General features: G+C 40.6%; 2 protein-coding genes across 4 annotated transcripts in view; both read left to right on the top strand.

The window, feature by feature from the left end:
- Positions 1 to 16,166, top strand: part of SENP7 (SUMO specific peptidase 7) — an 88,735-nt gene extending 72,569 nt beyond the window's left edge. For all 3 annotated transcript variants that reach the window (XM_075194881.1, XM_075194882.1, XM_075194880.1), the window contains 8 exons: positions 1 to 11; positions 875 to 967; positions 2,460 to 2,653; positions 4,494 to 4,534; positions 6,195 to 6,232; positions 8,608 to 8,676; positions 11,019 to 11,169; positions 15,803 to 16,166. The exon at positions 1 to 11 is cut by the window's left edge and continues 112 nt beyond it. In XM_075194881.1, coding sequence (XP_075050982.1) covers positions 1 to 11; positions 875 to 967; positions 2,460 to 2,653; positions 4,494 to 4,534; positions 6,195 to 6,232; positions 8,608 to 8,676; positions 11,019 to 11,169; positions 15,803 to 15,934 — 729 coding nt within the window. In that variant the 3' untranslated portion in view covers positions 15,935 to 16,166. The remainder of the gene's footprint in view (positions 12 to 874; positions 968 to 2,459; positions 2,654 to 4,493; positions 4,535 to 6,194; positions 6,233 to 8,607; positions 8,677 to 11,018; positions 11,170 to 15,802) is intronic.
- Positions 16,167 to 42,366: 26,200 nt separating this feature from the next.
- Positions 42,367 to 113,319, top strand: IMPG2 (interphotoreceptor matrix proteoglycan 2). The gene is made up of 21 exons (XM_075194879.1): positions 42,367 to 42,455; positions 42,556 to 42,643; positions 45,178 to 45,426; positions 52,708 to 52,874; positions 64,141 to 64,172; positions 64,638 to 64,661; positions 79,892 to 79,941; positions 81,298 to 81,386; positions 83,236 to 83,394; positions 85,743 to 85,801; positions 85,928 to 85,948; positions 86,466 to 86,719; positions 88,582 to 88,667; positions 90,778 to 92,598; positions 94,697 to 94,916; positions 96,234 to 96,444; positions 96,980 to 97,168; positions 101,270 to 101,471; positions 106,323 to 106,402; positions 108,660 to 108,720; positions 109,981 to 113,319. Exons 2-20 carry the CDS (start codon positions 42,565 to 42,567, stop codon positions 108,697 to 108,699), a joined length of 4,032 nt encoding a protein of 1,343 aa, XP_075050980.1. The 5' UTR covers positions 42,367 to 42,455; positions 42,556 to 42,564; the 3' UTR covers positions 108,700 to 108,720; positions 109,981 to 113,319.
- The last annotated feature ends 30,860 nt before the right edge of the window (positions 113,320 to 144,179 follow it).

Genomic DNA, 144,179 nt, shown 5'->3' with positions numbered 1-144,179 from the left:
TCGGGCATGCCGTAAGTACTGTTACTGTAGTTTTTTGTTTTATTGCTCTTGCTCTTTAACTCTAAGTTAAATAGGTGCATATCCACTTTATTTATGGCTTGATATACTGTAGTAAACTGTACTGGGCACATTGGTTAGCTGGATACTGGTGCTTTCACTTACCTGCTATGTGCAGTCATAAGGAAAGAATAAGGTTTTGTTTCCTGTGACTTATATTGTCTGAGTGCATAAAGCAGCGGTGAAGCAAATACCTGTGGTAAGCTGCTTGAGATCATTTATTATGTGCAATGTTTTATGGTGGCTATATAGCACCGATCAGTACAAATGAAGACATGGGTGCTCCTTAAAGCAGGCCCAGATGTGCAGAGTTAGGTTGGTGCACTGTTGTGTCATGTCCCTGCATCATTCTCCCAATGTAATTAAGTTTAATTTAGTTTAAATTCAGTCCAGGCATGGTAAAACTTTTATTAAAGCAACTGTTAAAAATATTCACCATCATAATAACATTGAGATATTGTGGGCATTTTATTACACGTGTTTAACCTTAACGAATTGTGCCTACATTTGTGCTTCTCCATAGAAGTGAAACTGAAAGGTGCCATTTGTATACCGTTAAAGGTATTATACCAGGAGATTCAATCTCTACCAGTTCCAAGCAGGTGCAACATTCAAGTTTATATGCAGACATTTGTTGGTGAACAATGCAAGGCGACAGGCTTCTAAAATGTTTTAAAGTTGAAAATGTTTAGGCTAAAAAGCCACCAAACTGCATTGTTTTGTTGCCATGAATATAATCTATAAAATTGTAAAGCATAAGGGTATTAGCTTGTGCTGACTGTGACATGATGGTTGTGCACGTTTGTCCCACCTATAGAACAGCGGAGAGAAGACACCATAGAGTAAAGACCTGGACTCGTCATGTTGATATCTTTACAAAGGATTTCATCTTTGTACCAGTTAATGAAAAGTAAGTAATTGACGTTGACTGGAAATATTTTGTAGCTATTTCTTTCCATCAGCAACAATGAATTGACCTGCAAAAATTAGTAAATGAGAAGAATTTATCCTATTGATTTTATGCTTATATTTTCTGTTAAAAGATCTGTTTAATTTGTAGTTGAGTGTTGGTGACAGATCCGCTTTGACTAAATCCGTCTCATCCCGTTAGTGCAAGTTGACATGTTTACTTCTGTGAAGGGGGCTGACCTTCTCTATCATACATCACAGTGGAAGGAAAGACATAGACTTAGGCTTTATATGTCCAAGGCATTTGCCTGCCGTCTTCTAGAGTAAAGAAAAGCTCTGTATAGCTTTTTGAGTTCAAATACTAATGGCCACCAGTGTCTCAACAGGTTATACGGGGGCATCCTGATTTTTGTAATATGAATCTCTTGATCCATTTTAGTTATTTCAAGGCGCATGTTAAAATGTCACTTAGTTGGGTTTAGTTGTTCTTTAGAACTCTAGTATTTGTCCGATGATAAATTCTTTTAACACAGAGGCAACTATTGTAAGTACTATATTTAGTTAACTAGACAAGTTATACTTTCCTTGTGAAAACACTATATTCTACATACAGAATATAGGACTAGCCTTTCATTGGTTTCCTGATATTGGCATCCAGTCACACACTTCTGTTCGTTACTAGTATGGCAGATGACATTAAAGTGGTTTGTGGGGGATATCTATAAAGCCTGAGATACAGATAAAATAGATCTTTAAAACAATGCACGCCAAAAAGCTCCAGGTGAAAAAAATATCTGTAATGAAAACACCTATCCATATTTTTATGTTATGTTTGGCTTATCATGGGAAAAATGTGTTAAAGGTTGCAGCCCTGCTTACTCCTTTGACAACTCCGTTGTCCCTGAACTTTTTCCAGTGAGTTTCACAGAGACAAACCGTGTTATAGCCATTTAGATGAGTTGTAAATACACAGAACCCCCACAATGGCAACTCTGTATTTAAACTGCAGTGATTATGATTAAAATGTCTTTTTACATTTGATTGGGGATGACTGCACAACCGTAAATTCCATTCAACTTCATATACATTGTGCTAATTATATTAAATTTCTTGCTACGAATACAGGTATATTTGTGCAATTACTAGTAGTCTAGCCACACCTCTAGTGCTAAAGTGTAAGCAGCCATCTCATGAATCTTTTCATTCACCAAAAGTTTCATCTTCTTGTCTTTAACCTGTCCTGCGCCCATGCTGCTCCTGTTTAAGTGATAACCCAAGAGCAAAGCTGGTTATGACAGTTGGTCTTCTATATGCTATGTTTATACCCTTGGTCCCACATGTACCAATTCCCTCTAGTTTGTATGCTCCTTGCGGCTTAGGTCCTCCAAACTGTCAATTTTGGTCGGTTTGTGTATCTTACATTTGGCATGTTCCCTTTTTGTATTAGTTGTTTAATATATAGTCTCTATTACTAATATTTTTTTTTCTTGCAGTTCTCACTGGTATCTTGCAGTGATCTGTTTCCCTTGGATGGAAAAAGCTGTGTATGAAGACAGGAAAGGGCAAAATGCTGTTCAGCATACAATGCCAAGAGAGGCTTCTAGTAGTGGTTCTGTTATTGTATTCAGTGATCATTTGTCAAAAAAAGAGGAGACCACTGGAGAAGGAAGCAACAGTGGCTCTGAAGGTAAGTGGTTCTGATATTTTTCCCCCTATCAACATAAAAGTGAAGACAAAACTGTGTTCTTGCTTTTAACAGAACTCTCAAAGCATCTCAGCAGTATTGTGTGCCATCATGTTCCCATAGAGCTCCTTTATATTGTACCGAGCCTTAGCGCTTATGAACTGCAGACATCTTTGAAATTAATGCAAAGTAAAGAAAAGTCAGTGCATATACAGGTCCATTTATTTTATTTTTTGGACTATTAGGAGAAGCTTCAATTAGCACAATGTGCCTCTGCGGCATGTTTTTGTCAAGAATCTTTTCTCATTGTTGCTCACACCTCATGGAGATTGCTCCGCCTATGTAAAAGTAACAATGAAGGAAAAAATATGAAAAACTACATAAAAAGCAAAAATAGAAAACAATTACAAGGGTAAGCAGACAAATTTGATCCCATCTAGGAGCCCAGTTCTATTTTGGCCCTTCACACTGTAATTTACAGCTTAATCTGGCCTTGAGTTACATATTGTACATATTTCATAATCAATGATACGTTTTAAGTCAGTAGTTCCCAAGTTCCTCGGTAATGTTTGTTCAGTAGTATTTGTGTATATGTATGTGTGTGTGTGTATACACTATACGGACAAAAGTATTTCGCCGCATCTGTTAATTATTGAATTGAGGTGTTTCAGTCAGACCCGTTGCCAGAGGTGTATAAAATCCAGCACCTAGCCATGCAGTCTCCATTTGCAGACATTTGTGATGCAAAATGGGTCGTTCTGAAGAGCGTGGTACCGTGATAGGATGCCACTTTTGCAAAAAGACTGTTCGTGTAATTTCATCCCTGCTGGATATTCCACGGTCAACTGAAAGTGATATTATTAGAAAGTGGAAGTGTTTAGGAATAACATCATCATCATCAATATTTATTTATATAGCACCAGCAAATTTTGTAGTGCTTTACAATTGGGAACAAACATTAATAAAACAATACTGGGTAATACATACAGAGAGGTAAGAGAACCCTGCTCGCAAGCTTACAATCTATGGGTGCAACTCAGCCACGAAGCTGAAGACCACATAAAATCACAGAGCAGGGTCAACAACTGCTAAGACACATTGTCACAGATAGCCACTCCCTGATTTAATATCTTACCATATATTCATACAGTGAAACAATATATCACCTCTATTTTGACAGGAAGCCTCTCCTAAGTGCCTTTACCAGTCGCAACCCGCACTCCGCAAACTTGTGATTCGGTAATGTTTACTGTATGAAGTTACACACGATTCCAGCACTCAATCTTCCTCTCGCCTATCGCACAGGTTACAGATTTGCTGATTCTTCCCCAAGCAAAATCAAATGGGACGGCATTCACAGGGGCAGTGTGGAAGCTAATATGGGGGCGGAAATGTCTCCTGGGTGTCACCTATGGCTTGTTCATTGCCTGACCTCATAAATACTCTACAGAATGAATGGGCACAAATTCCCACTGAAACACTCCAACATCTTGTGGAAAGCCTTCCAAGAAGAGTGGAGCTGTTTTTGCTGCAGAAGTATATGTATTTGAATACAATGCCTTTACAGTCCCTGTTGGTGTAATGGTCAAGCGTCTGAATACGTTTGTCCATATAGTGTATATAGTAATTAGATGTGTGTGTGTTTTTATTTATCATGAAATGCCTGTGTTTAAATAGTTTAAATATCTATGGACTCACCAAAAAATAATAATTTCATGTGCACGTTATGCTTCTTTGACATTCTCATTATGACAACTAAATTATTTTGACACTTTCAAGCTGTAATAGGAATACACGAATGTGCTGGGACGCTCTCTTCTAGTGATGATGTTTTTATTTCTAGGATCTAATTGCTCAGGATACAGCTACAGTCAAGAACATCCAGTAAGTTTTGAGGGTTATTTGGGTTTTTCTTAACACACATATATACATAAATATACGCTTGCAGAGTATCCTTGTAAAGCATTAAATGCAGCATATATACCTGGACGTAAATGAACCTCTGATAACATGCTGCCATAAATGTCGATTCAAATTAGAAATGCATCATTTTTTGCATAGTATTGAGACCCAGTAAACCACCCAGATATGGTGATGAGTCATGTAAATAAAAGCATTACCCATGAAGAGCAAGTTACATCTTGGTAGGGGCTATTACGCAGGATGGGAGAACACCATGGTGTTAGCTAGTAAATTGTGCTATGGAGTATCTTGTGTATGATAAACCCTCAATAACACCATAGATTTCTCCTATTTTCTGGTTTATTGTTGGACAGTAATGCCAATATGCTAGTTACTTGCTAGTGTATAGTCAGCAGTCACAACAAACAAAAATATGTTATTGGATGTAATTTAATGATTTTAAATGTCTGAAAAGTAAAGCTACAAGAACTGAAATGTCCTAAACTACGTATTTCAGGACTGGAATTAATGACCTGTTTTCACTATGTCTGCTGATCTGTAGGGATCAGTCCGTCACTCTGCCATGGGGCAGACATCTGAACTTGGCAGTTCTGCTTCAAGCCGTCATCTGTATTTCTTGTATAACATGTGTATAGCAAAACCATAATTTCTCCAAGTTTCCACTGATGTAGAGTAGGGAGCTTTCAAGATCTTGTGTAGGCCTACCCTTACACTTTCAGTAAATTAATAATTATTTGTTACAATGAAAGTTATTTTTACTTCAACACTTATTATTTTTATAATACCCCTAAATATTATTATTGTTATATTATTAGCTTCAAAGCTAGCAGCCTTTGCACAGTGAAAGTGTTTAGGTGCACATAAGGCTGTCCACTCAGACTAAAAGCACCACAGGTAAAATGTACTGAAAACTAAAAACACCTAACAAACTGAAGGTTTATCCCAATATATTCCCTTATGTCTGACACAGTTAGTGTGTGCATGTTTTATTATACATAAGCATGTCTCCAGCTGATATTTACAGCCATAGTTAAAATTCCTAGACCGAAACATCAGTGTCGTCTTTGTCTATAAAATCCAGCAATTTTGTGACTGCGTGTTTGTCACTTATTCAATTTCACTATGTGTTGCTTCTTCACATAGGCTAGGCTACTGTGAAATATAGGGATATATATGTGTGTATGTATACACATATATGTGTGTGTATGTATGTGTGTGTGTATAATAAAAAGAAATATATATATATATATATATATATATATATATGTGTATATGTGTGTGTATATATATATATATATATATATGTGTATATATATAATATATATATATAGTGTGTGTGTATGTGTGCGGAGAGAGAGAGTGCACATTGCAAAGTACAGTGTTAACTCCATGCTGAGTAGGTAATCCATGCAAAGCTCAAAAAAACGTAAATAATTTTAGTTCGTTATATTGTTGAATGTTGAACTTGTACCACTCTGCATTTAGTACCCGCATCTTTACACTGTTGTTAAAATAATAGTGTACTGAAAAATAAACATTTTTTTCAAAAAACACTTGCACTTTCTAGCATGTAATATAGGAAGGGTCACAGCTTTAATATTCTTTATATTTTGTTTAACAGAAACCAAAAGAAAATCGTGATGGAAAGCTTTGTAAAAGGTGACCATTTGCTAGTCATTTGTATGTGTATATTTTCATTTACACTCTTCCTGCTTTATCAACGGAACAATATTTTGTAGAACTCTTTTGGAAAAAGTGTTATGGTTTGTTTTTGTAGTATTTGTTCATGTAATTGTAATTTTTCATTCCATGACCATGTTAAAGACAGCTCTATTTTCCCTAAAATGTGCACAGACATGGATAAACACAGACAAGAAGATTCCTCACCCATCTAATCCTCTTTCACCATATGGCGATCACAATTTTATCTTCTTATGTTCTGAAGTGTATAATAGTCATTTATTAGCATTCTTTATATTCCCAAGTGTACGTTTTTTAATTTATTTTAAGAAAAGGTTTTCAGAAAAGAATGCCACCTTTACAAAATTTGTTCTTAACACTACCTTATAATTTGACTTAAATTACCTTTAACCACATCATTTCTGGGGTTTAATCAAAATGAATAATGTGCATTGCTTTTAAAGCATTTGGATTTATTCAGCTCCTCTTAAAACTTTATATTCAGCTCATGTAATTATTTAAATGTCTTAAGATGGCCACACGTCCTGTTGTTCATCCCAATTGTTAAATGACTGTGACCCATCTGGCTCCATGTGTGGACCAGAACATCAAGGTGTAAAAAGACTTTAAGCATTCAGGTCTGATCAGTCCATATAAGAGGCTATCAGTAGGATCCATTCAGTGTAGTCGGTCTTTGACTGCAAACACATCAACTGAACAGATTTTATTTCCTGCCCAATCATGACACTATGTTGGCCGAATTTCTTTAACTATCACTAATACCACTTTCACATTGCTCCCTCGGCATTATCCCAGGAATATGAACATGTGATATTGCCGGGGGTCAGAATCTCCCACCCCTGCAAATTCCTGGGTCGACCGGGTTCACACTGAACCCAGGTCTCCATGGCAACATCAAAAGAGGAGCTTTGATTGGTCCCACTTGTGATGCAAGTTTTTTTTTTTCATTTTTTTTCTCTCTCTTTTTTCAATAGCCTTCGGTGAGACCCAGTTTGAAAAACCTGGGCCACACGGTTCAGACTGGAGGCTACCCAGGTCTGACCCGGGAATAACCCTCCAAAAGACCTGGGTTAAATTCCCGGGTCATCCGACCAGGAAATTAGCAGGCCACCCGTTTACACTCTGCCTCGATCCCGATCGTTGGGGCTTGCTCCGGCAATAACCTGGGTTTTTGAGGTGTGAACGAGGTATTAGTTGCCAAAAAAAACTCTTGTTGTGTGCCCAGATTTGTAATATATTTCAAAATGTTACTGGATTTTTTGACATCAGCAGCATTGTTTTAACAAAGTGAAAAGCTAACAGTCTACATTGCAAGTTCTATTAGTGAATAGGGAGGGTGGGGGGGTCATGTGAGGATCCAGCCTGATATCTTTTCAAACTTAGTTGATATCTGGCAGCTAAAATATTCAGCATACAAGTAGGTGGTTAGATGAAACTTCCAGTAGAGGGCTTTGAAGAAGTAAATAGCAAAAAATTATTTTGTGGATTTTTGGGGGGTGGGGTAGTTCTTCAGTTGAGCCTAGTACAAGGGAAATTTATATGTTTGGCTTAGCTTTATTTTATCTGTATACAGACTGAACAAGCAAGCTGAGGTGTATGTTGTTTTTTTTAATCTTTGTCTCTTCCCAGCCATGCCCCTAATGACATCATACCACGCCCACACCAAATTCAGACCCAGTCCTTTCCCCTGCTTCACCCCCCAAGTTGTTCTATTTTGAGAGGATTCTTATACTTGATAGGGTAACTTTTGGGTGGATATAAATTTAATTATGGGATGAAGGTCCAAGCAATGACTCTAGTTTATGGTATTGACCTTGAGTCCACAGGATTTTACTTGATCTATGAATTATTGGATCTTTGAACAGTTTGGGATCAATTAAGTGTTGAACCAAATGGGCAGATAACAATGGAAAGCTGACTATATACTTTCTCTTACAACTTCCAGGTCAGCATGTGACATTATAGACACAGATGAAACTGATATACAGAATTTTCTGTCTTGCTAACTCAAATCCCATTTGATTGGATTTTAATTGTTTAGAGCAGGGCCACACAGTGTGCACTGAACGCGCAATTTATGTTTTTATGCTAAAACACCTTGTCTAAGCAAAGCTATATGCATGTAGCCATCATTGGTAACGCATTCATAGAAGCTAGGTGAAATATTGCTATGTGAATATTATTATATGTATCTATTATTTAACTGTGTACTCCATATCCATTCTTTTTTCTCAGAAGACAGAATGTTTAAAATGATTATTATTTGTATGTCATTTTCATAATAAAGTACTGTTATGGTAAGCATTGAATGTTTATTTTCCCCTTACCTACAGACCTTGTCTTCTCATCTTTGATTCTTTGAAAACTGGATCTGTGCAAACTACTGTACAAGTTTTACGGGAGTGAGTGACTTGAGATTTTATTTTTATTTTCTATAGTTTCAGAACAGATATCGGAATGTTTAAGGTCTGATGTTAACAATGTAAAGAATTTTCATAATAATAATGCATTAAACCTAGGTGTTTTGTTTTGTTTTAGTTCAAATGTATGAGTCTGTAATACATCTTTTGTATATGTGACGCCTTTCCCTTCTGCCAAATGCTTCAGTGTCGTGTGGCCATTAACCTCATCTCAGTGTTTGAATTTGTTTCCCCAGGTGGTCAGATAAAACAGCCCACTCTCTGTGTCATACATATGGCATTATACTGATTGACAGCCCTAGCGCTCCTGCAGGTTATAGCTCTGGGGTTGTAGGTAATATAAGCTGGTGGTGTTATAGCTGCTTTGCTTTTAGGGGTTGAATCAATGCAGCACGAGTTCCCTCACACCTCAATTTCAAAATAGTTCTAGTGCTGGAAATTGTTATATTATACATATGTTAAAATTCGTGGCAGTTTATTTATAAAGAGACTATGCACACATCTGACAAAGTACTGAAAAAGGAAGGTCCATTTTTCTTTCTACTGGCAAATCTCATGAAGGAATCCATTTTGATTTGTGCGCTTAACTTTAACACTGCCCTATGAAAATGTATAATATGTTTATAGAGAGCCACATATTTGCATTGGATAAGACTGGTAAGGCTATTTGTTGAACTTTTATGGTACTAAGTTCCCATGCACTGCTGTTTCAGGGAGCGTAAAAAACTTAAAAAATAACCAATGATTTTCTTTTAGAAAAAAACTTAATTCCATATGCAGTGCAATTCACTGGTTGATGGAGAACTACCATAAAAAGTTAAAATTTTATTTTGCATGGAGTTCACAAGTTATGATAAAATAAATTGTTCTTCCTACTTGTAGTCCAGTGTTTACACAATGTCTTTATCCTCCCACACCGATTAAAGATATGACAGTGATGCATTTGTTTGTCTTGCTTGCTTGTTTCATAGTGATCTACCCATTCTTTAGAGATTCTTTTTCAAATATCAGACCATCAAATGCACACATTTTGAGGTTTGATGCATTATAGCACTTATGTGTTGTAGGATTATTTAGCAAACATAATGATAGAAAACCAGGGACTGCACTTGCTGATTAGATAAGTTATCAAATGACATACATAATTATCTTTTTTTTTTATAAGGCACCACAAAATGTTTGCAGTGCTGTGCATAGAGGGATGACCAGTGTTCACATTTAGAAATTAAACAATGAATAGTTATAAAATGAGCAACCGTAACAAATCATGCAAAAAGAAAAGACATAAATGAGAACAGTAAGCATACATGGGTTCAGATAATCAGAATAATAAATATACATATGCAATTGACACACAACAGATTGCATGAAACAATTCACCAAAACAAAAAGAGCACATGTTACAGTAGGTGTAGTGGAGTCCACTATGGTACAGAGGTCTGTAAGATCTTGAGGCCAGGATGGTCCAAAGTTCTGAAAGATCTAGAGGGTATAGAGGTCAAGGGAGATGTCCGATGAAGTGGTGCAGAAGGTTGGATGGCGCACATGCTTAGGGACTTAGACTGTGTAGAGTTCCAAAGTATACGGTGCTTGAACAGTCCGTGTGGATGGTGATTTCATATCTTGTCTGGGTAGAAGGGATAATAATAGTTGGAGTAGAGACCAAAGTGGTGTGGGCCAAGATGGTATACAGGACTAGTTAGAGGAGACTTGGGTTGTGCAGAGGCCTAGTTGGTGGAGGACTGATTGGTGTAGGGGTCCAGAGCGGAACCTTCATGGTGCAGAGAGCTGCAGATCTGAGGAGATAGGGGGCTACAGGTTATAGGACTTATAAACTCGTACTATATATACTCAAATCACCTGGAACCTCTGAGTTCAGTCTTTCCCTGCTGGAACCTTGCAGCTCCGTGGTCAAAAGTTGCTGCAGATTCGAAGCCCAGCTCCTGGATAGAAGCCGTAGATTGGTATGGTGGGCTAATAGGAGCAGGATAGCAGAAGCTGGTGGCTTTACCTTAGGCTGTCTGTAGAGTCCTAAACAAGATCATTTGGTGACTATTCTTTTTATAACATCTGTTGAATTTACCATAATATCTTAAGCTTGCAAGAAGGGCCCTCTTACTTCTTTGTCTGTCTGTTAATACTCAGACTCATTTTATTACTGCGTTTGTTCCCAATTGTAAAGCACTATGAAATATGCTGCCGATATATAAATGTTAATAATGACAAATACGCGTTCTATGCTATTAGAGTAAAGTTTAAACAATTTTTGATTGTATAATTCTCTCTGTTCATTTTTTGCATTTATTTTTAATTGGTCTTGGTAGGTATTTAAAAGTAGAGTGGGATGTGAAACATAAAACTCCACGGAATTTCAGCAGGTCCATGATGAGAGACCTATATCCTAAAGTCCCAAAGCAGAATAACAGCACAGACTGTGGCTTGTACCTCCTGCAGTATGTGGAAAGCTTCTCTCAGGTGTGTGTGTAATTATGTTAGTTGATTTACTTTAACTTTTTTTTACTGATTACAAAAGCCTGGTGGTCCTGAGCAGTTTTTACTAATGTAAGTTGTAAGTCTCTAAAAGTTTAAAAGTTTGTAGTAATAATATTAATGAAACAATATTAAACAGTCTTTGTCATGTGAAAATTTTTCTATATAAGTTTATTGAAACGTATGCCACAAAATTGCAGAGGACACAAATGGAAGCTTTATTTGGCTTCACATTGGCCGCAATGTTTGTTAGAGCATTGCAGCGCCACTTTATTACTGTTACTACTGTAAAAAGTAACTCAGAAATCAGAGTTACTTATATCAGAAAATATCTGCGCAAGGTATCTCGCTGTCGTTCCATTGAGAGCACTCCTCTCCCCTTCTCTATCTCCTCCCCTCCCCTTCTTCTCTCCTCTCCCTTCCCCTTCTCTCTCTCTCCTCCCCTCCCCTGCTCTCTCCTCCCCTTCCCTGCTCTCTCTCTCCCTCCCCTCCCCTTCTTTCTCTCCTCTCCCCTCCCTTCTTTCTCCTCCTCTCCCCTCCCCTTCTTTCTCTCCTCTCCCCTCCCCTTCTTCTCTCCTCTCCCCTCCCCTTCTTTCTCTCCTCTCCCCTCCCCTTCTCTCTCTCTCTCCCCTTCTTCTCTCTCTCCCCCTCCCCTTCTCTCTCCCTTCCCTGCCTCTCTCTCTCCTCCCCTGCTCTCTCTCTCTCTCCTCCCCTGCTCTCTCTCTCTCCCCTCCCCTGCTCGCTCTCTCTCTCCCCTCCCCTGCTCGCTCTCTCTCTCCCCTCCCCTGCTCGCTCTCTCTCTCCCCTCCCCTGCTCGCTCTCTCTCTCTCCCCTCCCTGCTCGCTCTCTCTCTCCCCTCCCCTGCTCTCTCTCTCCCCTCCCCTCCCTGCTCTCTCTCTCTCTCCCCCCTCCCCTGCTCTCTCTCTCCCCCCTCCCCTGCTCTCTCTCTCTCCCCCCTCCCCTGCTCTCTCCTCTCTCTCCCCCCTCCCCTGCTCTCTCTCTCTCTCCCTCCCCTGCTCTCTCTCTCTCTCTCCCCTCCTCTGCTCTCTCTCTCTCTCCCCTCCCCTGCTCTCTCTCTCTCTCTCTCCCCTCCCCTGCTCACTCTCTCTCTCTCTCCCCTCCCCTGCTCTCTCTCTCTCTCTCCCCTCCCCTGCTCTCTCTCTCTCTCTTCCCCTCCCCTGCTCTCTCTCTCTCCCTCCCCTGCTCTCTCTCTCTCTCTCCCCTCCCCTGCTCTCTCTCTCTCTCTCCCCTGCTCTCTCTCTCTCTCTCTCCCCTCCCCTGCTCTCTCTCTCTCTCTCCCCTCCCCTGCTCTCTCTCTCTCTCTCTCTCCCCTCCCCTGCTCTCTCTCTCCCCTCCCCTGCTCTCTCTCTCTCTCTCTCTCCCCTCCCCTGCTCTCTCTCTCTCTCCCTCCCTGGCTCTCTCTCTCTCTCTCTCCCCCTCCCCTGCTCTCTCTCTCTCTCTCCTCCCCTGCTCTCTCTCTCTCTCTCCTCCCCTGCTCTCTCTCTCTCTCTCCCCTCCCCTGCTCTCTCTCTCTCTCTCTCCCCTCCCCTGCTCTCTCTCTCTCTCTCTCTCCCTCCCCTGCGCTCTCTCTCTCTCTCTCTCTCCCCTCCCCTGCTCTCTCTCTCTCTCCCCTCCCCTGCTCTCTCTCTCTCTCCCCTCCCCTGCTTTCTCTCTCTCTCTCTCTCTCTCTCTCTCTCTCTCTCTCTCTCTCTCTCTCCCCTCCCCTGCTCTCTCTCTCCTCTCCCCTGCTCTCTCTCTCCCCTCCCCTGCTCTCTCTCTCTCTCCCCTCCCCTGCTCTCTCTCTCTCTCTCCCCTCCCCTCCCCTGCTCTCTCTCTCTCTCTCCCCTCCCCTGCTCTCTCTCTCTCTCTCTCTCCCCTCCCCTGCTCTCTCTCTCTCTCTCTCCCCTCCCTGCTCTCTCTCTCTCTCCCCTCCCCTGCTCTCTCTCTCTCTCCCCTCCCCTGCTCTCTCTCCCTCTCCCCTCCCCTGCTCTCTCTCCCCTGCTCTCTCTCCCTCTCCCCTCCCCTTCTCTCTCTCTCTCTCTCTCTCTCTCTCTCTCTCTCCCTCTCTCTCTCTCTCTCTCTCCCCTCCCCTGCTCTCTCTCTCCTCTCCCCTGCTCTCTCTCTCCCCTCCCCTGCTCTCTCTCTCTCTCCCCTCCCCTGCTCTCTCTCTCCCCTCCCCTCCCCTGCTCTCTCTCTCTCCCCTCCCCTGCTCTCTCTCTCTCCCCTCCCCTGCTCTCTCTCTCGTTCCCCTCCCCTGCTCTCTCTCTCGTTCCCCTCCCCTCCCCTGCTCTCTCTCTCCCCTCCCCTGCTCTCTCTCTCCCTCCCCTGCTCTCTCTCTCTCCCCTCCCCTCCCCTGCTCTCTCTCTCTCCCCTCCCCTCCCCTGCTCTCTCTCTCTCTCCTCCCCTCCCCTGCTCTCTCTCTCTCCCCTCCCCTGCCTCTCTCTCTCTCCCCTCCCCTGCTCTCTCTCTCTCCCTCCCCTGCTCTCTCTCCCCTCCCCTCCCCTGCTCTCTCTCTCTCTCCCCTCCCCTCCCTGCTCTCTCTCTCTCTCCCCCTCCCCTGCTCTCTCTCTCTCTCCCCTCCCCTCCCCCTGCTCTCTCTCTCTCTCCCTCCCCTCCCCTGCTCTCTCTCTCTCTCCCCTCCCCTCCCCTGCTCTCTCTCTCTCTCCCCTCTCGTTCTTTGTTCTCTCTCTCTCGTTCGCTCTCTCTCGTTCTTTGTTCTCTCTCGCCTCGCTCGCTCTCTCGTTCTTTGTTCTCTCTCTCGCTCGCTCGCTCTCTCGTTCTTTGTTCTCTCTCTCGCTCGCTCGCTCTCTCGTTCTTTGTTCTCTCTCTCGCTCGCTCGCTCTCATCGTTCTTTGTTCTCTCTCTCGCTCGCTCGCTCTCTCGTTCTTTGTTCTCTCTCTCGCTCGCTCTCTCGTTCTTTGTTCTCTCTCTCGCTCGCTCTCTCGTTCTTTGTTCTCTCTCTCGCTCGCTCTCTCGTTCTTTGTTCTCTCTCTCGCTCGCTCTCTCGTTCTTTGTTCTCTCTCTCTCTCTCGTTCTTTGTTCTCTCTCTCTCTCGCTCGCTCTCTCTCGTTCTTTGTTCCTCTCTCTCGCTCGCTCTCTCGTTCTTTGTTCTCTCTCTCTCTCGCTCGCTCTCTCGTTCTTTGTTCTCTCTCTCTCTCTCGTTCTTTGTTCTCTCTCTCTCTCGCTCGCTCTCTCGTTCTTTGTTCTCTCTCTCTCTCGCTCGCTCTCTCGTTCTTTGTTCTCTCTCAATCTCTCGTTCTTTGTTCTCTCTCTCTCTCTCTCGTTCTTTGTGCGCTCCGCTTGCTCTCTCTCTCTCTCGTTCTTTGTTCTCTCTCTCTCTCTCTCTCGTTCTTTGTGCGCTCGCTCGCCCTCTCTCTTCGTTCTTTGTGCGCTCGCTCGCCCTCTCTCTCGTTCTTTGTTCTCTCTCGCTCTTTGTCTCTCGCTCTCTCTCTCGTTCTTTGTTCTCTCTCGCTCTTTGTTCTCTCGCTCTCTCTCTCGTTCTTCTCTCGCTCTCGTTCTTTGTTCTCTCGCTCTCTCGCTCTCTCGTTCTTTGTTCTCTCACTCTCATGCTCTCTCGTTCTTTGTTCTCTCACTCGCTCTATCTCTCGTTCTTTGTTCTCTCGCTCTCTCGCTCTCTCTCTCGTTCTTTGTTCTCTCGCTCTCTCTCTCTCGTTCTTTGTTCTCTCGCTCTCTCTCTCGCTCTCTCTCTCGTTCTTTGTTCTCTCGCTCTCTCTCTCTCTCGTCCCGCTCTCTCTCGTCCCGCTCTCTCTCGTCCCGCTCTCTCTCGTCCCGCTCTCTCTCGTCCCGCTCTCTCTCGTCCCCTCGTCCCGCTCTCTCTCGTCCCGCCTCTCTCTGTCCCGCTCTCTCTCGTCCCGCTCTCTCTCGTCCCGCTCTCTCTCGTCCCGCTCTCTCTCGTCCCGCTCTCTCTCGTCCCGCTCTCTCTCGTCCCCTCGTCCCGCTCTCTCTCGTCCTCTCGTCCCCCTCGTCCCGCTCTCTCTCGTCCCCTCGTCCCGCTCTCTCTCGTCCCCTCGTCCCGCTCTCTCTCGTCCCCTCGTCCCGCTCTCTCTCGTCCCCTCGTCCCGCTCTCTCTCGTCCCCTCGTCCCGCTCTCTCTCGTCCCCTCGTCCCGCTCTCTCTCGTCCCGCTCTCTCTCGTCCCGCTCTCTCTCGTCCCGCTCTCTCTCGTCCCGCTCTCTCTCGTCCCGCTCTCTCTCGTCCCGCTCTCTCTCGCGCCCCGCTCTCTCTCGCCCCGCTCTCTCTCGCCCCGCTCTCTCTCGTCCCGCTCTCTCTCGCCCGCTCTCATTCTCCTTTTTATATTTTCTTTTTTCCTTAATTGGGGAATAAGATGATTGAGACAGATTCAGCAGGCATTCTAGTTTTTAACTAAACATGGTAAGGAAAGCGGTGGGAATGTAATTTCAGTTGTCTTGGGTTCAACTCAGTCAGTCCAATTTATACTTGATATTTTAAACACCAATGTTGTTTTATGTGAGGAATACATGTTGGTTATCATGGATATTTATTTTATTATCGTGTAGCAGCATTGTTTACAAAAATGTTTGGCCTTCTTAATTATCTGCTTTTCTGAAAATATTTTCACTCCTCATGCTTGTTCTTTAGAAACCTATTGAAAACTTTGACCCTCCGATGCATTTGGAGAACTGGTTTCCTGCTTGTGTAGTAAAGAACAAGAGAGAAGAAATTAGAGACTTGATACTACAGCTGCATGTACAACAGACTAAGAAAAGCTAATGAACCGTCCACAGATTTCTTTCCACACCTTATTTCATATCAATAGGATTGTGTTTTCTGTAAATGGATGTATGTAAAGACAGTACAAAAGGATACAAAATGCCTTTGTAATTATTTATATTCTAAATTAGATGTTTATTTAAATAAAATGCACATTGTAAATATTGGCATTTAGTAAACATTTATTAATACACTTTGTATATTCTGCTGATGAAGTGTGTGTTCTAAACTCAGGTTCAATAGTTTTTTTTTTTTTTATATATATAAAAAAAATGTTTTTTCAATGTCTGTTTCGAGTCACATTATTTATTGTTTTATTTCTGCAGCTCATTTGTATGTGGGATGTCCTTGTCTTAATTGACATGTAATCAGTGTCGGATCCAGGGGCTTGCTGCTGGCGGCTGCACAATATATGCAGAGACAGGCAGGGGAGAGTGTGCTGCCCTGCTGCTCTGATTGTGTTTTAAACACAATCAGAGCAGTACACTCTCCCTGCATGTCTCTGCAGAACGCACCTGCACATATTGTGCAGCCGCCGACAGCCTTAACAATCAAAAAGGGGGGCGGGACTAAATCACTCCCGGTACGATACAATTCTAGATCCGCCCATGCATGTAATACTGACCATCAGAACCTTTTTGTGCTTCTATATCTAGTATCTGATTGGAAAGCGTATATTACTCTTTCCTACCACTGGGGGACACTGAAAGACATTGAGGTATAGTAGTGGGTGTGGGAGTTCAGGCACTAAAAAAACTAATATGATTTTCACTCCCCTCCTCTACTATGCCCCTCCTTTCCTGTGGATACCTCAGGTTTTTTTTAGTGCCTTAGGAGTAAGGTCACTATGGGTATAGGCTCCTGCCTATACTTAGTTTAGTTAAAGTATTTCATGTTTTTATTTTATTTTTGATAGGGGGCCTCGCGGGGATCAATCCAAGGACCCATAGGGGTGAAGAGTCCGGCGGCTTCCTTCACTCTGGCCCCAGCGAAAGGTAACATGCGGCTGTGCCCTGCTACCTTGCACCCTCTTGCCAGCAGTCCATATAGTGACATTAGGGCTTAAAAAACTGGTGGCCACGGAGTTTAACACTTAGTGGGCCACAGTAAGTCGCGCGGATGAGTTGTAGGATCCATCTCATCCTGCGGACGGACATGTCGGCAAGCTCCCTCCTCTACCCCCCTCCCCCCCCCCCCCCCGTTCCGCTATATATATATATATATATATATATATATATATGAGAGAGAGCGAGGCGCTGCCAGGAGGAGGGGAGAAATGCACACGCTGCCTGGGCACATTAAAATCACTGGGTGTGCAGTAGGATCCGACAGCCATACATAGTATGCGCTGATCGGTCTGAGAGGGAGAAGCGGACATTTTTTTAAGAGGGCGGATCTGGAGGAGGAACTTCCTTCCCCCATACTCTGAAGTTCCTGCAGCGCGGATCGCCATTTTGAGCATACATTGTGTAGCTGCATGCTGATTCTCTCCTCTCTCTGCCTCTCCACTGTTTGGTATCGTTATTATATGTGAAAAATACATTGTTTTTTGGCACTGAAAGCCTAGAGCATTCACTAGCAGATTGTTAACATTGTAGACAGGTGAAAAACTGTACTTTTACAAGTTTGTAACCTGGTATATAGATCTGATATTCAAATCTTGCTGTACTGTTTGGAGACGTGCTGTTTAGACACATTATATTAGTGAATTGTGTTATCAGTTGATACTGTAATACTGTTCAAATATGTCTAACAAAGGGACCTCTGACATGGGATCCTCTGGGATGTCTGTGATGTATTTTGCTTGTGCCAAATGTAGAATAAAGCTTCCGGCTGGACAGCATGACAAGAATGCCCTTTGCGCTGCATGTGAGGCCGGAGCTCAGGATCATCCCGCCCCAACACAGACACCGGCAGCCATGGAAGAGCTGCTCTGGGTCAAATCCTTTGCCTCAGCCATGGAGAGGTTTACCGAGGTGATGTTACGAGCCGCAGAGGTACGCGATCACACTGCCGCAAATACACTGGTAGCCAGCGTAGCTCACTCAGCAGAGCAGGGGGCCGCATATACAAGGGCCTTGGAATGCAACCCTATAGAAAGAGCAGGCACATCATCCCGGGGTTCTGCAGCTCAGAGTGAAGAGTGCCTGCTTTGGGTCTCCCATAGGGCCAAGCGAGTCCTACGCGATGTGAACCGAGCGTGCTCTCCAGACTCAGATCATTCCTCAGATGAGGAAAGGGGTATAGAGCTGGATACGCAGGAGGAAGACTAGCTCAGCATAGCGTCTGCCTCCGCCAATAATGTAGACAGTCTTATCCTAGGTATTAGACATACCTTAGAATTTCCAGACTCTGATCCTGCGTCTCCCTCAGGTTTTTCAGTTTTTAAAAGGGTTAAATCGCAACTGGCAACTTTTCCACCATCCCCGGAGATGGTGGAGATGGTGACAGATGCCTGGATAAGACCAGGTAAGTAGTTTGTGATGCCAGGCAGATTTAAAAGCCTTTATCCTCTTCCAGTGTAAGACTATTAAGTGGGAGGTCGCCTGTTTGTCGTCTTCCGCAGCCATCCCTACACAAGAGCGGGTGTTTCAGAGATCCTACGGACAAAAAGTGTGATCATGCTCTCCGTTCAGCATACATAGCTTCTGGTAGCATGTTCAGACCCACAATGGCTATTGCTTGGGCAAATAAGGTGGTCCAAATGTGGGCGGAGCAGTTGGTCTCGGCCATCCAAAACAACACCCCGCGTGCAGATCTCCTCTCCCTGGCTCAACATATTCAGGAGAATTCTGATTATGTGGGGCAGGCAACCATGGATGCAGTGGCAGTAAATGCTAGAATTGGCAGCCTGATTATTGCATCTCAGCGTTCCTTATGGTTACGTTCATGTACCACGGATGCTGACTCAAAAAGGTCTCTGGAGGTTTTACCTTTTGATGGAATCACTCTTTTTGGAGCAGACCTTGAAAAGGTAATTGAAGTAGCCACAGGGGGAAAAAGTAATGTTCTCCCCATGGGGTCCCGCATGCCTCGTCAGGCTCAGTTTCGCTCCTTCTCCCGAGCCTGGAGTGGTACACCCAGGGGCCAGTCGGCTGCCCCTAGAAGAGGGGGTAGCAGGGGCGTTTCCAGGAAGGGAGCTTTGCGCCCTGGCGATAAACCCGCTGCATAACTTTCCTGCCCCCACTCAGGTATCAGGGGAGGGGGCACGTCTGCTTCGCTTCAAGCGCCAGTGGTGGACAGCCACGGCAGACTCTTGGATGCCGGGAGTCGTGTCAGGATACATCATAGACCTACACCAACCTCCCCCACCGAGGTTCTTGTCGCCTGTACCCGCTTGCCCCCTCAGACGTCAAGCGATTCTGAAGGCAGTAATAAAGCTTCAGGGGTCGGGCGTCATTGTTCCAGTTCCATCGCAAGAAAGAGGTCAGAGGTTTCACTCCACCCTCTTCCTGGTGCCAAAACCGGACGGATCTTTTCGTCCTATATTGAACCTCAAGTCTTTAAACAAACAAGTAATTGCCCAGCGATTCATGATAGAATCCCTTGGGACGGTCATTGCAGGCATGAAACAGGGAGAGTTCCTGGCTTCCATCGTCATAAAGGATGCGTATCTCCATGTCCCCATATGGAGTTGTCATTATCGCCTGCTTCGATTTGCTTTGGGACCGTGCCATTTTCGGTTCAGGGCCCTCCCCTTTGGTCTTGCATCAGCTCCTTGAGTGTTCACCGAGATCATGGCCACTATGGCGAGTATTCTAAGACAGAGGGGAATCACTATAGTCCCTTATCTAGACGATCTTCTGTTGAAGGCTCCGTCAGCAGAAATCTTAGCTCGTCATGCGCAGACCACAATGGAGCTTTTGGAAGACCATTGGTGGATTCTCGTCTCGGGTCATTAACACCATGATTAAGGCTAGGAAGTCATCTTCCTCGGCTATCTATCACAGAGTATGGAAAACCTACATTCTCTGCTGTGAGTCTCAGGATGTCCATACTTCCAGGTTTAGCCTGTCTAGGCTGTTGGCCTTCTTGCAGGAGGGCCTGGATAAAGGACTCCGTCTAGGATTGCTTAAGGTTCAGGTGTCGGCGCTCTCTATTTATTTTCAGAGAAAACTGGTGTCTCTCAGCGAGGTACAGACATTTTTGCAGGGGGTTCTTCATATTCAGCCCCCATTCTCTCACCCGGTGGAGCCCTGGGACCTTAATTTGGTGCTCAGGGCACTTTGTCCTCCGCCATTCGAACCTCTTCCAACGGCAGATTTGCACCATCTGACTCGGAAGACGTTTTTACTTTTAGCCATTTCATCAGCTAGGAGTGTCTGAGTTGACAGCTCTCTGCTGCAGCTCTCCTTTTCTTGTGTTTCATGAGGATAGGGTTGGTACCCTCTTTTGTCCCTAAAGTTGTATCCAGGTTCCATTTGAATCAGGAGATCGTAGTTCCGGCCCGGTTCACCTTCCCACTCCACGTCATCTGATTCCTTGGATTACGACTTTCAGTTGCTGAATGTAGTCCGGGCTCTCCGGTGCTATGTAGACCGTACAGCCACAGTTTGCAAGACTAAGGATCTCCTTGTCTTGTACAATGCATAAAAGCGCGGCTGGCCGGCGTCAAAACAGGTTTTGTCATCTATAAATCAAAATGTCACTTAGAAAAAGTTAGATAGAAGTTTGAAATTTCCAAATCTCAAAACCATAGCAGATATATTGTCTTTCATATTGTGCACATAAAGCTTACAGTAAACCATCAGCAGCCTACTAATAGGTGTAATGAGATTCGTTTTTAAACATTTTTTTTCATTTACTTTACCGTAGTTATTATTGACAGTTCACAAAGCGAGAAATAGTTTAGACTTCCCAGAATGTTTGAGTATAATGTCCAGAGTGTGTTACTGATAGCTGGGAGGGACAAGCTCTTATTAATACTTGGTGTGTGGTGCTGTGTAATATGTCGCTATATAAAGTGCTCCTGCTACTCTATGTAACAACATAAATATATGGTTTTGTAACAACTCCTAACAGTATAATTTGTATGTATATTATATGGTATATACTTTTCACAAGGACCCAGTTGTACACATGTGAGGATATTCTCAATACATATACACATGCTACATGATTAGCTTAGAGTAAAGGAATGATTTGGGGCCTCTAGTAGCAAATGTGATTATGGAAGTGTGACATGCTCCAATTCTAATACTTATAAGCAGGAAAAATTTGAAATATGTTGATAACTCACCTATATATAACCTATTATTTCAAACCAAAAGCTTATTGTAATAAGCAACAACTTAAGAGAAACCAACAACTGATTTGGGTATTTTATCTTCTTGTAATCTTGCTCTTCCAGGCTTGGTTTCCGTTCAATGGAATTAGATATATTTGTATTCCACCATTACGCAGATCAATACACTCACATAAGTGCCACAGTTTGATGCTAAATAAATATATCCCAAATTGTTCATCACCCAAATAATTATGGAGCAAAGCATGTGTAGCAAACATTAAACAACAGGCTGCTGGACATGTCCTCTTTAAACAAAACACCTTATTTAAAATACATTTAACAATTTTCAGTGCATTGCAACTCTCCTGATAAACTGCATGGTTATTAAGAATAAACATCCCATGAATGTATGTTTCCTTTTTGATATATATTTATTTACCACATATGGTTGGTAAACTTTCATTTGGTTACAAAAGTTTCTATTTTGGGGATTTTATAGCCAGATTTTCCAAATAACTTTATAACAGCAATGTTTCACTTGGTCTATCTACCAATTATTGGTGCCATTATTGGTGACAATTACCGTTTTTGCCAAATTAACCTTACTCTCGCTCCTTGGTCTCACATTGTTGTGTGTATGTTACAAGTAACTGTCCATGTTTCTGTCCAGTTATCTATATATGGAAAACAGGGCCAGAACAAGGTGGGGGCAGGTGAGATGGCCTAGTGCACAAATTAGAGGCAGATCACAATACACTGCACAGCACAGGAACATAACAGTTTTCCCCACTTTTATTCCTCCCCACCTTCAAGTTTCAGAGCTTTGGCTTGTTTAGTCCTTCTCCTCTTTCTATTCTACACTGCCACTATCTGTCATTTCACTGTTGTTTATGTTGTGCTTTCTCTGTTGGTATAGCTTCGCTAGTGGACTATGTCAATGAGAAGTTAGCAATATACTCTTAGTGGCACTTTGATAGGTACACCTGCTTCTTACTGCAATTATCTAATCAGCTAATCATTTGACAGCAACTCCCTGAATGAAGGGCAGACATGGTTAAGAGGGCCAGTTGTTAAGGCCAACACCAGAATGAGGGAGGGGGGTGAACTAAGTGACTTTGACTGTGGCATTTATGTTAGTGCCAGACTGGGTAGTTTGAGTGTTTCAGAAACTGCTGATCTCCTGGGATTTTCACGCTCAGCCATATTTAGAGTCTAGAGAGAATGGTGTGCAAAACAAAAAATATCCAGTGAGCAGCGGTTCTGGATGGAAGTGCCTTTTTAATAAGTGGAGTCTGAAGAGAATGGCCAGATTAGATCAAGCTCACAGGAGCGCAACAGTAACTAAAAAAAAAAAAACATATAGTACAAACGTTGTATTCAGAAGAGCACAGCACATTGAATTGGATAGGCTACAACATCAGAAGACTAAACCGGTTTATACTCCTGTCAGCTAAGAACAGGAATCTGAAGCTACACTGGGCACAAGCTCCCCAAAACTGGACAGTTGATTGGAAAACGTGGCCTGGTTGCTGACTCTCTGTGTCCCTTTATAGTCACCGTCTACCAATCTCCTAATGGCTACTTTAACAGGGTAATTTACCATTTCACAAAGTACATGTCATCTCAAGCTGGTTCCATAAACACCAGTACCTGTATTAGAATGGTGTACCTAATATATTGACCATAACGTGTATATTGACAATGCTGAATGAGGGACAACAACATATGTGCAGACTGCCATTTGAAGCAGGTAGTCAATTAACAATTTCAAATGAGAATTGGCCATAGAGTTTAGTAACTCCAGTTTGCAGTGCTCACATTACTCTTGGCATGGCTGTCATCGGGAACTGCTAAGTGTTTGCACATTATTATTATTTTTTTATATTTATAAAGCGCAACAGATTCCGTGGCAAGTCCAAATAGATGAGGTAATGCACATAAGTAGCACAGATGAGTGTGAGTAATGCTATGGGGACTCTCACAGAGTAGCATAAGTCGTGACAGGACGTACAAGAAAGTCAGCCAGTAGACAGATATTAGACAATAGGTAGAGAGAACCCTGCCCGTGAGAGCTTACGTTCTAGAGGGTGGGGTGGTGAGAGACCGTAGGATGATTCCTAGAGTTGCAATGCATTATGCAAAAAGCTTGGAGCTCATTTGTAATTTTATTTTATTTTATTTTTTTAGAGTTAGTATTGCAAGTTTACGCCTTAGTAACACTGATTTTAAATTCCAGGGTCCTCCCTCACGCCACTGGTGGATGATGTAACTGTCCATAAACTGAGACCTGTGTCCAGTGTAAAATACAATAAAAAAAAATTAAGAAACACCTTAACCCTTAGCAATTAGTAACTTTTATATGAATTAAATCAAAGATGGAGAGCTCGCCAAAAGCACATCTGCTCTCCTTTATAGCTAGATTGTTTCTGTACATTTTAATGTTCAATCACTATTTGCTTAATATTGACAAGCTGAAAAAAATTAAGTGTATCCCTAGCACCACTGGTTATCTCAGCATGAATGAAGGGGAAAATAGTGGCAAATCTCAGGTTAATCTCGCCTTAGTGCCTCCATCAGAGTTGGATGGCGATCCTCTCAATGACACAATTTAGTGATAACAGTATAATGATTTCAGCTCTCCACAATGATGCTGGTATGAGTACAATGTTAACATCATACGCTTGTTACGCTGACGGTCTGTTCACGAACTCACAGAACCAGTAGGCGGAGGTCTTCACTTTTAGCAGCCGCCTTTCCCATAGAGCTTTATACGCTCACCGGTACTCAGATGCCCCCAGGACGTAGCTCCAGATCTAGTGCAAGTTTGTAATACAAAACCGTAGCGGCAGGCCAGGAGGCAGCGTAGATGGCAGCGGATTGTCAGACGAAAGCTGAGGTCAGAGGTCACTAGCAAGCAGAATAATCATATAACGCGCCAAAGGTCAGGGTCACAGGCAATACAACGTGGTCCAAGGTACAGGCAAGAGGGTCAGGGTCACAGGCAAGGGTCATACACAGAAGTTCAATCCAGAAGGTATACACCAAACACAACACAGGTGCAGGTTAGCTGACAGAGAAACTGGACGCTATAACCGGCAGGGAGGCTAAGCCTTATATACTGAAACTAGCCAATCATGGCTTTGCCCTGTAATAACCATCAGGCACAGGGTAATTAATTAATAAGGGTAAATCAGCCCGTAGGCTGTACAAAGCTAGCGCATGTGCCCGGCTCTTTAGAATTGCCGGGGCGCGCTAATGATGCGCTCAGCATCCGGCTGCTGCCCTGGCAACGGTCGGGACGGATACAGGAAGTGATGTCCCGGTCATCCTGGAGATCGACTGGGACGCTCGCAAAGGACAGAAGAGAGTCCCGACGGTGCCCGCGGCCGCTGCGGCTCCTGACTATGCTTAAATCACCTGGCGAGGGCTTAGAGTGGGCAGCACTCACATTTAAACCTACAGGCCAATGTGCCGTCTGCAATCTTCCCTTGTTTTTGCTTGCATCTCATTGAGGAGCGATCCTAAATAAGAAAAAGATTTCAGTACCATATTAATCGGAACTGCTCACAGCCGGATATCTTTGTGATGTCTAACAGCACATCATGCAGAATTGAATCAGCCCCTAAGTCAGTAAAATATGCGGTAGCAGCATATAAGATGATAAGTATAATAATGAAAAATAATACTTTATAATGAAGACTATAACTCTTACTGGAAAGAAAAAGATAATAAAATTTGTGGTTGTAGTCCCAGTAATAGTAATTATAAGGATGAAGAATATGACGTGGGTAGTAGTCCCAGCAACTATGATATATGATAAGAAGGCAATAATGTGGGTAGTAACACCCAGAACAAGACTAGGCCACAGATTTGAGTACAAAATGAAAGGAGGAGTGTAAGGCAGTTCAAGGCCAGACCAAGTGGGCCTCAGTATTGGTGAATAGCCCTGTGTATGATAAGGCACCAGTTCAGCTATTTGGAGCACGTGTGGGGGTCGGCACATGTGCAATTGAGCCTTGTTGGGGCTTGCAGGTCTGAAATGGAAAGCCCCAATGAGCCTTAATTGTACATGCACAGAGTTGGAGTCTCTGTTTGAGGATGGACCAGCTTCTTCTGCCTCCTGACTTCATAATAGCCGCATGGGCTGTAATAGTGTTAGTTCCACTACTGGGAACAGCTAACATCTATACACAGAACCACTCTGAATATAGGTATGTAGTTTAAATCATACAATTTGGACACGCTTATAGGTAATGTGAACCCTATATATTTTAAATATGTAGTCACATATGATATTTCTGGATAGAATTAAATAATACGATGGGATGGAAATGTTAATAAGTATCGTTTTCTTAAAATTAATTGGGTCTTTCAATAAAAAGGTAAATCTGTGGGAGCTCAGAACTTTTTTTTATATTTTTCACAAAAATGCCTTCTACTCACATAGGTTCATGCATACACCCTGGAAATTCAATCTGTGCCTACTCTTGTGATACTGTTGTCACGAGTCTCGGCGGTACTCACAGCCGCCACGGCTCGCTTCCTATGCCTCCCGGCGTCCCGGCCGTCACCATGACGACCGGGACGTCGTCAAGGCAACGGTCGGACCCCTCTGCAGAGCGGCGCCCCGGCAGCCTGGCGCGCACGCGCATGGGGGGCAAATAATCGGATTCAGCCTGTGGCTGAATTAGCAGGCATTAGCCTGCAAATGTGGATGCCAGGGCTCAGCCCTGATTGGTGGATAGTGTAGCAGGCAATTAGCCTGCAAATGTGCTCTATCTGGGGGCAAGCTCTGATTGGTCCATCTGGGTATTTAAGGCAATGAGGTCTGCTGCCTCATTGCCGGTTAAAGCTTCTGTTTGCCAGTCTGCTGACCTGCTCTGTGCCTTGTTCCTGTCTGTTGGAAATTCTACTGATTACCTGTGTATGACCCCTTGCCTGGATTTGGACCCTGCCTGTGTTTCTCGTGACCCCTGACCTCGGCTTGTTTATCGGATCTGCTATCTGCTGCCGTCCCTTGACCTCTGCTTGGACTCCACTCCGCTTGCCTGGGTTCTCCCCAGCCGGTACACACTTCACGACCCTCTGTCAGTCTGCAGCCCAGCCTGTCCCCACCATCAGGGGCTCCAGTGAACACCTGACTGGCAGAGTAGACCCCTGGTTGCCTTCTGGAGGGGTTCCTAACAACTGTGGGATTGTACATCCGATTTTACGTAGTAGAGTGAACTGCAACATGTTCATTGATGCATAGTGCTATGTAAATGAATAACATTTGTATTTATATCTTGGTATCGGAACATTAAATATTTACAGGAAGCATTAATGTGTAGAAATAAATAGAACTGAACTGGGAATCTGTTTCACAGACCTGAAAGCATGCACATGGAGAAATGTGTCCAGGTAAAAGTAGTAAAATCATACATTGTTTGCACACTATCTGTCTGTTATTGGATTATAACTTCATTACTTAAGTACAGTGGAATCTTTCATTACTCTGTATAATCACAAAGTGTTAGAAAATGAGTGAACCGCTCAGCGAAAGTTTCTGAATCTGTATTGATGTGATAAAAAGCCAATCAACACTGTTGGGGTATCCAGACAAATAGCAACACACAAAAAATGTGAAGGATAATTTGGAATATATCTGACAACACTTGCACGTCCAAGTGTCAGACTATTCTATAACTAGAGTGTTGGGCTAGTAATTAAATGTTTACCTTTTTTTCTACAATTGATGACTTGTGATATTGAAAATATTGTGATATAAGTCAGCCTGCACAAATAACCATATTTATTTGCATATTTGCATTTATTAATATGAATAGGAGCCTACATAGCCTTACATGTCAATAGAAGAGCACCTTTTTGGCTAAATGTGGATGGAAAATGATAGAAGAGTTTTTAGTTTAATTCTTCTAGAAAAATACCTCTCAAATATGGGACTACTCTTATTTTGTAAAATAAGTAGTAGTCGATCATCATCACCATTTATTTATATAGCGCCACTAATTCCGCAGCGTTGTACAGAGAACTTACTCACATCGGTCCCTGCCCCATTGGGGCTTACAGTCTAAATTCCGTAACATATGAACCATACACTGACTTCCCACCTATCTTGTTACCAGTACTTAGCCTTTATAAATCTGGGACTGTATGCAATATCCATTGCTGGCACTTATCCCACTGGAGGGTTTGTGGCTATTGTCAAAGGGGCTGTGGCTAGACTCACAGAAGGGCATGTCTAGCTCAGCCAACACTCCATCCCCATCTTCTTTAAAATGTCACATACATCACTGATTAGGTAAGAAAGGGCAGCACACCATGGTGCATGGTAAAAGGGAGCAGAGCTCTGATGTTCAATATAAGAGGGCACAGTGCTTAGTTGTGCAAAGTAAGAGGGTGCAGCATTCTGTGTGTTACAGTGTTTGCAGATTGCAATGTAGGGATATTGGAAGAAATGTTATACTATATTGATTGGCGAGGTGCAGTGCTGGTGCAATGCTCTGCAGGATTACTACGGTACATTGTTTGACAAAGTACAGTACTAGGTTGTCTACCCTCTGCCCATCAATCTCCAGATTGGTGTACAGGTTGTCTCTCAGGATACGCTCATTGACTAACACAGTACCAGACATGGAACCCGCTTTTGATGTTAGTTTTTCATTTTCATGTACATGTTTGCACCTCCGAGTCAAGTAAAATGGAGCCGTTTCCAATTACTAGGGGTAAACCTGAGCCAAGATGGCAGGTAGGATTTGAGATCCCCTTCTGGAAACCACAGCAGGTTGACATCCCTCTGTAAGCTACATATCCCAGGATACCATGCCATATTAACATGGCCAAACATAAACATGTCCACATCATAGAGTTCCTAAAGCTATAAGGCCAGTGTCAGACTGGGGTGTGAAGGGCCCACCCGGAGGAATGCAGTGGTAGGGCACCATGAAATTGTTATGAGCCACGGCGGTGCCTCAAGCCGCCGCGACTCATTGTGCCGCAGACGCGGCTCAGCCGTCTCCTTGACGACCAGAATGTCCCTTCCTGTTTTCGCCCCGGCTGTTGCTAAGGCAACGGTTGGGACGCTGGCTTGTCTAAACTCCGCTTCCCGGAATTAGGAGCAGCCGGGCACGTGCGCAAGCACTCAGAGATAATTAAAAAGCCCCTGAGGCTGATTATTATCTCCTGGGTTCCCCTGCTTCCATTGGCCAGTCTGTGTATTTAAGGCAGGGAGGGCTTAGCCTCCCTGCTGGTTACAGCATTCAGATTCTGGATTGATTCTCGTGTATGACTGTTTCTTGGACTTTGATATTGTGCTTATTGCCCTGTCCTCTGCTTGATTATTTGGACTCCCTTTGCTGCCAGCAGGGCCGCCGAGAGGGGGGGGGAGCGGGTACTAATTACCCGGGCCCGGCATGTCAGGGGGCCCGGCCCGGGCCCTTGCGCTGCTGATTTTTTTTAATTTTTTAATTTTTTTTTTGAAAACGTTTTTTTTCCTTTCCTTTTTTTTTTTTTTTTTTTGGCGGGGGGGGGGGGGGGCTCGGTCGTTGGTGGGGGGAGCAGGCTAGTTTAAAAAAAAAAAAAAAACATACTCACCTGATCGCGGAGCCGGCATCCCTCCTCTCTGCTGCTCTGTGCTCTATTCAGACTGTCTGAATGCTGGGTGTGATGTCATCATGTCATGCCCAGCATTCAGTCAGTCTGGAGCAATGGAGCACAGAGCAGCAGAGAAGACCAAGAGAGGAGAAAAGGTAAGTGAAGGGAGGAAAACGAGGGGGGCACAGAGGGGTTAAAAAACGGGGGGGCAGCATGACAGAGGGGTTAAAAAATGAGGGGGAGCACAAAGGGGTTAAAAAACGGGGGGGCAGCATGACAGAGGGGTTAAAAAATGAGGGGGCACAAAGGGGTTAAAAAATGGGGGGGCAGCATGACAGAGGGGTTAAAAAATAAGGGGGGGGCACAGAGGGGTTAAAAAACGGGGAAGCAGCATGTCAGAGGAGTTAAAAACGGGGAAGCAGCATGTCAGAGGGGTTAAAAAATTAGGGGGAGCACAGAGGGGTTAAAAAACGGGAAAGCAGCATGTCAAAGGGGTTAAAAACGGGGAAGCAGCATGTCAGAGGGGTTAAAAAATGAGGGGGAGCACAGAGGGGTTAAAAAATGGGAAAGCAGCATGTCAGAGGGGTTAAAAACGGGGAAGCAGCATGTCAGAGGGGTTAAAAAATGAGTGGGGGCACAGAGGGGTTAAAAAATGGGAAAGCAGCATGTCAGAGGGGTTAAAAATTGAGGGGGGAGCACAGAGGGGTTAAAAAACGGGAAAGCAGCATGTCAGAGGGGTTAAAAAATGAGAGGGGCACAGATGGGTTAAAAAATGGGAAAGCAGCATGTCAGAGGGGTTAAAAATTGAGGGGGGAGCACAGAGGGGTTAAAAAATGGGAAAGCAGCATGACAGAGGGGGTGAAAAAATGAGAGGGGCACAGATGGGTTAAAAAACGGGGCAGTATGGCACAGTGGGGTTAATAAACAGGGGTCAGCATGGCACAGTGGGGTTAAAAAATGGTGGGCAGCATGACACAGTGGGGTTACAAAGGGGGGGGGGGAGGCATGGCACAGTGGGATTGAAAAAGGGGGGGAGCAGCATAGTATAGTCTGATGAAGGGGAGCCAGATGAAGGGGGCAAAAACAGCATGGAGGGCACAGTGTGATCATAAGGCATGGCGATGATGAAGGGGCACATTATTGTAATATTGGAGCTGGAGGAAGGCCTAATTATTAATCGTGGGTGCTATTGATTTAACGCTGGGGCTGGCTGTAATTTTCTAAATGTAGCCATTTTTTTTTCAAAATAGGTCCTTCAACATTTCTGGATCCGGACAAGCCACAACTAAAGAAAGCAGCAGCCACAGGTGGAGAAAGTGAGAAGAACAGGTAGGAGAGAGCAGCACAGTGTGTGAAATGTTGTGATTCTAGTAGGGACAATACCAATTTTTGGTGAATGTTGTGTCCAATGTAAGGTGTAGGCCAAGACTGAACTGTTTGTGTACACACTGCATTGTTTGTATACTACCCTGTGGTGGTAGATGTCCTGAAAGTCAGGAGTGCTTAAACATATGTGACGCTCCGGCGAATTGAGAGCCTAGTGGTTTTTATGTTAGCCACGCCCCAATGGCACGTTTGCCACGCCCCCAAATGCATGACCGCCCCTCCCAAAATTTTTGCACTGCCGTTTGGCTAGCCACGCCCCTGAATATATGACCATATACTTAATCTTTTTTGCGCCGCCGTAAGGCGGCGCAAAAAAATTTTGGGGCTTACTTCACTATGAGGGGGGCCCCATGAATTTGTTGTACCCGGGCCCTGAATTCTTCTTGGCAGCCCTGGCTGCCAGCCCCGACCACTTGCCTGTACCTTGACACGCTACCTGCCTCGGACCATAGACCACGGCCTGCCTCTGACCAAACTTTGCCTACCATCTTCTGCAACTCTGTGCTGCGGTATAATCATAAGCTGGTACTACGTTGAGTATAAGACCTGGGAACATCTGAGTACCTGTGAGCATTACCAGCTCTACGGGAAAGGTGACTGCTATAGGTGAACACCTCTTCTATCCTGTTCTACAAGATGATGATAGTAACCATAGCCGTAACAGAAATATCATGTGTGTGCCACTGCTAAATAGGGACGCAAAGCTGAATGTGCATGGCCAGCCACCAGAGTGGGGTGTCCAGCCCGCAAAATAAATCTTTTTTTATTGGTATTTGTTAATTATACAGACACCACTGTGGCTCCTCAGTTCTGCACAGCTTTTCAACTTGAAATGCTTTTTTCACATTCCCTTATGTCAGCTAAGTAAGTAAAGTCATCACATCAGCCAAGCAGAAAAAGTTCAAGTGTAAGTAACAGCACAACATTTGAGAGCTACACTGACATCCATATAATTAACAAGAACCAACATAAAAATAAATAAACTTTATTAAATTAAATAAGTAAAAAAAACTTTTTTATAAATTATATATTATTTATATTTAAAATGTATCCACCTAACAGGCTATTTTTAATTCTAAAACATAAAACATTAAAATTCTTTTAATACTAGTAATGTATAAAAATACTGTACATGCACTTGCCTACAGGGCTGCCATCAGGGGGGTACAGGGGGTACTCTTGTACTGGGCCCGGGCTCACCAGGGGGCCGGCTGTCCTCCGGTCCCTGCGTCTCCGCTGCTGTCTTCAGTCTGGCTGTCACAGTGACAGAAGACAGCAGCGTAGCCGCCGAGACTGGAGGACAGCGAGCCCCCTGGTAATGAAGAATGCAGAATGTGATCGCAGGGGCAGAGCAATCATTCCCCTGCGATCATATGATCTTCCTGTGACAGCCAGGCAGCTGTCAATCGTGATCGCAGGGGAATCATTGCTCTGTCCCTGCGATCATGTGATCTTCCCTTCTTCCTGACGGCGAGTGATGGTGTGACCTGACGTCACACTGATGTTCCCGCCGCCGCTGAAGAAGGAGCAGCAGCTGCAACATCTCGGTAAGTACATAAAGAAACGTTATTATCACCTTTTTTTTTCTTATTCTCCTTTCTTTTCAACTACTTATTAAAAAAACATTTTGAATGCTACTGGAGTCATGAGGGGGAAGGGTTCATCGCAGGGCCATCTTAACAGCATTATATATATATATATATATATATATATATATATATATATATATATATATATATATATTAGGGGCCCCCTTATCTTACCTTTCAATCGCCTAAGTCCGACCCCCAGAAGAGGGGACCAGGGAGGGAGCTGGATCATGACCATCAAAGGTAAGTTTTGTTTTTGTTTTTTTTGTCGTTTTTTTTTTTTACAGGATTTTTTTCTCATTGCCTTGGGTCCCCTTTCACCCTGGGCCCCCGGGCACCTGCCAATCGTGCCCAGTCGGAAAGAAGGCCCTGGTTCATTGGGAGGGGGGGGGGGTTCATCTGGGGGGCCCTGCCTTCTTCATTTGTACTGGGCCCCACGATTTCTCATGGTGGCCCTGCTTGCCTATCACAAAGCTACAGTGATCTCTTCCCTTTTTCTCTCTCTCTTCTGTCTTCTCTCTTCTGATGTCTTCAGTTCAGCTATGACAGCAGTGGAGGGAGAATAGAAAGATTGTTGCATATTTGGTACAGCAGCAGGGAATGTCTTGCGTAAGAGAGGAACAATGTGTTGGTCGGGTCAGTGTAAGCAAGCGGGACTGGCAGTGAACAGGGAGGAGGATTGTGGCATATGGGGTGTCTGGCAGCAGAAAGGGGAGCTACTATGCACCTTGAAAAAGACCAATTCAGGTCGAAACATGTTGGAGCTTGTTCACTGTTGATTTTATTATATCTCTTACACTGAATGGATGCTTATTTTTGGCGTGCTCTGCATGGGAACCAGTTTGGAAACTCTGTGGAATCTTACCAACTGCCTGAATATTTCATCTATCTGGTATGAGTAGATATACTTTTGTTTTTATATTGTATATCTCTGTGATTGTATTAATAAATTTTTATTGAAGCAATATCACACTAGAGATATTTTATTAAATTGTTTTATGTTGGTGAAACATCTATAATCCATGTCAATGGAAATATCCCATGGATAAAGACTTTATGAAAAGTAAAGACAAGTTACTATTTTGATGAGCCTACATTCCATCTGATTCTTGTGAGTACCCCACCAAAGGGGGTGTCTACATATAAGAGAAGATCTTCTGTATTAATTTAACAACATAGTTTTGTTGTTTTGATGCATTATTCTGATTGTATTACATAGAAATGAGCGCACTCGGATTTCCTGAATCCGAGCCCACCCGAACGTTGCCGATCCGAGACAGATCCGGGTATTGGCGCCAAATGAAAACTTTAAACCGAGGCTCGGAGTCATAATCTCGCTGTCGGATCTCGCGATACTCGGAACCTATAAATTCCCCGCTAGTCGCCGCCATCTTCACTCGGGCATTGATCAGGGTAGAGGGAGGGTGTGTTAGGTGGTCCTCTGTCCTGGTAGATCTCGTTCTGTGCTGTTTAGTTCTGTGCTGTGCTGTTTAGTTCTGTGCTGTGCTGTGCTGTGCTGTGCTGTGCTGTGCTGTGCTGTGCTGTGTTCTGCAGTATCAGTCCAGTGGTGCTGTATGCTGTGCTCTGTCAATTTTGAGTTCAGTGGTGCAGCTGGGTCCTGTGCTGTGTCCTGTTCAGTCCAGTGGTCCTGTGTCCTGTGCTCTGTGCTTCTAAGTGCATAGTTTTATATTCCCCCAATATTCCCAAGTGTTTAAAAAATTAAATAAAAGTTATAAAAAAAAATACAAAAAAATAATTTAAAAAAAAAAATAATTACAACAAAATTTGCAAAACCAATCCTGCAGTATAAGCCCATTGGTACTGCAATATTACCAAGTTCACTGATTCAGCAGTATAAGTCCAGTGGTACTGATATATTACAAAGTTCACTGATTCAGCAGTATAAGTCCAGTGGTACTGATATATTACAAAGTTCACTGATTCAGCAGTATAAGTCCAGTGGTACTGCTATTACAAAGTTCACTGATTCAGCAGTATAAGTCCAGTGGTACTGCTATTACAAAGTTCACTGATTCAGCAGTATAAGTCCAGTGGTACTGATATATTACAAAGTTCACTGATTCAGCAGTATAAGTCCAGTGGTACTGATATATTACAAAGTTCACTGATTCAGCAGTATAAGTCCAGTGGTACTGATATATTACAAAGTTCATTGATTCAGCAGTATAAGTCCAGTGGTACTGATATATTACAAAGTTCACTGATTCAGCAGTATAAGTCCAGTGGTACTGCTATTACAAAGTTCACTGATTCAGCAGTATAAGTCCAGTGGTACTGATATATTACAAAGTTCACTGATTCAGCAGTATAAGTCCAGTGGTACTGATATATTACAAAGTTCACTGATTCAGCAGTATAAGTCCAGTGGTACTGCTATTACAAAGTTCACTGATTCAGCAGTGTATAAGTCCAGTGGTACTGCTATTACAAAGTTCACTGATTCAGCAGTATATGTCCAGTGGTACTCTCCTGTGCCGCATATAATTTTTAAAGGCTTTGCCGAGTGTGTGTGGCTTAGGGGTACGCTCTCTTGTGCTGCATATAATGGAAAATTTGGAGTATAAAGTAGGGAAAGATCAAGACCCACTTCCTAATGCTGAAGCTGCTGCCACTAGTCATGACATAGACGATGAAATGCCAACAACGTCGTCTGGCAAGCCCGATGCCCAATCTCCTAGTACAGGGCATGTAAAATCCAAAAAGCCCAAGTTCTCAAAAAATAGCAAAAAGAGAAACTTAAAATCAACTGAGGAGAAACGTAAAGTTGGCAATATGCCATTTACGACACGTAGTGGCAAGGAACGGCTTAGGCCCTGGCCCGTGTTCATGACTAGTGGTCCAGCTTCACCCAAGGATCTAAGCCCTCCTCCTCCCCCCCCTCAAAAAATTTAAGAGAGTTATGCTGTCAGCAACAACAACAAAACAGCAAAGAACTCTGCCTTCTAAACAGATGACATCACAAATCCCCAAGGCGAGTCCAAGGGTGTTGTTGGTTGTGAACCCTGACCTTCCCATCACTGTACGGGAAGAGGTGACGCCATCCAGCATTTGCAGCACGCCCTCTGCATATGCTGGAGGGATCACCCACAGTCCAGTTACAGATTTGGCTAATGAAGGTGTAAATGTTGTACACCGGGAGGAGGATATTGATGTAGCTGGCGCTGAGGAGGATGTTGATGATTATGATGCAGACAGATACCAAATTGCCTTTCTCAATTTCTATTTATATTCTAGATTATATAACGGCTGAATAGTTTTCTATTTTACTCCTAGTGGAGTGGGGATCTGATGCAGACAGATACCAAACTGCCTTTGTCCATTTCTTTGTATATTTGAATTTCTAGTTCTACAGTCTATGCAGGCTGCTTTTTTTTATATTCAACTACAAGTGTAGGGCGGGGGGAGGGGGTAGCCACCAAAGTAATGTGGTCCATTTAATTTCACTTTCTAGCTCCACAGTCTGTGCAGCCTGCTTTTTTTTATCTTCTTTACAAGCCTTGCAATCTAAATTAACTAGAGGTAGTGACATGGTAGAACTCCAAAAGGCAGTTTGGTGGCCCCTGTACAAACTGGCTCTATTTTACCTGAGTTGTCCCCCCTCCAGTGTGTACTCGGAAAGAGTTTTTAGTGCAGCGGGGAACCTGGTCAGTGAGCGGCGAAGGAGGTTGCTTCCTTACAACGTTGAAAAAATGATGTTTATAAAAATGAATAATCAATTCCTCAATGAAGTACAGCACTGCCCTCCAGATAGTACAGAGGGACCTGTGGTTGTGGAGTCCAGCGGGGACGAATTGATAATGTGTGAGGAGGAGGAAGTACACACTGTAGGGGGAGAGGAATCAGAGGTTGAGGATGAGGACGACATCTTTCCTCAGTAGAACCTGTTTAGTTTGTACAGGGAGAGATGAATTGTTATTTTGGTGTGGGGGCCCAAACAAACCAATCATTTCAGCCACAGTTGTTTGGTAGGCCCTGTCGCTGAAATGATTGGTTTGTTAAAGTGTGCATGTCCTATTTCAACAACATAAGGGTGGGTGGGAGGGCCCAAGGACAATTCCATAACTATTTATTATATTGTGGCCCCTGTATCAAATTTAGTACCGGGGCCACCCCACTACACAGTCCAGATACTTGTTTGGTGGAATTCTGACCAGTTGAGGGTGTAACTATTTATTATATTGTGGCCCCGGTATCAAATTTAGTACCGGGGCCACCCCACTACACAGTCCAGATTTTGTTTTTTGGAAATTCAGAGCTGTGGAGGGTTTTTTATTAATTATATTGTGGTGACCACTCCTCTACGCAGTCCAGGTACATTTTTTGGTGCGATTCATACCAGTTGATGGTTTTATTATATATATTGTGGTGACCCACTCCTCTACGCAGTCCAGGTACTTTTTTTGGTGCGATTAAGAACAGTTGATGGTTTTCTTATTATATTGTGGTGACCCACTCCTCTAAGCAGTCCAGATACATTTATTGGTGCGATTCATACAAGTTCAGGGTTTTTAATTTATATTGTGGTGACCACTCCTCTACGCAGTCCAGGTACATTTATTGGTGCGATTCAGACCAGTTGATGGTTTTCTTATTATATTGTGGTGACCCACTCCTCTACGCAGTCCAGATACATTTATTGGTGCGATTCATACAAGTTCAGGGTTTTTAATTTATATTGTGGTGACCACTCCTCTACGCAGTCCAGGTACATTTTTTTGTGCGATTCATACCAGTTGATGGTTTTCTTATTATATATATTGTGGTGACCACTCCTCTACGCAGTCCAGGTACATTATTCGGTGCGATTCAGACCAGTTGATGGTTTTCTTATTATATTGTGGTGACCCACTCCTCTACGCAGTCCAGATACTTTTTTTGGTGCGATTAAGAACAGTTGATGGTTTTCTTATTATATTGTGGTGACCCACTCCTCTACACAGTCGAGATACATTTATTGGTGCGATTCATACAAGTTCAGGGTTTTTAATTTATATTGTGGTGACCACTCCTCTACGCAGTCCAGGTACATTTATTGGTGCGATTCAGACCAGTTGATGGTTTTCTTATTATATTGTGGTGACCCACTCCTCTACGCAGTCCAGGTACATTTATTGGTGCGATTCATACAAGTTCAGGGTTTTTAATTTATATTGTGGTGACCACTCCTCTACGCAGTCCAGGTACATTTTTTGGTGCGATTCATACCAGTTGATGGTTTTCTTATTATATATATTGTGGTGACCACTCCTCTACGCAGTCCAGATACATTTATTGGTGCGAATCATACAAGTTCAGGGTTTTTAAATTATATTGTGGTGACCACTCCTCTACGCAGTCCAGATACATTTATTGGTGCGATTCATAAAAGTTCAGGGTTTTTAATTTATATTGTGGTGACCCACTCCTCTACGCAGTCCAGGTACATTTATTGGTGCGATTCATACAAGTTCAGGGTTTTTAATTTATATTGTGGTGACCACTCCTCTACGCACATTTAATACTTAGGACTTCCTCCAACCCCAACATAAAAGTAATAGTATTCCCATTTAATAAACCTATTTCCCTCCCAACAGACAGCCCCTGCAATAAATTAATCACATTTACATATAATAAATATACTTATTTCCTGCAACCGTCACTGCCATTAAATAATTCATATTCACATTTAATAAATATACCTCATGCTCCTCAAACTCAGCCCCACATTCAATTATTAGAGCCCAAACCACCCCATCTTAAATTAATAGTCCCCACTATAAAATTAAATTGCCCCATCTTCACCCTACAAAGAAAATAGCACCCATTATTTAGCCACCACCTACCACACACACATTACATTGCCACAAGCCCGTTGTGCCATCACACACACATTACTGCGCCCCTTCATCACCATGATGTGCCTCCTTATAATCACACTGCACCCTCCATGCTGCTTTTGCTCCCCCCTTCTCCTGGCTCCCCTTCACACACTGCCATACTGTCTGTGCTCCCCCTTCACTCTACCATGCTCCCCCTTCACTCTGCCATGCTCCCCCTTCTCTGTTCCATGCTCCCCCTTCTCTGTTCCATGCTCCTATTTCTGTTTCATGCTCCCCCTTCTCTGTTCTATGCTCCTATTTCTGTTCCATGCTCCCCCTTCTCTGTTCCATGCTCCTATTTCTGTTCCATGCTCCCCCTTCTCTGTTCCATGCTCCCCCTTCTCTGTTCCATGCTCCTATTTCTGTTCCATGCTCCCCCTTCTCTGTTCCATGCTCCTATTTCTGTTCCATGCTCCCCCTTCTCTGTTCCATGCTCCCCCTTCTCTGTTCCATGCTCCCCCTTCTCTGTTCCATGCTCCCCCTTCTCTGTTCCATGCTCCTATTTCTGTTTCATGCTCCCCCTTCTCTGTTCTATGCTCCTATTTCTGTTCCATGCTCCCCCTTCTCTGTTCCATGCTCCTATTTCTGTTCCATGCTCCCCCTTCTCTGTTCCATGCTCCTATTTCTGTTCCATGCTACCTCTTCTCTATTCCATGCTCCCCCTTCTCTGTTCCATGTTCCCCCTTCTCTGTTCCATACTCCTATTTCTGTTCCATGCTCGCCCTTCTCTGTTCCATGCTCCCCCTTCTCTGTTCCATGCTCCTATTTCTGTTCCATGCTCCCCCTTCTCTGTTCCATGCTCCTATTTCTGTTCCATGCTCCCCCTTCTCTGTTCCACGCTCCTATTTCTGTTCCATGCTCCCTCTTCTCTATTCCATGCTCCCCCTTCTCTGTTCCATGTTCCCCCTTCTCTGTTCCATACTCCTATTTCTGTTCCATGCTCCCCCTTCTCTGTTCCATGTTCCCCCTTCTCTGTTCCATGTTCCCCCTTCTCTGTTCCATGCTCCCCCTTCTCTGTTCCATGCTCCCCCTTCTCTGTTCCATGCTCCTATTTCTGTTCCATGCTCCCCCTTCTCTGTTCCATGCTCCTCCTTCTCTGTTCCATGCTCCTCCTTCTCTGTTCCATGCTCCCCCTTCTCTGTTCCATGCTCCCCCTTCTCTGTTCCATGCTTCTATTTCTGTTCCATGCTCCCCCTTCTCTGTTCCATGCTCCTATTTCTGTTCCATGCTCCCCCTTCTCTGTTCCATGCTCCCCCTTCTCTGTTCCATGTTCCCCCTTCTCTGTTCATACTCCTATTTCTGTTCCATGCTCCCCCTTCTCTGTTCCATGTTCCCCCTTCTCTGTTCCATGCTCCCCCTTCTCTGTTCCATGCTCCTCCTTCTCTGTTCCATGCTCCCCTTCTCTGTTCCATGCTCCCCTTCTCTGTTCCATGCTCCCCCTTCTCTGTTCCATGCTCCCCCTTCTCTGTTCCATGCTCCCCCTTCTCTGTTCCATGCTCCTATTTCTGTTCCATGCTCCCCCTTCTCTGTTCCATGCTCCTATTTCTGTTTCATGCTCCTATTTCTGTTCCATGCTCCCCCTTCTCTGTTCCATGCTCCCCCTTCTCTGTTCCATGCTCCCCCTTCTCTATTCCATGCTCCCCCTTCTCTGTTCCATGCTCCCCCTTCTCTGTTCCATGCTCCCCCTTCTCTGTTCCATGCTCCTATTTCTGTTCCATGCTCCCCCTTCTCTGTTCCATGTTCCCCCTTCTCTGTTCCATGCTTCCCCTTCTCTGTTCCATGCTCCCCTTCTCTGTTCCATGCTCCCCCTTCTCTGTTCCATGCTCCCCCTTCTCTATTCCATGCTCCCCCTTCTCTGTTCCATGCTCCTATTTCTGTTCCATGCTCCCCCTTCTCTGTTCCATGCTCCTATTTCTGTTCCATGCTCCTATTTCTGTTCCATGCTCCCCCTTCTCTGTTCCATGCTCCTATTTCTGTTCCATGCTCCTATTTCTGTTCCATGCTCCCCTTCTCTATTCCATGCTCCCCCTTCTCTGTTCCATGCTCCCCCTTCTCTGTTCCATGCTCCCCCTTCTCTGTTCCATGCTCCTATTTCTGTTCCATGCTCCCCCTTCTCTGTTCCATGCTCCCCCTTCTCTGTTCCATACTCCTATTTCTGTTCCATGCTCCCCCTTCTCTGTTCCATGCTCCCCCTTCTCTGTTCCATGCTCCCCCTTCTCTGTTCCATGCTCCCCTTCTCTGTTCCATGCTCCCCCTTCTCTGTTCCATACTCCTATTTCCGTTCCATGCTCCCCCTTCTCTGTTCCATGCTCCTATTTCTGTTCCATGCTCCCCCTTCTCTGTTCCATGCTCCCCCTTCTCTGTTCCATATTCCCCCTTCTCTGTTCCATACTTCTATTTCTGTTCCATACTCCTATTTCTGTTCCATGCTCCCCCTTCTCTGTTCCATGTTCCCCCTTCTCTGTTCCATGTTCCCCCTTCTCTGTTCCATGTTCCCCCTTCTCTGTTCCATGTTCCCCCTTCTCTGTTCCATACTCCTATTTCTGTTCCATGCTCCCCTATCACTTACCTTTTCTATCTGCTTCTTCCTTTTCTTCTCCTCTGTCTTGCCAGCGCTCCTCACTGAACGTCAGGCGTGATGACGTCACGCCCGGCATTCAGTGCGAACGGAGCCGGCGCTGCGGTCACGTAAGTTGTTTTTTTTTACTATTAAAGTTTCTAGCTCCCCCACCAACGAAGAGGGGAGCGATTCAGGGTTGGGGCCTACCGGTGGATAGTCCAGTCCACTGGCGGGCCAGTCTGACCCTGGACACACATATACAGTATTTCTCATAGACACACACATATTTCTCTCACACACACAACTGATATTTCTCATATACACACACATATTTCCTTTACACACACACACACACACACAAATTTCCCATAGACAACACATACTGTATTTCTCATAGACACACACATATTTCACACACACACACACACACACACACACACACACACACACACACACACACACACACACACACATTTCCTTTACATACATACATTTCCCATAGACATACATATATATTTCTCATAGACAAATAAATATTTCTCATAGACACACACATACAGTATTTCTCATAGACACACACATATTTCTTTTACACACATATTACTCTTGCACACACACACACACACACACACACACACATATTTATCTTACACACACACCCACACACATATTTCTTGTAGACACTTACTTACACTCTCTCACAAACAGACACTCACACTCCACCACACTTACCTGTTCATGCTGTGCTGCATTCAGTATCCTGTGTTGCTCGGGTAAGGTGCATGTCTATGCTCTGATTGGCTGAGTGACCCTGTGATGTCACTCGGCCAATTAATGCATAGCAGAGACTGCTGAGGAGTTCCTGCAGGAAACTCTTTCATATCACAGACCAGCACAGGCTGCACCTCCACCTGGGATATGACTGCAGGTATTAGCACTGCCCCTTTTGGGAAAGTTGCATGGTTGTCAGACAGTGGGGCCCACCGGGTATTTCCCTGGGACCCCGGTGAGCCAATCCGTCACTGTATAAGGCCAAAGGTGAAATTAGGGGATGGGAAGCCCAGGTTGAAAATATAACCCCGTATTGCTCAGCTTACACCTTACCAAAAATAAATAAACAAATAGATAATAGCACATTTACTCCTATTTATTTCAAATCATCTGAGTCTTCTATTCTACAGTGAGCCATCGAAATATTTTTTCTTCTGCTAGATTTCTCTTTTCTACTTCAAGCTCTCTCGTTTTTCTACCCTACCCTTTGTGTTCTACTATCTGCTTTTTTCTTCCTAGGTAATATATCTTCTTCCGCAGAGCTCTCTTCCACTCCCCATGAAATTTCACGAACCGTCTAATTGCCAAGGTGCCATCCTATCACAGTACCTTGCTTGAAGTCGCTGAGCTCTTCAGAACGACCCATTTTGTATCACAAATGTTTGCAAATGGAGACTGCATGGCTAGGTGCTGGATTTTATATACCTCTGGCAACGGGTCTGATTGAAACACCTCAATTCAATAATTAACAGGTGTGTCCGAATACTTTTGTCCATATAGTATATTTCTAGCGGTCTCAGGAATATAAATATATTTGTACTTATAATAAAATACTATCGATAATATATATAATCAGTCACTCATCCATTAGATTGTAAGATCTCTCAAGCAGTGTCCGTTCTCCTTCTGACTTCTTGCCAGTTACAACCTCATCTACCTGTATCATTCCTCTTACATGGTGTGTATGGTACTTGTTTTTTATATAGCTTACCTACAATGTCCTATGTACACTTTATGCTTCACTTCTTGTTATTCTTACATTTATACTTTTTTATTGACCTGTATTTTGCCTGCTGGTCTTCTGTGTATTTGTAATATGCTCTACTTCCCTAATGTGAATTTTGTGGGGCCATATAAATAAATGATGATACTAATAATAATAATAATAATAATAATAATAATAATTCTCTATTAGCTATACTGATAAACACATGGTATATTATGTGTATCACTCATTTATGAAATATGGAAAACAATAACAAAAAAATTAAATCTTCTTTTGTTTTCATCTAGGCAGTGAAAATTGACAGAGCTTAGGGCCCAATAAGTGATGTGTTTAGTTAGGTGTGAAATGCTCAGCCTATCAATGGGTTGTCTCTCTCCTCACAACTTGACAAGCTCTGCTAAAGAGCTTAACAGTGCAGATTAAAACAAAAAAAAATTGTTTCCCATCTGTTAAGTGGAGGAACTGTCATTCAGCATTCGGCTGGCTGTCTAAACTAAGTTGGAAGTTTTTGTAAGTAGAAATATTTATTCTGCACATTCTCCAAATGTGTTTACATACCTAGATTCAAGCTCTGTGTGGTTAAAAATGCACATTTGTTTCCTTAGTGCAGCTGAGAAGAATGATTCCTTTATCCTGGATAATTATTTTGGGATTTTTCTCCATGACAGTACTTGATGGACAGCCACAGACTCCTACAGGTAACCCAATCTACTGTGCATTGTTTTAAATCTTAGTATATGTCCATGTTTAATGTACAGTCATTGTCATTATCACACAGTTGTTGTTGTTGCTTATCATGTTCAGATCATTCCTTGTCAAAAATGAACAGTTAAAGTCCAATGTTTTTCTTAATTAATAAATGTTATATTGAATCTGAAGTGTAGTTGAAATATGTTAAACTATTTAATTTTAAAGGAGAGCATTAAACAAAAAATATAATACTTATCCCTGCAACAGCTCACAAAACCACAATACTTATTGCAATGTAATGACTTTTCTATATTATAAAGAGCTGGGTACAGAGATATAATAGTGAATTTATATTTCAACTTAATTGGTACAATGCAACTAAAAGTCGTATTTTGAATTAGCTTACTACTTATGTGAGCTAAGTAACGTTTCAGAACTTTTTAACAATATTGCTTTTCTTGTATATTTGATGACTTGAATTAAATGACCTGGAAACCAGGCTGCTTTCATGAAGTAGCCACAATATAATCAGACATATAATCTTGCTACACAGAGTTTGATTTCAATTTCATTCTTGTGTATTATTTATCTTTCTTCATTTGTTCAAAACAAACTATATATATATATAAAATAAATTAATAAAAATAGATCACAATCTGAATATGAAGTTACCACATTACTGTCATGACAGGCAAGACACTACTAAAGCACAAAATCCATTTTAATCCCTTTATGTTATATAATTGATTTAAATAGTATGTGCTATATTTTACATACAGCTGGTTTTTTAAAGGGTTCAATATCAACTAACACGTACAAAGCTTAATGACAATGGTGCACATGTATAATTAGTAACTGTACAATGTGTTTACTAAAGAAATATTCAATGTAAAAGTGATGTCTGTATTGCAGGACATACCACATCACTGATATATATATATATATATATATATATATATATATATATATATATATATATATATTACACACACAAACATGTATGTTATGTTAAATACGTTCAAGTATTATAGGAGTGATACCTTTATTGGTTAACCAAAAAAAAATATTATATTTGCTAGCTTTCAGAGCACAGAGGCCCCTTCATCAGGCAAGTTTCACAAATGAATGAGAAAAAGGCACAATATTTAAGAGCTGTTACATCAAGAAATTTGTACAGAGGGGGGAGAATACATCATCAAGATAAGCTAAAGTGATAAAAAGGAGGTTTTCGTTATGAATGGAAGAGTAAAAGTTCTACAAGTTTAGAGATCTGCACTCTGCTGTGGGGTGTGAAGTGTGTCCATGTAGTGAGTGGGTCATAAATCCAGGTGTTAGATTGAATCCTTCAGTCAATGAATGGAATGTTCTTATCAGCTTGAATTCCCATAATTTTCTCTCCCTGTCATTTTTAAAAAGAACTTTAAGTGTCCTGGTCCAGAGAAGAAGAAACTGTGTCCTGGTCCAGAGAAGTGTTTACCCACGGGGTGTCCAGAGTCTTTTTTATTGTGTGTCTGTGTAGATTCATTCTAGATTGCAGTTTCTGCTTGGTCTCCACAATGTAATTTCCTTAAGGGCACCTTGTACACTGTATACACTGTAGGACTGGAGGATGATAGATATATATATATATATATATATATATATACATATATATATATATATATATATATATATATATATATATATATATATATATATATTGTAAAAATAGATTGTGTGCTTTAGAAGACACAAAGTCTTTTCTTTCTTAGTTGATACTGAATCTATTAAATAGAATCTCTGTACAAAATAGAGTACATACAATAATTACCCATTTAAATTGGGCATAATATAGGGCACATTGTTCTATTAATTAAAACTTGGCACACTTTATATATAGTTGGAAACACTGAACTTTTGACCCTTTGTCCTACAGACTATAAAGGGCTGGGCAAGGCTTTGAATTCAGAAATTCCTGACTCAGATGCAGCTACTCAAACAATAAACAATTTCCCAGATATTTCTCAGTGATGGAAAGGACTGAAATTAAAGCAGCATAATTTAGAAGTGTTTATTTTAAGTGATTATTCCACTTTGCTTTATGTGTTATAGATAAAGTATGAAATGAGATAATGTTGACTTGGCATTGCTGGATATTAGTAAATTAAATTTACACTGAGCCTATTTTGGGTTATTTTTACCCCCAAAATAATTCTCACTTTCAGTAATTATTATACATGGACTATAGTTTTTTTCCTCAATAAATTCACCATTTCATCTAAAGTTGTCATTATCCATATACTTTACCTCTTCAATGACATATGCACAATATAACACTAATTTGCATACATTTACAACACATTGGATAAATATCATAGACATTGAATGGTTTACCGTGAGCTGAAATCACATCATCCTGCCATTGCTAATCCCATATGACACTGATTCTTTACAATTTCTAACATATTGTATTGTATTCTCTGGCATGAATATTCAACTGAAGTAAATATATTTCTATAATTTTGTTAAGTTTCATAGCATATTGTTTTGTTTTATTTGGCAGAAGACTCCAGAACGCCACTTGACAGCATCATATACATAGGACTTAAAGACGTACAGTATGGGATGGAAGAAGGGAGTGGATCATTGCCAGAATCCAATCCACCTCCAGCCGAATCACATAGCCAACTCTATAGGAGCTTCCTAAGGAGGAAAAAGAGGGCAATTTTATTTCCCAGTGGAGTAAAGGTGTGCCCAGAAGAAACATTTGAACAAACTCTTGCAAATCATTTAAAGTTTTTTAAACTAAGAGGTAAGTCAATTTTTTTAAACTAATGTTCTGTATTAAAACAATATAGACTGCTCATGGTTCAAGATATATTATTCATATTAGCCCTACAGTAGAATAGCTCATTGTAGTTTCCAAAGCCCCAGCGTATTAGTGACAGATAGTATTAATCAGCACAACAGGGATCTTGAGGAAGATTAATGCCAGTGATCTGTTAGGTATTTGGCTTTACCTGTGTAACACACATACATAGCACTACCGTAGTCACCTAGTTACTGCTGACCCTGTTTAAACCATGAAACACCAGAACCTACTTATTTATTTAAAGGTTATCATATAACAAAAAAAATAAACCCGATTTATGTCTTGTTTTATGGTTGTCATAATGTAACAATGATGAAAGGGAAGCATATTATTAATATTAATATTAACATTTATTTGTATGGTGTACAGTATACTCCATTAATTCTGGTTGTTTGAAAAGTGGGTCTAAACTGATAAAAATTAAAGTATATATTTTAAAACTCCATATTCATGCATGGAAATGTTATACATAAGTATTTTATACTGACTTACAATTTCCGATTTTTTCTCATTAGAGGCTGCCATATGTATTTTTTTAAATTAGCTGTACTTGGCTGTGTATATTATATATTCAGTACAGTATACTGCATAACATTGTGTGTTGGCAGAAATGTTTTGCTTTGGTTCCCTTTTTTGTTAATATGATATATAAAGATATGAAGTGATTATCTAAAAGTCTACTGTATGATACTGTGCTACCAAAAGGACAGGTTATTTATTGTTACAGTAGAACTACTTTATAATAACATTAAAAATTAAAATAGAAAATAATACATTTTTGAATGTTTTCATTATTTAAAATCGCAAATGGACATAAGACGCAAATATCAATCTTTGTTACATGTTCAGCACATACATAATAGAATTCTGATGAGGCAACTGCCGGTGTCATATTATTTCAAATCTGACACTAACACCTTTAAAAACAGTTGAAATAAGTGCTGAGTATACAAGGTTAAAGTTTTTAATGTCAGTGGAGGTCATTTGTGAAGCACAAAATGGCAGCTCTGCAGCGCAAAATGCAGTTTTTGACCTTGAACGGGCTTCAATTTGCACAAATACACATAGATTTCCACCAGGTGTGTAGTTTTGTGAAGTAGGAGGGCTGCATTTATTGAGGAACAAAAGTTTGCACAGTACTAGATAACCTGGTCAGGATTTCACTATAACAGGGGGATTGCTCTTATTTAGTAAACACCAGCCGCAGGCTATAAAGGGAAATAATATAGTGCACTGTACATGGAGACTGTTGTAACACAGGTGGCAGTTTTGAGTATGACGTGCATTACTCGGAGTGCACTTATAAACACACTTGTCTGCTGAATGGATCCCATTATAAGTGTAGGCCGAGACCCAATCTCCCCCAGACTTGGGCAGTGAAGCACACTCTAAACAATGTAATAAACATCTTCACACACGCAAAGGTAACACATGTAATGAAGACAGTTCAGAGATCCCTTCATTTAATTGATAAATAAGGCTAAACCAGTTTTAAGAGATAGGCAGAAAAGTTTATTGAAAGGTGTGGTAATGGGCTAGGTTGGACTGCTGTAAAGTTTACACTTTTGAACACAGCACCTCTAAAAGATTTTTCAACTCTCTGAACATTGAGGCCACTTTTACTTTGCTGAGGCTGCTTCTGAGGGCAGAGAGAAGCCATGAACCTTGATGTAAACTATGCAAACCAACAAGGTACACTGTGCAAAACCAAGTTTTTCTGAGGTGCTTCATAAATGACCTCCATTGGCTTGGCATGTGGGATGGACTAGATGTATGGCATGATGATTTTATCAGTAACCTGAGCAGTTGTGTTATTCAGTGGACCCGAAACAGAGTACTTTTACTCTTCTAGAACGTCTTATTTTTGACTTTACTATAATTACAGTAATCAACAATCATTACGTTCAACTGTATTTAGGTCAGAGTATGGAATATGCGTGGCAGGAGATCATCTTCTCATTCTCCAGTCATGGTTGGTTCTAATCAGAGAGGACATGAGATTGGCTTGTTGCCAAAAACTCTTTTCATATAGTATCTATAAGTGGATTGCTTGAGATCCTTCATAATTCCGTTCCAGTGATAAGGTTTCATCAAAGTTCAACCTCCTACTGTTTTAGTACCACCGCTGTCCAGGAAACCACTAAAATGCACCCTCTTTATCATTTTACCTCATTGCATAATCATGCTCTGCAAAATAAAATCTTGGTTCTGCAATATGAGGCGCACCAGTGCGCCTACTCTGTAGTTTAATAGGAACATCTTCATTCGGTCCTACTCAGTTTCAGATTGCGGGGTCTACTGATAGATACCAATCTAGGCCATTCAATTCTCTTGTGTCAAATTCATCTGTGCACAAGGCCAACTAATGGTGATAATGACATATTGGAATACAGTGTACTGTGACTTTCATGGGTATTATTAATTATCAACAGAGGCTTGTTGGGGGACAGGGAGTCTTGAAGCGCATACAACCACCTTTGTGTAGCTGTTAGTTAAAAGTGATGATCTAGCTCAGTAATGGCAGTGTGTCCTCTTCATGTTTTTCCTGGTTACCAACTGAAACCAAAGACCATTTGAATTTGAATTGTGTTTAAGCACTTTAATTGGCGTGATTGGCTGACTGAAAGCTGGGACCATCAATCAGCCAATCACACTATAGAAAGTGACAAACGCAACTCAGTGTTCCCCAGTATCGGTGGTCTAGGCTTGCTCCTAGCAACTAGGAGCAGCATTAATATCATAGCTGACCACTGACCATAAAACGTCTTGGCTAGATATAATACAATAAATAAAAGCAGAGGATTTTCACACTAACTTGTTTTATTATTTCTAAACTTATTCCTTGCCCTCAAATAATCCATTATTTCCTTTCACATGATCATTATCTCAAAGTAGTTCACTAGTTCAGATTTTTATTTTGAACAGGTCTTTTTTATTTCCCACAATTTTTCCCATAGACATTTTTATTCCGTGCCTGCACAAAAAAGTTATTATGGAATAGAGAAGCAAAATATGTGTATTTTACTTAAAGGCTGAACCAGTTATAGAGCGTAGAAGTAAATGTATATTTGTATTAATTTATTTACTTTTATCCAGAGGTACCCAAATAAGTTAATGGAGAATCTAATGAGTCTCCCTTATTGTCAGTGATTAAAGTTTCAATGTAGACTGGATCTGACACGCCAACTACTATTAGAGTAAATGTATTGATAAGGAGGAGTGCTCGGGTTGCCTGAGTGCCTCAGATTCCTGAGTGCTCCTGATGGGACAGATGTACTCTTATACAAGTCACTAAACTACTTCTTTACTTCCTGCTTATGATGCTCTTAATGGAAACTGCAGTGGACCATTCAGAACCTTAGAATCAGTATAGTTAGTTACATAAGACAATGGGCTTTACTTAGCTCACTAACAAGATCATAAACAATATTAAATATCTTCAGCTCTGCCAAGGTGCAGCTATTTTTACACATGTATTTGTTAATGCTAAACATAGCCCATATATTGGACCAATTTATATTTTGGTTTTAATAGCCCTTTATGCTAGATCCAATTAGCAATTTGCTAGGGAGAGCAGCCTTGGACTATTAGGGGTATATTTACTAATCAGCATTTCCAATGAACAGCCGATTCTCGTGCTTTGCCATCATTTTTTTAAAACGCCAATTTTATTAAAGACAAAGCCAGATGTGCTTCGTCTTTAATAAAATTGCCTTTTTAAACAATGCCAGCAAAACGCAGAGAATCGGCTCTTTGTTGCAAACAAATGCTTAGGAAATATACCCCTTAGTTTTCTTGAAGATCAATGAAGACAGGAGGTGTTACCTTGCATATAAAGGAAAAGGACACTACCACATATTATTGTCTTCATGTTTAGAATGAACAGCATAGGTCTGAACTTCAATAAATGTAAAAACATACTGTATGTATTATTGATTCATTATTATTGGTAAAATTAACCCACTATTGAAATTCAGATTACAGCTTGTCTATGGAGTGAGCAAACCTAAGCTCCTGGTATTTTTTAAGACCATAGAATATCCCTAAACTAAGCTGGATAAAGAGCTGACTTGGACATAAATGGAAGAAGCAGGATTTAAAACTGATTATTAGGAGTGTTAAACAGCAGGACATTGGTTATATAACATCTATAACCTTGGTGTTTGGGAATAAACAATGTGATCAGAAGTTTTGTATTTGTATAAATACTGTCCCCTACTTTATTTCTGATACCAAGTGCAATAAATATCACTATATACCTATGCTCACCAATCCAGATACATAGGAAGTCTACATTCTTGGGAAATAAGAGCGAGTTAAAAATATCCCCAAGTGCAGGTAGAAGAAGAGGACGGAAATACATTTAAATGTCATATTTTGATGATGAATGCCTTCAGGAAATAAATATATAATGCAGTGGTTACAACTGTATTAAACATGCTGCAAGCATAGGGTATAAGGAAGGCTTGGGGAATTGCTTTCAAGTTTTCTCATCCATTTGCTGTCAGATAATGAGGCTTAAATTTGTTGAGAGAGAGCACCAACTTTTTTAAGATGATTGTTTAATTCTCCTTCATTAAGCTCTGAAGTACTTGAACGAGAATTAATCAGCGCTATTAACCAATGACAAAGCACATTTCTTGCTGTGACTGAATGGTACACCTGGCAGCCCAATTCCTGGTTATTTGAATAATTCTGGGCATGGTGCCTTTTGATAGGCAGTTGGCTCTTATCAGGATTTTGAGCTGTAGTTTGGACATAGTGATATATGCTGGATATATCTATGTATTTTTGGGCATGTGACTGCATGTTTGATAGTAAGCTGAACATTAAGCTTTAGGCTAGTTCTAGGAATGCATCTCTAGATTTGTTGTATGTTTTATGTGGTACATCCACAGTCCAGTATGTTCTATTATTTGCGATCTGGTGGCTGTGGAGGCCACTGTAATATACAGAACTCTTTGTCATGCTTGTGGAACAGGAGTCAAAAAGGATCCCCATCGATTTTGCTAATTACATAGAGACACTATCTGTAGTATTGCAATAAATTACATCTGACGACCTGGTGACAGATCCTCTTATAGGAGAAACTAATTAGAATCTTCTGTGACATATTTGTGTTTCATCCCGATGCATTTTCTTTACCACGATTTGGCTCAATTCAGAATTTTTAATCGACATTTGTATTTTTCCATATTTACCAGCAAAACAGTGATACTCTCTGGTTACTTCCTGTCAGTCATCCTACAATCTCTGCGGCGCCCGTGCTAGTTGTGCTGTTCAGACAGCTATGTACCAAATGTACTAAACGCACAGAAATATAAAATAGACATAATTCACACCACAAGACACAGAGGGACATTTTTTCCTAATATAGTGCAGGAAAATAATTGTCAAAGTAGAAGTAAGCTCTTTTTATAAGACTTGTTGATTGGCTGCTTTCTCTGAAATATGGCATACGTGATTCTTCCCCCGATCCAGAGGCAGAACTAGTGAGCCCCAATGCAGGGAAGCGGGAGGAGGGAACCGGGGCTCATAGCTTGCTAGTTCCCCATGCAGTGGGCCCCATTATCTCCATGGGCCCCGGTGCACCACACCTGCTGCATCAATGGTAGTTCCGCCACTGGCTCCATCTCTAGTTATGATCTGAAAAGGCAGGAATAATGTGGCATAAAAGTGTTTTGCTTAATGCATTTCTCTGTATATGTTTTTCTCCATTTAGATTAAGGTTTACTGAATAGGCATTTATGAGATTCAAAGATGCACTAGATATGGTCAATAGCAGGATCTTAGGATGGTGATAGTACAAAATCAATGAAAAATGCTTTGTTATTTAAATAAAGCATGCTTTCACATAACAATTTCTTTTGAAAAAATTATTTAGTTTAAAATTTTTCTTCTATATTTAAATTTTTTTTTTTTTTGTTTACCAAATAGTGGGATTCACAGCCCACTGGTATTGACTGAGGTCCATCCATCTAGTTTTATACTGTTTCATGGGTTTTAATTATTTGACTGTGAGCATTCATGTTTGTGTAAGCAGATGAACCAATGACAAGCTGCACTCTGTTGACAGCGGCTTGTGAATGGTCTTCCTGTTCACTACCCCTCCCAGGATTCAGTGCTGTTAGAAGAATTAGGCAAAATATCGGTGACCCGCTAGGGTAAAGAGAAGGTTAATATTATCTACTAGATGATAGTCTTGCTTTAAATACTATTTTTTAAAGCTGGGTTATTTAATTGTGAATGTTTTCAGACCACTTCCAAGTAATCTGCGGTGCTATGCTGATTCAATAAGCAGAGCTTTAGCTGTTAATGTAAGTATTACGGAAGATACATATGTTAAAATAGTAAACTGAAAGCAGACTAGTAGTGTAGAGAATAACAGGAAAACGGATAAAAAGTAGAAAAACTGTGACAAAAGTGTGAAAGTACAGTAAGAAGCACTCTCTAAAGACAATGTAAACATTTGTATAATAAACAACAACAGGTGTCAGAAAACAGCTCCTTCATCAAGCACATAACAGATCAAAGCATACTACTCTGTCCATCTTTTACTATATTTGCATGCCAGTGATCACTCTGCAATAGGGTACAATAATTATTATCCATTAACACTATTTGTGACAAAATTATAAAAAAAAGCGTATTATAATTCTTTGACTTTATCAATCAATTTTCTTTGAACACAGTAACCTCATTTGTAACTAGTTTGGCTGTGCAAAACGCCTTGTTTTTGCACCAGTGTACTTGAGATATGGGTCTCCAGAACTGAACACAGTATTCTAGATGAGGCCGTACCAATGACCTATACAGTGGCATTGAATGTAGACATGTTTTGTATAAGTTTATCCAGTGTTTAAAAATGAATTAACAAAAAGCACTTTAGTAAGTAAAATGGGGAAGATTTTGTATTAATATTTATATGTAAATGATATAGTTTTATTTTTATTGTTGATTTTATTCTAATTGTACATGACAGTGTGAATATATTATGTCTTGTTCCAATGTTATGAGTTGAAAAACAATAACATGTAATACAAGACACAGGCACATGGATGACAAAGAACATTCTGATATGTACTAACCTTTATAATTAACCATAAAATATCAACAAAGACAAAACTAAGATAATTTTATTCTTTGGAGGGCTCCATTTACTAACATTTATTTGGTATTCAATCATGACAAACTTTACTTTGTTATTATCTATTTGTACAGTCTGCCAAGAAACCGTTTGGGAAGTTTTCAAGATATTTTGGGACAGACTTCCAGACCAAGCAGAATATCAGCACTGGATGGATTTGTGTGAAGAGGGCACAATGCCAGTATTTGAAATAGGAGAGAATTTCAGTCGCTCTGAAGACCATCATAAGTTGGTCCTAGAGGTAAATTACTGAAATATTTCTTATATGGGGAACTCATCAATGAATTTAACATTCAGATTCTTAATTAGCTGTATATAATTAAGTTGTCATACTGGAGTACTACAAAAAAGTAATGGAATCCTAACTTAATTTGATAATTTCTTTATTAAAATATTTTTAAAGCTAATTACAGTCAATCTTGCTTTTTCTATGTTTTATGTAACACTGGTACTGTTAAATCTGTGTAGCGATGTTCCTGGACACGGTTCCAGTATATCAAGTGAGGGCAGGTTAGAGAGAAGAGAAAGTCTAGATATTAGAGAGAGTCTAGAGAGTTGGATATAGTGGATCCCTATATATGGCTAGTTTAAGATTACATAAGGTAAAAGTTCTTTTTTTCTTTCAGATACTTTTTTTTTTAGAGGGTGCCAAATGATAATAGTAAGGTATTATTTTCCTTTCAAAGTGAGAACTAAGTGTGTGTGATCACTAGTAGCTTGGATGACCAGCAGGATGGGTAATGTTTTCCTATAACCATTTACAGATTGGTTTAGCTGGAAAATAAATTTTCTTCTCTAGGGACACAGTGTTGAACACTGAGGCCAGAACAAGTGCTCCTCTCTTCCATGTGTCACTGCCTTTAGGAATAGAAGGGAACCTGAGCAATATCAGGCTATAATGGTAGCTGTTATAAAGTTTTCCCACAACATCAAATAATAAATATGCTGTCTAGAACGTCTCATAAGGGTGGGCATTACATCATTATATTCCTGTGTCTATGATTTTATATAGCCATAAGAGACAAAGATCTAACACAGTAATCCTCTGATTTTGTATCATGCTTTTTTTTTTACATGTTTTGTTGCTTGTTGGGGTGCGCAATAGAAATACTTATCCATCCAAATGGATGCACGAGGGGGTATTGGACATTGGAGATTGAAAATATTGGTGATTTATATAGTCTGATACATTCAAAATAGTTAAACAATCTGTAAATATATCACTTTAGAAGTTGGTCATTTACATAGCAAGGTTTGATAGGCAGTTAGTAACAGGACTAGCTATTTTCATAACCAATGGGAATATACCAAATATATCACATCTAGTCCTTTCTCAGTTCTCCACTACCTATATTAAAAAAGCTAAAATGTTTAATTCAATCGTTCATTATTGAAAAGATAAGCGCACGTGTAAGCATTACATCCAAACAGAATGTGTCACGGTGCATTACTCCATATAAAAGTAACATCTGGAGATGATATACATATATACACAGTCATAAGCAGAGCAGGGTTAGTGTCACTCACCGGACCGTGAGTGCCTCTTCCCGGACATTTAGGAACCGTGGCCGTCCACCATCCTGAGGGTCTGCGCATGCGCAGCCCTTTTCTATACTTCAGTGTATACCCCTTTAACTTAATTGGCAGATCAGGCAACCTCCCTATATTAAGCACCTGTGGTCACCACCACGTTGCCTGATCTTGGAGTCTCATTCCTTATGAGTCTCTGAAGGTGTTCCTGTATTACTCGTGTATTCAGCGCTGCTGATTCCTGTGGTTTCCAAACCACTTCTACTACTGTGGTTCCATACCACTTCTACCATCAACTGTATCATCTTGACTGTTTGCTGATTCCTATCCGCTGCCTCCGTGCACTACAGTCTTCTATACCACTTCAACGTTATTTTATATCAATGTGACTGTTTGCTCATCGCTATCCGCTGCCTCCGTGCACTCCAGCTTTTACCTCACTCACCTGCTTCTCATCAAGTCTGTTTGCTGATTCCTATCCGCTGCCTCCGTGCACTACAGTCTCCTCCTTGCAACATCGTGACTGCCAGCTGACTACTATCCGCTGCCTCTGTGCACTACAGTCTCCTGCTTGCAACTCGCCTGTGTTCAACATCGTGACTGCCAGCTGACTACTATCCGCTGCCTCTGTGCACTACAGTCTCCTGCTTGCAACTCGCCTGTGTTCAACATCGTGACTGCCAGCTGACTACTATCCGCTGCCCCTGTGCACTACAGTCTCCTGCTTGCAACTCGCCTGTGTTCAACATCGTGACTGCCAGCTGATTACTATCCGCTGCCTCCGTGCACTATAGTCTCATCTCATCTTTGCTGTGACTTCCTCGAGACTGCCGCTTTCATTACCATCTGCTACACTTCGTGATCAACAGCTCCTGCCCTGCGCTGCACTCCTGTTTCCCATCGCTGTTGGTTCCTGTGGTTGCTACTGGTTACCTCCGTGTGCCGCTGAGTCCTGCTGCGGTGGTCAACGCTATCGTCCATCTCCTGCTGATCCACTCTCCACGCTTCACGTGTTCCACTGGTCTCTACCCTCCTGTCAGCATTGGATTTGTATCTCATCTACTACCCTCTGCTGGATCATCTCCATTCTCCTGGGTCCCCTATGAGTCCAGTTCCACGTGTTGCTGACTCCTGTGGATTCGTGTCCCTGTTGGTCTACTCACCTGTGCGCTGCACCTGCTAGACCGCTGCTTCACCTATCCAGGGACTTCCTATCCAGTCGGCCTCCAGCCGCTCAGGTACCGCTGCAATCCCATCTGACTGCTACTGCTGAACCACGGTATGCATACTTCTCATTGACTGTGCTGTGTATTGCATATCTTGCTGGACTGTGTTTGGTTCGCTCTGGAGTCTGCTATCCGCTGAGTCTATTGCCATCATTGACTGTGTTATCATTGTGCTAGACTACTTCAAGAGACTTTCTAGATTGCAGACCTGATCAGTCATTTATATATATATATATCTATATTGTGCATATTACTGTGGATCGTGTATAAGGTGCCTGTGTATATCCTGTGTTGCAGCCTTCCCCCGTGCACCTCCTCACATATATATTCAGTGGTACAACTTGCTGATGTCAGACCACTGATCCCTGTTTCCGGTATCACCTGTTCCATTATCCTCTCACATAGCAGTGGTACAACTTGCTACCGCAGACCACTGACTACCTGGATACCTCCACTTGGATTCCATTCCTTCACTCAGACAGCGGTACAACTTGCTACCCGCAGACCGCTGACTCTCATCACCTCCTTGTTTCTGTTGGACATTCCTCCTCACTATAGCAGTGGTACAACTTGCTATCGCAGACCACTGACTACCTTCACGTGTCCTTGTCCATACAGTTCCTTGTGTATCATTACCTCATTATCACCAGTGTTGCTAGTCATAGACTTTCCTGAGCATCTCATCGGCCATCATTTCATGTTCCGTGATCACCCAGCTACCAGAGTACCCTATTACCATCTACATTGCTCTGGTAAGCCTACCATCTGGTGATCCCTGGGTAAAGACTCCTAGTGCCCGTGACAGTAAGATCAGGCCATGACAGACCCAGATGTGGAACCTACCGCCAAAGAGATGCTGCAACATCTGGTTAGCCGTGTGGAGCAACAGGATGCCCGCCAACAGCTGTTACTTCAGTGTTATCAGTCATTAACCTCCCAAGGAACATCTGGACAGACTGTGACAGCTACTACTGAAGCTCCTGTGCTTTCCTCCGTTTCCCCATTGCCATCCCAGGTGTCTATAGCTTCCACGCTTCACCTGCCTACTCCGTCAAAGTACGATGGAGACCCCAAAACTTGTAGGGGTTTCCTTAACCAATGTTCAGTCCATTTTGAGCTCCAACCTCAAAATTTTTCTACCCATCGTTCCAGAGTGGCCTATCTTATCTCTTTGTTTTCAGGACAAGCCCTGGCTTGGGCCTCCCCTCTGTGGGAGAGGAACGATCCAATATTACAAGATAGTGCCAAATTCATTTCTACATTCCGAAGTGTGTTCGATGAACCAGGTCGTGTGACCTCCGCTGCTTCTAGCATCCTCCGTCTGCGACAAGGATCTCATACTGTAGGCCAGTACGTCATTCAATTTAGGATCTTAGCCTCTGAACTTCAGTGGAACACTGAAGCCCTAGTTGCCGCCTTCTGGCAGGGGCTTTTCGATAAAATTAAAGATGCACTGACTACCCAAGAGCTTCCTTCGTCACTTGAAGATTTGATCTCTCTATGCCATCGTGTTGATATGAGATTTCGTGAAAGAGAGGCTGAGAAAACGACTTCTGTTAAAGCACCTTTTCGCTCTAACCCTCAATTTCGTCCAGTGTCACCCGCTGTGATTCCCATGGAGATAGGACGTTCCAAGTTATCTTCTGAGGAGAGGAAACGAAGAGTCAAGAATAGACTCTGTATCTATTGTGCTGATTCCACTCATGTCCTCAGCTCCTGCCCTAAGAGATCGGGAAATGCCAGGCCCTAACTAGTTCTGGAGAGGTGAAGTTAGGGTCCCTGGAGTCCTCTCCATCGTCTATGAAATCTAAAGTCTGCGCTTTTGATGTGACTATTTCCTTTGCTACCAAAACCTTTGAGTCACAGGCATTGATTGATTCCGGAGCAGCAGGAAATTTTATTTCCAAATCGTTAGTTAATCAATGGTCTCTACCAATGATTACCTTAAAAACTCCCATTACTGTGACGGCTATCGATGGATCACGTCTCATCAACGGTCTCATCACCCAGAGTACGTCTCCAGTAACCCTTCAGATTGGTGCTCTGCATCATGAAGAGATATCGTTTTTAATTCTTCCTGTTACGACAAGTCCGATTGTCCTAGGCCTTCCATGGCTTCAGTGTCACTCTCCCCAGATTGACTGGCGCACCCCTCAAGTCACGTCTTGGGGGCCTGAATGTCACCATCATTGCCTTTCCCAAGTCATTCCTCTCAAGGTACAGCAAGCTTCCATCTCAGCTATTTCACCGGGACTCCCTCCTCAATATGCTTCATTTACCGATGTTTTTGATAAAGCTCAGTCTGAACGTCTTCCTCCTCATCGTTCTTGGGATTGTCCGATTGATCTTCTTCCTGGCAAGACTCCTCCCAGGGGCCGGGTCTATCCACTCTCGTTACCTGAAACTCAAGCTACATCTGAATATATACGGGAGAACCTCCAGCGTGGGTTCATTCGACCTTCCACCTCGCCCGCTGGAGCTGGGTTCTTCTTTGTCAAAAAGAAGGATGGATCATTACGCCCTTGTATAGATTTTCGTGGACTCAATGCCATTACTATCAAGAATCGGTATCCCATTCCGTTGATCACTGAGCTATTTGACCGCATCAAGGGAGCCCGTATTTTTACTAAGTTGGATCTTCGTGGTGCCTACAATTTAATCAGAATCCGTTCCGGTGACGAATGGAAGACGGCGTTTAACACCAGAGACGGGCATTACGAATATCTGGTAATGCCTTTCGGGCTATGTAATGCCCCCGCTGTTTTTCAGGGCTTCATCAATGAGATTTTTCGGGACTTATTATATGTATGTGTCGTCGTCTACCTGGACGACATATTGATTTTTTCACAGGACCTGCCTTCTCACCACCAACATGTGGCAGAAGTCCTCTCCAGGCTACGGAAAAATTCATTGTTCTGTAAATTAGAAAAATGTTCATTCGAATTACCCCAGATTCCATTCTTGGGGTATATTGTTTCCGGAGTTGGTCTGAAGATGGATCCTGACAAAGTAAATGCTGTCCTACATTGGCCCCAGCCAACTACTCTTCGTGCCATCCAGCGTTTTTTAGGTTTTGCCAATTACTATAGACGCTTCATTCAAGACTTTTCTTCCATTGCATCTCCTATTGTGGCCCTGACTCGAAAAGGGGCTAATCCTAAGCAATGGTCTACTGAGGCTATTCAAGCCTTTCAAACATTAAAAGAGTCCTTCTCTTCGGCTCCAATCCTTCGTCAGCCTGATGTGACACTCCCCTTTTTCCTAGAAGTAGATGCCTCTAATGTGGGCTTAGGAGCTATTCTCTCCCAACGCTCGGAACAGCAAAAATTCCACCCTTGTGCCTTCTATTCTCGGGGTCTCCTACCCGCAGAGAAGAATTATACCATCGGAGACAAGGAATTACTGGCTATCAAAGCCGCATTAGAGGAATGGAGATACTTGTTGGAGGGAGCTCGCCATCCGGTGACGATCTTCACGGATCATAAGAACTTGTCATATCTCCAGTCTGCCCAATGCTTGAACCCTCGTCAAGCAAGATGGTCTCTTTTCTTTTCCCGTTTTGAATTAATAATTACCTTCAAACCAGCTGCCAAGAACAAAAAAGCTGATGCCTTATCTAGAGCCTTTGTTACGTCCTCTGATATAGAAGAGGTTTCCAACCATACCATTCTAGACCCCAAATGTATCTCACTGGCTGCTTCATCCACCAAAACGCTACCATTTGGGAAGACCCTCGTGCCTCCTACTCTAAGGAGGAAAATCCTTTCGTGGTTCCATGCCTCTCGTTTTTCTGGACACGCCGGTGAACACAAGACTTTTGAGATCCTCTCTCGAAGTTACTGGTGGCCTTCAATGAGGAGAGACGTCAAAGAGTTCATTGCTTCCTGTGAATTATGTTCGCAATTCAAATCCTCCCGCAGAACCCCAGCAGGGTTGCTGCGACCACTACCCATTCCGTCCAAACCATGGACCCATATTAGTATGGATTTCGTTACTGACTTACCACCTAGTAAGAACCATAACACTATTTGGGTGGTAGTGGACAGATTTTCGAAGATGGCTCATTTCATCCCCCTGTCTGGTTTGCCTTCCTCGTCTATCCTGGCTGAACATTTCATTAAAGAGATCTTCCGTATCCATGGATGTCCATCTGAGATTGTGTCTGATAGAGGAGTACAATTCGTGTCCAGATTCTGGCGAGCCCTTTGTAAAACCTTGGGCATACGATTAGCACTCTCATCTTCTTACCATCCACAATCCAATGGACAAACCGAACGTGTCAATCAAGATCTTGAGACTTTTATAAGGATATTTTCATCAGCCAATCAAGACAACTGGGTAGAGTTACTCCCTTGGGCTGAGTTCGCCCATAACAACATGTACCATGAGTCATCATCCAAAACTCCATTCTTTGTGGTCTACGGTCACCATCCGTCTTTTCCGGAATTTCCTGCCCTCCCGCCCACCCAAGTCCCTGCGGTGGAAACTGTTTGTCAGACCTTTAAAAATATCTGGTCTCAGGTCAGAACCTGTTTAAAGAAGACATCTGTCAAATACAAATCTTTCGCTGATAAGAAGAGGCGGGCTATTCCACCACTAAAAATTGGAGATCGTGTCTGGTTATCCACAAAAAATATTCGTTTGAAGGTTCCATCCATGAAATTCGCCCCTCGTTTTATTGGTCCATATAGGATCATTCAAGTTATCAATCCAGTATGTGTGAAACTCCTTCTTCCTAAGAGTCTTCGGATTTCTAATGCCTTCCATGTATCTTTGCTCAAACCTCTTATTATCAACCGTTTCTCAACTCCTCCCTCAGCTCCGCAGCCAGTTCAAGTTCATCAGGAGGAGGATTTTGAGATTACCGAGGTACTAGATGCAAAAATTTCGCGAGGAGTCCTCCACTTCCTCGTTCATTGGAAGGGCTTTGGTCCTGAGGAGCGCTCTTGGATCAAAGCTGAAGATCTTAATGCTCCTGCCCTTTTGAAGAAGTTTTACTCCAAAAATCCGGACAAGCCCGGTTCCAGGCGTTCTGTGCCCACCTTTAAAAGGGGGGGTACTGTCACTCACCGGACCGTGAGTGCCTCTTCCCGGACATTTAGGAACCGTGGCCGTCCACCATCCTGAGGGTCTGCGCATGCGCAGCCCTTTTCTATACTTCAGTGTATACCCCTTTAACTTAATTGGCAGATCAGGCAACCTCCCTATATTAAGCACCTGTGGTCACCACCACGTTGCCTGATCTTGGAGTCTCATTCCTTATGAGTCTCTGAAGGTGTTCCTGTATTACTCGTGTATTCAGCGCTGCTGATTCCTGTGGTTTCCAAACCACTTCTACTACTGTGGTTCCATACCACTTCTACCATCAACTGTATCATCTTGACTGTTTGCTGATTCCTATCCGCTGCCTCCGTGCACTACAGTCTTCTATACCACTTCAACGTTATTTTATATCAATGTGACTGTTTGCTCATCGCTATCCGCTGCCTCCGTGCACTCCAGCTTTTACCTCACTCACCTGCTTCTCATCAAGTCTGTTTGCTGATTCCTATCCGCTGCCTCCGTGCACTACAGTCTCCTCCTTGCAACATCGTGACTGCCAGCTGACTACTATCCGCTGCCTCTGTGCACTACAGTCTCCTGCTTGCAACTCGCCTGTGTTCAACATCGTGACTGCCAGCTGACTACTATCCGCTGCCTCTGTGCACTACAGTCTCCTGCTTGCAACTCGCCTGTGTTCAACATCGTGACTGCCAGCTGACTACTATCCGCTGCCCCTGTGCACTACAGTCTCCTGCTTGCAACTCGCCTGTGTTCAACATCGTGACTGCCAGCTGATTACTATCCGCTGCCTCCGTGCACTATAGTCTCATCTCATCTTTGCTGTGACTTCCTCGAGACTGCCGCTTTCATTACCATCTGCTACACTTCGTGATCAACAGCTCCTGCCCTGCGCTGCACTCCTGTTTCCCATCGCTGTTGGTTCCTGTGGTTGCTACTGGTTACCTCCGTGTGCCGCTGAGTCCTGCTGCGGTGGTCAACGCTATCGTCCATCTCCTGCTGATCCACTCTCCACGCTTCACGTGTTCCACTGGTCTCTACCCTCCTGTCAGCATTGGATTTGTATCTCATCTACTACCCTCTGCTGGATCATCTCCATTCTCCTGGGTCCCCTATGAGTCCAGTTCCACGTGTTGCTGACTCCTGTGGATTCGTGTCCCTGTTGGTCTACTCACCTGTGCGCTGCACCTGCTAGACCGCTGCTTCACCTATCCAGGGACTTCCTATCCAGTCGGCCTCCAGCCGCTCAGGTACCGCTGCAATCCCATCTGACTGCTACTGCTGAACCACGGTATGCATACTTCTCATTGACTGTGCTGTGTATTGCATATCTTGCTGGACTGTGTTTGGTTCGCTCTGGAGTCTGCTATCCGCTGAGTCTATTGCCATCATTGACTGTGTTATCATTGTGCTAGACTACTTCAAGAGACTTTCTAGATTGCAGACCTGATCAGTCATTTATATATATATATATCTATATTGTGCATATTACTGTGGATCGTGTATAAGGTGCCTGTGTATATCCTGTGTTGCAGCCTTCCCCCGTGCACCTCCTCACATATATATTCAGTGGTACAACTTGCTGATGTCAGACCACTGATCCCTGTTTCCGGTATCACCTGTTCCATTATCCTCTCACATAGCAGTGGTACAACTTGCTACCGCAGACCACTGACTACCTGGATACCTCCACTTGGATTCCATTCCTTCACTCAGACAGCGGTACAACTTGCTACCCGCAGACCGCTGACTCTCATCACCTCCTTGTTTCTGTTGGACATTCCTCCTCACTATAGCAGTGGTACAACTTGCTATCGCAGACCACTGACTACCTTCACGTGTCCTTGTCCATACAGTTCCTTGTGTATCATTACCTCATTATCACCAGTGTTGCTAGTCATAGACTTTCCTGAGCATCTCATCGGCCATCATTTCATGTTCCGTGATCACCCAGCTACCAGAGTACCCTATTACCATCTACATTGCTCTGGTAAGCCTACCATCTGGTGATCCCTGGGTAAAGACTCCTAGTGCCCGTGACAGTTAGATTGAATATTTGCGGCACTGCACAACAGTCTTGAGTTATACACATCAGAGATTATGGCACCAATTGAGTTAACATTTGTTAATAGAGCAAACCAAACTGAACTAAACTTGGAAGGAGTGGGGAGTGAGCAACCAGGGGTAGGACACAAAGTGAGATATGGGTAAGTGTGAAAAGTAAAGGGTTAGGACTAAGGAATACAAGTATCCAATCCTACCTACAGCTACATTAGGTGGTAGCGCCTCCTGAATAATATACATGGCTGCAGTGCCGGTGCTAGGGTCCTTGGCGCCCTAGGCACACTGGGAAAATCGGCGCCGCCCCGCCTCCTTTAAGAATTGGCGCCCCCCCTTTAAAAATCGGCGCCCCCCGCCGCGGGTACCCTGTTAAAGTTGGCCCTTCCCTCCCCTCCCCACGTCTTTCTTTATCTTACCTGCATTAAGCTGCTCCTCTCTGCTCTGTCTCCTCCCCTCCACTCACAGACACTGTCGGGCGGTGATGATGATGTCATGCCCAACAGTCAGTGAGCGGAGGGGAGGAGACAGAGCAGAGAGGAGCAGCTTAATGCAGGTAAGATTCATAGCCCCTTCCCCCCTCCCCTCCCCTCCCCGTGGATTTCTCGGAAGCTGTGCGGCGGCTGCCGCACAGTTTTAAACGACCATAGTCATTTTTTTTACATTTTGAGGCGCCCTGCAGAGCCCGGCGCCCTAGGCAATTGCCTAACCTTGCCTAATGGGAGCGCCGGGCCTGCATGGCTGTGAGTTCACCTGCTTTTCACAGACTTTTTATTGTTCACCGTGGAGGCCTATTTATCAATACTCAAACCTTGCGTAGAGGGCTATTTTCATATGGCTTAGGCACTTTTAAGTATTTTGCCAATTGAACTAAAACAGGAAAAATCTGAGATATCTCCTACATTAGGCAAATTACCACACAATACCACAGTCCCCATAATCCACAATATTAACTGTGGTTTGGGAAAGCTCCGTGTTACATTCGCATTTCTTTGAATCTTAAAATACCAACCAACGGCAATGAGTGGCACAAAAATCCAAGTATCTGTCTCCTTCTGACATTATACTATCCTCCACGTTCACGTAATATTCAATTCTAGCAAACTAGCATTGTTTAAGTGTTTAAAGAAAGACTCTTTATAGTGTGTGATTGAAGTGTTGGTTGAGAAGCCAAAATCCTGGAATCTCTCAACCCGTAATATTTTTGAGGCTTGTATAACACTCTGCCACACCAGACACCTTTTTGGACACTCCCACCAAATGTGGAGGGAAGACCCTGCAGTGAATTATGTCTGTAACTGGGGTTGGAGACACCTGGATACATTCTACCAAGAAGTTATAGACATCTATACCATCTCCTTAAAATGTTGAACCTATTTTCTTCCATTTTTTTATTTATTAAATATGAATTCACATAAATTATGTAAAACTTTAATTGAAACAAAGTTTTCTACTGTAAAATAGTAACCAAAATAACATTTAATAAGTGTCAGTTGAACTGTTAGTAGAATAATCCGTTAATAGACCATGTTAGTATATCATTACTTTGTTATGTATTGTATCCTGTTAGTGGTTTTATGATACAGCTATTGAATAAATATTAAGTTGATAAATATAATTATTTTCTTACAGAAACTGGCTCTGACTAAACATGCCACAAGCAGGTAGGTCACTGATTGACAAACATTTTTTGCTATACTAGAAATACTGACCCATTTGTTGTACAGGTCTGTGTTGTGTCTTATGCTAATTCATCCAGTGAGACAGACAATCCCTTTAACACCATTATTGAATAAACTTTACCAAGAAACATTATTCACATTAGTTCACTGATAATATATCACATAAATGTGTCTTTGGACAGAACATGTTTATAATACATTTGCTAATACAATAGGTCTAGGCTTGTATTCCTTAGTAGTAATTAATGGTAGTGTCACACATTAATATATTAAATCTTTTACAGTTTCAAAATTAAAATTGTTATACAGAGTGTGATAAATTATCAAATATATATTGTTTTTCAAATTTCTATATAAAATATAGATAGTCATTTTTCATATTCATTAAGACATTTAAGTTTTAAATAGCTAAATACAAACTTATTTGTATCAATTTTCTATTTTAAGTTCTTGCAGAGACTGGACATGTGGGTAAGTAACTCTGCATTTTTTATATCTTAATCAATCTAGTCTTCAACATTCCATGTTGTGTAGAATCTCTATTGGTTCTTAAAGGCTTTCTATTTCCATTTCTTTGTTAAATGCGAGTGCCTTAAATACAGTAACGATATGGGCAGCAGGGAAATATGGCGTATACTGTTGGTAGTCAGCAGACTTCTTGAAATGACGTGTTTTGATAAGTTGACTAGCTTTACCAATTTGTCCAACCACTATGTAGTATAGGCTGCTTCCTCATCAATAAAAATCCAATTGAATTAGTTCCAATTAGGTTTGATCTAAAAGGATGTAAAGCCAGTACATCCGATGACACCCAATAGCTAATGTGTCGTTATCAGCTGACTCCGAAGTGACAAAGGAGCATGTGAGGCAAATTTCCATTATGATCTGAACAAACTTTTTAGTAGTAGCTAAAGCTTCCAGCCTGCCCGCATTAATTTCCCACATATACTACTGTCTGATGCTGTAATTGTATCAATCTGTAGAAAATAGGAGATACCAGTTAGGAGTTTTTCTGACTGGTAGCATGGGACTTACGTAAAGGAGTTATAAAACTGTATTGTGAATGTTCCTTTAATGATTAGTGCTAGTGGAAAACACAAACCAAAATTACATTCACTAAACAATATCGGAACATACAAATATCACACAGAAGTCTCAAGGCAGCGTTGAATTAGACTATCGTGTATGAAACAACACACATTAAAATTTATAAAAAGTTATAAGTATTAACGTTTACACTGGAGCTGTATATATCATATACTTGTATATTAACTGTGACATTACCCACATTAAATCTTAGTGATTAAAAGTTTAAGCTGACCTACCCATTAAGTAAGCAAAAATAAAAATTTATATAGCTGTACTCATTCTGGATCTCAATATTTCATATTTTAATGCATTTTTCCATATTTTAATGTATTTTTTCATATTTTAATGTCTATTTGCTTTCTATGTTATACAGTTATTTCAAATTCCCTGATGTCATAGTTTTATACAGAATTTACACTTTTTCACAGTCCCTAAAGCATTTCAGTCCCTAGTTCTTATTTCCCTGATTTTACTCTACCTTTATTCAAATTGTACACCACAGAAATTACCCAGATACAGAATGTACTGTGATAGTATTGTAATGTGTACATTAGTTGTTTGTTGTGTATTACAGCAAGTGATCAGTACATAGAAATGTAAATGTTAAGCAATACTATACATATTGTATATAGAACCAGTGGCGCACGAAGGGGGGTTTCTGGTTCTCCAATAACCCCTCCCCTTCGCGAACCAACGGTACTGTACAGCAGCCGTGGCGCTGTCAAAGAAGCGTCTGAGGCAGTGCTGTATTGTAGTATAATACAGCACTGCTGCGGATGCTTCTTGACAGCGCCGCAGCTGCTGTTCAATTCAGACTCGCCGAAATGGAGCTGCTCTATTTTTTTTTTTTGGGGGGGGGGGGGGCGGAAACCCCCCCTTCTAAATACTGCGTTCGCCCCTGAGAACTGGACATATTTTCTCAGATAATAAAAAGTTTGATTTTTTTTTCTCAAATTGACATGATAATTTAATGTAGAGATGGGCGGGTCCGGTTCTCCGAGAACCGAACCCACCCGAACTTTGGGTATCCGAGTACCGAGCTGAGCAGCTCGGTACTCTCCCGCCCATTCCGAATCCAAATCGAGGCCGAACGTCATTGTGACGTCGTCGGATCTCGGGACTCGGTTCTCGCGATACTTCAACTTTATAAATACACGCCTCCACAGCAATCCATCGCCATTTGACAGAGGGAGAGAGCAGGGTGTAGTCATAGGCTAATTAGAGCAGGGACAGAGAATACCATATTGTTCTTGCAATTGCTCTAACCAAAATCGCTAGTGCAGAGAGGAGGATAGAGGTTTATTATTTTTTCTTCATATTTGGCACTCCCCAGCGCTTTTGGGGTGTCCCCCATAATTGTGCATTAATATTTCTGGCTGTCAAAAGTCATATCTGTCAGCAGTATCTACTAAATAATTTGTAGCACACCTCAGTGTTTTTGGGGTGTCCTCCCTAATTGTGCATTAATATTTCTGGCTGTCAAAAGTCATATCTGTCAGCAGTATCTACTCAATAATTTTTAGCACTCCTCAGTGTTTTTGGGGTGTCCTCCCTAATTGTGCATTAATATTTCTGGCTGTCAAAAGTCATATCTGTCAGCAGTATCTACTCAATAATTTGTAGCACTCCTCAGTGTTTTTGGGGTGTCCTCCCTAATTGTGCATTAATATTTCTGGCTGTCAAAAGTCATATCTGTCAGCAGTATCTACTCAATAATTTTTAGCACTCCTCAGTGTTTTTGGGGTGTCCTCCCTAATTGTGCATTAATATTTCTGGCTGTCAAAAGTCATATCTGTCAGCAGTATCTACTCAATAATTTGTAGCACTCCTCAGTGTTTTTGGGGTGTCCTCCCTAATTGTGCATTAATATTTCTGGCTGTCAAAAGTCATATCTGTCAGCAGTATCTACTCAATAATTTTTAGCACTCCTCAGTGTTTTTGGGGTGTCCTCCCTAATTGTGCATTAATATTTCTGGCTGTCAAAAGTCATATCTGTCAGCAGTATCTACTCAATAATTTTTAGCACTCCTCAGTGTTTTTGGGGTGTCCTCCCTAATTGTGCATTAATATTTCTGGCTGTCAAAAGTCATATCTGTCAGCAGTATCTACTCAATAATTTGTAGCACTCCTCAGTGTTTTTGGGGTGTCCTCCCTAATTGTGCATTAATATTTCTGGCTGTCAAAAGTCATATCTGTCAGCAGTATCTACTCAATAATTTTTAGCACTCCTCAGTGTTTTTGGGGTGTCCTCCCTAATTGTGCATTAATATTTCTGGCTGTCAAAAGTCATATCTGTCAGCAGTATCTACTCAATAATTTTTAGCACTCCTCAGTGTTTTTGGGGTGTCCTCCCTAATTGTGCATTAATATTTCTGGCTGTCAAAAGTCATATCTGTCAGCAGTATCTACTCAATAATTTTTAGCACTCCTCAGTGTTTTTGGGGTGTCCTCCCTAATTGTGCATTAATATTTCTGGCTGTCAAAAGTCATATCTGTCAGCAGTATCTACTCAATAATTTTTAGCACTCCTCAGTGTTTTTGGGGTGTCCTCCCTAATTGTGCATTAATATTTCTGGCTGTCAAAAGTCATATCTGTCAGCAGTATCTACTCAATAATTTTTAGCACTCCTCAGTGTTTTTGGGGTGTCCTCCCTAATTGTGCATTAATATTTCTGGCTGTCAAAAGTCATATCTGTCAGCAGTATCTACTCAATAATTTGTAGCACTCCTCAGTGTTTTTGGGGTGTCCTCCCTAATTGTGCATTAATATTTCTGGCTGTCAAAAGTCATATCTGTCAGCAGTATCTACTCAATAATTTTTAGCACTCCTCAGTGTTTTTGGGGTGTCCTCCCTAATTGTGCATTAATATTTCTGGCTGTCAAAAGTCATATCTGTCAGCAGTATCTACTCAATAATTTTTAGCACTCCTCAGTGTTTTTGGGGTGCCCTCCCTAATTGTGCATTAATATTTCTGGCTGTCAAAAGTCATATCTGTCAGCAGTATCTACTCAATAATTTTTAGCACTCCTCAGTGTTTTTGGGGTGTCCTCCCTAATTGTGCATTAATATTTCTGGCTGTCAAAAGTCATATCTGTCAGCAGTATCTACTCAATAATTTGTAGCACTCCTCAGTGTTTTTGGGGTGTCCTCCCTAATTGTGCATTAATATTTCTGGCTGTCAAAAGTCATATCTGTCAGCAGTATCTACTCAATAATTTTTAGCACTCCTCAGTGTTTTTGGGGTGTCCTCCCTAATTGTGCATTAATATTTCTGGCTGTCAAAAGTCATATCTGTCAGCAGTATCTACTCAATAATTTGTAGCACTCCTCAGTGTTTTTGGGGTGTCCTCCCTAATTGTGCATTAATATTTCTGGCTGTCAAAAGTCATATCTGTCAGCAGTATCTACTCAATAATTTTTAGCACTCCTCAGTGTTTTTGGGGTGTCCTCCCTAATTGTGCATTAATATTTCTGGCTGTCAAAAGTCATATCTGTCAGCAGTATCTACTCAATAATTTGTAGCACTCCTCAGTGTTTTTGGGGTGTCCTCCCTAATTGTGCATTAATATTTCTGGCTGTCAAAAGTCATATCTGTCAGCAGTATCTACTCAATAATTTTTAGCACTCCTCAGTGGTTTGCGCTCAGAATGGATTCAAAGCAGTCCACATATGATCTAAATGAGCAACCAGGTTCTGTCACCAGTCCTGATGTTAGTGTTCCCAGTACGTCATCTGGCCAAGGCGATGTCAAACAACAGAGTGTTTTCAAATTAGTGCAAAAAACAAAAACCAAAAAAAAATTTACTGTATTGAAGCGAAAAAGAAGTGTAACTGAGCAAAAGTTAAGTGACGATAAAAAAAAAATTGCAAGCATGCCATTCTACACACGCAGTGGCAAAGAGAGAATGAGGCCTTCACCTTTGGCTATTAGTGGCAGATCCCAAAAAGTTACCCAGGCTACAATTGGTGCACAACTACTGTTACGCGTCAAAGCTGAGCTGCAAGATACCAGTGAGGCATTACAGGAGAATATTTGCTCTGATTCACAAATGACAACAATCCCTGTGGAGAGTCCATCCAACAGTGGGATGTCTAATCGTGAGCATTCTGCTGATGTGTGCCTTAATAGCCCGAGTGTAGCCGGTGATACCCAAATTGAGGATGCCACTTTGGAATTAGAAGAGGATGAGGGGGAGATTTGTGTAGGCGACGAGGGCGCTAATGAGGATGTTGATGAGGATGAGGTTGTTTGTGTAAGTCCTGCACCAGTGGCAGCAGTTCTGGCACGTGACAAGAAAAAGGCCATTGTCATGCCTGGGCATAAAACAAAAAAATCCACTTCTTATGTGTGGAATTATTTCTACCCAAATCCAGACAACAATTGTATAGCCATTTGTAGTGTATGTGAAGCCACAGTCAGTCGAGGGAGGGACCTTAACCATCTTGGAACCTCGTCTATGTTACGCCATTTAACGAGAGTTCATGGCAAAGTGTTGGGAAAAGCTGAAAGTTCTTCCCAAAAGAATACAAGCACTCCCTCATCAGCTAAGACCCTCCGCTCACCGACATACCGACGGCTACAAAATACACCCACCACACCATCCTCATCAATATCCTCAGTAGCGCTCGGAGTTAGCCCGGCATCCCACTTAAGGCTGGATGACTCCGGCACTATTATTGATTCCTCTGAAGAAAGCGTTAGTCCTGCTGCTGCTGTTGCTGCTGCTGGGGGTGAATCGTCATCCCAGAGGCAGGTGAATAAAATGAGCAGTCCTACATTTCAGCAATTAACTGTGAAACAATCATTTGCGAGGGGAAGCAAATATGACAGCAGTCACCCAGTCGCCAAGCGAATCACAGACGCCATGGCTGCAATGTTAGTGTTAGATCTGCGTCCAATCTCCACAATAAACGCAGCTGGTTTTTCACAGTTAATTGAGGTTTTGTGTCCGCGTTACAGAATTCCATCGCGACACCATTTCTCCCGTAAAGCTATTCCACAACTATACCAAAAAGTGTGTAAAAATGTAGAGATTGCGCTGAAAAATGCCATTCTGCCCACTGTTCACTTAACCACAGATATGTGGACAAGTGGAAGTGGCCAAACCAAAGACTATATGACTGTGACAGCCCACTGGGTTGGTCATTCACCTTCACCAGCAGGAACAGCAGCAGCATGTACACCACTACGTAACATTTGTCACAGGCAGGCCACTCTTTGTATCACCGGCTTCACTAACAGGCATACGGCTGACAATTTGTTACGCAAACTGAGAGATGTGATTGATGCATGGCTTATACCACTCGGACTCTCCCCAGGGTATGTCATTTCAGATAACGCCAACAATATAGTGCGAGCATTACAGCTGGGTGATTTCCAACATATTCCCTGTTTTGCTCACACCATCAACTTGGTGGTGCAGAGCTTCCTACGAAATAACCGTGAGGTGCAGGAGATGCTTTCGGTGGCCCGTAAAATTTCAGGCCATTTCAGGCATTCAGCCACAGCATGTAGGAGATTACAGCAGCTCCAAGAGCAGTTTAACTTGCCCTGCCACCAACTTAAGCAAGAGGTGGTAACTCGGTGGAATTCCACCCTGTACATGCTTCAGAGGATGGAGGAACAGCGCAAAGCCATCCAAGCATATTGCACAAGTCATGACATTGGGAAAGGAGGGGGGATGTATTTCACTCTTGCACAGTGGGGAATCCTTTCAGTGCTGTGCAAGGTGCTGAAACCATTTGAAGTTGTGACATGTGAGGTCAGTGCAGACTCTGCTAGTTTGAGCCAAGTCATTCCTTTAATTAGACTATTGGAAAAGCAGCTTGAGAAAATGAAGGAGGAGCTGAAAGCAAGCAATTCAGCAAAGTATGTTGGCCTTGTCGATCAAGTACTTAATTCGCTTCACAATGATCCTCGAGTTATTAAGATCTTGAACTCGGATCAGTACGTTTTGGCCACTGTGCTTGATCCAAGGTTTAAAACCTACATTGAGTCTTTACTTGTAAATGAGCGAGATGTGAACTTTTGCAAGGAGCTATTGCTCAGCAAGTTGGCCGCTGAACTGGGCCTCGGCTTGACGACGTGTCCTCCTTCACTTTCTCAAGCTGTTGCTCGTAAAAAATTAAATTTCCAAAAAAGAAGCAGGGAAGACACAGGGGGCAGACGAGAACAATTTAACATCTGGGCTGGTTTGAAGGATTTTTCAAAAAAAAGTGTCACTTTGCCCATAAGTCCATCCAATATGAGTATAAACATGCAAAGGATGGTGGAGGATTACTTTCAAGAGGTAGTTGATATGGAAATGTCAGACAGTCCCTTTCCTTACTGGGAAGAAAAGCAAGCCATTTGGAAACCCATGTACAAACTTGCTTTGCAATACCTAAGCTGCCCACCCTCCAGTGTGTACTCTGAACGAGTGTTCAGCACAGCAGGGAACTTAGTCAGTGATCGCCGTAGAAGGTTACTTCCCAAAAATGTGGAGAAAATGATGTTTATAAAAATGAACTACATCTTCCACGAGGAAGGCCTTCACCATCCAAGACATCCAAGCACTGACTGTTCTCTAATGGCGGATTCAAGCGGCGATGAATTGATAGTCTGTGATGATGACGTACACACTGATGAGGGTGAGGATGAAGCTGAAGATGATGCCGATAACATCTTTTTAAAACTTTCTATGTAAGTGTAGGGTGCAATCTACCCCCAAAGAGGAAAGGGACTTGTGGCATTTCCATATCACATACCATCTTGAAAGGCTGCTGTTAGGGCAATTTATCCTTAAGGGTAGGGTGTCATAGACAGAGTGACCCTAAACTGGCTTTGTCCATTTTTCATAATATTGTACAGTCTATAATGGCTGAATTTTTTAGTATTTTATACAAGTGGAGGGGGGCCTAGAGAGACAGAAACCAAACTGGCTTTCTCCATGTCAATTAATATTGTACAGTCTATAATGGCTGAATTTTTTGGTATTTTATACAAGTGGAGGGGGGCCTAGAGAGACAGAGTGACCCCAAACTGTCTTTCTCCATGTCAATTAATATTGTACAGTCTATAATGGCTGAATTTTTAAGTATTTTATACAAGTGGAGGGGGGCCTAGAGAGACAGAAACCAAACTGGCTTTCTCCATGTCAATTAATATTGTACAGTCTATAATGGCTGAATTTTTTAGTATTTTATACAAGTGGAGGGGGGCCTAGAGAGACAGAAACCAAACTGGCTTTCTCCATGTCAATTAATATTGTACAGTCTATAATGGCTGAATTTTTTGGTATTTTATACAAGTGGAGGGGGGCCTAGAGAGACAGAGTGACCCCAAACTGTCTTTCTCCATGTCAATTAATATTGTACAGTCTATAATGGCTGAATTTTTTAGTATTTTATACAAGTGGAGGGGGGCCTAGAGAGACAGAGTGACCCCAAACTGTCTTTCTCCATGTCAATTAATATTGTACAGTCTATAATGGCTGAATTTTTTAGTATTTTATACAAGTGGAGGGGGGCCTAGAGAGACAGAAACCAAACTGGCTTTCTCCATGTCAATTAATATTGTACAGTCTATAATGGCTGAATTTTTTGGTATTTTATACAAGTGGAGGGGGGCCTAGAGAGACAGAGTGACCCCAAACTGTCTTTCTCCATGTCAATTAATATTGTACAGTCTATAATGGCTGAATTTTTTAGTATTTTATACAAGTGGAGGGGGGGCTAGAGAGACAGAAACCAAACTGGCTTTCTCCATGTCAATTAATATTGTACAGTCTATAATGGCTGAATTTTTTGGTATTTTATACAAGTGGAGGGGGGCCTAGAGAGACAGAGTGACCCCAAACTGTCTTTCTCCATGTCAATTAATATTGTACAGTCTATAATGGCTGAATTTTTTAGTATTTTATACAAGTGGAGGGGGGCCTAGAGAGACAGAAACCAAACTGGCTTTCTCCATGTCAATTAATATTGTACAGTCTATAATGGCTGAATTTTTTGCTATTTTATACAAGTGGAGGGGGGCCTTGAGAGACAGAAAGCAAACTGGCTTTTTCCATTTCTTTACATATTTAACTATAAGTGTAGGGTGTAATATACATTCAAAGACGATGGCTGCATTGCCAATATGCATAGATGGAGAGGAAGACAATCTGTTTTGTGTGTAGAATAGGCCTACCAACGAAGAATTAAACTGTTTTTTTGGATGATTTATTACCTCAACAATTAGATTACTTGTCTCTAAAACAGTTGGAGCACTAAATTGGGTTAATTTAGGCCCAAAAACATGGATTTTCCCAAAAAATAGCAAAACAAAACCAAACAAAACCAAAACCAAAACCAAAACACGCAATGGCGGTTTTGCAAAACCAAAACCAAAACCAAAACACGACGGTAATCCAGATCCAAAACCGAATCCAAAACCAAAACACGGGGGTCAGTGACCATCTCTAATTTAATGTACAGATCTGTTCTTTCATGGAAAGTCCACCATGTGTATACCTTTTACATGCTGTATCCAACATAAATTATAATATCATCAGTTTTACTTGTCTTTTGCAAGTTTTTTTAAGACTTTTTTACTCTCGTTTTACACTTTTTTATGTTATACTTTTCTGGATTTTACGTCAACTTGTTTAATCTCATGAAAAGCATAAAATGAGGGACTGACTGCACTTTACTACATTTGTTTATTGTTAATTTGTTTATTATTAATTCTAAATATACACCACTGATTATTTTCGTTGAAAAAACCTTACACTAACCAATCTTTTTCAAAGGCCCCGAGGTCCGTTTTTGTCACCTTGTTAATCGTTATTATGGAAAACAGATAATTTTGGGTTAGCATTTATACACATAATCATAAGCATGCATTCATTGACCTACATTAATTTAATAGCAGTCTAACTATGGCTATATGTTCACAGGCAATTTAAAATCTGCTTGTGATACAGTTCATTGGTCTTTACTACAATGCAGGGCAATTGATAACTGTGACAAGCATCAGCAATTTTAACAAATGCTGATGGACCGTGAATGCAACAAGCTAATGAGTCCGGCATTAATTATTATTAATTACTATTTTGACATGTGTTCAAGCTGCATTCACCCTCTTGTGGACAATACTATGGTGGTTCTTGGCCTTCATGCCACACACATACAGATAGATAAATAGATAGATAGATAGATAGATAGATAGATAGATAGATAGATAGATAATGTTTGCGTTGACGGGTTCTTTCAGGTTGCAAGGAGCTAAAGAGTCGTGACCACAAAGTTCAAATATCAATCTTTTATTTCAAACAAGTAAAAATATAATAATCATATACTTAGCTTCAATAGTTCCCTTAGAAATATGTTCAATCAGCAATTATCCAGGGCCCCAATGTCATCTCTCTCTCTCGAGCTGAATAGACAAATGACTGGCACCATTATAGATGGTCCAGGACGGGGGAGATGAGAGTGGGGCCCTGGATAATTGCTGATTACCTGAAAGAAACTGTCACTGCAAACATATATATATATACTGTATATATATATATATATATATATATATATATATATATATATATATATATATACTGTATATAATGACCTGCAATGTGGTAGACCAAATTGTACAGGATGGGACATGTGGTCAGCTGGTGATCACATTAGATAGGCAGCTTAGTGGTTAGCACTCCTCCCTCACAGCGTTGGAGTCATGAGTTCAATTCCCATCCATGACCTTATCTGTGTGGAGTTTGTATATTCTCCCCATGTTTGCGTGGGTTTCCTCCGGGTGCTCCTGTTTCCTCCCAGCCTCCAAAATCATACTGGTAGGTTAATTGGCTGTTATCAAAATTGACCCTAGTCTGTCTCTGTCTGTCTGTGTGTGTGTGTGTGTGTGTAAATTAGGGAATTTAGACTGTAAGCTACAATGGGGCTGGGACTGATGTGAATGAGTTCTCTGTACAGCGTTGCGGAATCAGTGGTGCTATATAAATAAATGGTGAAGATGATGGTGTTACTGTAGTTGTCTTCATGGCTCTCCCGCCCATGTTCTAGTTAAAAAGAAAATTGTATTTTTATTTAATGTATATCAATTTGGTTTGGTAATTTTTAATCGATATTTACTTACTTCTAGTTATATAGACATTGCAGTTGATGATGAGTGGGAAGTACATCAATTTGTGTTGCACATCTTGCCTGAAATATAGTAATATTTTCCCATTTTGTGACCAATTCTGCATAAGTCCCATTATGTATTAGTCCAAAAAGATAACTATATAAAAGGAAGAGCATAATTAATTATGTAGTGCTGAGAAGTATTCCTATTTCTGTGAGCACAGATTTTACTACGGACTCATGTTTAATGATGTTGGGTGGAAAACATTAATTTCAGTCATTTGAAAAATAATTTGAAAAATTCACAGCCTTTGATCAATTAGGATTTCCTCCAATTGTTGCATAGCATATGGTGTTGCATTTTTGTCTGGAAATTGCATGAATAACACATTGATGGAAACCCCATATATTATGTACTATATATTTATATATGATAAGTGTGTCAGAACAAACATTGAAATTCTTTGATTAAACTCTAAGATCTAATTCTGATGCTCATTAGCAGAAGAGAAATCAGTTCTTTCTGCACAATGCTCCATATTGTTACTGTGTTGAATAATAGTTACATAACGATTAAGTAATTGGGTTAATAGGGCCATCTGAAAAATGTTTTTGAACCAATTGAAAAGAAATAAGTTTATTTAGAGAACTGTGTCAGGACAGATGCCAAAAATTCCAAGCAAAATGATAAAAGATGGTAAAGGGTTCAGGGCATGTAACGTTGTCACAGAATAAACATTAAAGATATTATGAAAGTCCTGATAGTGTATAATAATAATAATATATTTTAAAAATATAGATGAATGTGATCAGCAAACTTATTGTATAACATAAAATTGGATTGTCCTACCTCAATGTATGGGCACATACCAGCTGCCTTTTAAGAGATAACAGTCTCTGGACATTTTAAAGCCCATTTTTATTTACACCGTTAAACTATTTATGTCATCAGAAAGATAATAATTAATATTATTAGTCGAAGAGGACTCAATTTAATGTAATCAATGGATATATTCTATTTACTTCTTCAATGCTGTTTTATTTTTATTTATTCCATCAGTTCAATACTTTTTTGAAGATCTCCTTTTTCTATATATTCTAAATATGTTCATTATGTTGTGTTCAGATTTTTTCTTGTAACACTATTAGACATTTGACATATGTTTATAGTCTTCCCCCGGTTTGTGAGCTATTTTAGAACATGATCTATACATCTATACTGTCAAGAGTACAGTATGATAATTTTTGTATCCTTGATTTTACTATACAGCACAGATTTGTGAAAAGCAAAAACAAGCATATGGTTTAAGGAACTAACACAATCTACTGTACATATGTTAAACTACCTGTTTATTTTGCCCTGTAAATTCTGCACAATGCTTTGATGAATCTTAAGCTTTGAAAAATACAATTAACATACATCATTTGTTGTCCTTGATTTCTGGCATGGTCAACTCCAGCTTGAGTTGGCTGAGATGAACAAATGAACTATGTACAGTGATATGCATTGTTGCCTCATCGTGCTAGGGTCATAGGTACGATTCCAACCAGGGACCTAACTGTGTAGAGTTTGTTCTCCCCGTGTCTACTTGGGCTTTCACTAGTTTGCTTAATTGGCCTCTGACAAAAATAATCCTCCTGTGTGTCTGTGTAGTAGGGAATATAGATTGTAAGCTCCACTGGAACTAAGACCAAAGTGAATGATTAAACATTCTCTGTAAACTACTGTGTTATATGTAGATAATAAATATTACTAGAAGATCAGAGTTACAATTTATGTTTTCTAATACATGAAACAATATACTATTTTGGTTTAAATAAACTGTTCTTTTTCAAAATTGGTATAACTATAGAGTTATTTGAAGAAACTACTTTCATTTAAAATATATAAATAAAATCTTTTGTATAGGAGCAGTGACTTTTGGGATGATAATTGGCAATAACATAAGAACATATGGATTTAGCTTATGCTTAGACTTGAATCAGGATTTGGATTTTTTGCCACTATAAGTCAAATATTCATCGTATTAATCAAACAGTCAAACAATCAATCAATCAGTTTTATCATACACCAACTACCCAATGGTTTTAACGTGGATTGTGGTCCGTTGTGATTTTTCATTTGCTACATTTAATAACTGGGCTATCAGCATTTTGGTGGATGTTTGCAGGCTTGGGGAGTTCATAAGGACTTGAATATTGATTCCAAACTATTATATTAATAATGAATATCTAGTATATATACACACTGTTGCCTCTACAAGTTTAGTCCTTTCTGTCTTATTTTGAATAACGTGCAGCAAAGATACTGTTTCATGGCTTCACCTGTGCAGGTAAGCAGCACCTATAATCCGCAACAAATATAAAGCTTTTAGGATATATATCTTTTAGCTTGCTGAAACAAAGAACATGCAGAAACAATAGTACTTACAGTCTGTACTTATTAAAATTATAGTATATAATATTATCTGCACCTTGGTATATGTAATATAGTATGATATTTTCATTGATGCATAACATGTGTTAATACTGTATTTCATTACAGTTAAAGATGTATTTTGCACCACATGTCATAACATATAATATCAAACCATTTAATCTATTGACCAATTATTAAGATAGATTACATAATAACTACCCATAGTACCTTACATACTATTAGTATATTTACCCTAGTAGTCTGTTTCCTCCTAGTATTTGCAGCTGCAGTTCAATACCTAGAATGTATAATGGGTACAAACAATACACTTGTAATGGGTATGTAACAATACATTTATATGAATATTACTTATAAATAAGCCAATAAGTCCATAGCAGAAACAATTATTTCTGGGAATACAACTCACATATCAATTCTTTGACTCAATGCTTTATCTACAGCAAGTTCTGGGCCTCACTCATGTATTATACCAGTCAATTGTGAACTATGATCATTTGCATGGAACTACAGATCAAAATCACATGGTTTGTGTTGGACTATCTGTAACCACCACCCCCTATAGAAGTAGCTGCATGTGTCACATGGTGAAGTAACATTCATAAGCAGTCACAGATCATCATGATTAATTGACTATCGCAGTAAAGTGTGAGATATGTAGTTGGTCACAGATTTCCTGAGAGGTGGTATGTGATGTAGACCTGCTGTTTCATGTGAGCGATTTTAGGTAAAAGTTTACTCTGTAGCCCTAGCCTTAGGAATTGACAAACACAAGTAATTCTTGTAGCAGCCATGTTGACAAGAATTTGAGCTAAAGTGAAATGATGCAATGGTAGATGACCTGACCTTAGTCTGGTCTACAGTTTACGCAATGAGAAATGCAGAAAATTAACATGAGAACTGCAACTTTCAGCTGAACAGAATGAACAGGACTTTATAACTCAACATTACGTTTCTTGGTCTACAAATTGTGTTCTACTTTGTGGAGGTCAATTTTGGTCAGGAACTGCTCTGGCAAAGAGGAAGGAAGCTCCAAAAGAGGAACCCTACCATTGAATGCATGGTATGGGAAATATTTGTTTAATGCCAGTTGCAGATAAGTGGAAGGTGGTATGTCAATGCACTGCAAAACATGGTATACTCCAACTAATAAATCTGGAAATATTAATACTTATCCCTTCGTCACAGTGGAGTTCTGTATGGAGTCAGTTGATATCCTGTAGGAGATGTCTGGAATGGTGTTGCACTGGAGCTTGGGGTCCTCAGTGTAGATGTTGAGGATGGGCAGTAGGGTGGTGGAGATATGGGCAGCTAGAGAGCACGAGAACATAGATGGTAAAGGACGTGTACATAAATGTGTTAGTTGAATATATAAGTCAAATAAAATAAAATAGATTGAGAAAATTAGGTAGGTAGGGGAAAGAAGAAAGAGACACGAAGAAAGAAAGAAGTACGGAGGAAAGGAGAAGAAATGAATAGAGTACAAGAAAGGTTACAAATGATAAATAGAAAGAATAAAAAACAGATGAGGCATTGATTGGGGGATAAAGCAGAAGGGATGTGAGAGCAACTGTACCCATTGTAGTTTGTCTCCTCTTCATATATCCCAGAAGCCCACATGGCTAGTATGGGGCCTGGCAGGTTGTGAGGGCTGAAGTCTGATGAAGTTATAATATCTTTTAGTTTATCTGCAAATTAGTTTATTAAAGAGAAACTATCAATAGGATTACCGCTTTTATTATTTATTATATAGAGTCTTGTACAGCATGTCTTTATGCCCCCATTCCCCACAAAAAAACAAGAAAAATCCCAACAACAATGTTCAGTCCTCTAGGAGAGCGTCTGTAATTTAGCTCTGTATCCTAGTTACTTGATTCAGTTTACACATTGAGCTTCAGACTGCACTATATTCTTCAACTTCAGGAAAAACTAATCCCAATGTAATTGTTACTCATATGTAGGGTAGTGATAAATACTTGTAACCCCTTTATACAATATTACACCCTGTGCTAATTAATTTGTATTGTAGCTCTGTGTTTTTTTTTTATCATAATAAGTAGTTTTTATGTTTTTCAGTTCTGATGTAAGATCATCTCCTGCAACACTGGATACTACAGCGTTTCGAGGTATTTTTGTAACTTAAGCTATATACCGTTTGAATTACAGTGTGTCGGTTACTAACACTCAATTACTAACATGGTTCTGTGGAAACGTACTATAACTCTAAACAGTGAATCAAGCATTTTATTTCATTAGTCCAATTTGCACAAGTTGCTTAGAGCTTACTGCAGATTGGTTGCTGTAATAATATATATAATATAATTGACTCCCTTCTCTTTATAAATCTCATGTCTATTATGTAATATTCATTGTTGGTAAATAAAATAGATATTATGAAAATACAACATATAGTTATTTTTTTCCAAAATATTTAAATTAACAATTAATTGTAGTATGAATGATACTGCTATGCTGTGGCTTGCACTGCCAACGTGTCTGAGAAGATCATTTGATACAGGAAATGTGTATGGTGGAAACAGTAAAAACATCACAGGAAAGTACAGACTAGTGCAACTTTAGGACCATTTCTTCATTCATTTTAAAAACATTTGTGTTTTTATCCTAAAATACTGTTTGGTTTAGCCACTTTTATGATGTAAATTAATTATGAGAACAGAGAGACATCAAGGGCTAGATATACTAAATGGCGGGTTTGAAAAAATGGAGATGTTGCCTATAGCAACCAATCAGATTCTAGCTGTCATTTAGCTGTAGAAAGTACTAAATAAACGGAAGCTAGAATCCGATTGGTTGCTATAGGCAACATCCCCACTTTTTCAAACCTGCAGTTTAGTAAATATACCCCCAAGAGTATTTGTTTAGACTTTAAGCTCCAATGAGGCAGGGACCGATGTGAGTTCTCTGTACAGCACTGGCGAATCCATGGCGCAATATAAATAGCTGATAATGATTATGTGTGACTTTTGTGGCACAATTGCAAGTGGAATGTGCAAAATGTATGCCATTACAAATATAAGGAGAAGAACTGATCTCTGGGACATCAGAGGTAGTGAATTCAAACTCATTTGTGCGCTCTTTTGCAAACCATGGAATACACCTCTCCACCTTGATCTTACACCTTGTTTCTCTAGCTACAAAATGAGGCACTCTTATGCGCCTATTGCACACGTAGCAAGGAAACCCTTGATCTTTCCAACTCCTCCAAGCGGTCAAGGCATACAGTGCCACCATGGCCCGCAGATGAATACTCTTCCCTGTTAAACCAGAGAAATTCAAGTTCAAAAATAGGGATATATGAACATTTGCTCCACTACACTTTTGCAGTTTGAAAATGGCCCTTATTATCAGTTTACAGTGTATAGTAACCTTGCCTTAACATAGTCTAAAACTCACAAGTGTCTACAAGAGTAAAATTTAGATACATCTAACTTTGATTTTTTTTTTATCTTGTGCTATGCTAGATGCAGCAGCCAATGTACCACTGTCATATGAAATATCCATTGAAAGTTTCTCACCCACTACCTTTCTGAGGCAGGAGGAGATCGAAGATGTAAGTGATCATTTGTACAATATAGCCATTTTAGTACAATTTATTTTGAGTATTTTGGAATTGTAGGAATTCAAAGTCAGATTTTATGCTGATGAAAGGGCATTTCACATATACATTGTGTTTTTCCTACTCTATTATTTCACATTTTTAAAGACTCGTAGCAAACTTGTATTATACCTATGAAATGATGAAAAGGAGATGTTATGCCTGTATTTAAAATGGGATTTAAGTCACTGTCTGGTACCTTTTGACCAGTAAGAGTAATGTCTACATTTGTAAAGCTATTTGAGAAATTGTGAAAGTCATGAATATGTTCTAGAAAATAATATTATTAGCAACAGCCTTCGTGAATATATGAAAGTCCAATCTTCTCAAGCAAATCTATCTGCATGTTATGAAGAAATGATATGAACAGACAGTTGGCAGTGGATGGGGTATATTTAGATTTAAAAAGCTGGCTAAAATATTGGGTCCAGAGAGTAGTTATATATGGGTAATAGTCTAAATGGACTAAAGTTATATGTGTTGCACATATGCATGTATGTATGCATGTATGTATGTATGTATGTATGTATGTATGTATGTATGTATGTCTGTCTGTCTGTCTTAGGACCAAGGTTATTTAACTTTTTTATAAACTGTATGTAAGTTGAAATTACTAGTATTTTCTTTGGTTTGCAGATGACACAAAATGATATAGTGTAATAAAGTTCATGCATGTTGTCTGCTGATAACATGGGATTTTGGTTACATTAGGATTTGGAACTGCAACATTACATATAAAGTTGATTAGGGGCAAATATAAGGTTTTACATTTGGTAATGTAATATACCTTAGGTGGGACACTGTTTGGGGAATCTATAATAGATAATTGTAGATCATAGATTTGCCAAGAGCAATGGAAATCTGTTACATTCAGAGCAATAGAATATTATCATGTATTATAAGGGGTATATACTCAAGGGAGAAAAGTATCAGATATAAAGCTCTTAATATTCTTAACATTTTTATACCGTTACTTTGCAGGCCTGAACATATTACGTAATTAAGTAATTTAGTGGACCTCATTTAAGAGTATAACTATAGCCATAGCTATCCACGTAACCGCTATGGGGCCATCAGTACACCCTCTTCTCTCTTTTTTTCATTTTTCAATATTCTCACTCTGCAAATTAAAATCCTGTTGTTGTACTGCTCTGTAAATACGCATACTTTTAAATGAATGCCCTCACGCCACCCAGTTCCTCTACTGACTGATGCAAACTTATGCTTTGCCGCAAATACCCCAATGTAGCTCTGTACACATATGCACTGCCAATGATCATGTGACCTGCACCTTTGCTGCTTGGCATTTCATAGATGAAGCCCAATTTATCTTATGGTGATTAAAATAGATATAAACCACTGTTTAATGTTTAATTATTTTTTTTCTCTGTTCTATTCAGCTTATTCAGTTTACCACTATTTTATTGCAAGACTCTTTTGTATATTTAAGCAACATCTAACTGTTGTGCTTAAACTTAAACTCTTTATAGAACCACATATAGCTTTCAAACATCTGATGTTGAGGCCTGAAAATCCGCTATATTAAAAGGTTGTCAGGATCACTCTATTAAAAGGTTGTCAGATTTTTGCCATTATTGTTTTACAACAAGATTTTATAATCTTTAAAATGTGTGTATTGGTGCTAGTAAAATAGGGCAATAGTAATTATAATTATGATAAATATTCTGAATTGGTGAGTACAGCTTATTCTTTATTATCTGGAAATAATTGCATTCAATATATACGTTGACAATTCGATGTACTGTCTCAAATAATCACATTGGAAACATATCATTTTCTTCAGACAGACAATGAAATAGTCAAGGCAACAGAGAAACCAAAGAAACCAGTGGACAAAATGATTGAATTCACAAGCGTTGTTCTAAATGAGCCATATGACAAGGAACTAAGCGACAAATCTAGTGAAGCATATAAAACCTTCACTGAAAAGTTCATTACTGAGGTATGTTTTTGTCTGTCTAAGACAGGTTAGCAAGTACTGAATATCCAGAACTGTTGTATTGCTGTTGATATTCTTCAGTATGGGATTCAACTAGGAGGTGTAAGTCTGGGTACACACTACAGGGTTTTCAGCTGATTATCGGACCAATCACATGATAAACGACTGTTCGGCCCGATATCACATTAGTGTTTACACTGCAACACTGAACCTTTATAGTTCCAAAGCACATTGTATTGTTTCATTTGATTTTTAAAGTGAACTAAAAATCTCGATCAACGATGGAACATTGTCGTTCCAATTCTGCAGTGTGTATGCATTCAGGACCGGCGGTGTCTATAGATCTCTATAAAGTGTGCAGAATCACGATCTTTTCAGCCAATGGTTATGACAGATGAAAGGCACTGATCTGAAGGTAAATTGTGTAAAATGTGTTTAACGTGTACACATGAATCACATGCTGATCGGAACTTTTTTCATTTTTTTTTTAATCGTTGGTGAAAACGGTAAAAATATCGCATCAGGAGAAATTTTGTATTCTTTGTACCCAGCCTTAGTAAAATTGCTTCTCAGATAGTGGGCACACCAGTATATTTTCTCTTCTAGAGAATGTCTAGTACATAGATAGTAAAGTCAAATGTTAACCTTCTGTTTTGTATCAAGCTAGACATATAGCAGTCAGCTCACACATAAAGTCAGTGGGCTAATCACATTTTCAGTCTCATGGCATTCCAACAGTGGTACATCTGCTCAGGTGACCAGCCATATAGTATCGTGTACCATGTATTACTGCCTTTATGACAGGGCTGAGCTACATCATTTCGGAAGGGGGTAATGGCACTACCAACACTGAAACTTTATATTGCCTGTACAAAGACAGTCTAAAAGTAAATAAATTCTGTTCTTGTCTTGTCTTCTATGTCAAGAATTTTACTGGCCACCATCATTAACAATCACTTACAGTTTTTTTCTGAGATGGGGATAAAAGAACAAGTGGTATTTATTATGGCGGTACAAATAGCTCAGGCTTCCCTATTGAGAGGAAGGCATTGGGAAGCAGTTGCCTGCTAGGAGGCAACCATTTTCGGATTGTACTAATATTCATGAGAAAGCTGCCTATTTATTTACTAGAAATCAGTAACATCACTGGGGCCCTTCACAATCAATATTCATGAGGCACTGCTTATATTTATAGTCATATATGCTCATGAAAATTGTTTCAGCCAACAAAATGGTTGTCTCCACTGTATGTATATGACATGTTCTCTTTAAAAGTGCAGCCATCTTGTTTCCAAATTATTATGATAGACTCTGCTGAAGCCATTAATTTATCCAAAATATGACATTTATAATGCAATATTATAAGCTAAGCCCTGACCAGGGCCGACTAGAGTCATTTCAGGCTCCGATACAGCAACTTTTTGGGGCCCCTTCCAAATGGAGAGAAGGAATAGTGACCACACAAGGTTGGTGTCTCCTCCCATTACACAGACAAGTCAGGTCCCCAGTACTTTGTTCCAACTCCCTCCCCACCTCTTGGGCGTCCCTGGCCCTGGCGGCCATAAACTGCTAGGGTATACTGGCACTTGTAGAACTACACTGGTAGTTGTAGTACAGAAGGAATATAATAATGTAAAAAAAAGCACACACTGAAAAAAGGAGACTTGTCCTTCTGCCACGTCTCCTTGTGGAGCAAAATGACTAATAAATTGGTAAAAAAAAGTACTGTGGGGACTGGGCTGGCTGCACTGGGTATGCTGGCACTTGTAGTTTTATAAGCGTAAGTATACCAAAGCAGTATATGACTGCCAGGGCTTGCTGGGGAGTGCCAAAAAAGCTAATTTATCTTATGCAACTATTAATTAGCCACCTGTCAGGGATGTTGGGAGGAGCCGCAGTGCACGGGGCTGCTTTAATCTAGACGAACGCCAACATTTGTTTTTCAGGCCTCATTCCTTAGAGAATTCAGCCCCATGCTGAACAGGCTGGGGCTGTGTGACATTAGGACAGTGGACCTGACATTGTGAGTTTCCCTGTTGAAGTGTCACCAGCTCAGTCTGTCATAATAGTGCAAGTGGATGATGCATCCAAATCTGCATAGGAATGTATGCATGTGTTTTTTGTCAACATATGAAGTATGAAAATGCATATTTTATGTAAAAAAAGAAGAGATTCAGTGATGAACAAGCTTTAAACACTCTGGTTAAGGTTAACATTTTGTCCGTTTGTTTTTTAACAATTATTTGCAGTACATTTTCACAAAAAAAACTCTACAAAAATTGATTTTTCTTTTTTAATTTCAAATTATATTTTGGTAGATAATATAGTGCATTATTTCTTTCATTTTACAGATGAAAAGTGTATTTCAAGCTTTGCCTGGATACAAAAGAATCATAGTGCAAAAAATCAGGTATAACTAATTTAGTGCTATATTCAATTGTATAGTAATACAACTGTTAGTTTATATCTAGCATTGGAAAACTTAAATATATGTAAATTAGCTACATTTCTAATGAGCCATTTCTTTTTATTTCAGTCCTACATTACTGGATGACAGGTATAGTAAACATGCAAAATGAATTTGCTTATTCCTTGTATATATTTGACGTTTTCCACTCTATTCCCTTTGGATTTTTAGAATAAAAAGAAAGGCACCAGATATTTGCTTTAATTTTCTAAGGCATAATAGTAAAGTTACAGAATCTCATTGGCTTCTGTAGTTTACTGCAGCTCTTTGTAACTCATCTGTGCTCTACTCATTCACACAGAACTGAATGCAGCTGAAAATAGGGATTGCATTATTTCCTCCATTAATTCTTCATCCCACATTCTTTTTAGAGTTCATCTTTAGCTTTACATTTATTCTTCGGTGAACACTGTGTAGCATTTAAAAGTCTCCCTTTGAATTGTTGACAAGTAAAGTGGGATGTCCTTATTTACAGGTATACAAATGTTATCTTCACGCTACATTATCACTGTTTAGAAAGTTCTCTGACTGGTGGCCCCTATGTTCTTATCAATCCTTGTCAACATTTGTGTTGTAAAATGTTTGTATGTCTACTTGTTCACTGCAGAGTAGCTCTAGAAGTACAGTATGTGGTCATATTTGATGGGGATGCGGATGCCATTAACAATGCAACCTTGGACCTTATGAATCTTCATTCCAATAAAATTGAAGATACCTCCCTAAATGATATTGAAGATAATCCAACAGCAGTTTATACAGTCAGTAGCTTTAGAAATTATATCGTAGATGCTATACAAAGACAGAAATCAACTGATGAAAAAACATTGGATATCGACGCTGACTCTCTACAGCTTTTTAATGGTAAGTATTTTTAATATATTTGTTAAATAATAGTAAAAAATGGTTTACATGAAATATAAAGCCAAAATCGATTCGTAATAAAAAAGCAGTGTTTATTTTTACTTTCAATGTTAATGTTCGGGCAAACCTATTGACAGCACAGGCAATGTAACGCGAGTGTAGCTATAATTTATGGTATTAAGTGGCAACAAATCAGGCTATTAATTATCATATGTGATATAAGTTTGTAACGTACAGTATATCTTATGAATAAAGCCCCTTGTTCTCTGGCCAACATTGCTATATTGCTTTATTTAAAATCCTCTACCAAGAGGAAAAAAACTGTAATGACTAAAATGAATGAAAAAGGAAGCAGATATGTATACCAAAATATGTAATCAAAGAAACAGAAACACTACATTTATTAGTGGCCAATAAATTCTAAGTGACAACACCCAGAAGTTAGGTTTGGGCAATTCATAAACATAATAAAGGTATTATTCAGATATGTAATGGCAATCTTAGCAAGATTTTATATAAGCATTCACTGTAACAAAGCAAGGAAGCTTTCCTTGTAATGTTTTGTAAGAAAGCTGCATTGGTAGCAAAGTGTGTTTCATACCATTGATAAATGTACTGTTGCTTAATCTAGATTAGACCGTTTGTGCCGTAACTACCACAGCAACCAGGTTTAACTGTAATAACTGTTTCTTTTGATTCACCCTTTTTTCGGTATTACCACGACATATCAGGAGGAGGTGGGGTGCTTTTGTCATTGTTACTATTATTATTATTATTATTATTATCTATTATTTGTAAGGCACCACAAAGGGGCTGTAGCACCATACATAGAGCTTGGCGTAACTGTACAGGGTGACAATACATGGCATACAATACATGGCATACAAGCTAGTACAAAACAAAGTGCAGTAAGCAAAGTGTAATAAATATAGACAAAGAGCAATATGTATAAACAAGTACCAATTTAGCAGAGAGAAGTACATAGGGCAAAAAGGTAAAAGTGAGTTCCAATGTACGTATAGGAAGGGAAGGAGAGAGATGGGGAAGTGAATAAAGGGATGTGCCTGTGCCCAATAGAGTGGGCAACACTTACAGGATCAGGGCAGAAATGGAGAAGAGGAGGCACAGGAGAAGAGGAAAGATGGGGGCAGAAGTCAAGTGGCAAAATGGAGAGAAAGGGCGGAGGGCTAAGGGCAAAAGGAAAACAAGACGAGGAGTACTCAAGGAAAGAGGGCCCTGCTCAAGGGAGCTTACAATCTAAAGGTGAGGGGGAGACTGACAGGAGACACAGAGTGGCAAGAGGAAGTCAAGGACAAGAACACTGAGGGGAGAGGAGCAGGGAGTAAGAAAGAGGTGTGTGGTATAGAAAGGTTAGTTAGAGTGAGAGAGAAGAGGGATGGAGAAGGGCAGGGTTAGGCAGAGGAAGGGTAGGCTAACTTGACTAGGTGGGTTTTAAGGGGACATTTGTGGTCTTACAGGCTAGGTGAAGGCCTGATAGAATGGGGAAGATCATTCCAGAGAAGGGGCCCAGCATGGAAGAAGTCTTGAATGCGGGAAGCTGTTGTGTAAGTGAGTTAGGTTATGTGAAAGGTCAAGGCATTATAAAATGGGTTAGTGCAAAGGAAAAGACTAGACAATCAGGGCTGTTGGGCACAATATGCCTAAATACTAAAGTCAAACTTGCATGGTCGCATAGATTAGAAATAATCCGATCATTTATTTTTCTTCCATACATGTCTGTCAACAGTTATTACAAACCTAGGTTGAACAACTTAAAAATATAAACTATAGAGTACATAGTGATTTTTAGTTACTGTATATTCCTTGAGCTACTGAAATATCTATATTTTTGTGTCATTTAGTAAAAAACGTTCCATCACATCTTTATAATGAATGGACCATAGTAACTGAGAAACCAGCATTTCCTATTCCGTCCACAGCTGATGTTGTAAGTATCCCACAGATTGAAACATTTTAAGATTGCAACATCCAAAAATAAAATGTTTTGATGACAGAAAAGTGTAATAATCTCATTACAATTGCACCTGTCGAGCGGTGGGTATATTAGGCAGCAAATTAACATTCAGTTTTTGAAGTTGATGTTTTGGAGGCAGGAAAAATGGGCAAGCGTAAGAATCTGGGCGACTTTGACAAGGGCCAAATTGTGATGACTAGATGACTGAGTCAGAGCATCTCGGAAATGACAGGTCTTGTGGGTGCTCCTGGAATTAAGTGGTTAGTACCTACCAATAGTCTAAGCAAGGACAGGTGAACCAACAACAGGATCATGGGTGCCCAAGGCTCATTGATGCATGTGGGGAGTGAAGACTAGCCCATCTGGTCCAATCCCACAGAAGAACTACTGTAGCACCAATTGCTGAAAACATTAATGCTGGCTATGATAGAAAGGTATGTGACTATACAGTGCATCACATATTGCTGTGTATGGGGCTGCATAGTCGCAGACTGGTCAGATCCTTGTCCACCGCTGAAAGCACCTAGAATAGAAACGTAACTTCCAGAACTGAACCATGGAGCAATGGAAGAAGGTCTGATGAACCCTGTTTTCTTTAACAGCATGTGGATGGTTGGGTGTGTATGCGTCATTTACCTGGGCAAGAGATGGCACCAGGATGCACTTTGGGAAGAAGCCAAGGCAGTGTAATGCTCTGGACAATTTTCAGCTGGGAAAGCATTGATCCTAGCATTAATGTGGATGTTACTTTGACACATACCACCTACCTAAACATTGCTGCATACCAACACACCCCTTCATGGCAACAATATTCCCCGATAGCAGTGGCCTTTATTCAGGAGGATAATGTGCCCTGCCACACTGCAATAATTGTTCAGGAATGGTTTGAGGAACAGTACAGAGAGATCAAGGTATTGACTTGATGACCAAATTTCCCAGATCTCAATCCGATTGAGTATCTGTGGGATGTGCTGGAAAAACAATTCCGAGTCATGAAGGCCCCACCTTGCAACTGAAATGACTTAAAGGATTTTCTGCTATTGTCTTGGTGCCAGATACCGCTGGCCATCTTCAGAGGCCTTGCGGAGTCACTGTTCTGACTCTACGGGTCAGAGCTGTTTCCGCAGCACGAGGGTGACCTACACAATATTAGGCATGTGGTTTTAATCAGTGTATATATATATATATATATATATATATATATATATATGTGTATGTCTTTGAAATACAAATTTTAGCACAAAACTGTGTGTCAACATATATCAACATAACTATTATGTTAAGTATGGAGTACAGTTTTATTCTATAATTTGCCATTTTTGCATTCTTGCATGATGTATTATTTGTATCAATTTATTTTTCACGTTATTGGGAATTTTTTATTGTGTCCAATTATGTTATTTTTCTGGTGTATTTGAAAAATAGATGTGTCTGGTCAATAAATATTGCATGGAATACAATTCTTAGGGGTGTATTCAATTGTTCCTCCGGCTGCCGGAAAAATGAGCGCTCTAAAACTATTACCGTTAATATGGTAATTACCCGCTGAATTTCATCTCGCAGCTCCCTTCAGCGAGTAAACTACCGTATTAACGGTTTTTACGCGCAATATTACCGTATAAACGGTAATAGTTTTAACGGGCTCGTTTTTCCGGCGGCCGGAGGAACAATTGAATACGCCCCTTAAAGTCAGAGTATATTATTTATCACGAAAAATATATTGTTTAATATTTTCCAGTATTTTAAACCAAACAATTCTAAAACTCAAGGAATCAGCAGAAAGAGGACATGTATGAAATTGGTATATGTTTATGAATTAGTGAATGAAGAAAAAGTTAAGGTGGCTTAGCAGTGTTTTTCATAAAGAAAAGACTGAATAAGCTAGCCAGTAAAATTTGAAAATCAATGTATTTTTTAACATATTCTTTTACCTAAGCATAAACATCTTTTATAATCTTTAAAATATATTGACATGGTCACTCTAGGTCTGGTTAGCCTTTTCATACTCCAGATGCAAATACATTTTCTTTAATATTTTTTTTGTTTTGTTGTTATATCTAATATGCCATTTATGTATTTTCAGAATAATGCACTACAAGCTGAATGGCTTCCAACTGCTTATTCAACTATAAAGAACACTTATCCATATGAAGAAATAAATGATGACCTAACATCAAGAAGTCATCTTGCTCTGGGGTCAGAGAGCCCGGTTGCTACAGAAGATATTGAATTTAAACTTCATGTTACTCCAGTTTCTGAATACAACTTTACTACTCCTGCAGATAACTCAGCCTTCCAGCAAAGTACATTCTTCAGTTCATTGGAATCTAGAACAGTTGCAATTATTGATTCTGCAGCAGACTTAGAAATTCAAGAAGAATCAGGAGATGATATTCCACCTTCTAATCAACCTACTATTAGTACATTATCTCAGTATGTGTCTGACAATATGCTCTCATCTTATGAGAGCCAAATAATTACCACCATTCTGCCACCAACTACAACAATTTCATCAGCTAGATCACCCAATTCAGACATTGTGACATCTGCAATAGCTGCCGAAGAGCCTGCTTTAAGTCAATCTCCGTTTATGAGTTTATTAAATAAGAGTGAAAGCTTTAATGCAGACAGTGATACTTTAATATCAGAAGTCACTTCTGAAAGCAGGTTCGAAACTGCTGAAATACTTGTGGAAGACAGTTTATTGCCAACTCATAAAATCACTGAAAGTATTATTCCTCTGGATGAGGGATCAGGCTCAGGATTTGGTCATATGACTGTAGAATACACAGCTGTTACATGGCCTTGGACAAAAACAACAATGAATCCTATTTCTTCATTTAACAGACAAACAATAGATATAGATTTAATGGAGACAACTAAAAACTATGCAGAATTAATTGAAGGACATTTTACTGATAAAACCATTGACAAGAATATCAGGTTGGCTAGCACTGAAAGAAGTCCCAGTCTAGATCAGGACACAGAAGATGTTGGACTATCCCATAACCGTATTACTACAGTACAACCAATAAATCAACCAATCCTGCATGAGTCCTCAACTGAGCCTCCACATGTGCTGTGGACTTCTGAGTACTCGCATGTTAAGCCGTCTGTGCAAACACCAGAATCATCTGACCAAGATGTGTACTTATTCACTGAGCCAGATAGTTTAGTTTACACGACAGTGGAATATTCACCTTCAAGTGGTGATGATATTACATGGCCTATACAAACACCAGAATCATCATCACAGACAAGCCTAGTTTTGGAATATGATACAGATACAGCAGAGAGTTCTATTTCTAATGAAATAGCACCACCAAAACCGTATGTTCCAGTATATAATCTTTCCACAGGTCCTACAACTAGCACACATGATAATCAACTTATAACTAGCTCTGAAAAAAACATTATTTTACATGAGCAATTGTTAAATACCATCCCAACACTGGATTCTAAGAAGACTCATCCGCTCAGTGACCTTGATTCTGCAGGTGGAAACAACATGTCCAATATTATTCCTATGATACCCAAGGGGGCAGCCATTACAGACTCAGTACAGTATGAGCCACAAACTTCTGTAGGCCCAACAAGTTTATTGACAGAAGGCGAAGTAGAAATTGTTGGCGCTCAAGACACATCTCTGGATCATATGAGCACAGTATATTTTCATCCTGACTTGAGTCCAGAAGAGAGAAGCTTGGTAGCAAAAAATATTGATTCTACAGATTTGTCCGGTGTTATCTTTTCTACCCATGGGAGCAGCATCAATGCATCAGCACAAGCTCGTGCACTTGTGGTATTTTTTAGCCTGCGTGTCACTAATATGATGTTCTCTGAGGACCTCTTTAATAAAAACTCTCCTGAATATAAGTCTTTGGAACAAAGGTTTCTAGAACTGGTAAGTTTTAACTGTGAAATGTTAAATGATCAGTTTGTGGTTACTGGCAGAACAGAAATGATAACATTTCCTATTTTTTAGCAGGTTTAACAAGTATCTAAAGTTTTTCTTAGCAGACAGTAAGGAGCCTTCAAAAACTATTGAGAGATTGTCAACTGAACCCCTCTAACTGATTTCTTAGCGGTAAATGTATTAAGGTCCGATTTCTGCAAGTCAGCGATAGTCGGTGACTTTGCATAAATCAGACCTTAATACATTTACCCGCCAGACTTTTATTACACTATATTGATAACCCCCCTTAAGAGTCAAACTGTAATTTTGTGGGATTCTCCTTCAGCACTGACATGTGCCATTCTCTAAATACATATAAGGTAAAGAATGGGTTTAAAGGTCTACCATGTAATTAACAATATGCAATACAGTTCTCAGAATTATCCTGAATTTTAGTTGCTCATTTTCAACTAGGGTGTAGCTCAAAACTCTCCCTAATCCTTTTCATTGTTTCTGTGAGCCTGACTCAATTGTGGACTAGTATCATTGGGTCCTTTTTTTATTTATTCCAATAATTCAAAGCAACTTTAAACTGCACACAGAAGCAATCACAAACTAAGCTATAAGTAATATAATATATAATATATAACACATGACAAACAAAACTGCAGGTGTTACAAGCCGTCACGCTTCTTGAGGCATTGTGTTATGTTCTTCCGTCCTGGCTGGTTGCTAGGCAGTCAAGACACTTTCTTACTCAATACCGCTCAGTGTATTTACATCCTGGCTAGTTGCCGGGATGTTTCTTCTGACCTCTCTGCCAGTCATGTGATCTTTTTTTCCAGTCTCTGCAGAAATGGTCTTTCTGCAGGAGCCCTATGTTTGGTTACCTGCACTATAAACAGCAGGGAGGGCTTAGCCTCACTACCAGAAGGGAACGTCTATACCCTGCATTCATCAAGCATGCTGTTTTGCTGAAAAACCTTTGTCTGCTAATTACCAGTTGCCTGACTTTTACTTGTTCCTGAATATTCTTTGCTGCCTCCCTTAGACCCTTTGCATGTTTCTATACTTCCTTGCTTGCTGCCCACCCTGACCTTTGGTGTGTCTCCAGCTTGCTGCCTGCCCTCAACCATTTGTGTTCTGTCTGGTTAATCTTTTTTATACCGGTTGGTGTACTACTACACAGTCTGCTAGTTGCTTCCAGTCTCAATACCTCTTTGCTACCTGGTATCTTAGATAAACACTTACTACACTGAGTACAAGTCCTGTGGGCATCCAAGCACCTGTGAGAATAACTTTCTCTATGGGAAAGGCAGCTTGCTATAGGTGAAGACTACTCACATATCTTGTTCTAAGGGGGGGCGTATAATTTTACCGTTTACTACGGTAAGAATATCTGTTCAGTTTTCCGTGCACCTCTATGGGGTGCGAGGAAAAATGAGCGTATATTTCGGTAAAAATACTCTGCAAAGTGTCTCCGGAATGCCCGCAACACACTTTGCACTGAATTGAATTCACCCCTAACAGTTTATCTGGTGGACAGTGGGAGCCGTTACAAGGGCAGGCAGCCTTTCAAGTTTTTGAAAAATCAAGTTACAAAATAAAAAAGGGTGTATGAGATAATGCTGCACCCCCTGCTGTGAAATATAAGAAGATCAGAAATCAATAAGGAGTTCTGAGACTGTATGAATGTACCAGGGCACAGGCTGAGTGTTTTAATTTAGGTGAGGGAAATCTGAGAACTTATATTTCCTTACATTTCTCTTGTCCTGTTATTGAATGACTCTCTGCATTTACTGGACCTCGGGCTCCGGACCTGACACTGTGAGAATAGTGACTACCTGTTCCTTTAATGTAACACTTCACATGGTTGCCATAGGTCCGTAGCTTGAGTTTCGCTAAATGAAATTATGATACTGATACATGATATCCATGAGCTATAAAGAGACAGGCAAGTGTTTATCACTTTTTTCCTTCTTGGCTATAATATTTCTAGGTTTGTTTTAAATCACATATTCCTTGTAGGAGTCCACTTTAAAAATGCTGAACTAAGCTTGAGAAGTTTGTCTTGTACAGATTACTTTTACTTATTTGTTTGTTTCAGCTGGTTCCCTATCTACAATCCAATTTAACTGGATTTCAAAACCTTGAAATATTGAATTTTAGGAATGGCAGCATCATTATAAACAGCAGAATGAAGTTTGCAAAACCTGTTCCACGTAATGTAACAAATGCTGTATATATAATTCTTGAGGACTTCTGCAACACTGCTTACCAAACTATGAACTTGGCAATTGACAAATACTCATTGGATGTTGAATCAGGTAATATAGCAAAGATCTCGACTTTCAAATAACAAATTGACTAGGAAACTGTTAAACTATATTTATTGTATGTTTGTAAACACTGAGTACATATAATTTTTTTAAGGCCCCTATTTCTGCAGTTTTAACAACTATAACAAATATTGCATTGGATGAATGAACTTTGCTTAATCTAGATTTATTTACATGCACGAATAATTTGTTTAAAAATAAAATTAACTGTTCTACAACATAAGCATGAACATGATCATTAATCTTTATATCAAAATACTGCTCGAATTAGAATAATTTATGGTTTAAATTATTCATGAGACTGTTTATTACTTGTGGTACTTTTTTGTGTTTCAAAATGTGTTTTACATCAGGAAAAGATATGTGCTTGATCAAAGTGTAACTGGTAGGCACAAAATGCATCCCAATAAAAGTATAGGACAAAACTCCATCTCTTCCAGCTCAGAGTTTGTGTAGAAATTAAGGGGTCTATTTGCTAAACTGCGGGTTTGAAAGAGTGGAGATGTTGCCTATAGCAACCAATCAGATTTTAGCTGTCATTTTGTAGAATGTACTAAATAAATGATAACCAGAATCTGATTGGTTGCTATAGGCAACATGTCCACTTTTTCAAACCCGCAGTTTAGTAAATATACCCCTAAGTCTTTTTGCATAGTGGAATTGTCGGTGTGCTACTCCACATGGCAAGTAATGCTCCCAAAATGCACCCTCTCCACCTCATTATCTTATTTCAATAATCTCATTCCACAAAATGAAATGTCATCTTTACACTGCTCCGCAAACCTAGACGAACTGATGCTCTTACTCCCTGCTTTGTAAAGGATGCCCTCACACTGCCTAATTCCACTCGTCAGCTGGAGCAATCTTGTGCTCCTCTGCAGACGTTACCATCTTGCTCCGCAAATCCATGTACTTTGGCAGAAATCCAACTGCATTTTCTCAAATCAAAGCACATAACCCCACCAAAGAATTTTTGCACTGTCTTGACCATTTGCTAAAACCCATATATTTCTTGTGACTTTTATCTTTAAGTTTTCTTTCTTCTTTATGGTATCTTACTTCTTTAGCTACCTTCGTTCTTCTGCTCTTTTGCTTATATTTTCTTTCCTATACCTTTCATGTTCCACACCATTTAATGCATTAACCAGCGCCCAGCAAATGACTAAAGACTACTCACATAGAAAAAGACAATTGCTCTATAAATACACTCCATAAAATAGATACAGTTTGTATTTGCAGAAGTTTTGCTTTTAAAATAACACTGAAATCCATTTCTTAGATGTTTTTTTTCCTTTGTGTTATTAGGGGAAGTAGCTGACCCTTGTAAATTCCAAGCTTGCAACGAGTTTTCCGAGTGTCTCATTAACAAGTGGAGTGGTGAAGGAGAATGTGTTTGTAACCCAGGATATGTTAGTGTTGATGGCTTGCCTTGTCAGAGCCTCTGTGATTTGGAAATAGACTTCTGTCAGAATGATGGCAAATGTGATATAATTCCTGGACAAGGAGCCATTTGCAGGTAAAACCTTAATTCTGTTGACTAAAATAACAGCTTCTCTGTATCTTTTGAGTTATGAAGTTGATGGCTGGGTACACACTACAGAATATTTCTGCCGATGTGACATCGTTAACGATTTTACCAACGACTGTAAAATAAAGTCTCGATCAGCATGTCGATTCACATATACACACTAAACATGGTTTACAAGACTTACCATAAGATTTGTGCTCTTCATCTGTCATAACCATCGGCTGAATAGATTGTGACTCTGCACATTCTATAGAGATCTGCCTACACTGCTGGTAGTGAGTGCATACACACTGCAGAATTGGAAAGACATTGTTCCATCATTGAACGAGATTTTTAATTCGGTTTACAAATCAAATGAAACGATACCATATTGGTCCAAACAGTCGTTTATTGTGTGATTGGGCCGATAATCGTCTGAAAACCCTGTAGTGTGTACCCAGCCTATGGGGAATTGATTAGTTTGGCAGAATGAATCCGTGTATCTATTGTTCACAAAGCATACCTATACTTTTAATTCTTCCAGGTGTCGGGTAGGTGAAAACTGGTGGTACCGTGGTGAACACTGTGAAGAATATGTCTCAGAACCCCTGGTTGTTGGTATTGCTATTGCATCTGTAGCTGGTTTTCTTCTTGTGGCTTCGGCTATCATATTCTTCTTAGCAAGGACACTAAGAGTTCAAAGTACAAAGGGAGATTCTGAAGAATCCGGAGGGTAAGTCTATACATGAATTATTATTTTAATTGAAAATCTATATTTCAAAGATTCATACTTTAGATTGGCCATTGGTAAAAATGTTCACGTGGGATTAGGTTAGAAATAGTAAATGGTTAAGAGTATGTTTGCATGGTATCTATCAGAATATGTGGAGTTCAGCATTTGAAAACTGCTATTAGTTAAACTAAACTTAGCCCCACTTGAGAGCCCATATTAACTTTCTTAATATACCAACTTTATATTGGAAAGGTTGGATCGCCTTATTCCACCTGTTTCCAAGGGCACACAATTCTAGTGTAGAATGACATCCTTTCCCAATTCGGTTCTCGATAACTGAGGATGTATGATATACCACTTTAAGGAGGCTCTATGTAGTCTATGTAAATCCCCGGTATCTGTCTATAACATACTCTATATCTTGGTTTATTTGAATCACACTCCCTGGAGGCAGATAGAGCTTTCAACTGAACTCTGCTGGCTAACATATGGCACAGAATCTAATGGGCGGCCCAGTTTACATGAGATATTCCTGCAAAGAAATAAAGTGGTTCACTGCGAGATGCTTACAGATCAAGGCCCCACGACTAGACCCACTATGCACCTGTTGACTAGGATCAGATATTGACAAAAGTATACTCATTTGTAGTCAGGGACAGGCCAAGCTCAGATTAGTTAGCAATTGATCAAAAGGCAATAACAAAAAACTGAGGACGGGGACACTAGCAAGCAAGGCTTGTCAATAATCAATCCTGGTCAGTAAAGAGTGACCAGAGATCAAATAGAATGCTTTATATAGTTCTGACAAATGATCTTTAAGCACCCTTTACCAAAAGAATAATGTAGATTACATTTTTGAGTAAGAAGAGGATCTGTCACATATGAATCCAGGAACTTTCTTCAGGAGTGTACTAGTAGTTCCTAATGCACCAGATGGAATAGATTTCCATGGGTGGTTCGATGGACAAGGATTTGCTTAAGATTATATTCTTGTAGGTTTTTCGGTTAGGAATCAGAAGTCATTTAAGAGGAAAATTAATTGATCCCTACAGGTTTATGGAGAGAGATAGTATCCACAGACAAAGGGACAACTGTCACAGAAAGTTAGCTTGTGTACAACAATAAAGTGTTTATTTTTCATGAATATAGTTATTATAAGTCAATTCTGGCCAGGGAAGTAGTTCTTAGGTCCTCATAGACTGTTGCAGAATTGAATTAATCCACTTGATTTGCCCAATAGACTAGGGATACAGAAGAGAAATCTAGTTTAATAGCCATTTTTTCCATCATGTTTATTTTATTAATGTTATCAATAAATTCACAACAAAATAGAATATTACAGAATACTTACTATACATTGGTCTCTTAAAATACAGAAACAATTTATAAAACATGTATAAGTTTAATAAATTAATCTAACAGACATTTACTACATACAACAATATACAATATATTTATAGACTTAGCAACACAATTAATAGGTCAATACATTTAAAGAACTGGAGTACACCCAGATTCATAATTATCAATATCTAAAGTGTGTGTGTGTGTGTGTGTGTGTGTGTGTGTGTGTGTGTGTGTGTGTGTGTGTGTGTGTGTGTGTGTAAAGTTTAAAACAAATTGAACTTATCAATCACAAATTATGAGTATACCCAGACCCTGGAGTCAAATCGTTTCTATAGCAAATAATTCTGCCTGAAGTATTGCAGAGTATAGACCTTTTCTAAGGATTAAATTACACATTTTGGAAAATGATAGAGCCTTTTTTCTAGGTTGGAAGTGGTGGAGAGGATGGGCAGGAGACTGATGAGTGACTTTTTGTTTTGTGCACAGACAGAGCAAGTGGAGACAACATATAAAATATATATTATTTCTTAATTAGGCCACCAGTAGCTGCTGTTAATAAGTTCTATTTTTTTTTTCCAAAGCATGTCTTGTGAACTTAGAATGATAAGTTATTGTTATCTCTTAGAAAGGGGTAAAAAAAATCCTTTATTAATACATTTTATGTCAAGTCATTTTTTAAACTTTATTTTCCATCTAAAATTACAGTTACCTCTCTCCTATTTATGGTTATTATTAAAATATCTTGCTTGACTTCCAGTTCCTGCTTGCCAGCATGAGAAAGTTATGACTATATAAGCTTTCCTGAGAGCACAGAGTACCACGTCATGCACAGATACCTATGTATGGTACCCACTGTCTATCTAGTGACTCTCAGCTCGCCGGCAGCTGCTAGATTCTTGAAAGCTGTTAATACTAAAGTGTTAATGCTGTCATGACGGTCGGCAATAATGAAGGCACAGATAGCTGGTACTACCCTCTCGGATTGCTAATCTCTACGATGACCTAGCTAGGGTATTACAAACGAAATAATGGAACTGCTGCTGGCAGCCTAGGTCTTCTCCTTCGCATGAGTTGAAATTTCAAATTGTCAATACTGCTAAGCAATGAATATGAGAGTTGATTTTTTTGACATTGAACCTATTAAAAAACACTCTGGTGTACTCCATAAAAATCAATAGAGAAAACTGAAAGTCTGGAAAATAGATCCAGGTGAGACAACTTAATAATGGTTGGTCTGGCTGAAAATGATAGAGCCCCCTTACTTATGGAATTTGCATTGAAAGAACTACCAAAGGTTCTAAATATTATAATATGCCCATTCTGCCTCCAGTACTACTCCTGTGTTGACACCGAAATCTACTTTTCTTAGCTTGACCTCTCCCCTTCTGTACTATTTTGTGTGACCAACTGCTATCTCCACATAGAGGTCTCAATGATACCTAAAGCTCAACATGTTCAAAATAGAGCCTATCATCGTTCCTCCTTCCAGTGTCACAGCCTCCCAGCAAATCTCCCTCACCATGAATAACACCGCAATTTCCTGCTTTATTCCTCACATCCAGTATCTCTCCCAGTCCTGTCACATCCACCTTAGAAATATTGCCAGACAATTTCCTTTTCATACCCAAAATGCTACCAAAACTCTTATCCACTTTCTTATCATGTTCTGTCTTGACTACTGCAAACCTCCACCTATCTGGTATTCCCCTCACCCATCTATCCCCGCTTCAATCAGTCTTAAATGTCTCAACAAGACTGATCTTCCTCTCTCACCTCTCCACTTTGCCAGTCCCTACACTGGCTCCCTGTGTCTTCCAGAATCCAATTTAAATTACTCACCCTTAACTACAATGCCCTCAACAACTCCACCCCTTCATACATCTCAAATCTCATCTCAAAATACTCTCCTTCCCATCCTCTTAGATCTACCTCTGACCTGCGCATCATCTCATCTCTGATAACCACCTCTCATTCCCACCTTCTCACGTGCCACTACCCACTTATGGCATTTTCTATCACGCCCTTGCTATACTTTGTGTTCATGTCTATGTCATGTTTATTTTATCTACCTTGTATACTTTGTGTACTTTTTTATTTACGTATTAATTCAATATATTTATTATATCACGTATTATATTTTATACTACTTTTGATTTTGTTAATATAATGCGATTCTTGTAATTTTATATTGCTGTCATAATTGAACCCTTTCCATAGAAACCACAGAGTGTTTTTACTTGACGTAAAATGTAATTATTGGTTTGAAAGCTGTACATTTTTTATATTGGTTGAAAACTCCAATATGGAGACATTAAAAAAAAATCATGTCTGGATATATCATGTATTCTAAAATGTTAGAGGACTATTGTTCGGTGTAGTGTAAGAGTAAAATAATATAATAGTTCCCCTTTCTAAACAAATAACAGTAATTTTAAAATAAAACAGTATAAAATAAGATGCTTTGTTAGACACTGCTATACTCTCACCAACAAAAGCTTTAAGAAGAGGTCAAAAGTGAGAATGACAGTTAAGTATGCAACAAGCCAGTGCACTTCATCAAAATATCTGTTCACAGGCTGTCATAATTTCTCTGCAAAGCATCACACAACAATTGTTGTACCATTGTTCTGTCTTGCAGGAAACACATTCAGGTTTTCTAAAGTAATACTCTCCCTTTAAACTAAGTCATACCATGTTATTGGCTTTCTTGAGATTTATACTTTATATAATTTAAAACATTTGTCTACCCTGCAGGAGACAAAGTGATAGTCTGTCATCTATTGAGAATGCTGTGAAGTATAATCCAATGTATGAGAGTGATACTACAGGCTACAGTCATTATTATAAGAGATACCCTCAGCTCCCATCAACCAGTTCTACGAGTCCAGAGACTTCTGCAGACTTCAGCAGTGAAGAGATCAGGCACATATATGAAAACAGTGAGCTCACTAAAGAGGTAAATTCAGTATTCAATATTTTCCCTTTATACATGAATGATAAAGGTGTTCTAATTTATAATCTATTGAGTTCATATTCAAATTATGGTAAATGGGTTGTACTAACCTGAAGACAGCTGTTTTCACTTTCATTTGCACAAAAGACAATTACTAAACATAAATGTAAATGTTCAATACACACAATGGACCTCATTTAGAGTCGGACGCAAAGTCCGTTTAAGAAGTGTAGGAGTGAGAATGTACCGCAGCTTGGTAGGGTATTGCGAGTGGCAAGCAACCCCAGTTGCGTCCCACTCTTAATACCCTATCGAGCTGCGAGCAGTTCCTGCAGCTAGCTAACCACTTGTGCCACCTAATTCCTGCCGCACAGCTTTAGCCCTGTTTTGAAGTGTGTTGCGTCTGCGCCTCACTGCGACTAGGATGTATTTACATGGTCACGCTTTCACAAATCCGTGTTCCTCCCATTCTCTCGTAGTGAGTCGCAAGCTGTCGCAAGTGTTAATTGTGTCCAAGATGCAGGCGGATTTGGTGCTTTTTGCACATGCGTGGTAGTGTTTTTTTGTTGGATGCGCCTAAAACGGACTTTGCGTCTGACTCTAAATGAGGTCCAATATATTGAAGGGGTTATACCACCTCTTGTATCAAAAACAGGTCTGTAAAGAATATAATGGTGGCTCCAGAAATGGTGTAAATATGCAAAATGAGAAAATATGATGGGTTATTTTCCTTTTTCTTTATTGTGCTTCTGTGGGTGTTATGTCTCTATTAGTATGTGTTTATGTATGTTCTCTCTATATGCATTCTCTGTGGTCTCTATCTATGCTTCATTTATCACAGTATACCAATTTTCACTATATTGTATTTTTGGTGGCATTGTGATCCTGTTTATATTGTGCCTGTTTATTTTGTGCCAGCTATGTGTTTGCTCTGCCCTGGACTGTGGCGCTGCTGTTGCATGTTATCATTACATCCTCTTTTTGTACACAGTGATCTGGCCCATTTTCGTTTCCCATCTGTTTCACGCTGACCTTGGTAACCAATGGGTTGCCGCATATTTTTTTCTCTGTTTTGGCTGCACAGCTTCTGTGTTTCACTTTGGTGCCTTTAGTACTTTATAAGATGCTTGTTAGCCACGCATGTTGTTACTTGATAAAGATCTTATGAGTGATTAAAACAGCTGCTGTTGGTGCTTTTAGCCATCGGGTATGCATAAATAAAGAACGATACAGTGGAAAGAAAAAGTATGTGATCCCTTTGGAATTATATGGCCACAAAATGTGATCTGATCTTCATCTAAAGTCACAAGAATAGACAAACAGTCTGCTTAAACTAATAACACACACACACACACACACACACACACACACACACACACACACACACACACACACACTACAGTACTTTTCTTCTCTATATTAAATACATCTTTGAACCCCTAAGCTAATGAATTCTAACAAATAAATTGGCGTGAGGAGTTACCTTACTTGGAGTCCAATCAATGAGACAAGATTATAGGTGTTGGTTAGAGCTGCCCTTTGCTATAAAAACCACTGACAAATTGGAGTTTGCTATTCACAGGAATCTTTGCCTGATGTGAATCATGTCTCGAACAAATGAGATCTAAGTTTTAAGATTAAGAATTGTGGACTTGCATAAAGCTGGAAAGAGTTACAGAAGTTTATTAAAAGTCTTCAAGTTCATCAGTCCATAATAAGACAAATTGTCTATAAATGGAGACAGTTCAGCATTGTTGCCACTGTCCCTAGGAGTGCCTATCCTGCAATGAACCCTGCAAGAGTACAACACAGATTGCTCTAAGAGGGTAAGAATAATCCTAGAGTGTCAGCTAAAGATTCACAGAAATCTCTGCAACTTGCAAACATATCTGTTCACAAGTCTACAATGCATAAAACACTGACCACGAATGGTGTTCATGGGAGGACACCATGGAAGAAGCCACTGCTGTCCCCAAAACAATGCTGCACATCTGAAGTTCACTAAAGGCATTTGGATATTCCACATTGCTACTGGCAAAATGTTCTATGATGAAATGAAAAGTTAGTAGGTTTGGAAGGAACATACAACACTATGGAGTATATTTACTAAGATTCTCAACATTTTGACACTTTTTTTTAAAATGACAATTTTGTTAAAGGCAAAACCCATCTGGTTTTGTCCTTAATAAAATGACTGTTTTACAAAAGGACAGCAAAGTACCAAGAATCACCGTTTTGTCTGAACCATCACTTAGTAAATATACCCCTATGAGTGGAGAAAAAAGCATAAGAGCGTCAAAACCTTATCTGAACTGTGCAGTATAATGAAGGGCGCATCATGGTTTGGTGCTGCTTTGCTGACTCAGGGCCTGGACTGTTTGCTCTCATTGACAGAAAAATTATTTCCAAAGTTTATCAAGACATTTTGCAGGAGAATATAAGGCTAGCTGTCCGTCAACTGACGCTCCACAGAAGTTGGGTGATGCAACAGGACAACGATCCAAAAGACAGCAGAAGTCAACAATGGAATGGCTTCAACAGAAGAAAATTAGACATCTGGGGGTAAAATTATCAAGCTGCGGGTTTAAAAAAGTGGAGATGTTGCCTATAGCAACCAATCAGATTCTAGCTTTATTATGTAAAATGTTTTGAAATAAATGATAAGTACAATCTGATTGGTTGCTATAGGCAACATCTCCACTTTTTCAAACCTGCAGCTTGATAAATTTAACCCTGGAGTCAGAATCTTGTCCTCAATCCAATTGAGATGCTATGGCATGACCTGAAGAAAGTGGTTCACACCAGACATATAAAGAATATTGTTGAACTGATTCGTCCAAAATGCCTCCTGACCATTGTGCAGGTGAGATCCATAGCTACAGGAAAGGTTTAGTTCAGGAGATTGCTGCCAAAGGAGGGTCAACCAGTTATTAAATCCAAGAGTTCACATAGTTTTTCCACCTAAAGACATCAAAACGTATAATTGTGTATTCTTAGTTTAAGCAGACTGTGTTTGTCTATTCATGTGACTTAGATGAAGATCAGATCACATTTTATGACCACTTTATACAGAAGTCCAGGTAATTCCAAAGGGTTCACATACTTTTTCTTGCCACTGTATGTTTTGATCTGCTGGCTTGCTGGTCAGTCACCAGAGAGCCCACGCTGACTCCTGTCCACTGCCAAAAGTGCCTACAATGGGCATGTGAGTGCCAGAACTGGGCAATGGAATATGGGTGGAATTGTTTCCAAGAGTTTTTATTGACAACAGCAGTTAATAACTCTTACAAGTATAAAGTAGTACATACTTGCCAACTCTCCCGGATTGTCCGGGAGACTCCCGCATTTTGCGAGAGTCTCCCGGACGAGTGTGGCAATCTCCCTGATAGGAAGGGGGAAAAATTTAGTTTAAACGCCGCGATTCACCCGGAATCGCGGCGTTTAGCCCCGCCCCCACTGTAAAATGACGCGATTTGCGTCATTCCGTCACGGAGGCGGGGCCAAAATGACGCGATTTCGCAGCCCCGCCCCCTGCACGCCCACGTCCCAGCCGGCATCTCCCGGAAAAAGAAAAAAAAATGTTGGCAAGTATGAAGTAGTAATGTAGCTTATCTGAACCATTATCTCTTATGGAAGCTGCAACAGGTCTGAACCAGACTGCGACACTGAGGTTTTTAACTGCTGTTGTGAATAAATACTCCTGAAAACAATTCCACACGTGTGGCCACTTGTTGCGGCTCTTTAGCTGTTGTTATAGGTGTATATCTTACTTATCCATTAGATTTGGGCCTTATTGGAGACTGGCCTATGATGATTACAGATAAACCTTATTTCATCTCTTAATTATACACAGTTTATTTTGGAAATATTTAATTCATGGTGTTTAGTAATACTAAACTATGGGGCCGATTCAATTCTGCCACGATTAACATGACGTTAGCAGTATTAACGTTAATACAGTAATTTTAACCTGGATTTCATCTCGCAGCTCAGGGAGCCACAAGTAAAACTCCAGTGTTCAAATTACCATATTAAGGGTAATTATGTGCAGTTTTACCGTAATAACGGTAATACTGGTAACACCGCGTTATTCCCTGCAGAATTCAATTTGGCCCCTATGAGCGCTGTCTGGCTCTATTTGTGTATATGTATGTATGTATGTATGTATGTATGTATGTATGTATGTGTATATGTATGTATGTATGTATGTATGTGTGTATATGTATGTATGTGTGTATATGTATGTGTATATATATATATATATATATATATATATATATATATATATATATATATATATATATATAGTTAATAATTGTAATTGACCACTTAATTTCGAAACATGTTTCTGTACACATTGTTGTTATCGTTTTATGTATGAAGCGCCAGATTAAGAAATCTTAAGACAGCTGCTGGCAATCATGACTATTCTGCACCATTTATCTGAACTGAAGGCTTTTGCTTTTGTGCTGCATGGGCAATTCATTGCAAATGAATTATTGAATGAATGTCAATGAACTATATATAGAATTATTGTCTGACTTGGATTTTGATCTTTTCATTTTTGTATGATTAAATGGACCATATATGAGAACATATAATAATATAAGTAAGACTGGTGGCAATCTGTGCTATATGCAAGTAAGTAGAGAGTGCTAATGCTGAGTTTAATGCACAAAGTGCCCCTCTACCACTGGCCTTATGTGGCTGCAGGATTTACAGGATTTAGGACTTGTATAGCGTCCCTTTGTTATTAGTAAATATATCCTGTATATCCTGCATAATCACTGCAGTAAGGTGATTGGCTATCAATGATTAATTCTAATCATTTTCTGTTATGCAATTTTTTTCTAGGAAATTCAGGACAGAATTCGAATAATAGAACTGTATGCAAAAGATCGCCAGTTTGCTGACTTTGTGAGGCAGCATCAAATGTAAGATACATATTTCCTCACTTCAGATTGCCTCATATTACCTTTATAACTCATACTGGTTTTAAAAGTTCACACTTTTCAGTTATGGGCTAGAAATTAATCTTAAACATTGGGAACAATGAAAACTTTACAAAATTGACTGTGCAATTCTCAAATAGCTCTACTGTGGTTTTTATTTACTCCATTGACATTCATGTCTTCCAGTGTTTCCACTAGTCTCCTCCCGTGTACCTATATACACTACAGTCTTTACAATTTTTTAAACTCCCTCAACATGAATAACACTTCACTTTTCTCAGTCTTACCAAGCCCACGTCCTTGGTGTCATACTTGACTTGACCCTCTACTTTATTCATCACATCCAGTCTTTCTCCCCACCTCCTCATCATCTCCCACCTTGACTTCTGCAACTTCCTGACATTCCTCTCGCCCATCTATTCCCACTTTAATCCACCTTAAAGGCCTCAGCAAGATTGATCTTCCTCTTTCGCTGCAACATATCTGTCGCACCAGTTTGCAAATCCCTACTCTAGCGTCCTATTTTCTCCAGATTTCAATTCAAATTACTCACCTTTTCTCTGGTAGCCATTTCTCACGTGCCGTCACTTACTTATAGAATTCGCTACCATTCCCAATCAGACTCTCCCACAGCTTTAAAATCCTTAAAGGCTCTCTGAAACCCATCTCTTTATTACAGCTTACCCTAGTCCGACCAATACTATTCATGCTAAAGCACGCTCACATCTGTACCACTCTCAACTCTGAGCCACACTCTTGTTTCAGCTCTGCCCCATTCCAATAAGAATGCAAACTCTCTCATGATCAGGGCCCTATCTACACTTTGTTTTCAGGTCTGCATTTATTTTGCCTACCTTGCTTGTCCCTGTTTTATTTATGTCCTGTTTTTCCCACTATCTGGCACTGCAGAGCACTGTGGCTCCTTGCATTATGTTGTGTCATTTGTACACAACTGCAGAGAAGAGCCGGGTTACATGGAGGTTAAATGGAATTGAAAAAGTATGCAATGGAACTGTTGTAGGCATACTTCCCAACATTTCAAATAGTCAAACTCACACTTTAGGCTCAGTAAATTTTAATTACATAAGCACAAACAATATAAAACACTAAAACTCTCAATAGAATGTACAGACAATATGATTGTTAGAATCTTGGCATTCAACAAATAACAGCAGGAGTCATTACATTTGTATATTTATAATGATCTGCTACTTATAATTCGAGCAGGGCGATGGCTAATGAACACTTATCTTAAATGCAAGACATAACTGGCAAGAGTGTGGCCCATGTTTTCCTGCACTAAAAATAAACGTAATTTTGTGTATTATATACTGAGCTTAATACTAAATACTGCTACTACTTATTACTAGAGACGCTCGTGCTCGGTTTTCTGAAAACCGAACCCACCCGAACTTAGGGGATCCGAGTAGGCTCGCGAACCGGTTTGGTACTTTTGCGCGTCCTCGGATCTGAATCGAGGCAAAACGTCATTGTTGCGTTGTTGGTATTTGATTCCATAAGTACCTCCCTCCCCAGGAGATCCAGTGCAATTGCTCACACAGAAACAGGACGGGCAGCAGTATTCTTGTCACCTGACAAAAATTGACTGGAAATGACTGAAATTAATGTTATTGAGGTTAATAATAACAAAAAAAGAGCCAAATTATGTGATTTTAGCAAAAAAAAAAAAATCATGGTTTTAGAAAAAAGTGATCCAAAATCAAAACACGCGAGGGCGGTTTTGCCAAAACACGAAGGTAATCCAGATCCAAAACCAAAACCGAAACATGGGGGTCAGTGAACATCTCTACTTATTACTACTTATGTTTACAGTTCACTTGTTCACTGAAACAATCAAAAGAGTTAAAACTACTCTTCAGGGTCAATATGGAAAAAAAAACACTACTTTGTAGGTAAATAGACTTCTGGGTAAAGTAAATGAGATTATCCAGAAGTCAGTTCTCCTGAATAGTTGTAGCTTATTTGCATAGTTCCTAATTGAACATTTTACACTAGAAAATTTTATTTATGCAAAAGCACTCATTCTCAGTCAGAAGTCTTGTAATTATACATTTTTATATCTTTAATTGAATGGCTGCATATTGTCTACAGCAAGATGTGGCAGAAATAAATTTTGTTAATTTTTATTAAATTGTACAGTACACCAACTGAATGCTATACAATTCCATGGTTATTCTATTTATCCTAATTCAATTATGTATTTCTATTCTATTAACAGGTCTGTGGATAATGTCAAGAATGCAAATCCAACAAATTAATTGTTCATTTTTTTACTTCAGGTAAATCCAACAAATTATATTGTTAGAATTATTGTGTCATTTTAACTACCATGCAAATTTATAGGGCCTGATTCATTATGGGAAGTAAAGCAAGCAACATGAGTAACTTTGCACTTTGGCAAAACCATGTTGCATTGGAGGGGGAGCTAAATTTAAAATGTGGAACAGATTTGCAATTGGCATAGGCCATGTCCTTGATTAACTTCTAATATCTGTGTAAAAATAAAGCTATCAAGTAATTGTGTCCTAAATGGAAAAACAGCCCGTATTTTCTTTATGTGCAAAATAATAAACTAATTTGCACCCCTTGCATTGTAACATGGTTTTGTCCAGGAGAAAACTCATTTTTTCCTTACTTTCCATAACTCTCTATCTGTTTAAATAACATTGGCCCTACAGTGAATTTGAAAGAAATCTGTGAAAATGAAGTCTAAAGAGCATTCCAAGAAAATTATAAAATCTGTCCCCACATTTTAAATTTTCTCCCCTCCAATGCAGCATGGTTTTGCCCAGGTGAAAAGTTACTATTTTTTTTTGCTTTACATTCCTTAATGAATCAGGCCTATAAGGTCTAATTGAAAGCCAATTGTTAGGGCAAAATCTTTTTGTTTTTTTAAAGAAAAAGAAAAGGAAAATATGTAAACTTGGAGCTTCCACAGCACAGGGCTTGAATGCTTATGCAGGCAGCATTTTTCATTTTTTAAAAAATAAATAAATATGCAGACAAATAATGAATTATGAGTTCGAAAATTTACTTTACGAGCCTGCTGGTCTGCAGTACAAATGCTGTCTGTGTGCCATTTGTAATACAGACAAATCTGTTGACGTTTTGTTGACTTTTGCAAGCCATTGGATTTTATATATAGCACTTGATGCTCTATCACCTGGTAAAGTTCTCATGCTAACTTCTATAGCTCCAATCCAGCCCACTTTTGTATGTGATTTTGTTCATTTACAGATTCAGTCTTCAAAGAATGTTCATTCACTCTCAATATATCATACATTGTATGTTCTTTTTAATTGGATAAATAGCTAACATTTGACATGCAACATATTTGCACAGTAACACTGAGTACTCTATTTATTTAGCGGATAAATAATGGCTTAAAAATATCCTGATATGAAAATACAATCACTATATAGGCACAGCTATAATATTATGTTTAAAAACTTCTGAAAATCCCTTTAATTAAAATAGTTGTTATTGATATGCTACATAACTAACCATGCCCCTTTCCTTTCTACTCTTTTGTGTTTTAGGAATGGATGGAAGTATTTGAGTCAACACATGACATTTTGCCATTACAGTAGAAATGAGTTACCTCGTGTTGTGCTAAGAGCAGTTTATGCCAGAATTGTAAATATTTAGCACATAAAGACATTCACATATTATATTGAATGATGATTTGATTACCAGTAGGAAAACAAATGTTTGTAATATTTTTTTTTAACAATAGTGGTTCACTTTCACTTACCTCTGTAAATGTGGTTATCTTCACAATGGTATATTTGTTTTGTTGATTTTGCAATTACAAAAGATGAGTATGTTTTGTATAATATATGCAAATGTATATAGGAATGGCTGTTTTGTGTCATACTTAGCACATGAGCAAAGAGTCCATAGGTGAAATTTTAGATATTACTAACAATGTTTGTAACACATGTCTGTGTCATCTGCCTTCTAATATACATCAGCCATTAGATGGTAAGCTCCATAGAATGCTAATATTCCCTGACAGGAAACTGTACATGAGAAAGGTCAGTATAACATGATACAGAAAGCAAGTTAGTTAATAACTTTAAGTCCAGAAATCTTTAACATTTATGGTTAGTGTCACTGGTTTAGGGGGACATTTTACTAAGGCACAATTTTCAAATCACAAAATCACTATAGAAGTCACTCAAACCTCCAAAAATTGTAAAAATTACTGAAACCACTGACAGGGGGTATTCCATGAATGATTTGATTTAATGAATTAACAAAGGTCAAGTTCTGGCGCTCATATGCCCACTGTAGGTGCGTTCGGCGGTGGACAAGGGTCAGCATGGGCACTCTGACTGGTCTACGGCTACGCAGCTCCATACGAAGCAAACTGTGTTCTGTCACCTTTCTGTCATAGCCATCAACCTTTTCACCAATTTGTGCTACAGTATCTCTTCTGTGGTGTTGGACCAGATGGGCTAGCCCCCCCCCCCCCCCCCTGTGCATCAATGAGTCTTGGGCACCCATGACCCTGTTGCCGGTTCACAAGTTGCCCTTCTTTGGACCACTTTTGGTAGGTACAAACCACTGTATATCGGGAACACCCCACAAGACCTGCCATTTTTAAAGAAGACCCAGTCGACTAGCCATCACAATTTGGCCCTTGTCAAAGTCACTCAGATCCATTTTTCCTGCTTCCAGCACATCCACTTCAAGAACTGACTTTACACTTGCTGACTAATACATCCATTCCTTGACAGGTGCCATTGTAACAAGATAATAAATGTTATTAACTTCACTTGTCAGCTGTTTTAATGTTGTGGCTGATCGGTGTATTAGTCAAGATCAGTTATTAATACCTGGACAATAAAATAGAATTTACTTTTAACACATGCAAGTTATGACTTTTGTTAATTTAAGGCAATTTATAGATCATTATTAAAATCCATACTTAAACAGGAAAATACTACAACTACTACTAATAATAATAATTCAGGAAGGATATCTCTGTGAAATGTAAACTGTCAGACAGTCAACATGCTCAGGCAATAATGATAACTGGTAAAACCTAATGTTCCCATAGTATGCTGAGGGTCATTCAGAGTTTGACGTGCATTTATATTAAAATATACATTTTCATACTGAGCGTATGCACCGCATGGAGATTCCGCCGCAGCTTACACTTGCAAATCCTTACGAATGAAGATAGGAAGTGGTGGCCACAGGTAGGCAGTACAGTAAGGATGTGTTCAGATGATTGAAACTAAATCAGAGGTGGACTCAGCTGCAGATACCCCTGTCAGGAGGCGAATGTGTTGCGGGTGCTCGAACCCTAGTGCAAGGTTTGTGCTGATTATGAGGATCACCGCAACAGTGTTACCTTTGCAGTGTAAAAAATATTAATAAATATAAAAACAGTGTGGTCCACCACAAAAGTGGTCTAAGCACCAGCGTTCATAACTGGACTGGTTGTTGATAATTTGTGGAACAACAGCATGAGATCACCTTGCAAAATCAAACAAGTAGCAGACTATGATAGGCAGGGCTGGTCACACTATAACAGAGAATCCTGCAGCGTGGGTCCACCTGTCATAGTTGGACACAGTTCCAGCCTGTCTGGCACAGGGCTAAATTTGCTAGGGAAATCAGGGTGTCAAAAAATGCAGCGCTCTCTGCCCCTAGGAAAAAATAGCCCTGTACTGAAAGGATTGGTGCTCTCCTGAGGCACTATTGGTCCTATCGAGAGCCATAAACTGCTTGGGCATGCTGGCACTTTTAAAACTGCTTATCCATGGTGCTTGTAAAACTGCATGCCCATAGCTGCCAGAGCCTGCTGGTTTTTGTAGAACTATTGGCATCACTACTGGATCATGATATGCTTAAAACAGACGCATTTAACATACATTGCTCAGTCTTGCCTAGGTGAAACGCCGATTAAACACTTGCATTATTTTTTGTGGCACACATTGTATGTGCACATTTTGGACACAAATGCATCCTGCTCTGCATGAGGCCCCGAGAATAAAAATCCATTGACACAGTAATCTATGCAGCTAATGGTATTGGAAGGTTTATTAAACTGTGCATAATGCTCTTAGGAATTATTTGTTTTTTTCTAACCAAATGCTACATTTTAACCCACAAAGCTGTACGCAACTGTATGTTTGTTTTTTTTGCTCCATGTTTTCTTTTGTTTATGTACTTTAATTCTTAAGGTGTGCCTTTTGTATTGGTAACCCACTGTTGTTCATGTTTTTCATATATATATAGAGAGAGAGAGGGTGCACTTCATCAAGTCTTTTCAATTGCAATACACTGTAAAATATTAATATTGAATATTGTAACTTGACAGTAGTCACACACCTCAATGAAATATGTTGTATTGTTGGATTGGGTCTCATTACCAGACATTTTATCATCTTTCTCCCCACCCAATTTATACCTAGAAATTAACTTATATCTTATTATAAAAGTGTGTTTAGTGGAAAATTATACATATATAGTGTTATAATTTTACTGTAAATGATGCTGCATAATCAGACAGACAGTCCAACATAAACTTGATGAATGTTATCCAATGACTCCATTGATACATTTCTTTTTTGTCTTAGACCATAGTGCATTCACTATGTATTAGGGATACTATAACTACTACATGCTGAAATTTTTCTGTTTTTGTATTTTGATATCAATTTCAAATATATTTGCTTAATAGGAAAGTCTCTGTCAGTGTCTCAATCTATTGTAAGTGCATGCCTTATTGTTCAGACACTTGAAACATAATTGGTTAAAGTATATTATTTAGATTATACATTCATCATCAAAGTATTGCATACATCTCTTTAGATGAAGCATTGTTCAGATGTAACACTTTAAAAAATAAATTCTTATAAAAATGTGTGTTATCCATTATTCTCATCTGAACTGAACATATGTTGTTTGTTATTACCCTCCCTGATAGCTATTTCTAAAGGCTGAATCACAGCTATATGTCAGTGTATTTTTATATCTGTAAAGTCATACCTCCCAAATTTGGAAATTTTCAAATCAGGCGGGTATGGTTACGCTATGCTTAGGGTGTACCCAGTGCTGCCATTAAAATATGTGGGACCCAGTACAAATGAAACAGGCAGGGTCCCCCCATAGGGGACTCTCCTGTCCTCTGGCCTCGTGGACATAGAGGTGAAGGTGTGGCAGGTATGCTGGAGGAGTAGATAGTCTGCAGGCTGGAGCTGAGTTGAAGCCCAGGTAAAGCTAAGAATCCTGAGAGCTGGATATCAGATGGTTGTGGTAATTGGCAGGAGCGTACAGAGGTTCAGGTAAGCTGTGAAGGTTTGGAGCTGGATCACAGGTGGTGTAATAATCTGCAGTCAGAGGAGCGTACAAAGGTCCAGGTAAGCTGGGAAGCTTTGAATCAGGATCACAGGTGGTGTAAGAGTCTGCAGGCATAGAATTAAATGAGCCACAGGGAGCCAGGTATGAACAGACAGTGAGACTCAAAGATCAAAGAGGGACTCAGGTGCCTTAAATAGTTTAATAGGCATAATGCCTTAACCAATGGCTGGGGGGTAAAGTTGATAAAAGACAGGTCTGTGCATGCGCAGACCCGAATCTAAAATGGCCATGTGGGAATCACGGCACTCAGCGCCGAAGAGAAGGACGGCGGGAGCACAGAGGTAAGCGCACCAGACCCTTGGGTGGTCTGTGGGTCCGGTGTGTGACACTTCTCCACATGACCATTTAAACTTATAGACTTCTTGAGACTGTCACTGGTGAGATATAGTGAAAAATGCAGACTGTCTGTGTCACACACAGATTTATTGTAGAGTGCTCCTTCCTTGAATCGACATACAGCGGCGGCACGAAGATGAGTGTCACATGAGGTCACACCATCACTTTGCTGCTGCCAGGATAAGTGTTGGTGAGTACTGTGGTGGGACTGGACCCCTTACTGTAGTACCCCCTGTAACCCCCTGATGGAGGCATTGGGTGTACCACAAATTCCAGGGGCATGTCTAGAACTTTGAAAGCAATAGTCCTCCATCAACCTCCCTCTGCTCCATTAAAAAAGACCCCTACATACCACATTTCAGTGGCAGATGTGCACATGGTACCAGTTCACTACTGTACTGCTGTCTCTGACTGGCAGAGAGTGGGACATATTGCCCAACATCCAAAAGTCCAACTGTTGGGATGACAGGAACCTTCAATCTGGGACTATGCTGTCTAAACTGGGACAGCTTGCAGGTATGGTTATGTCAGTAAGTGCATTTTAATAAAATGTTTATATTCAGGTCTGGATTTAGCATTAGGCACATTGGGAATCAGAGACTTAAAGGCAAAGCAGTTCTAATCTATGTCCAGGATCACCAGGAAAGTTAAGTAGGCATCCATATGTACTGAGCGCTGATTTCACAATGTGAGGATGGAGCAATTTCCACTAGTGGCAAAAGCAAGGAGCAATTAATTGAAGCTCTTGTGCAGAGAGATCAGCTTGAAGTTGTAGATGTGTGCCAGGAAGGACACAGCCAGGATTCAGAAGCGGATCTGACTGTGGATATTGCTCAAAACAGTGGACTGTTATTTTCGGATGATGCTAATAGTACATGTGTGGACACTGTTATGGACGTTTATTTGCAAACTGCCCTAAAATATTTGGGCCCATCGGACATTACAACTAAAATTCAACTTATACAGCACTTCCAGGAGAAGGAAACTGCAGAACGCCAGCGCCAGGTTGCGGAGAGACACGCTGCTATGGAGTCAGCGCAGCGCCAGGCAGAGAGAGAAGCTGCCAAGCGAGAGGCAGAGAGGAGATACCAGCTGGAGCTTGCCAAGCTCCAACGCCAGCCAGAAGCCAGAGAGGCTGGTATCAGCAGACCCTGTCCAGAGAATTTCCCTGAATTGGAAAAAGATGGGGATTTGGATGCTTTCTTGCGAGGATTTGAAAAAACTTGCAGACAGTATGGACTGCACAAAGATCAGTGGGCACAGTATTTAACCCCTGGTTTGCGAGGGAAAGCATCAGAGGCCTTTGCAGATCTTCCCCCTGAGATGGACGGAGATTGTGTGGCAATCAAAAGTGCCCTGTTGCAGCGTTTTAACATTACGCCAGAGGCACACAGGCAGAAATTCCGCAATTTAAAACGCAGTGCCTCTGACACTTATTCAGGACTTGTGGTCCAACTGTCTGCTTCCTCCAAATAGTGGATTGAAGGGTTAAAGATCACCACCTTTAATGCTCTGAAAGATTTGATGATCCAGGAGCAGTTTCTCACTTTGTGCCCAGCTGATGTGAAGGAATGGGTAGTAGATCGGGACCCTGAATCATCTGCGGAAGCCACTAGACTGGCTGACAAATATACTGTCACCCGGACACCTGCAGCTAAAAGAGGGACTTTTGCAGCAGAGTAGTCTGTCTGGAAAGGAGGACGGCCAGGAGGATCAATGCCACCCCCCTCAGCGCAATCACCCACTGTTTCTTCATTTTTTGGGGAGGGTAGGGGCAAACCCTGTTTTGGGAGACACCCACTGATGTTTTGTGTGCAACCAGGTGGGGCACATCAGTACCGTCTGTCCAGAAAAGAAGACCACTTCACCCTCCTCTGGGGGGTGTACCTTTCCTGAAATCACCTCCAGCTGTCCTATGTGTTGCTGGACCACAAGGGGGCTGGAAGGACAACCTGCAAACAGTCACTGTGGGTGACAAGGTATCTGTGGGGTTAAGAGACACTGGTGCGGATATTACGCTAGTGCTTTTAGAACTGGTATGGTTAGAGAACTTCATTACAGGAAAGTGTATTTCTGTGCAAGGGGTGGGTAGATTTCACCTTACTTTGCCTGTGGCCAAGGTTTACCATGATTGGGGTGCTGGAAGAGGTCTAAGAGATGCAGAGGTCTCGGATAATATGCCTGTAAATGTGTTACTGGGAACAGATTTAGAAAGGATGCTGTCTCAGTATGTCTCTAATTATGATGTTAATGCCACACCTGTTACTGTGTCAGAATTTCCTGAGAGTAAACACGTTTTTTCCCAGGCACCAGGATGTGACAGGGAGAGGGTATCTTCTATTGTACCTGAGTAAGGATGATAATGCCAAAAGTAGCATTAGAATCTGCACATGTTCTTCCACTGACATCTTGTCATGAGGTAGGGAAAGATGACAGTGTTACTGCAAATATTGACATTGATTCTGGTGTAGATATTATGCTTGCTAGAAATGGGACAGATGACCACGTGATTAATTATGTTGTGTTAGAGAAAGGCAATGTTTCTACCCAAGTAATATGCTCAGAAGATAGGGTACAGGTTAAATGGGAGGGAGGGCAGAGTGAAACTGTGTATTCTATACCTGAACCAGCTGTACTCAGGGATGTTGAGAATGTGGGTGAGACATATAGTTCTGACCAAAGGAAAATAGCAAGTAACAGCAATCACTACATTGATGCTGGGACCTGTAGTTCGAATATTCCCCACTCAGATCTACACCTGAATTCTGACCAATCACCTGAGTTTTCTATAGAGACAGGTGGGTCAGTTGCTAGCCCACACTCACTTAGTCAGCCATCTAACAGCTTAGAGGAGGTAGATGAGGGGCCCACACTCCCTGTTATACTATACCCCATATAGATGAGTCCAAAGAGGAGGGGAGTGTCCTGTCCAATAGCTCCCCGGATAAGAATTACATAGTGTGTCCCACTGACAGAATTTTGTACCTGGGAAGCATGGCAGAGTGGAAGTAGTTATTCTGCTGTGCTGGAATTAAGGGATTCCCACCTACAGGAGTTTTTGTGGGAGGGAGGCGTTCTCTCAGGCAGCACCCACAAAAAGATGCAGTCAGTGAGAGGTACAGAGAGTGTAGATAAGAATGCAGAGGTTACCCCACAGCTATTGAAGGACCAGAAGTCCCATCTGAATGAGATATTTAACCCCTTCTTAACCCTTCTCACCAGAGAACCTATTGAAACCCAGATAACAGCTATTCCAGTTGAACCAGGGGGAATCTGTGGGAGTTGGCCTGGGCAATGACCTGTCAGTCAATCCCCATGCCATCTCTTAAAAAGGGGAGGTGTCGTGAGCATAGAGAATTTACCGTTATTTATATGGTTTAACCCAGGGTTTCCCAAACCCAGTCCTCAGGGCTCCCTAACAGTGCAGGTTTTCCATATCTCCTTGCTGGAGCACAGGTGTATTCATTACTGACTGACACATTGTAACAGATCCACAGGTGGTCCTAATTATGTCACATGTGATCTGGAAAACCTGCACTGTTGGGGAGCCCTGAGGACTGGGTTTGGGAATCCCTGGTTTAACCCATCACATAATTGTGGGGAATAAGAGATAAATCATAACTGCAGTGTAAATATGTTATATCAAATGAATCCATTGATAAGTTCTGCTACTAAAGTGTAAAATGTGAAGACAGAAAGTCTGTTGTATACGTAATTGCACATTCCAGTGTGAGAAGATAGGAGTGTCACCTATGGCAGCTTCAAAGAGCTCTTGCTGTGAGATATATCCTGACACAAGTTAGTTTTTGGACTCCTGAATAGACTGTGGGGCCGGTCACAGCCCGACATCCTTGTAGCCCTAGGCGGCATTTTGAAGGCCTATATAAGTATATAGAAATATGAGCTTCCAAGGAAAATGTCTTCATAGTTCATATTTCATACCGAGGAGCATAAATCACACCAGGGTTGTGAATGACAGATACGGGTGGTATCCGAGAACAGTTAAAATCACATATCTTTGGAAAAGGTATGTCACATTGTCAAAATTGCATCATGTTTGGTATCAAAAGATTGACAAAGTAATAAGGGATTTATTAATATTAAAATTGGGTTTGTGTGACGCTCCACAGAAAAGTTAGGTCGCATAGTAGAATTGAGTAGTAAATCAACATGCAAATGGTGATTGAAAAAGTGTCACAGGCCACAACCCTCTGGGGTTAGGAAGAGGTGTGGAAGTGTCTTTAAAAGGTTGAGACCAGGTACAGCAAATTGTCAGACTTTTTGGGAAATCAATTCACATTGATAAGCTGTCCATGTTCCGAACCAAGTTCCCTTGGCCAGAGAAGGCAATTCACGAAAGTGCTACTCTGATAACCCCTTTTATTTTAAACAGTTTTGCTTGTTATGTCAATCTATTAATTGTTTATTCATTATTTTTTATATCTTTATGCCCTGTACTTTTGTATATTAAATCCATTAGCCTGTTAAGAAGAATATAGCTTGGCCAAGTTAACCCTTTCAGTGTGTGATTTGTTGATACATTTGATTAACAAGCTGTGTGTGCTGGCATTTACATATGTGTAACAGTCTGGAGGTGTGAAGAGTTAACCCTTTGCTTGCTGGTGTGGGTCTTGCTAGTCTTTGAGCAGCTAGAAGCCTTGTGTGCCAGTGTGGGACAGTATATTGGAGTCCTATTGCCCGTATTCAATAGGTGGTGGCAAATCTGAAGTGTGTGGGGTGTGAGCGCTGTTTGGGGCGATTCAGTAGGTTTATGACCTGTGTGATAGGTAAAGAGGGACTGCGGGCTGGATTCGTGTGACCTCATATAGCAAACACCCCAAAGTCACGGCAGCTGGGAGTGTGTTTGTGACAACTTATTATAGACCTACAGGTTTGCCACTGACTATTGAATATACTGTCCCGCACTGGCACACAATATTACGTAGTGCTATACATTGAGATCATGATCCAAATAAATAGCAAACACTGGCATGTAACAGACGGTATGGAGGGCCTGCCCAAATGAGCTTACAATTAAAGAAGAGCTGCGCTCTGTTTGGTTTGGCCACGAGAAAGCCTCTCTGATGGTTAGTTGGGGCTAGATTCCACATAGAGTCTCAAAGAATTTAATTGAGGTTCATTGATAAAACGTATTAATAATGAATATGCTCTGACAGCTATGGGTATGCTGGCGATTGTAGTTCTACAAGCGCCAGTATACCAAAGCAGTTTATGGCTGCAAGTGCATTCTGACATTCTGAGAACAGTAATGCCATATATAAAAATGCTAATTCTTTACTTTTAGTCATTACTGCACCAGCAACCACAGCACAAGGGTGTTGGGAGGAGCACAAGTGCAATCAGGCTGGGCTGTCCCACTATGACAGGTGGACCCCATGCTGTGGGTTTCCCTGATGCTGGTTACCGCTTTTGTGGGAGTACCCCACTCTGTTCGTCCCCCATATTATGGGCAACCAGCCTAGGCTATGAGCATTGGTGCTTAGATCCCTTTTAAATACATAATAAATAATAATGTATTTAGTATTTTTAAATGTGCATTAAAATAGCAATCACCATCAAGTCAATGATGGTGAATGGTGTTTCCAGTTTGTTTCCACAATACTCCTAATCTTGATGCATTTTAACAGGTATATTCAGATCTGCTCCTTGTTGAAAACTGACTTTCGTTTATAAAAAAAAAATACATTGCATTCATTTTGCGTTTGGTAATGAATCAGACCCAAAAAAACAGTAAAAAAAAGTTTAAAACAGTTTATATTTTAACGCAATTTTATTTTGCAATTTTGGAAATTATGCATTTAGGCATATAAACCATACCAAACCAAAACAGGTATTTCACTTAGCCATTTGCAAGAGCTCAGTCAGTTTAGCGTAAAGGAGATTAAGTAAAGTGCCGAGAAATAGATTACTTGGCCTGTAGGAAGCAGGGATGCATTGTAAGCATATTACATGTCGGAGACTAAAATGCAGAAGGACAGATGACCCATAATTGAACTGTAGAACCTGTGAAACTTTAATTGACATTGGCATTAATCTTCTAATGAACAAAGATTGTGTCCTAAATATATTTTAGCTTATTAAAGTGTATTGACTACAACTTAACATTTAATTAAAAAGAGATTTTACAGTATATAATAATTTACCAACATGAATAAATTTAATTACATCTGACAGTCTATGTTATGTACCGAAAAGAAAACCTGACAATGCCCTCAGTAATGATAATAACTTGTAATTTACTAAACTGTGGGATGGGATTCTAGTTATCATTTATTTGGTACATTTGGTACATTCTGCAAACTGACAGTTAGGGGGGTATTCAATTGTCCGCAGGATCCGGCACGGAAAAACTAATACCGTTAATACGGCAATCTCTGGCTGGATTGCAGCTCACAGCTCCCTGAAATCCGGCGAGTAAATTACTGTATTAACGGTTTTTCCACGCAGGATTACCGTAATAACGGTAATCCTGCGTGGACCGCGTGATTTTCGGCAATCGTGCCGTCAATTGAATACCCCTCTAGTCAGAATCTGATTGGTTGCTATAGGCAACAACTCTACCTTTTGAAACCTGCAGTTTAGTAAATATACCCCCAGGTATTTTCAAGATACTTGACGTGTGTTTTGTGAGGTGATAAAGCAAATAACGCTCTAACATGTTTAATAGCATGCATAAAAATACTGTATTTTTCTCACTACCATTTAAGCTACAATGGCTACAATGGCTGTAAGAGGAATTATATATATTATGACAAGGAGAGAGATGTGCTTTTCATTAGAATTTCTTTTGCCTTAAATACATACTTGCCAACATTGACAAGCACTGCTCCGGGATATCAGAGGGAGGTGGGCGTGTTGGGACGGGGCCCGACGGACTGCGTCATTTGGCCCCGCCTCCTAAACAGGCATCTGATTTTCCGACCAATTACAGCAGGCGGTGGGGCCACGATGACGTGCGATTCGTGTCCTATTCCCCGCCCCCCATCACTTTACTATTATAAGGCGATTAGGAACTGGGGAGGTGGGCTGCTCTCCTGGGAGTCCGGGAGGACTCCCAGAAATTCGGAAGTCTCCCGGACATTCTTGGAGAGTAGGTAACTATGCTTAAAACATTTTGGCTGCCAGTGCTGGGTTTTAGCAATATGTTTTGGATTCCAAACCCTAAATAGTAATTTAAAATAAAAAACACTTTGTTCCATAACAGAATAAACACTTGCTCCCTCATTCCATTGTGAATGGACAGAGAAGAAGGGATTAGCAGGATGGACTGGGGGTGGAGTTCAGTGCCAAGACTACTATCAGCAAAGGTCATAACACAATACTCCAGGTCATGAGAAAAATATATAAATTATTGTAAAAGTGTATGATAAAAAAACAAACCTCTCAAAATCCAGGAATAACAAAAAAGGTTAATCGACCTTGCTGTAGAACAGTGATGGCTAACTTGTGACACTCCAGGTGTTGTGAAACTACAAGCCCCAGCATGCTTTGCCAGCTATCAGCTAGTTATCTACTGGCAAAGCATGCTGGGGCTTGTAGTTTCACAACACCTGGAGTGTCACAGGTGAGCCATCACTGCTGTAGGAGCTTATGTTTTGAATATGTTTCTTTTATACTAACAAACTATAACATTGATATTTGAAGACTGATGTAGTTCTCACTTACAAATGTGGCAGCAGTTTTTCGGATGTCAATAGAAACATTTCCCAATCCTCCCAATGTACAGCAGTGTTTTGGTTTGTAATATTACTGACATTATTAGTCATGAGTTCTTATTTGCAAATTGATACAAAATTGTCCCCTAGGCTATGACAACAAGAATGATTCCACAGAACCAAGAAGTGAAGAGCTAAAGCTGGCACATGGGCTGATCCCGCCACTCTGCTTGGCCCTAGCCACACTATCACTGTCCAGTACCGTTACACAGATCTATACAAATTGGATGAGATCTGTCTTTTTGGCCTTTCAGGTCCCTAAAAGTGGCTCACTTCCTGTATAGTGACATGGCTAGCAATGTTGAAAAAGATTCTTTAAGTTTCATTTAGCAAAGACAGACCACTCCTGGGGGTAAATTTATCAAGCTGCAGGTTTAAAAAAGTGGAGATGTTGCCTATAGCAACCAATCAGATTCTAGCTGTCATTTTGTAGAATGCACTAAATAAATGATAACTAGAATTTGATAGGAAACATCTCCACATTTTCAAACCCGCAGTTTGATAAATTTACCTCCTGGAGTTTGTAAACTTTTAGAATCCTTGGTAAGAGGCCTCCCTTCCCAGTCACCTACCCCTGGAGCCATCTCCTATGGATCTGTAACAGAGTAGATGGTTGGCACCACAGAAATTGTGTAACATAGGATTCCACAGGCCCAGTGGTATGGTAGAGAGGCAAAGGTCCCCCCAGTAATATTGGAATGAAACAGGGGACTCAGGGCTACAACTGCATAAACTTGCTTGTGGTATAAGGTTTTACCACAGGGCAGATAAGTAGCAAAAGGATGGTGAAGTAATACTTTAATATGTAATGTTATTCAAAGTGTCTCAAAATAATTAGACATTTAGGAATCTTGTTTCAACAATGTGTCTCAAAATAAATAGCCACTTAGGAATCTTGTTTCAACAATGTCAGCAATATGCAAACATAAATCACTACAACTAATAGGTCACTGAATAAATATATCTCACTGGGAAGTTAGGCACTAGTACTTCAGTGAAATGGGTTTCACTGGATAAATACTTTTGAAAGGCAAACAGGTTGCTAACGAATTTATTAGACAATTACATTTAGTGCTGTTGCAGCAGACTATTTAGCCTGATCAATCACAATAGACTTTTAGAACAATTATACAGCTTACACTTTTCAAACAAAAAATCAGTAGAGTTGCAACAAGGATTAATCCAACTTGATCAGGTTAGATGCTTTAGAAGAAATTAATGTGGACTAGAGTCACTTTATAATAGGCAAAACTCCATCAAATGGAATAACCAGATCTCTCCCAGTAACTGTATAGTTAAACAACTTGCAATTCTCTCCTCAGCAACCATTTTACGCAGTTTCACAGTAGGGTCAAATTTGTGATGCAATATAAATCAACTCTTGTGACAAATGATTTCTCTCTATGTCCCTAGCATTCTGCATCCTTTTGCAGATACACTTTTAAATATGGCAGATTTGTCTGGAGTAAACTCTTCTTTCAGACAGCACCATAACATCTCAGTAACAAAATTACAGTCCTAGTCAGCGGTTTTAATAAACACAGCTTGATGTCTCCCTTGTTTCACTTTCATAACCAGAACATAGCAAGGCAAAAAAACCAAAACATAAACGTATCTATCTTCATATGAGTCTGACATCTGATGGGCTTTATTCCAAAGATGCTTCCTTCTGGGTTGGCTTTAAAATTAAAACTTTAACTGCAAACAACCCTCAGGCAACAGTCCAGCAACAGCACTCAATGGCTCCTTCTGGGTAGATCCTTTATTATGCCAGGCAACATTAACACAGCACAACACATAGCAACCAGCAATTGCCCTCTAGCCTTCAGCACTTCATTTGTGGCTCCTCCTCTTTCCCCCCAAGATTCTCCTGGAGCCTTCTTGTACATTCTGGTGCCAAAATTTTTTTTTTTTTTTTTAACTTGTTGCAGTATCTCTGCATGCTTTTAAAGCAGTATGGGGCTCTAATGTGCAGCCTGGGGCTGTAGTTTGCAGTTCGTCCACTCCAAAATAGCCGAGGAAATTTGCAATGTGCTTCCTAGAGGCACTCTGGGAGATGTAGTTTTCTGATTGAGTGTATGCAGTAATATACTTGTGGTTTGCAGGGTATTACAGATCCTTGTTCTCTCCCTGGACATCCCTTACCTTGACCAAGATCGGATTCAGGGACTAAAGTTCTCACCCTCTACATCAACCCAATGCAGTCAGACTTACCAGTCATGTGCTTGAAATGTATTTCACTGCTGAGAAAGTAGAATGTATGTACTGCATAAAGTAAGGAATGTCATGTGACTGGCTTGGGTAGAAGTTGATTTGATTATCTCCACAGAATTGGGGTGGCAAAAACAAAATCTAGATCTAGCATGCTTAAGAAATTAAATTAGACACTTTAGAAAGTAAATGAGGGAGGGGGAGAGTGAGAGAGAGAGAGTGAGTGAGAGAGAGAGGAGAGAGGGAGTGAGAGTGGAGAGAGATAAAGTGACATAAAGACAATGATGGTGATAAAGAAACAAAGACACACAAGGAGATGTTGCGGAATCAGTTAAATAATAAAGTTTTTATGTCTGAGTCACAGTAGATAAATGTAATGTATTCAGCTGGGTACACACTACAGGTTTTTCATCCAATAATCACCTCAACCAGCCGACATACGACTGGTTGTTCGAAAGTTGGGTTACTTTGTGTAGTGACACGATGGTCGAAAGTCTTCCCAAATGGTCGATTGTCGCCTCACTTAGTTGGTCGTACTGTTCAATATTTTCATTCCAATCACCTTTCCATCGTGTAGTGTGTATAAATTTACGATCGATCCACGATAATCCTCTGATACTTTCTTGAGCTGAAGCTCCGTTGGGGGCTTGTGTATGGAAATTTCAGATGCCTGCACCTATCCCACATGGTGCGGTGTCCGCACATCACTGACTTGTTAATTAGATGATTGTAACGGAATAACAATAGCAGTAGTCTATTGCATTGATGCGTCTAGCATATGGCAGTCAGTTTAATAAAGTGTAGAGTTATACCAACCCTTTAGATCTATATTGGCAGCCTATTAATATTTATCCTTTCTAAACTTGTACCTGTTTAAACGTATAAACTTATAAATGTTATAAACTAATATTAACCTTTATTAACCTTTACTAACTAATATTTGTAACATACACAGAATAAACCACACCTTGATAATGCAACAGTTTAATTGCAGAAAAAAATTCAAAAATATTTAGTGCAGAATAATAAAAGTTATAAAAATAGTACTACACTTCAAAGGTGCTAGTGGTTTGTGGCAGAACTGTTCCAAACAGCATAGACATTTAAACAAAAATCTTCACAAGCTTTTTAATTTTTTTCTTGATGTCACTTATAATCGCTGTTATTTCTTTAAAATAATCATTGAGCTTTACAACGTTTTTTTCTCCCTCAGAACTTTCATCGGATATGAAGATGCTATCTAGGAAACAAGGAAATAAAAAATGTTTAGCATTAAAATTCTATATCTGTAATAAAGTTAACAATTATACAGCACCACAAATAGTCCCATTTGCTCACCTTGCACACTGCTCAAGATCACTTTATGTTGTGGTCCCTCTGGTACAATCGCAACAATAGCGGGCATAACCTCCATAGGTTCTGTAAAACAGGCGCCATTTTGGTTGTTATAAAGGTACAGGTATGTGCCCAAAGCATTATGTTCCCTACACAGGTTCAATTAAATGCCTTATTGTATAACTTCTTTCATATGTCCGTATTCGACAACAACTTTTTCTTGTTTGATAACAGGTGTTGCATTAGTGGTATCAGTGCTATCTAAGCTGCTCTTATCAACGTTAATTATTTGCTCTGAAAAAAACAACCTATTTTACAAATTTAGCTTTTGCATTGCTTCATGTTAAATTAAAATTTAAAAATAAACTCCTTCAAACTGGTACACTACACGTGGTATTCACTTTTTTTTTATGTTACTAGGAATTTGCACCAGTCTCCAGTGGTCCAGTACTTTTACCATCATCTCCACCTCTCTTGGGCTCATAGGCTTTGCTCTTTTAACTGCCGTAAAGTTTATTTCTTCTTCCTCTTCTTGACCATCTCCATCCCCGACCACAACTTCTTCATATTTGTTTGGACCTTTTAGCACCATCTCCGCCTCAATTGCTCCAGCCCCCACCGACACCTACCCCTCATCCACCATCTTCTCATGTCCCTCGGCGCCAGACAGGCTCCTCTGTAATTTTATACACTCACACATGGGCATTGGTTTTTGCTGTGGACCAATCAGTGATGATTCCCGACAGAATGGAGCATTGTTTGTGAAGACTATTCGTGCATAATAACCTTGTGTCTGGAGAATTTTAGCTGAATTTTGCTGTCTTCTGTTTTTTATGCATTTTTGGGTGTTAACTATAGTGAAAGCGCTGCCCCTTTAAGCTAATGTCTTTGGTATATCTTTACATGACCCACAAATGTCGCTTCAGTGTGTACTAAATTTAAGTCATTGTTCACGACAACATGGCTGTAAAAGTCGCTACTGGGACGGTCACTCTTCCATTTATCATCTAAAACGAGGCTAGTGTGTATGCAGTGATCGGACCATTGATCGGATGTTAAATCGATTGGCATAAAAAGTTGGTTAAAGATTTAACTTTAGATAGAAATATTGCATTAAGATATATATCTCAATAAGAATAATTATTATAAAGAAGAATTATTCTTATCTATAATATAAATGTCTAGTGGCGTGTGTTAGTCTGTCTGTGTGTGTGTGGAAAAAATAAAACCAAGCTGCAGCGCCACCTGCTGGTCGGAGTTATACACTGACCTACTAACTTCTTAGTGTGTGTGTAAAAAAAAATTCAGAAAGGGCTGAGATTTGGTATACTAAGATGTTTTTAATTTGCTAATTTAATTTGTTAATTGTTAAAAGTGTTTATAAAGATTTAAAAAATATATATATATTTCTTGAAGGAGAAGTGACAGTTGGGAGTGGTTGGTGGTTGCCGGGGGTGACAGTGGGGAGTGGTTGGTGGTTGAGGCCTGGGCTATGGCCCAAATGCATGACAAGAACCTTTTTAACACCTTAAGTAGCTTGATTTGACTAGAATGCATGAGTATCATGCACGGGTTAACTTGTTGAGATATATATCTCTATGCAATATTTCTATCTAAAGTTAAACCAAATAACTTTAATTATTCATCTGTCCCTCATAATTAACCCTATAGATGATGAATAATTCTTGAACTTAAAAACAATACCCCTTTGAAATGAGATAATCAACTGTATAATTTGAAAGTGATCACAAAAGAGACACATGCACATACTATTGAAAGACACTTTATTGCATCAGTATAATAATAATATTCATATTTATTCATACTTTAAACTGTTGCAATTGTATTTTAATTTTTTTCATTCAGTAATAATATGAAATAATACAAGTGTATATCTTAGTGAATAGCGAAGTGGCATGGCAGTTGTTATTTCTCAATACTCATTCATTTTCTCTTATTTTAATATTTCGCTAGCCCAGTAAGCCTTTGGGGAACTGAATTATTTAGGAATCTCCATTTTAATGTATATCAATAAAGCGTCAATGCATATCTTTTATTTGTATTATTGGGATACTAAGTATATAAGTATCCCAATAATACGTATAAGTATAGTTAATAATAAGAGTGCCCCTCATACACATTTCTTGTCATCCCCTTATCTTTCATGAACTTTATATGCACATCAGCTTTACTGTCTTCAGCGACCATTGACCGACATCAGTATAAGATTGTCCAAGGCTTTTACATTACCAAGACTGGGTGAGTGCTTCCCATTATTCAAAAGAAATTCACTTATCACACAGTGTACACTGTTGTATCTTCTCTGATTTTACATTCGAGCTTCAAGGATTTGTGTCGGTATAAACTGTCCCCTAAAGTAGATGAATCAAAGAAGCTAGGTTGTAGGCTTCTCATTTCCTTGCTGTATTTTTGTACTTTGGAGCTGGTTACCTTTTCTTGTTCTATTTCTGTCCTTAATCTAAATGTTGCATGTAGGGGTTCCTATCAAACACCATTATTCAATAGATTCAAGAAAACCAGGGTGAAAAAAGGTAGATGGGTGCAAGGGTAATAGATATCTAAGCACTTTGAGATGTCAATGAATGCTGCAGATTATGGCCTAGAGCAGTGGTTCCCAAACTTTTGCAGTTCGCGGCACCCTTAGAGTCTCCAAATTTTTTCAAGGCACCCCATCAAAATAATTATTGAGCAGTCCTGTTTTAGAAGTAGTTGGGTCAAAAAATTGTAATAAGTATTTAGGTCAGGACAGAAATACTTATTTAGTTGTATGCAAAAATGCCCCTTCTGCATCCAGACACTCTGCCCTCAGGCACTCTGCCCCCTCTGCATCCAGACACATTGCCCCCTCTGCATCCAGACACACTGCCCCCTCTGCCCTCTGTCATGCTGTCCCCCCTCCTCTGCTCTGTCATGCTGTCCCCCTTCCTCTGCCCTCTCTCACAATGTCCCCCTCCTCTGCCCTCTCACACGCTGTCCCCTCCTCTGCCCTCTCACGCTGTGTCCCCCTCCTCTGCCCCGCTGTGCCCCTCCTCTGCCCCACTGTGCCCCTCCTCTGCTCTCTGTCCCCCTTCTCTGCCCCGCTGTCCCCATCCTCTGCCCTCTGTCCCCATCCTCTGCTCTCTGTCCCAATCCTCTGCTCTCTGTCCCCATCCTCTGCTCTCTGTCCCCATCCTCTGCCCCTCTGTCACCATCCTCTGCGCCGCTGTCACCATCCTCTGCGCCGCTGTCACCATTCTCTGCTCTCTGTCCCCCTTCTCTGCCCTGCTGTCACCATCCTCTGCTCTCTGTCCCCCTCCTCTGCCCTGCTGTCACCATCTTCTGCTCTCCTCCTCTGTCCCGCTGTCTCCAACCTCTGTCCCGCTGTCAACATCCTCTGTCACCAATCTCTGTCCCACTGTCACCATCCTCTGCTCTCTTCCTCTGTCCTGCTGTCACCATCCTCTGCTCTCCTCCTCTGTCCCGCTGTCACCATCCTCTGCTCTCCTCCTGTCCCGCTGTCACCATCCTGTCACCAACCTCTGTCCCGCTGTCACCATCCTCTGCTCTCCTCCTCTGTCCCGCTGTCACCATCCTCTGCTCTCCTCCTCTGTCCCGCTGTCACCATCCTCTGTCCCGCTGTCACCATCCTCTTTCCCCCTCCTCTGCCACGATCCCTCTCACTCTGCCCCGCACCAGGCGCCAGCCAATAAAAAAAATAAAACACAGAAACTTACCAATCCGTCGGGCGCCGGGACCCAGCAGCCTCCTCTCTCCTGCAGCTTGTTATTGACGTCGATATTCAGTGACAGCTGCAGGAGAGAGGAGGCTGCTGGGTCCCGGCGCCCGACGGATTGGTAAGTTTCTGTGGTTTTTTTTATGTCTGGCCTGCGGCACCCCAGTGACAGTTTGGGAACCGCCGGCCTAGAGTATTGTGCAACTTTTGTACATGAGAAAACTAAAGTAATTTAATATTCTTCAGTTAAAACTATCTTGTCATTAAAATATATACCTATACTATGAAAGTTTAAACAATATTTGTGTTTGCAATCAAAATATCCCGTTAGGACAATTCAAAAGAATAAATAGGAATTACTCAGAGCAATTATTATACAGAGAACAGTAAAACAAAGAACAGTTCTAAAGCTGGGAGTTGGAGCTTTGTCCAACTCTTAATAAAGCAGCATGTGTATTACAATACATTCTATACCTTCTTCCTTCAGCATTATTGACAAGTACAATCTACAGTATTCCTGCAATTAGCTTTTAAAGACTAATTTTGTTAAAAAGAATAATTGCATTGTCTCTAAGAGATTGCAGTTTCCCATCAGCTGGATAATCAAATTTACTGTAATTGATGTCAAATCTATATATAGGGAACTCATGTGTGAATGGCAATCCTGAATGGCAATCCTCCTAAGTGTAAGAATGCAAAGCACGTGTCTGGGAAGTCTGATCAGAGCATTAGTTAATAGGATAAACTTCCTTACAGATCCCTCTGGTCCAGTTGAGGGCTTTTTAAGTTACTAGTAATAGCAATTGAAAAGGTAAACTATAATTTGAGACAAAATTATGAATGTTAAGTTAAACAAATAGAAACAGTTGAAATGTTATTTATAACTTCTTGCTCTGCAGCTGACACACTATAATATATACAGGGAAGCAGTAAGTGCATAACTTTAGGTAGGCAGCATTGCTTGGGGGACAGCATAACAATGATTTTAAGCTAGTTTTTACTTTTAAATTGTCCTATTTGTTGCAAACTGGTACGTGTCAGCCATTCATTTATACTCATAAAGCCAATACAGTAGTTTGGTTGAAAAGCATGGCATAATGTGTCAATTTACATGTATTAATTCAGCTTTATATTTATAGATAGCATGAGATATAACAAGAATTATTCTGGTTTGCTAACAAGAACATCTTGTTGTTAGGGCTGGTTTTAGGGCAATGCAAAGATGACATTTGCCAACTGTCAATTCAATTGAATCAAACACTTTAATATGGCAAATTTCATAGCAACCAACATGATTATAGCTATAATTTTGTAGGATGTACTATATAAATGATATCTTGAATCCGATTAGTTGCTAGGGACAGCACCTTCACTTCTCCTTATTAGTAAATCAACCTTAATTAGCTGCAAATTTAATAGTGTATCTTATTAAGACTATTTATGACCAGTTCATAATAAGCTCAATATACAAATTAAAATATCATATCCCATTGGGTTCTTTACATTAGGCCTATGAGCTGACATTCTCCTCTTTGGACTCACCTGGAGAGACCACGTGCTCAGATACCCACCCCCTCATCCCTATTGGCAAAAAAATTATATGTCCACTGGTGGAGCAGTGCTCTATCTTGGAGGTGTGGATAATACATGGAAGATGAGTGGTCAGCGTGTGAAGCGCATACCTACAGGTGTGGAGGTGCCAGGTCTCCATCCAGTCACTTCAGTCTCCAAACTCCCCGTACATTGTATAAAATACATATGGGGAAATTACTTACAGCAATATATATAGCATACCATCACTACCAAAAATCTATCACATGCTGCTTACTATTCAATTAGGTTGTTCATGAATATTGGTATTGCATTATCATCATCATCATCATCTATTTACTTATATAGTGCCACTAATTCCGCAGCGTTGTACAGAGAACTCACTCACATCAGTCCCTGCCCCATTGAAGCTTACAGTCTAAATACCCTGACATACACACACACACACACACACACACACACACACACACACACACACACACACACACATACACACACACAGACAGACAGAGAAAGACTAGGGTCAATTTCATAGCAGCCAATTAACCTACCAGTATGTTTTTGAAGTGTGGGAGGAAACCCAAGCAAATACAGGGAGAACATACAAACTCCACACAGATAAAATCGGAAATCAAACTCATGACCACAGCTCTGTGAGTGCTAACCACTAATCCACCATGCTGCCCATTTATTTTCCCAGCACTCTAAGCCAGGGGTACATTTCTGGCATGAAAGATACCAAGTGTCAATAATAAAGATTACTACTACAATTAATACATCCACGAAAAAGGATTAGGTTGAATCAAGAATAGAAGAAGTTTTTTTTTATTACACACACACACACACACACACACACACACACACACACACACACACACACACACACATATATATATATATACATATATATATATATATATATATATATATATATATATATACAAGTTAACCCGTGCATGATACTCATGCATTCTAGTCAAATCAAGCTACTTAAGGTGTTAAAAAGGTTCTTGTCATGCATTTGGGCCTAGCCCAGGCCTCCTCAGGGGAAGAGCGTTACTTCCCGACGCAAGCGCCCTTTTTTAACGTGGTTTTGTCCACATGTCACCACCTCATCATTTTTCTCCATCACCTCATCCTTCATCTTCATCGCCACATCCTTCATCAAGCTACTAAAGGTGTTAAAAACTCTCCACTGTCACCCCCGGCAACCACCAACCACTTCCAACTGTCACTTCTCCTTCAAGAAATATATAGGTCAGTGTATAACTCTGCCCAGCAGGTGGCGCTGCAGCTTGGTTTTTTTTTCCCCACACACGCCACTAGGCATTTATATAGTAGATATATATATATATATATATATATATAATTTACTTAGCTTATGTAAGGTAAAGCCTGATGTATATCATCAGATTTTTCCAGACAATTTAGGTGATATCAATTTGCCACCCATCGCCAACAGTTTGAATTTTCACCCTCTAATCTGCAGGTGGTGATTTGAAAAGCGCCAAAATCCAAATTTTGGTAGCTCTCCCTGTCAGATTAACAATAGAAATGCTATTATTGCATTGGTTATTTCACATGAATCCTTTAAAAATTTTATGACATGGGACAGAGTAATGATAATCCATAAAATAATCTATTGAATTGTATGATTCCCAGATATCTTTCCTCTCTACCTAAATATTTTTTTGATTTGAAGACAATATTTTCCTTTGTTTGGCATGTATCTCTCTGTATGTGGCGAGAGTTCCTGCATATAAATGTATAACTCAAAACTTATGCACTAAATAGTAATAATTTATTAGATGGAATACATTATTTTAAATTTTTTTGCAGAAAACTTATTTTACAAATGCAGAAAAACAAAAGTGACAACATATGTCTCCAAATGTTCACCTGTCAAATGTCTAATGAAAGCCAAATAGAATACAATTTTCTCACAGCCCCATACTAATTTTGAAAGGAGGGTGCAGTGAAGTCCATCTGCTCACAATCGAATCTTTATGTTCTATGTTCTATTGAACAAGAACCATTTTGCTATGTAGACTGCTGGCACACATAATACACTGTAATTAACTTACTGCATTGTAATGAAGCTGCAAACATCTACAGCTTTCAATTCTGTTCTAAAATGAGCACATTGAAGCTAAACTAACTAACAATAATGAATGAGCAGCAATAATAGACTGTTTGTTTTCATCATATATTTTCTCGCAATAACTGCTTACGTTACTCTTGTGACTCTTCACAGCTGACCCTGTGCTACCCTGTCTATGGATTTGAAAAAAACTAATTGGAGGATAAGGATGTCGCTCATTGTCTAGGGCATGGGCTGCCATTGGGCTGGTGCCTGTTCAGAGACTAAAAAGAGCATTTTCCATATGTACCGTGTTTAAAAAGGTGTTTGTTGCTTTTCCTGCCTTGCATTCCAACATATGGCATGTATTGTTATTACTTCTGATGTGCCTCATAGCAGTAATCAACATGGAGCAGCCACCTTCCCTGACTTTAATCCTCTGTCATAAAATCATAATAAATGTTAGGCTACTACACAAATTAAGTCTCTCTAAATATTAATTATCCTAATAGTATTAGAAGGTCCCCCCTGGCTAACCTGCAAACAACAATCCTCAATAGCAAATTCAGATTATTCATTAATGCTTAAGTGGATAATACATTGCCTAATGATTTAAGATTGTGCCATTTGTCAATCTTCTCTTATCTGAGCTCCACATTGTGAACACGAATTATAACTAACGTTGCATTTCATATAACCACTAGCAACTCCAGAGATGCTATAAAAGAACCAGTTTATACAGGTCCAGGGTCAGACGCCAGGGAAAGGACACATGGCCACACTTGGAAAGATGACCCCCACCTTAAAGAACAATGACCAGAGGAATCAACCAATGGAGCATTGAGTACTTTGGAGGTGACCCATCACCTATAAATGTGGACCTTAATACTGTAACTGTGTATCTTTGTGATGTCACTGCTTTTTATGACTGTACAGTGTATAAATTGTTCAGCTCTAGCTTTGGAAACCAGAGAGTTCTAAATGAAGCTTGTGTTTGTGCCAACTGCACAAGCACATGCATGCAATACTTTGCCCTGTAATCTATTTTACGAATAAACCTTTGTGCTTTGGAACCACAGTGATCGCATCGGAGCATCTTTATTTTATACAATAATATGGGCGTAACAGTTTATTGGAGCAGTGTGTGGACAGCTGCTGCTCCGGACTCGTCAGACTTCCAGGAAGAGATGAGCACATAGCAGGGGATGTAAATTGGGCTGTGGGTTCCTATGCTATGCATAAATGCATATGCTCTTAAGCGTACCCTGCTGGTTAAACATGCTAACAAAAGTTATAATCAAATATATTAATATATTTATTTTGTGTACCATGTATGTTTGATTCTTTAGAATCATCTTTTTCAAAACATCATCTACTACAAGACAACATTAAAATGTAAGGTAAAAAGTAAAACAATGAGGCATAATTTGAATTGGGAGAACTACTGTGTGGCAGAATATGAATGTTTATTTGTTGGTCCCATTACTATTAATATTGTCGTGGTGTTAGCATTATAAAATAAGACATATATAAATGTATTTTATATTCATCCCATTAAGGATGGGTCTCTACTTATAGGCCAGTGTTGTATGATTGCCCCCCAGGCTAAAATTTGCAAAGCAGACCCTGTGATTTCCCATCCTGCTTATTGACCCTTGTGCTTGTTATCTACTGCGGCTCTATTAGAACGTTTCAATTTATATAACAATATTTCTGTTTTTAGTCATCACTTTCTGAGGAAGTGCGTGTGAGCTGATGAAACACTTAAGAGTAGTGATTTGCTTGTGATTGTACACACAAGACTCAGAGGAGGATATCCACCTCAAGGCTGCAGACCAGGATAATGGACTATTGGATATCACCATTTTGTAAGAGCAATCTATCTTGTATTGTAATTCTGCCAGGTGAGGTATCACACTATTTCAGCATTTCTTTTATCGAATATAGTTGACTTTTCCTGGAAACAATGAGATGTCAGAATGCTTGATTACAAGATTCATATCAGTTAAGCACCTATATGTACTTAAACCTAAATCAGTATTATACAGGGTATACTCTGTTGTCTTTCTCCCATTTTTTGTTATGCCACTGAGGGCTAGCGCACATACCTTTAGAAGGAAGAGAGGATACTCTGTAGGTGCAATACAGACTCATGGAATTGAATAAAGCATTTTCTGATGGGCACAAGTAATGTTTACCATAAGTAAGCAAAATTGCAATATATTTTACATCTAATATTAAAAGACTGGTTAACACTATTAATTAATTTTACTTTTTGAGGTTTTTTTTGCGCCAGGGTTTTTTACTATATCCATTCCACAAGGTGGAAGGACTCCGGGGATCCCTACTCTCCCTTGCTGGCTGCAAATAGGAACCATGGGATTTAACATACATAAGGTGCTTATACACTAGGTGCTGATAGTCAGAAAATCTACTTCTTGGACTCACTTTTTTCTCGCCCATAATTCCGCTTGTATGAGGCTATTGATGAATGGTTGTCACTCTACCTCGCCCCAATATAATCCTTCACTTTCAGGCCATGGTAATCCAGTGTAGTGGTTCATCTATTCCAACTCCGCTAGATCCAGTAAGGAACACTGGTGCAGGTCAACCATTACTACTCAGATCAGCTCTGGAATTAGTGATATCATCTGGTAACATCATATATGGAAAACTGTGCATTATGGAATTTGTCAATAAGCTTTTATTTAACTACAAATGTGTATTTTGTAAATTGTCTCCACTTTGTTGAATTGGTCTTCCTGCCCTGAAGCAGTGATCTTACAGATTAGTCACTGGTTATCCAAATCATCTGCTGTATACTTGCTATGAGTTTTCTGTGGAATCTGATTCCTCATTGTTTACACCTGTGTTCTCCATGTAGTCAATCAAGAAAGTTCCCTGTCTATTTAAACTCCTTAATCTCATACTATCCTAACCCGTACAACAGGTTACTTTGCTGTGCAAAAGAACAGAAATGGATCCTTGCTGTTTCCTGGATTCTGACCTTGGTTATACTTCTTGACATCACTTCTGGCAGTTCTGTCTGTGGTCTATCTTCTAGTATATGTCATTGTTACCTGCCCCTAACCTTTGAACTACTCTTTGATGCAGAACTTTGCTTGTTTGTTAGTCAGCAATCTCCTTGTAAGACCCCCTGCAATTTGTGGTCCTCTCCAGTGGAGTTCAAGTTCCCCTGTGGTGAATACTAGGAGAGTCATTATATTCCACACCCTAAAGGACTTCAACTTCCTAATTAAGAGCTAATTAAGATCCTTACATTTTGCACAGGCCATACATCTCACTAACAATCCTCAGTCTGTACAAGATTTTACAGAATGGGTGGAGAAACGAGAAAGATATTTTAGTTCCTACAAAACCTTATGGTATAAATAGATTATGTTGAGATGAAAGCTTCTGTCATGGCATCTCCTTTTTGTCCAAACAAAATGCTTCTGATTCTGCTCTACTCGTGTCTAACCTCTGGATACCCTTTCTGGCTCAATACAGTGGAGATCTCCAAGCATTCGGGGTGCTCCAAATAGTTTAAGTTACAATCTGCAAACTTTACTCTGGGCTTGTTAGGAACCCCAGCAGTCAGCACCACAAAACCCAGAGTCTACTCAGAAGTCTGGTTTTCACTGGAGCCCCTAGTGGTGGGGACAGACTTGGCCGCAGACAGCTGAGGGTCGTGAGATGGGCACCGGCTGCGGAGAACCCATAAAAGGATAGTAAAGGCAGACCGTTAATCCAGAGTATGGGCCGAGGTCAGGGGTCACTAGCAGAAAAGAATAGTCAACACGCCAAAGGGTCAGGGTCACGAGCAGGTCAGCAGAATCCGTGGTACAGGCCAATCGATCAGGGACACAGGCAAGACAGCAAAATCCAGTAACAGGCAAGGGGTCATACACGGTAATCAGAAATCCAAGGCAATACGCCAGCAGAGGAACAGGAGCAGGCTAGACACAGGGGCACTGAGCTATAACCGGCAGGGAGGCTAAGCCCTCCCTGCCTTATAAAGCAAAACTGGCCAATGGGAAGCAGGTACAATTAGCCCTATGGGCTGCCCCATAACACACCTGATGATTGGCGCCTGCGCGCCCGGATGCATCAACGCCGGGACGCGGTGCTATGCCCTGCAGCGTCCCGACCGTTGCCTAGGCAACGGCCGGGGCGGGACCCGGAAGTGGCGTCCCGGTCGTCATAGCGACGCGGAAGAGAGGGTCACAGTGGTGCTCAGGGCTGTTCTGAAGTTGGATAATTCTTTCAATGCTCTATGAAGAAGCCTTTGCTTTGGCATCACCTCTCTGGTATAAGTGTCCACTGATTTTGCTTTTGATGAACCTGGGAGAGTGTCCTGTGCCTCACTCAGTGTCCTGCACCTAGGACCGGGAAGGACTGTAATCAAGATACTGTTAGGTTTTAAACCTTAACTTGTTGGGAGAGATCTCTAAATCCATCTTTGTGAGTTGATTGCTTTGTGCTTTCAAGTTGTGTGTGTTGTATATGTCTGTGAATGTCTTTTACAGAAGTCTCAATTCCTTTTTTGAAGCTCCTGATTTTCAAGATTCAATATTACCAACTTTTCCGAAAGAAACTCAATCGCTCTCATATTATTTTGGATGAACATACCCACAAAGCATACTGTTAATTGTTCTAATAGTCAGCAAAACCATTTGTTACGCTCAGGGGTACACTCAGTCTAGATTTACACAGGCCTAGCAAAGCACGGAGTCTAACAGCCCCCCGGTCTTCACCAAGAACCACCGCAAGGTGGGATGGATTTGGTTGCAAAGGGACTGCAGGTCGCGGCCCTTGGATTGGCCCCTAGACGTGAGAGGGATAGGGGATAATTGGCAACAACAATACATATATCAGATGGTACCTTGAGGCATGCTGTGCAGAGATACTGGATATGGCTGAGGCCCCGCAGAGGATCAGTCGCATAGGAGGATACTGGACACAAGCCGAGTTCGGTACACAGGTCAGATGGCAGACAGCACACAGGAGAATCCAATAGAGTAGTCCGGTCACGAGCCAAGTTCGGTACACAGGTCAGATGGCAGACAGCACACAGGAGAATCCAATGGAACAGCAAGCAAGGAAGTCGGGTCTGGTACACAGGACAAGCAGCTGCATCAGTTACACAGGAACAAAGTAGCACAGAGTCAGAAGGAGGCTAACCTGTTGATTTGACACAGGTACAACGTCAAATCCTCCTTTTTATTTAAAATTCCCCGCCGTGAGATCACATAACGACCTCCGACGAGGAGTCATGTGACCTCCTCGCCGCGAACCCGGAAGTGCGGCTGACAGCACTGGATCGCGGACAGGTAACAATACTTACACCATTGAGCCTAGGAGATGTGGGAAAAATCACATTAGGCCATTTAAAAACCCTTCCTATCTACCTACCTTTTAGAATTAACCTTAAGTTTATTTTGTTGTCAGCCTTTCAGGTTTTGAAAAGTATTTTATAGTTCCAGCTTTCCTTAAAACAAGAACAACAAGAAATGTCATTGAGTCCTGGTGAAACAGAACCAATTTTCTGCTCTATGGCTTTGGATGTGAATTTGACCTTGCAAACCACACACTGTTTTTTTTTTAAAAAATACTCTTTATTTAAAGAGGAAACAACAGGAAAGACACAATCATCACGTTTGACATTAATATATTAATATTCAAGATGTCTCCTCTATGTTTTATACTTTTATATCCTGGGGAATGGGGGTGAGGGGAGGGGGAAAGAGGAAGGAGGGATGGGAGGTAGAAAGTACTGTTAACAATATTGTTGATAAGTAAATAAGCAAACCTGGAACATTGCTAGGAAAAGCTAAGCCACACAGCTACAATGGCTACCAAAAAAATGAACTAGTATACAAACATTACTCACCGGCAGCGCGCCATATCCAGCCCGGGGGATCCGGAGGCGGCCCAAAAGCTATATTCCGTCTGCAGGAGGGGGAGCCATACTGGAAAGGCAGCTACGGCTTTCTAGAAAAAAACACGGGGCCCACACCTTATTGAAATTATATGATTTATCATGAAGGTAACACGTTATACTCTCCATGCTTGCGACATGTCCTATGTATGACCGTAATTCCTGCATAGATGTAGCCCTAGGGTCTTTCCAATGTTTCGCTATTAGGGACTTAGCTGCTGCCAAGATATGGGAGATAAGCTTATTAGAAGGCGCGCTCTCATCAGGTATAGGGCGAGAGAGAAGGAATGACCAGGGGTCCTTATTTATCTGTTGTTCTGACACAGAGTTTATAAGCGTAAGAACCATGTTCCAGAAAGGAACTATGCGATGGCAGGTCCACCATATGTGTAACATCGTACCTCTCTGGCCACATTCCCGCCAGCAGCTCGGGGTGGCCGTAGGAAACATTTGAGACAGCTTATCAGGAGTATAGTACCATCTATAGTACACTTTATACGCTGTTTCCTTAATTAATGTAGAGATTGAGCTCTTGGCAATCCCCTCCCTGACCTCCTCCCAACATGACTCATCTGGGGGAGGTCCCAGGTCATTTTCCCATTCCCTCTCATGTCGACCTGGAGTATCGAAGGTATAGTCTATGAGCGAATTATAGATCTGGGAAATCATCCCTTGAGTGAGAGGGGAATGTAAACACATATACTCAAAGGATGTCGGGGCCCGAAGAACCTCCTGGGGTAGCAAAGACATGACAAAGTGTCGGACCTGGAAGTACTCATAAAGAAGCGGACGAAACGGTTCAAACCAATGGTGAAGTTCTGACATAGAAGCCCAAGTTTGATTGGCTGCCAGGTCCGAAACCACCCGCACTCCCGCCTTTATCCAATGTTTAAATTGCTGTGTTGAATTACCAGGAGGTAAGTGTGGGTTGCCCCAGAGAGGAGTCAGAGGTGATACAAGGGAGGACAATTTATATTTGACCCTGCATGAGTCCCAAAGCGACAGGCGGAATTTAAGAGATTGAAGAGAGGAGGCCGCTGGCGGTCTATCTATATTAGCCAGGCCCCAGAGTGATGCCATATAGGGTATCCCAACATGGTGGGTCTGCAGATCCACCCATGCTATGGACTGGTAAGGGGCATAGGTTACCGCAACCTGGGTCAGATGGGATGCCAAATAATAAAATTTAATGTCTGGGAAACCCCTGTCTCCCCGAGCTCTGGGTTTTTTTTAGCACTGCTACCGAGATTCTAGGGGGCTTGGCATGCCATATAAACTTTAGGAAGGAGGAATGCAAATCTCTAAACACGGAGTCGGGAACCCTCACCGGGAGAGTCTGAAAAAGATATAGAAGCTTAGGGACCAAGTTCATCTTAATAGCGATAATCCTCCCCAGCCACGATATGATATAGCTCTTCCAAGTCTCCAAGTCCTGTTTAATTTTTGAGAGGAGGGGGGGGGGGAAGTTTTCCCGATACAATCTATCATAGGTTGAGGTGATATAAACTCCAAGATATTTGATCTTATTTGCCTGCCAGCATAGTGCGAAATTAGTCTGCAAACTGGTCCTAAGGGAAGGGGATGCATGGAGGAGCATGGCCTCTGATTTAACAAAATTAATTTTATAGCCAGAGAGGAGGCCATATTCATCCATAAGTTTATACAAGGCGGGTAGAGACTCCTGAGGATTCGTCAGAGAGAGGAGTATGTCATCTGCGAAGAGAGAAACCTTGAATTCCCGCGGCCCCACTGTCACACCTGAGATCGATGCCGTCTGTCTGATCATTACCGCCAAAGGTTCTATCACTAGAGCAAAGATTAAGGGCGAGAGGGGGCAGCCCTGTCTCGTCCCTTTGGAGAGGGAGAAAGAGTCAGATAAAGATCCGTTAACCAAGACCCTAGCTGAGGGAGAGTTATAGAGGGCGGATACCCCGATCAGAAATTCAGCCGAGAAACCATACGCCTTCAGAGCAAGGGTCATAAAGTCCCAAGAAATTCTATCGAACGCCTTCTTGGCATCCAGTGAAAGCATCATGGCCGGAAGACGTCTTTGGTTAATGATTTGAACAAGGTCTATCGCACGACGAGTATTATCCCTAGCCTGGCGACCCGGGATGAAACCCACCTGGTCATAGTGGATTAGAGCCGGTAGGACTCCATTCAAGCGGGTGGCCAGTATCTTTGCATATATCTTAATGTCAACATTAAGAAGGGAGATGGGACGGTAGCTTGCACAGTCACTAGGGTCCTTCCCCTCCTTATGTATGACTACAATACGCGCCTCTAACATCGATTTAGGGAAGGGATCCCCATGCCAGACAGCATTGAACAGGGAGCGGAGGTGGGGAACCAGAGTCTGGGAAAATATTTTATAGTAGGCTGCGGAGAAGCCATCAGGCCCAGGGGCCTTGGAGGTCTTTTGGGCCTTGATGACTGCCAGTATTTCCTCCGATGTAATCTCCTCATTTAGTTGTTGAGTTAGGCTACTGGAAAGGGTAGGGAGTTTTGCTTGCTTCAAAAAACACACACTGTATTTTAAGTAAAAACGCCATTGTTTCTTGATATATTTTTCCTGTCCATATACAAATCACAACTCCCTTTAGTGAAACTATTTCCCTTTTTGTTATCCCCAAAGTAATGGACCCCCTTATTCTGGATATTCCTTGGTTTCAGTAACACTCACCAACCTTTGATTGGAACTCTGGTAAGATTCTTGCATAGAGACCTTCTTGTTCTAGTAAATGCATAAGTTCAGAGGCCTTTATTTTCTATTCTTTTGGCTTCTACTGAATGTACACTCTGATATCTTTGGGATTCCTGATTATTTTTTATTTGAAACTGAACAGAATATTTAATCAACCATATATTTTATGTCTCACTCAAATGATTGTACATGTGCTAATGTAATCATGTCCTATGTTATATATACACAGATCAGCCACAACATTAAAACCACTGACAAGTGAAGTGAATAACATTGATTATCTAGTTACAGTTGTAACTGTCAAGGGGTGGGATTTATTACGCAGCAAGTGAATAGTTAGTTCCTGAAGTTGATGTGTTGGAAGCAGGAAAAATGGACAAGCATAAGGAACTGAGCAAATTTGACAATGGACAAATTGAGATAGTCCCATAGATTGTAAGCTTGCGAGCAGGGCCTTCTCACCTCTTTGTCTGTTTTACCCAGTTTGTTTATTAGTTTATTACGTTTGTCCCCAATTGTAAAGCGCTACGGAATATGTTGGCGCTATATAAATAAATGATGATGATGATGATAGTTAGACGTCTGGTTTGGAACATCTCCAAAACAGCAGGTCTTGTAGGAGTGTTCACAGTATGCAGTGGTCCAAAAGTGGTCTAAGGAGGCCGGTTGCCCTTCCTTGCACCACCGATATCATGCTGGCTATGATAGAAAGATGTCAGAACACAAAATGCATCTCAGCTTGCTGTGTATCGGGTTGCGTAGCTGCAGACCGGTCAGAGTGCCATTGCTGACTCCTGTCCACCACCGAAAGCACCTAAAATGGGCACATGAATGCTGGAATTGGACCATGGAGCAATGGAAGAAGGGGGCATGGTCTGTATGTGAATGGCCGGGTGTGTGTGCGTTGTTTACCTGGGGAAGAGATGGCACCAGGATGCATTATGGGAAAAAGGCAAGTCAGGGGAGCCAATGTGATGCTCAGGTCAATGTTCAACTGAGAAACCTTAGGTCCTGGCATTCATGTTGACGTTACTTTGACACGTGTCACCTATCTAAACATTGTTGTAGACCAAGTTCACCCCTTCATGGCAACAGTATTCCCTGATGGCAGTGGCTCAGCAGGATAGTGTGCTCTGCCACACTGCAAAAATTATTCTGGAATGGTTAGAGGAACATGACAAAGAGTTCATGGTGTTGACTCGGCGTCCAAATTCCCCAGATCTCAATCCAATCTAGCATCTGTGGGATGTGATATAAAAACAAGTCTGAGTAAATTACAGGACTTACAGGATCTACTGCTAACATGTTGGTGCCAAATACCACAGAACACCTTCAGAGGTCTTGTGGAGTCCATTCCTTCATGGGTCAGAGCTGTTTATGTGCCACGAAGAGGACGTACACAATATATATATATATATATATATATATATATACACACACACACTATATGTACAAAAGTATTTGGCCACACCTGTTAATTTTTGAATTGAGGTGTTTCAATCAGACCCGTTGCCAGAGGTGTATAAAATCAAGCTCCTAGCCATGCAGTCTCCATTTGCAAACATTTGTGATATAAAATGGGTTGTTCTGAAGAGCTCAGTGATACTGTGATAGGATACCAATAAGACAGTTCATGAAATTTCATCCCTGCTGGATATTCCACAGTCAACTGTAAGTGATATCATTAGAAAGTGGAAGTGTTTAGTAACAACAGCAACTCAGCCACAAAGCGGAAGACCACTTAAAATCACAGAGCAGGGTCAACGACTGATAAGGTGCCTAGTGCGTAAAAGTCCCCAGTGCTCTGCTGATTCCATAAGCTGGAGAGTTCCAAAGTTCCACAAAAACTGTGCAATGGGAGCTTAAAGGATTGGGTTTCTATGGCCAAGCAGCTGCATGCTAGCCTCACATCACCAAAATCAATGTCAAGCATCAGATGGAGTGGTGTAAAACACACTGACATTGGACTGTGGAGCAGTGGAAACGTGTTCTGTGGTGTGACGAATCACGATTCTCTGTTTGTCAGTCAGATGGGTGAGTCTGGGTTTGGCGAATGCCAGGAGAACGTTACCTGCCTGACTACATTATGCCAACTGTAAAGTTTGGTGGATGAGGGATAATAGTATGGGGCTGGTTTTCAGGGTTTGGGCTATCTCCAGTGAAGGGCAAACTTAAAGCTTCAGCATACCAAGTCATTTTGGACAATGCTATGCTTCCAACTTTGTGGCAACAGTTTGGGGAAGGCCCTTTTCCATTCCAACATCACTGAGCCCCAGTGCACAAAGCAAGGACTACAAAAACATGGTTTGATGAGTTCTGTGTGGAAGAACTTGACAGGCCCGCACAGAGCTCTGACCTCAACACCGTCGAACACCTTTGGGATAAACTGGAACGGAGATTGCAAGCAAGGCCTTCGGTCCAACATCAGTACCTGACCTTATAAAAGCTTTACATAATGAATGGGCACAAATTCCCACAGAAATACTCCAACATCTTGTGAAAAGCCTTCCAAAAAGAGTGGAAGCTGTTATCGCTGCAAAAAGGAGACCAACTCCATTTTAAAGTATATGTATTTGAATAAAATGTCATTACAGTCCCTGCTGGTGTAAAGGTTAAGCCTCTGAATAGTTTTGTCCTTATAGTGTATATATATATATATATCTATACATCATAAGTCATGCAATACTTCACTATGATATTGCACAGGCAGAGCTGAATTTTGAGAGGTGCCACT

Source organism: Mixophyes fleayi, chromosome 2 (genome assembly GCF_038048845.1).
Source record: "Mixophyes fleayi isolate aMixFle1 chromosome 2, aMixFle1.hap1, whole genome shotgun sequence".
Lineage (NCBI taxonomy): Eukaryota > Metazoa > Chordata > Amphibia > Anura > Limnodynastidae > Mixophyes > Mixophyes fleayi.
The sequence above is the reverse complement of the archived record's forward strand: the minus strand, read 5'-3'. Positions and strand labels throughout refer to the sequence as shown.

Coding starts and splice junctions, on each gene's coding strand:
- IMPG2 (XM_075194879.1), top strand. CDS start 42,565: ATGATTCCTTTATCCTGGATAATTATTTTGGGATTTTTCTCCATGACA. Junction 85,802..85,927: donor ATCATAGTGCAAAAAATCAG/GTATAACTAATT, acceptor TTTTTATTTCAG/TCCTACATTACTGGATGACA. Junction 88,668..90,777: donor TTCCGTCCACAGCTGATGTT/GTAAGTATCCCA, acceptor ATGTATTTTCAG/AATAATGCACTACAAGCTGA.